The sequence below is a fragment of the Brienomyrus brachyistius genome, chromosome 4, assembly GCF_023856365.1.
Source record: "Brienomyrus brachyistius isolate T26 chromosome 4, BBRACH_0.4, whole genome shotgun sequence".
Classification (NCBI taxonomy): Eukaryota; Metazoa; Chordata; class Actinopteri; order Osteoglossiformes; family Mormyridae; genus Brienomyrus; species Brienomyrus brachyistius.
In genome coordinates, this window is record NC_064536.1 from 15,865,137 (window position 1) to 15,976,403 (window position 111,267).

Below are 111,267 nucleotides of genomic sequence, written 5' to 3' on the forward strand. Positions count from 1 at the left end.
CATTTTACATGCCTTTACATGAATTATAAATGATACGTTTCTGCTAATTAAATGAAAATTACGGTCGCATTGTTAAGAGAAGTGTATTATGTATAAAGGTCAACAAATGCACATTTTAAAGGTTTTTTTTATTATAAAACAAATAACAGTTAAAACATTTATCGTTTCCAGCTTACGCTAATACAGACGCTCCTCCATGTTACGATGTTTCGACTTCACAAGGGGTAAATGTCTTTCTCTTGTAGTGTATTATTCAATGAATTATATGAGATATCCAACATTTTATTATAAAATAGGCTTTGTGTTAATGAATTGGCCCAACAATTTCCTAATGTAAGTGTTGCGGGCATATTTCTCAGGCAGGCTAGGCTATGATGTTTGTTAGGATAGGTGTACTATATTAAAATGCGTTTTCGCCTTACGATATATTCGCCTTACGATATATTCGCCTTACGATATATTCGCCTTACGATAGGCTTATCGGAACGTGACCCCATCGTACCTCGAGCAGAGGCTGTATAATCCAGCGGTTAAAATTCACTGGCCCTTTTCCACACTAGTCTGAAGCATCTAATGGAGAGGCTGGTCTCTCTGACTCGCCAAGCCAAAGCTAAGGGTTCCTTATCAGCTCCAGCGGGCTGGCTGTGATATAACAGACAATCTGATCCCGCCGCAGGGAGGAGCTCCGCGATATGCCTTAGCTGTCAGTGCCTCCCGTGGCTTCCTGTTACAGTGCACTAATGAAAAGCCATAATCACCATCAACCTCGCGGACACATGAGGACGGAGCATGAAAAAGAGCTACACTGCATCCCCGTGAATCCCAAGGCGGTCCCCAGACGAGGAGTGTCCACATTTTTTACACTAATAAGAAGGAGAACGAGACCAAATACGTGTGAGTCGAACACAGTATTGCTAAATCAATGTTTTAGTCATATTTAATAATGTGAAACGGTATTTAAAAAATATTGAGAGTGTGCAACAGTGAGGTCTGTGTGTCATCCATCCATCCGGCCAGTTGATTTAAAAGTTATTGTGTAGACGAGCACCCTACTTAAAACCTTGTTTCAGCCCCTAACCCTAACTCCAAATATCAGAGATGTATCGAAATTGGAATCTACGTGTTACCAGACATGTGTATGTGATATGTGGCAACCCCCCCACCCCCCACCCCGATTACACCCAGAGCTCCAGTAATGCCAGTATAATCACAAAACAATGGTGGCTTACTGGGAACACTAGGATGGCCATGGGTTTGCTTTTGGGATTGTGAGCGAGCTGGTTTAACACTCCTCCAGTATGGAACAGGACTGAAACCACTGCTGATTTTTTGAAATCCTGGATGCTCACAATTAAATATATTTACACTCAATCTGAAGAAGCGTAGTCTGACATAACGAGGAAAATCCTTCGCAAAGACGCTGTAGGGACGCTACGGGGGTTCAGTAGGGAGGCTGTAGTTGATCCCAGAGAGATGCTAGGAAGATGCTAAAGGGTGGGTTGTAGGGCTGCTGTAGGGGTCCTGGGGACTGTTTCTGAGGACCTGGCTGTGCAGCAGGGCCTCCAAGCTGACACAAGGCTGACCGGCCATGTGAGCCCTGACCTCCTCCGTCAGTCTGATTTTATCTCCATCTCCATCATGGACATTAACATTACATCATTAACCTGCATGGAGGACTGGCTCACTGCTGGACTCCGACTTTGACCACAGTTCACATCATCCTTTCATTAAAGCAGGCCCATTATATTGTATTATATAATGTTATCTTTCCTTGGGGGGGGGGGGGTTGACCATGGACCTCCAGAGGTTTTTTTTCTTCCTATTTGGGGAATTTTGGTTCCTCTTCTTTGGTTCCGTTCTCTCCTGCTTTTCTTTCTCTCCCTCATGCACCATTTTCAATAAATTATGTAGTAACAAATTGCCACATATTCTTTGGGATGACTGTGTTGTGAAAGGCGCTATATAAAAATAAATTGAATTGAATTCATATATCTGATGGGCATTTAATGGATGACATAAAACCTAACAAATTCGGTGGCTCATCCCGCTTTACATCCTGAAGTCCATTTCTTTGTCTTTACTCTTAATATCATGCTCACACCAACATGCACCCCCCCCCCCCCCGCATTGCTCCCTATGGTTCAGTCCACATCTGGTCCCCTCCCCCTTGGGACAGTGGTGCGAGCCTGCAGCTCCACCTTACTCTGGGACTAACAAGCCACCAGGTCCACCTTTGTCCTCTGTGCTGCTGCGTGGCCCTTCGACGGCCGCATCTCCGCAGTGAGCTCATTGCACGGCATTCTGGGTAAACAGCCATCATCTTAAAATTTAGCTCCACTTAGCTGGCCTTCATTATTCATGTAGGCTTCTGATTTATGAGAAATATGGACGGCATCTGTTTTTATTGAAAGAATCCAATTTGACTGTCTCGGTATTGTTATTAATAATTTTCTCTTTATAAAAGAATGTTGAATAAGATGAAACTGCATTTTTCCCTGATGAACATTTTTTCAGGCTGATTTAGGAGCCATTCAGTACCGTCTGACTGAACACTTCACGCAGACGTACACGCGAGCCCATCTGGTGTGAGGCTGCTCCCTTTATGGCTTGGGCCCATTTTGTGTTTACACCTGCTCACGAGTGTCTGCTGGTGTCGTGTAGCCGAACCCCCGGGTTCTCGAGGCCCGCGTGCATGCCGCCTTTCATTCCGGAACATTCCCACTTCCCCTGTGCCGTGCGATCGCAATCCAGCACCTCTTGAATATAATGCCAGACAGCTGCAACCTTTAGATATACTTGAGCATTTAGGGAAAAAAAATACAAGTCAAAACAACTGGGGGGCAATTAAGGAATGGGTTTGAGGCCCCCAAGGTGGGGTGGGGGGGTGGATGATCCATCTCGTTCTGTTGTTCTGAGTTCAGATTAGTCAGTCCACACAGGTCCATCTCCTTGCCCTGGCTATTAATAGGTTCCAGGCAGAAACAGCTGAGCCAGCTTCCATGATGTCACCGGCCATGGAGAAATGGCTTGTTCAAAGCCGTGTGAGCTCAGCCTGACCCCCCATTCATACCTGTCTGACCCTCTGCCACTGACCTCTGACCTGCCTCCTTCCCCAGCCTTTACACTAGCTGTGTATCTGTGTTTTTTTTCCTCTTTTATTTCCTAATGTCAGACTATTTGCTATAAGTAAAATAAGGACGTATGTAATAGCCCATGCAGCTGTGTGATTGAGGTACTTCTTGCTCTGCCTTGGAGATCGCTCGCTCGCTCGCTCACAGCTCCATGGAAAGGGGGTGTCTTATGCTCTACCACAGTGGGGGTCCTACACGCATATATTTTTAGCAAGCCTTCAGGCATTTCCAGTGTCCCGCCTGGTCGCTTAGCAACCATTATAGTTGCCGTGGAGATGTGCGTGTAGGCAGCTGCGGTAATCAGCATTAAAACCCAGCACACACTTAGATACACAGAAACACACACACACACACACTTGCACATACACTTCTCATTCCAGCACCAGAACGATGGCACAGCACCAGGACGTGGCCAAGTGCCGAGGTGAAGGTCAGCAAGATGAACGCAGCCTGCGATATCAATCCCATCGTCTTCATCAGCTCACTGCAGTTTGAGATGTTATAGTTCCAGTAAGGAACAAGTGCTGTTTCACTAGACTCACTGTTCAGCCTAAACCAGATAAATGTCAGCAGTCTGGTTAAATGCGCACAATGGCAGAACAGCTGATAGAACCTGCTAACCTGCGAAACCACAAAACATTCCAGGTCCTTAATACCATCAAACTCACCCACGGAAACTGTTTAGTTTCATTCTCCTTGAGCAGGGCAACTCTTTGAAGTCACGTGTTATACGTAATCAGTCGCTTTTTTTTTAATTGATCCAACGACCACGTGACTACAAACTGCTAAGACGCTGGCCCCAAGGTTGGGTGTGGTTAGCGAGCCTCGCGCAGGGTGCCTGCGGTCCCGCTATCGAACTTTATGATCCCTGGTTCATCACGTAACACTGTAGCCATCTGCATGATATCGCATACATGAAATAATTAATTGATATGATTAACAACGTGTATCCAGTGCTCTTGAAACACAAACGTAACAATACATTGCAAGATAAAGATAATCTTACACTTGGACAACGAAATTGAAAATGCAATTCAATTCAATGTGAGACATAAAAAGAGTAATAAAATATAAAAAATATACTTGTGGGAATATTTCTATGACAGTCCAATGTCAGTTCAATTTCCAGTCATGCCAAGTAAATTTCCTCTACATTTAAACATGCTTTGCATTTTCCTATAAAATACCTTACATAGAATGTCTATAAAATGAAAGTTAAAATATAACAGTATATACAAGGGTACTGATTATTTCTTGCAATCTATTTACGCGATCTCGTTGTGGCATTTGGCAGCGCACATATAAAGGTACATTTACATGTATTTCTTTCCCTGACGTTTCTTCGCCAAATAACTTACAGGTCAGTTCCTGCAACAGACAAAGAGCGTCGACTAAAGTACTTAATCGGTACCGTCTCGTCAAGCGTTGCCACTTATGTAAGAGGCTACTAAAAATATGCACTAATGACACCATAAAGCATAGTGCGGACTCGCTTCTCTAAATGTCCATGTACATCCGCAAATAAAATGAGGCAAATAAGCACTCGTATTACAATGAAACCGATGTATGTGGCTGTGTATACATACAGAAATTTGAGATGCACCATAGGTGTCACATACACCTTCAGCTACGTCATTGTGTTTTTGTTCTGCAAATGCTCATTTCCAGTTTTGCAGTGCCATGCTTGTGTGTGGCTTAACAACGTTATTTTGCACATCGCTCATTATGTTAAGACGTGGCGGCAATTCCCAACTTGAGGAACATGAAATGCGATAATAAAACACAAACACCGAAAGGAAACTGTGGACGTCGCAGAGCAAACGTTACTGTATGCAATAACCGAAATATATCTCTGCGTAATCAAAACTGAAACAAGTATATGGTAAACGTAACAGGGCGTATATTTACACACATAGTCGGCCGCTGTTCTATGTGGTAGACTTGAAAAGACTGTATTGACACCTGAATTATTTAAAATGCGTGTCGATATTCAAACCACAATACACACACCAAGTACAACATGGTCTAATGATAAGCGTAATATTGTGGAGTTAGTTTGATAAATACATAGATGTATGAAGGAATAATTATGTCACGTGGGTTACATTGTGGAAAGAATTTACAGTGATGACAGTCGGAGGGGGGGTAGAATTATCACCGAAAAATCATTTGATTAAAAAAAAGATCAAATTCTGCCTCCAATTATTTCGACGGATATGTAATTATTTTAAACTGTTGTTGCGTGGATAGAGGTTGTTGCAAAGTAAAACAGATGTAACTCATATACCGCATTGTGTGCGTGCGTGTGTGTGGGTGAGGGAGAGAGAGGGAGAAGAGAGAGATTTAACTCATTGTAATGCACGGAGCGGCCTGCCCTCTTTTGAAAAGGAGGAAAAAGGCAGGCAGACGCTGCTGATGTCTGAGTCACAAACGGCATCTGCATCTCGTACACCCGGATCGTTTTCTAATTCCCCACGTTGTCTTGCTTGCCGGAAAAGGACTACACAGTAGCAATTAACGAGAGAATAATGTAATGCATTATCGAACTGCGTGGAAACAGAATGGGCCAAGCATGAGGAAAATAGATTATGCGTCGCCGAGGTCGAATCACTGCACGTAAGTAGAGACAATTGATATGTTATACCCTGCGGGAAAAAATAGATAAATCATGCATATTATTTAAATCGCGTATGTTTGTGCCAGGTTAACACCGGGGAGACAATCGTGGTACCTTCCGCAGCGTTTATACTCAACATCTCCGTGCCCGCAGGCGCTGACCTCCCACGCTACGCTTCCACTGTAGTACGGGATACGACAAATTGGCAGATTACTAATGCGGGGCATATTAATAGAAAATCCAATGCTGATCAGTGTCTATCTGGCCGTTCCGAGAATCTGTGCGTTGGTAATGTGCAATAAGGCCATTCAAGCGATAATTCATTTGCGGCTAGAAAAAAAAACTCCCTCCACAAACTGATATTTCTCCCCCCCCCCTTCAAAGCACAGCTATGATAATGATCTGAAAATTTAGGTATGTGCCTCCGGATATACATTGACGTTTTGTCATTCTTTTAATGTCATTTAACATCGATCGGTTTCACTGTATGATCTATTTCCTTCTTTTGTTTCTACCGCGCTTGCTCTACGACCTCTGCGTAGCCCTTCATGATTTAAAACCGTGTTAACGTTGTGTAACGCGCTTAAATGTTACTGCGTCGAACAAAAAACAAGGTCAGGACGGTTAATAAACGAGCAAGAAATTGAGTTTATATCGCGAGGACGAAAAGGTATATATACTTAAACGCCGCGATATTTTCAGGCGCTCTGCGTTATACAGAAATCACAATAGCGTGGGTAGATTACTGCAGAGAGCTACAGTATGCAACGCAGTAGCGTCGTGGGTGTCTGTTTTAGGTAAATAACCCTTAAACGGCGAACAACCTCTACCAATTTACATCGCTTAAGATACAGCATAATGCAATAACGTTAATTACAAGTTTTCCCCATAACGTAATGTATAATCGGCGTGTGTATGCTTCCCATTTCTTACACCTGGACTTAAGAACGCATCGGAACGATACGTTTAATTCACACAGGCAGGTTACCCCCACCCAGAGTAATATTAAGTATATATGATTAATGTAGTACAACGACGAAGACGGCGAAATACCGATACGTACGTAATTTGCATACTCGACGAGGTGACGGTACATGAATCCGTTTCATTAGCGTACTATAGATTACAGCAGCAATAGACCAGCAATGAGCATGGCTGGAGTGACCGAGATCTAGGATATAAATATACCAACAGGTGAAGAATACCTTGTCCATATGGAAACAATTAGGCTGAACCTGCGTTTTAGGGACAGTGAGAGATGATCAGGAATTCGGTCCAAACATCTGCCCGGGTGTGACGTCACACGCCCCTTGTAATCCTCTTGATCTGACCGCAGAGGTACTATTTGCATCGCTCAGGAGCTGTTAATCTCCGAAGTCTGCCTGAGCCAGGGGAAGAGACGGGACATTGTGCGAGGCCTCGGAATGGGAAGGCAGTCGGTGAATTTTACAGGATTCAGTGTGACTAGTGCGAGCCTAGTGAACGGAATAGATGTGACTAACGAGAATGGAACTGCAATGTCTGTATGCGCTGACCTTAATAATCCGTAACTGACAGTTACTGTATTGTTGTTTTCCTATTGTTGTCTATTTTGTCAAATTACGTGGTGGTGAAAATTGCAGTCTTGTACCATTGTCGTTCATTTTTATTGTCCTTTTTTACATCTGGCAAATATGTATAGTAAGAGATTAACTAACCTTCTTTGTTTTTTCTTTATAGGTGCAGACAGACCTAAATCTTTCCAAATGGCCTACTGCATACATTCTGCATTTCGTTTTTTTTTTGTGAACCTGCGTTACAGACTCAATGCTGAAGACGAAGCCATCCGGGACCTATTTCTAAATAATCAAAAATAATATGAAAATGGCGCACAGAGCGGTTAAACGCTATGATCCGTCCCTTTGGAGTTCATTATTTAAAACGCAACCTAGGATTCTGCGTGCTTCTAATTAAAACAAAAAAAAAATTAGAAACACGAAGTAGTCAAAAAATAATGTCAAAATGGCGTCCGAAGCGGGTAAACGTTGCAATTCTTCTTCTTGGATTTGACCATACAGGAAATTTTATGGACAATTCGGGGTCTTTTTGGATAAGCGCGTAAATCTCCAAACATACGATTTTCAATGTCTCCCGTAACAGAATGTGGAATAACAGCCTAAGGAACAACGGTAAAAGGAGCAGATCAAGGTGTACGCAGAGAACGGCTGGGCATTAGGTCACCTCTTATCCACTTGCATTGTTTGCCTCGTCTCTGCAATAAAATCGGCATTTACACTCAAAAACGGAAAGATGCAGCATTTAGTGTTTAAACATTCTTGCGCCCTGCGACGTGAGACTCTCGCTCTCCGTGTTCACAGCGGACCTTGATTTAACTGTCCTACAATTAAGGCACGCGGTGAATGCCAAGAGCGGAGCCCCCATCCTCCAACGCCGCCGCATCCGTGTCCTGCACCGGCGTCATCTCAAACCCTTATATAAGCCTCGTGCGTAATTGCACCGGATCAGTTGTCGGTTTATGAACTGGTATTTCTTTCAGTAAAATTAGAAATGGCAGCATGACTAATTGGAAACGTTGCTAGAAATTATTGGAATTAAAAGGATTCGAACATATTTGAGAAGTCTTTTGGATAATTCAAACGCAATATAATGTTTTAAAACCGTTAATTGCAAAGTGGTTTCAACTTTATTTTTGATATTAAGTTAAGTTTCGTGTGAATATTATTTTTTTTTATGTTACTTTAGGCCTAATTCATTTTTTTAATAGTGTTTTCTTTATCCATAAGTCACAAAAACGTTTACCTCAAGAAAAAAGCAAATACGTCACGCGAAGCACTGTCCACGACTCAGGGTGCTGAACCTTGCAAAATTACATTCATCTGTTTCATAGATTTGCAGGAAACATAGTCAATCGAAAACACACGCACACCTAGCCTACTGAATGAACAACCTACCATTTGTGTCCCCAGCGGGGAAGTGTAGATAGACAATTAGAAAATGATTTCCGAGTACTGCGAAATAAATCCATCCATCAGGGCCAATGGTTCCTGGTGCCTATCCTAGGACGCACAGGGCACAATGCGGAGTACACCCTTTATGGGAGGACCCAACCCATCACAAACACAAAAATCATGCCGTAAACTTTAAAACGTGGGTGGAAACCAGCACTACACTCCCACACTAAAACACGCAAATACGCTTAACACACCGTTTTACCTCTGAAAAATGCAGACGTTATTGTTTCACATACATAATTAACGCTGAAAAATTGCTGTGTTTTAAAATGGAAGTTTTGCATGCGTATATCGTAATAATTCCTCATAACAGCAGAATTTAAATGTAATGTTTCCTTTTGTACACAGAGCGAATGTAATTAACTGGTAGTCTTCTGTTCATAACACAGTCAGTTTTTGTCATCCGTTAACACTGCAAGTCCTACCGAATATTGTATTATGAGGTATACCGAGTATAAAAAATGTGGAACTTTATCAATCTTTCTGACACATAAGTGCATACTTAGTGTGCCACCTACCGGGAAAAACGCATAGAAATTGTGAGAGTGAAAGATAAGTAAAACTCATTTGCATCAGTAGCGGTTAGTGACTCATCAAACCATATAGCACCAACACAAAACTTCTGAACTGTAAAAGTAGCGACGTAGCGCGTTTGACACGCAATCAATTCGAACTACAACAAAGGGACCCTTGTTATAACGACGGAAATATGCCGGCTGGCGAATCTGAGTTACATGATTATACTTTAATTGTGTCACTTAATTGCAGTCATCAAGACATACAATCACTGCCGAAATGCAACTGTGGTTAAAGGATTAACTCTGAAACTGCTACGTTTATTTCAGGCCTTCGGTCGCTTATAATTCGTTAATCCCAGCACATGCTTAAAGAAAGCAGTTGCCAAAACTTTGATGTAGTTGAAAATCAGATTAATTACTTTGAATGCAACAAGGGAAATGCGCGATTAAGGTTAATTCGCTACCCAAGATGACGAGTAAATAAATCTAATTAGTAGGCGGCAGACGATTACCAGCAGATAATTTAGTCTTTTCCACAATAGTGTACCGTCTTTAATACGTATCCATTAATATTTTAATAAAAACACATTTAAATGATGCATTAATATACTCATATAAGACATTCAAGGACAATATTCTAGCAGCACTTATAACATTTATATAGAAATTATTAAATTACAGCGTACGACAAAATTTTAAATAATAACCTTTTTACAATACATATAGAGTAATTTAAAAAGAAAACGTAGGGTTTTAAAACATTTTTTTTTGTATTTGGGTGTTTATCGTTAAGTTCTTTCGTGAAGAGATGTCCAAACCTGGTTTATTCCTACGCACCATAACTTTCAGGTAATGCTGGATCTCCCACACATGTATCCAAACGGGCAGAACAGCAGATTATGCGCTGAATGACCCGTCCTGCGATAAGCACCTGCCTTATCTCCCTTACATTACGATACCCTGGGAACGGACAGTGCATGTAGCCCGGAACTCCGAACGTACCCTGGAAGATGAGACTAATCAAGCGCTATGTTGTGTATTTTCTTCAGACAACAATGAACAATGGAAATGTAATTACGATGTGACAAGCAGTTTCGCAGAATAAGAAATGGAAATAAGGATATTTGTAAAAATATTAGAATAAATATTAGAAACTTGACTCTGATGACAATAGACGACGCACATTATACATACACATCGACAAAAATGCATGTTGGAGCCCCATGATTGTACGAATGTTTCTTTTAATATTAATTATTAAACATAATTGTACCGCTGTAGAATTACATGTAACTGTGTTGTCTCAATTAACAAAGGATCGTAACAAGGAAACTTAGTCACAAAGGAATTCTAGAGATTTATAAAGATGCTTTTGACCCATTTAAAAACCTTGCCCTCGCCTATCTTCCATAGCCCTACTGCTTATTCAGTACAGGTTCCGCCTGGAACATCAGGATAGTACCACGAATAAATCAAAGGAACAGCCTGGACGGGATGCCAGTGCATCGCAGGGCACACAAAATTACACGTTACAGGAAATGTGTACACACAATTACACGTTACGGGAAACGTGGACACACAATACGGGAAATGCGCACACCTAGTTCACCTGGCGGCATATCGTTGGACTGCAAAAGGAGGAACATGCAAACTCCTCACACACACATAAAAATAAAAAATAGCACTAAATGTTTCCTTTCTTTCTAAATGCTACGCAAAAATTAGTATATAAAAAACTCGAAATACCAATGCTAAAAATCGAATATACCAATGCTAATAAAAAGATTACTGTTATTTTCGCACGTGTGCAATAAACTCTCACAGAGCATCTATCGTTTCTTCTTTTTTTCCCATTCTCCTTTTCCGGTACAATAATTCGCAGGGTGAAAATCGTTGGCGAGTTTATACTGCCACCTGCTGTGCTACAAGGGAATAGGTAAAGATAGCACATTAATCATTTCCTACTTCGAACAAGGCCTGAAGTTCATTTCAAGGAATTAGCCCCATCCATCCTCCAACCACTTACCCTGGACAGGGTTGCGGGGGGAGGATTGGAGTCAATCCTAGTCAGCCTAAGGATAAAGGCAAAGGTTCCTTCTCAGACAGCACATTAGTTCATCCCAGGGTACATGCGCAGATTTTACCTATTAGCTTAACTGTCTATGAATAGTGGGAGGAGATTCATACGACAATGCGAGAATATGCAAGCTCTATACACAGAACAGGGCTGGGATTTAAACCTTTGTCTGGAGTTATCAGGCAACAATACTACCATGCTACCCCAGTAAATAACCTGATATTTAAAAATCTAAATTATAAAATCATCTAACCCTTCCTCAGAATCTGCAAATAAATTTTAAGGATCTGTATTTCAAATAGTACATTTTCTGTATGAGAAATCAAATAATATAAATGCATGTGTATTTGGGTCAAACGCCAGTCACAGCCACTTGTTATAATAAAGAAGCAAATTCACTGGGAGAACATTTCTAAACCATTCATCCATTTAACCGTCCATTCTGGAGCCTATCTCGGAAAGTAGAGGGCATAAGGCTGGATGCAATGTCAGCCCATCGAAGAGCACGCACACGCGCACACCCACACACTTTATTACATCTTATGTGCTTCCTTCTTGAGCGCGCGGTGGGACTCTGCACACTAAACGCTCGTTCAATCCGCTGTGTCCGCGCGCTGGGGAATGAGGTACAAATATACCCAAAGGAAACGCCAAAGTACGACGCGGTAGCCGCCTACGTTATCCTGAAATGCAGTTTAATTGCACCATATTGCCAAAAGAGGGCGCCATACTCATTCAGATAATGACCATAATAGGATTTCTTTAAATCACTAGCAGGACTAATACATAGAAGTCTCATTATATATATGTATATGTATATATATATATATATATATATATATATATATATATATACACACACACACACACACACACATACATACAGGGCTAATACACATTTTCATGATTTTCATGATTTCTGCAAATTGCTGAACTAAGATATGCAAGGGAAATTGACAAGGAAAATATAAATTTAGAGTACATTGTAGATTAAGTGTATTTTATGTGTGGGTTCTTATAGGTTTGTCTTCCTATCTAAATGACGACCGTCCATTCATTTCAATGGGAAAAACCCCAATCCCAAACACGACACTCTTAACCCCCACCCAAGTCTAACCTTAACCATTAGTAACCAACCAAAATACAAGACTTTTGGCACTTTTACTTTTTTTGATTGCATTCACAGATTTTTCTTTTTTAATAAAACTGAGGTTATCCAAATGGGGACCTGGAAAAGTGTCCCCAAAAGTAAGGAAGTTCCAGGTTTTACCGCACTTGCGGACATTTTGGTCCCCAAATGTAATCTATGCAACCCCCCCCCCCCCCCCACACACACACACACACACACACACACTGCTTTGTAATTATATCTCTGTGGGGACTCTCCATTCATTTCTGTGGGGAAACCTCTAATCCCCAACTTGACGATCCTAACCCTACCAAACCCTAACCTTAACCATAAGTAACCAAACCAAACATAGGGCATTTTCAGTTTTTTATTGTAGTCACAGATCTTTACGGGGACCCGAAAAATGATCCCGACAACCCCAAAAAATGGTTTTATAACATTGTGGGGCCATTTAGTCTGTACAATGTTTATTATATTATATTATAATATAAACAAAATCCACCCCCCACACACACGCACACAGACGGAGAGTTCATCGAGTAATCCTTTGAAGACATAAAATGTGAATGGCACTTTTTTTCTCAGCAAATCTATCGAAATGATAAGATCATAAGCAATTCGTGATATTAGCTGCGTTTATGCTGTATGTGCGGCTTTGTACCTCATAATGTACTCTATGGAGATCCTGCTGCAGGTAGGTAGGGGTAGCCATCGGTAAAATAGGATTAATTAAAAGGATAACCTGATTGGATGGCGAGCTGGGCGAATCTCACAGTAGTCTCCAGTCTTTGCAATCGCTTTAGAGATCTGGGTACGGGGCGAAAGACGCCAGTGCTGGACGTCCGCGCACGTTTGCGGTCGCACAGACGTCGTGATCATTTGGGGACTCTTACTATGGGTCTACAAAATCAGGTCCTGGTGGATTATGCTTTGGAGTACAAGCTTTAGATGCAAAAGGCCGTTTTTAGCAAAACCCTAAGCGCTCTGTGAAACAAAAATGTCTTTGCCAAATGTAATTACGGATCAAGCTTCCAGAGACTTCCAAGCAGAAGTTAAGACTTTAGGATACGGGGACTATGACTCCGCGCAACCAGGAGCATCACAGGAAAGTGGCGATGTTCCGGTTACGAGTGATCGGCCGACCGGAGTTTGCTGCGAAGAGAGTAGCCGCAGGCTGTGTACGATGGATAGTAGCGCGAGTGAGCAGAGCCTAGATGATGACAGCGATGGCAGGTATGACATGACGCCCGTGATGGATAAAAGGATGTGTGCATCCAGCATTAAAACTGAGCCGGGTAAAAAAATCAAGGAGCATAAGGTCCTCAGGCTGAACATCAACGCTCGGGAGAGAAGGAGGATGCACGACCTGAACGAGGCGCTGGACGAGCTGCGCTCGGTGATCCCGTACGCGCACAGCCCGTCCGTTCGCAAACTCTCCAAAATCGCCACTTTACTGCTGGCCAAAAATTACATATTGATGCAGGCTCAGGCGCTGGAAGAAATGAGACAATTGGTGGCATATTTCAACCAAGGACAAACCCTTTCTTCGGTGCATCTGTCTGCTGTTGTCGCACCAGCCCCAGGTGCCTGTCCAGCTTACCCCATCCCCGCCGGCGCCGCTGCTTCCTCCTGCCCCGACAAACTGGTTTTGTTCAACAGAGTCCCATTTAGCTTCTATAAGCAGGGCAAGTCTTAAATAATGCGCTCACAAAGTACCAGCCTCACTTTGTAAAAGCAGCAATTCCTGCTAAAACATTCATCGTTTTAAAGAGGGTTTAGCGGTAAAAGGTGCGGGAAACACCTTTAATCATTAATGTATTTTTTTCTCGTATCATATTTTGAAACTATTTTTAAGTGTGAATATTATTTTCAGTCTTCGTGGTGATTTTTTTGGTTTACTGGAGAAACTTGATAGATATAGGTAAAGAACGTCGTTTATTTAATTTGACGAGAAACGATGTTCATTTTAACTTCATTCGTGTAAACCAGTGTTTACCAACCCGGTTCTCCGGGATTCACAGACAGTCCACATTTTTTCTAACGTGACGTTTTGACTACATTGTCTGAACAAAGCTGTGATATGTTTATTATTAGACTTTATGTCATAGTGTGGTTGCATTGAGCTGTTTGTACAATGTTGGTGTGTTGAAAAGCCCTAATAAAATATTTTGAATACAATTCATTGTGCTGCTAATCTATCAGCTGTACTATAGTTTCATTATATACTGTGATAAATATTCAGTGGACACCATTCGCCAAGGTCAGGGCGTACGGTACGGTAACCGTACACCATACAGCAAAAACAGTTAACGGTGAAATTGATAACAGTTGTTTTAAGCGACAATACCAGATATAATAGATAGAAGTTTACAGAAAGAATGCAAATAAAAAATGAACCAAATTTGATATCTATGCTTGAAAGTGACCGTATTGTCGGTTTACACGTCTGACACATGCGTTTCTCTTTACAAACCGTAACTCTCTCTCTCGGAGTGACTCGTACCCCAAGCAAGTCGAGCGCTAAGTGTTTATACCGGATCTGCTGACCCATCTACAACGCTTTCACGGAACATTATTTTGAATAAAAATAGCTATTTTCTCCAGCTGTATTTCAATCATTAGAGACAATCTGTGTAACATTTCATTTCTATTTTATTTCAGCAGACTGCAACAACATTTTCCATTATAAAAATCATGTACATTAACCTCATATTATGACCCCAACACATTCTACAGTTGTGAACAATCTTAATTGTTTCTTAAACAATACAGACTCCCATTGATGTTTCCCCATTTGAGCGCCTGACTTGGAACCCAATGCTTTTCGAATTAGGGCCCATGTATAGACAGCTAAGGGAGTCTGTGTTAGCACTGTATGCTGTATATCACAGTGGGGATCCTATTCACAACAGAGGCTGATCTAATGATGTTTGATCCCATGCAAAAGTTGGTTGAAGGAATAGGATATGTCGATTGAATCCGTAAAGTCCAAGCATGTAATGACCGACAAACATGCATGTTCGACAGACATGTTCCAATTAAGATGGTCCCCCATCCACTCCCTGTTTAAATATCACAACAACAAAGACTAAATACATTCAAAATGGCATTATCACAAGTACAGCATTTTGAGGTTGATTTTAATTATTACTCTTGATCCAATTAATATTTCATACACATAGATTTTACAAAGGACAAGTATCTTCACAAATATGGCCGGTACGTGTTCTGTTTATTACTGACGAAGAAGAAACTGAGAGTAAACACCATTCTCTGAGATTTTTTCTGACAAAATATTGAGCTCTGAATAAACCAAGACTCATTGTCAGTGACGGCAAGCAAGCCTGCTACCATCCATCCATTTTCCAAACCGCTTATCCTACCCGGAAGCAATGGGCACGAGGCAGGGAACAACCCAGGATGGGGGGCCAGCCCATCGCAGAAGCCTAGGACAAGCGGTCTGGAAAATGGATGGATGGAAGCAGAACAGTTATGCATAAGAAGGTCTGTCCTTGATTTACAGATGTAGGTTTTCTGGACCGAGTTAGCGGATCAAATCATCGGCAATGTTTTTATTTTGTTCACCTTTTTTAAAGTTCGACCTCTCTTGCATAACTTGTTCTTTCTTTCGTGGAATCCGGTCTCTCTCGCGCAGTATATTGCACGAGAGAGAGAGAGACTACATCCCACGCAGTAACCCTCGCGCTGTAACTCATATTTCTCATGCGTGCAGTCCCGTTTCTTCAAGCAATTTTCGCTCAGGTTTTGTCCAGTTCGATGCCTCACAGTTGAAAGATATACAGTAGCAGTGAAGCAGAGCTACTTATATGTTTTACTTGCAGACACGCATTTCCAAGCTTTATTCTGCATGGCTAGTCAGCACGCAGCTGGCAGTTAACCGTAAAATAACATAAGGCTTTATAGGGTTGAATTTTCCCTGGGTGGAATTATTGCCGGAGAATCAATAGGTTCAATTTATGCACCTTTCCTGCCTCCTGGATAGCATTTAGTTTAACTAAGGAGCATTTAGGCTTTCACTAATTCAACTAGTAAACATTGTGAGCCTCACCAGTTGACTAGTAAAGCCAAAATACTCCAACTAGTCAACGACTGAGCATTTTGGCTTCTACTAGTTAACTAGTGCAGAAAATTATAGGCCACTAGGTAATGAAAAAGCGACTAGTAAGAGATCTTGTTCAACTAGTTTGACAAAATGGCCAAACTAGTCTGAGGAAAAGTCCAAGTAGTACTGACCAAACTAGTGGAGGAAACTGACGTCTGATATCAAGGATATCATGGATGTCAAATAAATGCTCAAACGTCTTTCCATAGTAAGCAGACCACTTGATTACTCTATAAGAGAGTTATTTAGACAGTATTTGTATAAGAATTATTCTGTCCCAAGCTTCTTCATCCATATAAGCGGTTGATCACTATATCCAGCATCGCTATAACTGGGTTCCACCGTATGTTTGTATTATGTGACTAACGCTTAAATGAATGCAAGCTCATTATACCGAGGAGAGTAATATAAGCAAACATCTTAGAAAGCGCTAACATTAGGCAACAATGTACAATAGGATGTCACATTATAGTCATATACACAATAGCCATTGTATGAAATCAAGTTCAATGTAAATACTGTTTAATACCAGAATTAGTTAGAACATGCACATGTACATGAATATTACAGTGAAATACAAGCATTGCATGTATGCATAACTGTACGCGTATATTAAAAATCTTCCTTTATAAGGCTTTTAAACAGGTCTATTGGTTACCATTTGAAAGACTTCCTTCAGGAAATTGAGTGAGAATGCAAAACAGTGACACGCTGGACAGCAGCATGAGGTAGGAATCTGGCGATTTTGTTTCCATGGTGATTTTTTGCCAGCTCCCCATTGGCTTAGCACATTCCCAACTACGAGCCGATCAACAAGCCACAACTTTATCTCTGTGACTCAAACTCCACCTGTCCAATTTTTATAATGAAAAGATATATTTCAATGTAAAAGTGAAATCTGCAGTAGAGCTATTGTACTATTTTTGTATTTTTCCCAGTGAAATTTACATTTAACACATTGGTAAAACTGTTGCAAATTGCTTAACCAATAGAATCACACCAATTAGAATGCACATGGTAATCAGTGAGGATTGTTAACACACCTCAGCACACAGTGCACAACAATGAAATGTGTCCTTGGCATTTAACCCATATGTGACGTTGTGACATAACAGGGGGCAGCTAATTTAGCGCCCGGGGAGCAGTGCTTGGGGGCGGTATCTTGCTCAGGGTACCTCAGGGGTGTCTTGCTGGTCGGGGATCCGAACCTGCAATCTTTCAATTATAAGTTTGCGTCCTTAAACATTCGGCCACCACTGCCCCTTATATATCTTATATATTTGGAAATTTCTTCTTGGAGCAAATCACTTTAAGTACCTTCCTTGAAGAACACAACAGCAACCTTAAGGTTGGCGGTCCACACCTTCAATTAACACACCACACGTTGGCCGCCTTCTGCAATCACAACTTCATATTTAAGGTAAACAGTGCAATTTGAGCCATTCGGCTTGTGGCAGTGTTACGAGCCAATAAGCAGCATAATTCTATGCAACTCAGCCTGGGTTAAATCAAACAGGTCGCGGCCGGTAGCGGAACCGGATGTCAGTGTTGGGGAGGAGGACACCCAGGCCTGCTCGACTGGGATCCGGGCCGGGCCGGGCCTGGTCCTCCATCACTTCCAAATCAAAGTACGTCAGCAGCAAGGCCAGAAACAGCTTCATCTCGTTCATGGCAAGGTATCTCCCGGGGCACTTGGAGGAACCGGACCCAAACGGCATGCAGAAGTATTTGAGCTTCTGGCCACTCTTATAAAATGTCTTCTTCTCCTGTCCATCCTCCACAAACCGGTCAAACCGGTATGCCTACGATCAGAAAAGCTTAACATCAGGTCCTCAGTTACGTATGGCCACATCATCACGCTACATTAACTAAGGGTGTGATCAAGAGGCTAGACTGTAGGACTGCTAGGAAGCGCTACGGAACGCGTCCTCTTACCTCAGGGTCCTCAAAGATCTCAGGGTCCATGTGCATGCTCTGGGGATAGAGGGCGATGACGTCACCGCGACGCACTGGTACGGAGTAACCCTGGGCCAGCTGGAGGATGAAGTCTTCCTGTGCCACTCGGATGTTCATGGAAGCGGCGGACAGTCGCAGGCTCTCTTGGATGGCACTGCCTGGGGGGGGGGGGGTGATGGAGGGCAGGGGCACTTTAAGCGCTTTCCCCATCAAAGTTCTGAAATCTGGTTCCTGGCTGAATAAGAACTTTTATAGCTCCTGGCCACTTTTGTGTGTCACTTTCCCGCCGCACAACAGGACCTGGAACCTTCATGCTAAATAAACATGGGAGAAGCAAAAAGCTCTTCACCCATAATTTCATACAAAACTATGCCGTCACCCAAAAACGATAATGGGCAAACAAGTCATTATTTAGTTACATTTATACTATAATGTAATACGGAGATGCAAGCAAAAAGGAGGCTCATTAACGTATTAAATGTGAATTAGATACAAAAAGAATTCCATATACTGAGTTTTTTGCTCCGCTACTTCTCTTTCATTTCCCTGCACATCCACATAAATTCTAATACTAATTCCAATTGTGGTCGATCAATAAGCAGTTTATCACTATAAGCCCAGTAGTTCTTGGTGAAGCAGAGGGACTAAGAAAAGAAGGTTTAGGAACTACCCCCTAAGAACTACAACCAAGTTCCTGCAGGGGCAAAGCTCCTTTTGAGTTGTAGGCAAGATTAGAGCGTAGTGAAGAAGAATCAAGAGGCCTTTGGTCTTCAGAGTGAAAACCTTTAAACTGAAGCAGATGAAACAGTTCTGCATCTAGGAAACAGGATCTTGCGCAACTGGGTTTTCTTCTAATAGATACATGATTCGATTAATTCTTCCAGTCTGAGAAACTGTTACTCAGCAAGTGACACGTCTGTCTTTGGAATCATTCAACCCCTCCTCCCCCACCAGTATTTCCAGACATTTTAGTCTCTGAGCGCCATCTCACCAGCAGAAGCCAAGGCCCCCATGATGCTGGCCTCTCATCTGCCCGAATATAAATACACAACAATTCCAAAACACAGTTATAAATAGGTGGCACTGTTGCCTCCCACCTCCAGGACTTCAGCTTCTAATCCTACCCATGCTGCTCTTGTTTTATTCTAATTTCCCCCCCAAGCCAAAGACATGCAGTGAGCTGAAGAGGCATCTCTGAGTGGCCCATTGTGTACGCGAGTGCGTCCTCCGATGGACCTGTATCCCATCTAGGGTGTTCCCTGGCCTTGTGATCTGCACAATCCTGTCCCGAAAAAGCGGTTGGAATTTGATGAATAGTTTACTTTTCAGTTATAATATAATCCCTATAATCTCTAATTAAAACCACACACACACACCTGAATTCCACGCAATACTACAGCGTCAGGCACTCTAGTTGTGGCACAGCGGAATTAACCATTGCCAGTTACCTGTAAAATTCAGCATTGCGCTTTATGGAAAAACATTTCACTGCTCTTTGAAAATACTAGCCTCCTATTTAATAATAGCTGCAGATGACTGCTCAGTGATTTGACAAATGGCTTTGAAAGACAGGTACTGGGGGCCAATGACTGAGCCCTTTGCCTGGCTGCTCCTCACACCACCGCTGACATTGGTGACAGGGCCATGAAGAGAATCAAAGACTCAGGCTAAGAACATCAGCTCATGCCTTCCCGGGCAGTTACGTATGTCTAAAGTAGCGTTTTCCAGTCCGGTCCTAAGTAAGCCACAGACAGCCCACGTTTTGCCGGGAGCTGGGATGGACCAAAAATGTGGACCGTGTTTGGGACCTTCAGGGCTGTGTTGGAAAAGGGCCCTAAAGCTTTTAATAGAAGATTGGAGAGTGGATGAGGTTCCCAAAGGATACCAGATATCTCCCCCTCCCCCCCTCCAACATACTGAATAGCAAAGCCAGGAAGATAGTATTTTGTTGTTTCTCCCATGAAAGTTCGAAAAAAAAGCAGATGGTGGCAACAGTCCCACAGCGGACTTCAGTCATGTGACAACGGCTCACTGTTGGAGAGACTTGGGGGTCCGCTCGCGGCGAAAATTCCTGTAAATAAGTCAACGAAAGTTCCCCTGTTTCCCAGTCATCTCAAAACACCAAAAAAAACCCCATCAATATAAAATTAACTGCCTCCCTTATTGCGACTGCAGGCTGACTGGAATCTGTCCAAAATACTTCAGATAAGGACTTCCAGATTGTGGGTTTCACATTTCATTGTAGTTCTGTAGTGAAAACCTAAATCAGTCAAATCCTTTGTCGTCTTACAATGAACAGATACATCAAAGGGATACATAGAAAACAGGCCAATGTACAAGATTTTCTCATTTTTCCCTGCGGAAATGAGAGCGTAGCCAGTCCTGCAACATTATACACTGGCAACACGGCCATGGCAATGACTCAGTGCTCTCATGCCATGCAAAGAGGCAGGAAGTCCAGAGAGAATGTTAGACACATGTACAGGGTAACGTTAATTTTAGTTGCCGCTGGCCAGATGGAGAAACACTCACCCATGTAAACCAGCCCGTCGATCTTCTCCTGGGTGAACGCCAACGGCAGATCTGCGTCTGCTCCCTGCTCGAACGGCCCCAGGACGCGGCGGACCTCGGTCCGGACGGCGGTCAGGGCTTCGGGGTGGGTGACCAGGTGGTATAATGCCCAGAAGGTGGCCGGGATGGTGTTCCCCACAGACGCCCAAAGGATGGCAAAGTGATGGCCTGAAAGGATGTTAGGGCTGCTTAATATTGCGATTTGCGCATCCTTACGTTAATGACGTTCTATTAGCCGAGCATGCTACATGCTACTGTGTAGCTGTGCATACTGTGTCATGGAAGCAACATTGTGGATAAACAACGTAAAAATATGTCGGTGGTGTGGCGTCACAAAAAATCTCAGTATTACCAAACTCAAGTTTGTAAACGGTTTGAGCAAGTAAACGGCCATATAGTAGCCAGCGTCCGCACAGATCGGTTCGTCTGCAATCTGTAATCACACCGCTTTTGTCTGCACCGATTTGTCTGTCAACATAATCCGCGGCAAAACCACCAACTTATTTGACACAACATTAGTAGAGAATAAAAGATGCTTGAAATACCTTTTACCATGAATAGTATAGGTAAATTTCTTCTTTTCCGTTTTATTTATATTTGCGCAACATTAGGCGCAAATATTTCAGATAATCACAACGTGATATAGGGCAGCTCTAAAGGATATGATCGTCCTCATTACGGTGACTGGGTTTCAGGTAACCAGCCATGTCCCATAATTCCTTGCGTCCCTTTCTCTTACCAGCTTTGTCCGCATCCTCCAGTGCATGGTACTGCTCAAATAACTCAGCCCGGTGTTGGATGAAGCGGGATGGACCCACCCACGTGGCCAGGTTATGGGGCATCAGGACGGCTTTCAGCTCCCTACGTACGGATTTAGTGGATCCCAGGAACGAGATAGGGATCCCGGCAACCAGCATGGGGAGCGCGGCGTCGAAGCTCTCAAACTGTTCCCTCAGGGTCCTAATGCTCCCGTGCCGCATGCCCTGGGGGGACTTTCCGTAGAGCGTCATGAAGGTGACCTCGAACATGACTCTACAGCAGAAGCGGTATAGCTCGTCGGCGCTCCACTCGCCGGCCAGGCCCAGGTAGTCCTGCCGGAGCACCAGCAGCAGGTTCCTCACCATGGTCTCGCTCAGCAGATTCAGGTTCTCGCCTTTCAGGAAATTGTAGGACTTCTGGATGTGGTTGGTCAGCTCCGGGAAGCGGGGGCTCCTGACACGCGGGAAGTCGAAGATCACTGGAGGCACCTTGTCTGAGAATTCGTGGAAGGTGAGGTGCTTGCCGTGCTTGATGACGGAGGGGTATAACACTGGGTCCATAACAAATGTGATGTATTTGCCTGAAATACACACAGAAGACGTCAGACCATAATCATCAATATCCTCAAATTGCCCAATAACGTATAACACCCCACCACGGCCCCGTGACTTCACAGTTCAGCAAGGTCACCTCACATCCCCTCCTATTGTCATTACGCTTTTATTTTTGGCGGACTCCTAAATCGACTGAGCGTCTGATGACCTCCCTACAGCAATACGGATTCTCCCTTCAGACCATCTGCCTTTTAATCACAGTAAATCATAGTTGGAATCTGCCAGCCGCACCGTTGTCGTAAATGCCGATTAGAAATCGCACGGCTCCCAGGGGGCGTTTCGCGTGTTAATGAGCCAAGGTGGCAGAGAGGTTCCCGTGAAGCACCGCAGAGAGTCATTAAAGGAGATTAAAGGTCGTGCAGGAGCAGAACCCGGAAGAGCTCACAGGAAGCAGCTTGTGTCTTTGGGTTTCGTCTTCTGTGAGGGGACTGTATATGCAAGCGGGATTCAAGAAGGACGGAACACTTTTACTTATTTATTTAGCAAATGCTTTTATCCAAAGCAACATTTTCTTTTTGAGACAGCAGTGCCAGCCAGTTCTGGAGTAGCTGGAGGTTATGGGCCTGTGTCACGGACCCAGGAGTAAAATCACTCCACCAACCCAGCGATCGACACATTACAAGCACATCACGCTAACCTGCTGAGCCACGCAAACTGACACGCAGCTGGAGGATGTGGGTGTCGATCCTGTCCATCGCAGGCCAAGTGAGAACTCTACCATTTGAGCTAATTCACCTACACCGGTGGACAGCGTCCCCAGAGCTGTACAGCAGTGTCTCCCAATCTGGTCCTTGGGGAGCCAGAGAAAGACCGCGGGTCCCCGAGAACCGGATTGGGAAACGCTGCTGAAGAGCACTGCAGTCCCGTACTTTCCTAAGCTTCCTCTGGCAGTGAAGGTGAATCATGTCCAGATGGAATACTGATGAATATCAAATATTAATCCCACTGGCGAGTGGGTGCACAGAGCTTGGAAACCAAATCAGCTGGCCACGTGATGAACGGTGATGATTATCGTTAGTGCCGAGTAGCACCGAGGTCCCCAGAGCTCCTGATAATGATCAAAGGAGTGACATATTGTCACAGGCTCCACCCACCACTCAGGCTGTATTCCATCGTGGAGATTTACTGCATGCATTATGGCTACAAGATTCTGGGTAAAACACGACCTGCGATTTTTTTTCCCCCTTTTCCACTCAATCGAGACTGCAATTTTCTTTCATGATTCTTGAGCAATATATTTTTCTTATTGTTTATAAATAATTTTTAAGGGATGCAACAACTAAATCGATAACATTGATCGTACGTAAAAAAATAGCTGACTATAAATTTTTGTCATCGATTGGTTGCATCTTTTTAGCGGTCCGCGTGCAGTACTGCACGTATACCCTACATTTGACCGATGTGGTCGGCACAACCGTCCAGCAGTAATATTCCACCAGACCAGCAGAGGGCAGATGTTTTGCAACAACACCTGTGGAAGTAAAATTGGACATTGGTAGCCCGGGAGGTTGTCATATTGGGTCTGTTATGTCTTAGGCCTTAGGCAAGAAGAGATTGCTTTGAATACTGTGTGACCTCGCTTCGTGATAGCTGCCTGCAGTAAGTTCCGCAGACCCCGGGGCAAGCCGCTACGAGCTGTGACACCGCTCAAACCAGGGAGCTGGGTGTTAGTTGACGACCTGAGGAGGAAGAGATGGAACACGCCGAGATGGAGGGGACCACACAAGGTCTTGATGGTGACCCCTCATGCAGTGAAAGTGGAGGGAATCAACGCCTGGGTCTATCAAGTCCACTGCAGACGCGTGTCCAACCCTGGTGGTTCTTTCGAGATTGGCCCTTCTTGTGACAGTTGTATGTGGGATTGATGCTATTTGTGGTGGAGAACTGCTTATTCCAGTTGTGTCACCCGCTGTACTCCAACAGAGCCAAGCCCACGACAGGTTTTGGACCGAGGGAAAAGGGAGGTGATGGATGCCAGTGCCGATGCTAATGCTGTGGAGATTTTGGCCCGAGCAGTGACTGCTGAGCAATGGTTTGGGGTTTATTCCATCCCTTGGGGTGGCAGACCTTCAGACAGAGGTGGCTGCCCTGCAGACTGCAGTTGAAAAGGTGACCAAACGCTTGACATCATGAAGGCCGTCTCGGGTGAATTGCCAGCGGTTAGGCAGGTAGCCCTGCAAAACCGTATGGCATTGGATCTCCTGTTGGCTGAAAAAGGTGGAGTTTGTGCTATCGTGGGGAGAGAATGTTGCACGTACATCCCTGATTCCACTCAGGCTGTGCAGGATCTAGAGGATGTGGTGCACAAGCAGATGTCTGCTATACATGAGGAGCATGGCCTGTTTGAGTACAGCTGGGACTATTGGTTCTCCTCACTGATTCCGAGTTCATCTGGGGTGTTCAGACCTTAGTTTTTCGTGTTTCGATCTTGCTTGTAGTGTTGCTACTAATCTTCTTGCTGTTTAGGTGTTGTTCTTGTATTCTGTCTTTCCAGGCAAATTCTGTTATGTTCCTATTTGCTCCCCCTCTTCCCTACGCGGATGATCCTCTTCTTCACACCTGGCTCTACGACCCTCAGCCCCAGGTTGTCATCAATGTGACCAGCAATGCCAACACCGCTGGTTCCATCCAGCCGCCACCAGCCCGCTTCGACCCACCACGCATTTGTCCGGAATTTTACTACGCTGCGGACTCTGTTTATGAACTGTGCGGATCTCGCATTTTCAAAAGGGGGGAATGTGGAAGTAAAATTGGACATTGGTTGGCATATTGGGTCTGTTATGTCTTAGGCAAGAAGAGATTGTTTTGAATACTGTGTGACCTCACTTCGTGATAGCTGCCTGCAGTAAGTTCCGCAGACCCCGAGGCAAGCTCGGACCTTGGAGAGGCAGACAGTGGAACAAAAGGGGGGGAGAAACCACCTGCAGGAAGAGATTCCAAGCTGCCCCAAGTGGTGCACAGCGAGTTATAGCTTTATAAAATAGTTGTGGCAGACAATATATAGCAAGCTATGCGGTAGTGCAAATGTACAAGTAATTATGTTAATCATATTAATCATATGTTAACCATGTATTTGCAGTGATTCAATGACAATATGTCAATACGTTAATCATTAATCAAAGGACAACCAAGTATTTACAGTGATTCAATCTCATGTAATCAATATCTATATTCATATCTCAAGTAGGAGCCTAGCAGTCGAGACATGTTCTGGTAAACTGAGCAAAATGGGTGGATTTTACCTTGCCACCAAGGTAAACCAATAGAGCAAGAGAAGTGCATTTGTTATACGTTTGAGCTCGGTTTGTTGGTGTTTCGTGACCAATCAGGATTTAGACACCCTTATTGGGAATTGGGAGTTATGGTTTATCAACTGGTTGCTCTGTGAGCTCCGGGTGACTTGGTACCAAGTGCCAGAGTGTGACAGGAGTGCTTTGCTGAGTTGCTACAATAAAAGAGATTTCCTTTACCTCAAACTGAGAGGTCCGACTTTTATCCTAAATGTTATATTTAAAATTTTTCTACCACACACCAATACAACCAGTGTGGAGAAATGGGCAAATTTTTATTAACAGATTTTAATCCGCTATTAGGCTTAATTGGATTATGGTAATATAGTACAATACCAGCAGTTACATTTTATTAAATTAATGATTTGCACAGTTCTTTAAACCCAGCGTTTTGGCCCAACTTATTGATTAGTTGATTGCCTGCTCACATAATTAATCGATTGTCATTATGCTATTATTATTTTACATTACATATTGCCTTCATGAAGATGGAGCATACAATATAATGTATCATAACATATTGGTATCAGCAGATATTTGTTATAAATAAATAAAATTGAGATAGGGGCATCAATCCAATGTGTCAGTCTTGGCCAATATTGCAGGCCGATATTTAAATGCAATCAATATTCGAAGTTAGCAGCATCAAAGCTAACTACACAACAGCTGAAATAATGGAGATGACTGCATTAGACAATCAGCGATTTTCCATAATGGAGTATGAGGGATTTCGTTGGCTCATTCACCACTTAAGGCCTGTAAGATGCCTTAAAAGAACCAACCCGCAACATGTCTACAACTCATTAAATCTGGCCCACAGATTGAGATTTTGTTTTCCACAGAATAAAAAAATTATGCAACATCATTCAATTAAAACCTGCTGGCAGCCTTTCTCCCAGTCCCTCCTTCCTCTCACATAGTATAACGCAGTCCTGTCGTTTATTGATACAGCTTGTGGAGAAAAATGAGCCTTTGGTTTGATGCAATGGATCTCCCCGCTAATGCAAACATGGCAGAACGGGTGTCATGCAAGAATGAGATACCGCAAGGGCATGAATCGAGATCACGATTCAGAAGCGATCAATCACACAGACTTAGCACGCAGGTACTGCAGGAACACTGGACAACACTAACCCACCAGCAATAAGGACAGTGAAAACATCTCCATGCTTGTTCCTGTGTGCAGTCAGGAACCGGTGGGCATCTCGACCAAACTCCAGGGCCTTCCCCACATAGGGAATCCATCCTTTAATTAGTGGGGGCTCGCCTTCCTTCCTGTAAATAAAACAAAAAATATTGTCAAACATCGAACAGAAGAGAACTGAACAGAACTTATTGATCCTCATGGCGAAAAGGTGTCAGCAGGTTTGGGGGGGGGGATCAGCTAGTACGGACATCCCTGGAGATGAGGGTTTAGGGCCCATGCTCAGGGGCCCAATGGTAGCATACAGTATGTCAGCTGGCCCCTGATTTGCAGCCAGCGACCTTCCAATCACAGGCACAGAGTCCTAACCTGCTGAGCAAGACCCACCACCCACATGACGTATCAAAAGACAGCAATAATTAAAAGACCCTGAGTAAATCTACACCACCAACATCCAGTTCAGTTTGCTCCTACTTTCTGATTAAGTTCTATTGCAACCTTACGGCGTCCAACTTTTATTTTCACACTGTCACAAAGGCCAGGAGAGACAGTGGACACAGCTAATCGACATGGCGACCGGCCCAGTCTCCCAATCCCCCAGTTCTCAGAGGAAACGTCAAGCCCCTAGATAACACTAGTGGAAGAAGGCATACAATCTCCCACAATATTACAGTCAGCTTCACCTCACTCAACAAATGATTCTTTTAAGAGAACACAGTGGGGTGTTGTTCTGTACAAAAATGTAATATGATTCTCACTTATCCTCAGGCCCCTGTTTGTGTCTGGCTGCTGCAGAAGAGTCAGGCCTGAAGGATGTCTCATTAAACAGTTACTACAGGGTCACATTCCCACAAGGAGGCAACAATAAATCTCTCCAGCATTACAGCCCACCCCCCCACAAAACTGAAAACGCTACATCTGGACAGAGGGGGGAGATTGTAGTTTCCATTCCTGCACATCCTCAGCTCCCAAGTGATATGGGAGAAGATGATCATGAAATAAAACACCACATCAGCGCTGAGGCGGTAGGTGACATGTGGGAAATTGTAAATAAGAGCTCCTTTGTCAAGCCTGTCTCTTGTAGATGTAACTCGGCTCAGTTTCACGTCAATGTGACATTTTGACCGTTTTCGCATACTTTTTATATTCAGCTCTGAGAAACAGCCTTCCTCTCATGTCAGCCCAAACCCTATTTAAGATCTTAAAATGCTCTCTTCTCTCTCTTTGCACTGATCTTTATTTGTCTGAAATAATCAGCTATTGCGATAACAGTAGGATCCAAAAGAAAAGATTGGCTAATAAATGAGCCAGAACAATATCAGAAATTTGTCTAATGGACGTAATTCAAGTATTTCCTCTGTTCTCAAACCCTGGGAACCCTATGAGCGCAGCAAAAGAACTCCGGCCAAAAGAACTCCGGTCAAAAGAACTCCGGTCAAAAGAACTTCTCGAGTTTCTCAAACTAGACCTGATCATTTGTCGTATTCGTTTACGCCTTACGTCTCCGATGTTGTGGGTTCGCTGAAACAGGTTTGAATTCAGCACAGGTTGGCTGAAACCAAATCTTGGTCCTGGGCCTGAACTATTCATTTCTAGAATTCATTTATCTTCAAATAAGATGATGGTTTATTTCTGATGAGACAAAGAAAACACTATTGTGAGCGTTTCCTCTGGGCATGTCTAGAGGGCTAATGGTTCAATCCCGTGACTGGCAGAGTAACCATATTGCTGTTGGGCCGTTAAACGAGGCCCTTAACCCCAAATGCACCATGGACACTGGCTGGCCCTGCTCTCCGATCCTCACTTGCCTGTCGCTTTAGACAAAACATCTGCTAAACAAATAAATGTAGAAAGGTGTGGAGGAAATCTTAGCACACCCAGGTCAGGTCTGAAACAAGTTCTACCAGAAAGACGTCAGTTTTTATTCTTGTGCTGTTGTTGTACTCAGCTGCGCTAACTTGTTGCCAAGATGATCATTCTCTGCTTTTTTAAATAGTCCCTATAGGCAGGCGCATGTGAATGGCTCCTCTGAGGCTATATAAATACAAACAAGATGAACTAGCACGCAGGCCTGATATCAGCTGCTCTGCAAACACTGAACAAAGGGTGCCAAGACGGCTACGCAGTGTTATTCGAAATATCAGCGCTTTTCTTTATCAAAAGCAGTTCACTCCTTCACCCCCATTTCACATGTTGTTATCTCAGGCAAACAGAAGAATAGAAGGATTTCCTATTAACACCCAACTTCTTACAGGAACATGTGCCCCTAAGGGGGTGTGGCCTGCTGTCCTACTTCAGTCCATAGCTACCGAACTGTCGGAAGCACAGATTGCCCAAAGGGGCCCAAGACATCAGCGCAAATCGCATTTCACTGCACTAACAGTAAATGACACAAAAACTGTTAAATCTACAAAAAAAAGAAGTTAATATCACACAATGATGTTATATATAAATAGACTATTTCCTGTATCTTTTACATGTAATAATTGCTTATTGTGGATTCATAAATTGTAAAATTAACAGGGAAATATCAAACAAAAAACTAATTTAAACTGGTAGAACAACGTCAAAACTGTGCATATTAAATGGAGTTGCTCTGTATATTATATATACATACATGCTGTATTTTATGTTTTAATGTAAAATTTTAGTCATAAACCTAATTAACAAACTAATTACTGCTATTCCTATAGCTAAACATGCAAAAATGCATCTTGAGAAAAGACGAGAGAAATATCACTTTTGGGAAATTTATTTTGCAGCCAATAAAGCAAATGACAACAGTTGGATGCATTTTTCCAACTAACATAATATGCAAGGCGCACATCAACTACACAATTGAATCAAAAGCTATAAAGCTGTTGAACATTCCTTCAAGCAAGAGCCATGTTCATGAAAAAAGCATTTGCTAGACACTCTACCAGGAAAAGTTAAATAGTTAAGATTTTAAAACAAAAATTACATTGTGCCAAAATTATCATAATCACCATGCAATGCAACACGCACCCTGCGGTCACCACAACCATGGCCTTGGTCAAAAAACACATCAGGAAAACCACCTGTGGTGAAACAAACCTATACAGGTGGTCTAGAAACACTGCAGTAGCAGCATGGTTAAAAAAACAAACAAAACTGGAACATTCCTTCAAAGCAAGAACATCTTCATGAATCATTCATGAACTGGCTTCATGCATTCGACCAGAAAAAGTTTTACTTTGTTAAATCCACAATGTGTACTTAAACCTAACAGTCCACAGAGAGTCAATACTTAGGCTTAGCGCCACTCGTGGTCGGCGAGATCCTGAATCAGGGTGAGGACTCGAGGGTTCGCACTGAGATGATGCTTCCAGTTTTTGTTCTCTACTTTGGTTCCTTTTTCTGGGTTCATGCAGAAGAAACACCTGTAGAATAAAAACATAAAAGTATATTAAGCGTTTTGTAATTGATCAGTTAAAATACAAGTACAAAGTAAGTAAATAAAAATTAAGTATATACGTGTATATATACACAGTCATGGCCAAACTACAAACAACAATTGGTTTCACCACGTTCAAGACAAAATATAACCAAAATGCTGTGGGGAAGTGAACAATGCATGGTCAAAAGTATTGGCACCCTTCACGAGTATCTTTTGCAGTGATAAATCACACTTTTGCATTTTAAAATCCAAAGCAAAAGGTTATAGGTAGTCAGACGTCAGCTGACCCTTGGTCTAGCCCTGAGTCTCGGCCAGGCTTGGACCCGGATTCAGACTTATTTTATAAAAAAAAAAAAAAAAAAAAAAAAAAAAACACTCTGAATCTGGGTCCAAACCGAACCGAGACTCAGTGCCAGACCTGAACTCCAACCACATCAGAGCCAGATTCCAGAGTCTCAGTTATCAGTCCAGAAATAAGAAGCCTTATTTGCTCACCTCTGAAGAAACTCCAGAGTGGAAGCCAGCTCAGATGGATAATGGATGTTAAAATTGTAGTAGCTCCCGAACATGAGGCACAGTGCAGAAACGAAGGAGGATATGTTTGTGCTGACGAGGTTCCGATCAATACTCAGCATGTATCTTCTTGAGGAATAGCAGGACTGTCCTGTGAACAAATAATTTAACAGGTTATATTAATAAGCACAGCAGTCACATGACATTCTATAAAAAGTGCAATAAAAAAAAAAAGAGAGCTATGAAACAGACTTACCACACACAATAATAGTGGGTGTCAGAGGCACTTGCTCCAGTTGTACCTCATCTGCCAGACATGTATCTTCAACATGGAAAAGCATGTACTCCTCCTTCTCATCAAAGTAGCTGAGCAGAAGCAGGACCATCTCTTTCACATCATCTGAGCAGCCACTCTGCGGTCCCCGTATCCTCTGAAGCCTTGCATAAGTCTGAAGGAACGTCTTGCTTTTGCTGACAGCAACTGTGGTCATGTACTCCAGAAGCCTTTTCCCCTTCAAGTCCAAACTTCGTGTGAATGTCTCTTTGAGGTCAATCCCAGTAAGTTCCTTGAAGTGGACCGACATGCCAAGTTCATCAAACCAAAATGGCCACTCCTCTCTAAGGCATTTGATACTTTTCCCCTGATTGACATGTTGACGCTGTGTGTAATAAGTGGACTTCATTAGACTTTTTACCTCTTCTGGATTGGCATCAGCTTGTTGGAACATCACCTTGAGTTTCTCCATCTTTTGCTGTTGGCTCTCTGGAGTTTCTTCAAGAGGCAGAAATTCTACATTCCATTTAAGGCACCCATATGTATCCTGCATTGCTGCTCTTTCTTCTAATGGGATCTCGTCTGTGTGGTCTGAGTCAGTCTGATGTTTTCTTTTTCTTATTTTGGGTGTTGAAGTGCGCCTTACATTTTCAATTCTGTTCTGCAACTGTTTGACAAGGGAAAGGTAGCCTGCACCAACAATATCACCCGCTATGACATCTTGCAGAGAATTGGGATATTTTGCTACCATTTTTTTTGCAACGTCAATTGAATGTTTTCTACCTACATGAGGGCATTTTTCCATCATCTCAGTCACAACAATCCGGACCATTTGCCTCCTCAGTTTTGGCCGAGGCCTTTTCCCCCTCTCAAGAAAATGCATAACTTCTGCAGGAAGTTTACTCCATGGAATTTCGAAGTTGTCATCCCAATGTATGTCACGTCCTGGGCTGCTGGAAGAGGTTGATGATAGACTTTGGGGTGAAACAGAGAGCAATGACAGCGACTGGGTGGGTGAGGCTTCCACAGATGATAGCGAGCTGTTCTCTGGAGTTTGGTCTTTTAAATTGCAAAAAAAAAATACAATTATGATTCACACTGTATGTCTGTCCATGACCATCTCTACTTTTGATTTTGAATAGTTGTCTGTTGTTTTTACTTACATTTCTGTTTCCAAGCAGAAAGAAGCTTTCTCGCTTGTACAGGTCTTAATGCTGTCATCAAATCTGCCTCCGTTACGAAGCGTAGATCATCACTTGTCTCAACTCCGATGGACTGCAAGTGCTCTTCCAGGATGTTTTTGTTCACTGCTTGAAATTCTGGTAGGACTTCCGTAATGGCGACATCTAGGAAGGTTCGCCCTGAGTCACTCATATTTGCACTGAAGAAGAAATGCCACCACCAAACAAATTAGAAAATCACATAGAGTTCATACACTCATACACAAAAATTAAGGAAAAGAGAAGCAACTGGAACCAACTGGAATCCAGGCTCTGAAACGTGGATTTTGTGGTCGTTGTTTCGAGTCAGTTATGTTGGATATTTGGGTAAAATCATACCTTAAGTTACGCTATCAGGAAAAATAGCACCAATTTGGACTTTTCAGGAGATTATTACTCGTCACTGGGGCTGTACCCTCACAGGTCTGCCAGTTGTACCATGGCTAAAGGTAAATGTACCTTTCAGTTTAATGTAAGGTACAGATATGGACTCTGAGGAACATTTCTGTACCACTGAGGGTACATTAATGTTGTTTGTACCTGAGGAACAAAACTGTACCAGGGCTGTAGGCCTGCAGGCTGTAGGCCTACCCTTTATTATGTGTAACTGTACAGTTTCTGTTGGCATTTATTACAAACATCTATGATGATGAGCCTTGTGTTCTAAAAAGTGAGGCATGGTTAGATCGTGTTAACTAGAAAAGACAAACTGCTTTGCTTAGAAGCGGCTACTCCATAAAGCAAGTGCAGACAGTTGGTCAGATGACTTTAAAAGTTTGTATAAAATGCTATCAAGACACCCATTTCAAGGTGACATATCATGGTCCATGGTCCACTGGTCTTTTGGTATGTTGTACAGATCCCTGTCAAGTATCTGCTTTTAATTTAGATAAATGTTTGTTTTTCAGCATGTCTATAGTGCAATATATGTACATAGCAGATATTTTGTACATCCCAGTATTTGATATAGGTAGTTCTATATCTAATCTCTTTCATCTCTTTTTGTATACAGTTTTTATCTACATTTCCATAGTTGCAGTAAGCATTTCACTGCAGGTTGTACTATGTATGATGATGCATGTCACAAATAAAATTTGAATTTGATTTGAAGCTGAATGTTTTGCCACTCGGTCCATCTGAGAGAGCATGTCCTGGGGCCTGTAATACGAAGTGGGGTTACTGGCTTATCGGGGTAACTTGACGGATTTAAGGTGGTCCGGGCAAAATATAAGCAAACGAATATGAAGTCCGTTTAAACTGCGGCACCTTAAATCCAACAAGTTACCCCGATAAGCCAGTGACGCCGCTTCGTAGTACAGGCCACTGGTGGGAAAGTAGCATCAATGCTTACCCTCTAATGCACATCATCTGCAGGTATTCGGTAAAGTCGTGACTCAGTGATTCTACGCCACCCACTCGCTTAGCTCCCCACGAGAAAAGCACTCACTAACCCATCATTAACACAAGCACAGCACCTGAACTCATAAAAGTTTTATAAAGGAAGCGAGACGTTGGCTACTTAAGGGCAGTAACTACAAAAAGCTTTATACCGGTAATGTGATTGAATGCCAGCCAGTTCCTGTTTACCATAACGGTTTGCAAACAAGTGACTTAATGCCCATTTCTGATCCACAGTTTCTTAAGCAAATATTTATCCATGTCCTTGATGACAAAAAGTTCATCATTAGGCACAATACCCACTATTCATTAATAACTGATGCGTTAGTGACCATAACCTTATGTTCTCATCCTAAAAGTATGACTCTTGGGAAGAATTAGATTCCCATCCTAGCAGATGGGAGCTGAATCCATATGCCACGACTCTTTGACCAATTTGCAGAAGACAGAGCTACCAAACACAACACAAAACCTATGTTCAGACCCATGTCCCAGCCAGGAAGTTATAAGATCGAACGCCGAAGGCTGGTCGGGGAATTGATGGATGTTGTTCTTTGTAAGAATGGATCCAATTAAAGTATTGAAACCGCATGTACACCTACCTCTCTGCAGAACATTTCCATGCGTCACACAGACCAGATTACTCAGATTTGGTATGATTTCAGCTGTTTCAGTTTCAGTCGTTTTATGTTTTCGTTGTGATTTCAAACACACCTACGTTTTCCTCTCCCTCCAAACACCGGTGCTTTTCTAAAAAAACGATTCTACATGATTTCAAAGTGCTACGTTACGCATTGTGAAGACATATGCGTTTATTGTATTCAACATTCCAATAAGTTAGAAATAGTTCGTGTGATCGTCTCATGCCCTGGAGCTACGCGTTATTCAGCTCCTCCAGCATGCGAGGTTGAATTGCTTAATTCGTACAATTTCTACAGCATTAGGCAGCAAAAAGACCATCTGTTACAATTATGGATTCGGGTTGGCGCATTAAAAACTCACCACCTAACATCACAAACTTCACATTTCCACTATATACTGAAACAAGATATCAAATACCGAAAGTCTGAGCGTCATTTTAAAAACTTAAAATATTTTGTTTTGTTATGAGTTTGTCATGTTTCGTAGGATAAACACCATCTCCGTCATTGACTCACTGATCTCCCTGATATATGTAAATTTACGGTTTTTGCAAAAAAAAAAAAAAAAAAAAAAACATTAGCCCAGAATTAACAATTCAAAGTGAAATATACAGACAAAATTCTTATCTTAGTAGCGATGCACATTATCTTTAACACTTTAACCGATTAGCAGCATGATCGCGTGAAACAGCAGTACTGAAACATTGATTTGCCGCACTGTTAACGTGATCAGATTTACCAAGCACACGTGCACATGTATTTCCACTGATCCAGTCTCTAGATTTATTCTGACTGACAGGTACTGAGACAACTTACCTTTTTCTCCCATAAAAATAAGTGAGCGAGATGAAGACGACCAACATACCAAGATCGGCGTCTTTTCTCATTCTGGATTAGGGTCAGTGTCTGAGCTTTAAAAAGCTGCAGGAAAAGTCTGGTCCGCTGGCGGATCACGTGACTATCGTAAACACTGCCGGTGTTATGCCGAAAAAGGCATCCCTGCCGTAGAATGCATGCCTGTCTCGGGAGCGCGCACCGCTGAAAACAGCGAAACGAAAGCTCTTTTTTGTAATGCGTAGAAATGATCGTTCCTGTTTACTTAAACTCATAAAACGCACGTAACGCATCACATGACGTTGTATTTTGTTAAAATACAGATATATAACACAAAACAAATAAAATAGATCGCTGATCTGAAAACGCTTTGTTACTTAATGGGCTGTCACTGTTGATATCGATTCAAAAGTTCAAACCAGCAGACATTAACGTGGCAATATAAAGCTTGTTACATTATAAGTGTGTATCAGATGCACTGCAACACTGTTTTTTCACGAAAAAAAAATTGTTACTCAATCTTTTTAAAATGTCTGGGTCTCGTTTTAATTAATGGCTAAAATAGTGTTGCACCATGTAGCTCAGATGACACTGACCTGTCTCTAAATTGTATTAGTCAGACGTGCATGGGGTTAGTGCAAATATAATGATGAAGTTGGTTCTTGATGAACTTTTTCTGCGGGGGGGGGGGGGGGGGGGCGTGTGGCTTTATTGGCTGCAGGTTCTTCAGCAAGGCTCTTAACCCTCAGCTTTCTGTTTGTCCCACCAGATGGCTGCTTTTTGTAAACAACTTACTCTATAAATAAGGAGGTGTAAAGACAATTTCTCCATGAGTATCAATGAATTATCTATTATTATTACTATTATTATTATTGTTGTTGTTGTTGTTATGTACTTGATGATGGGAGCTACACAAATCCAAAATCCAAGGGGATGCCTTTTACGGCAACCACCTGCCGGAAAAGGCATCCCCCTGTTAAAACTGGCTGTACTGCAGCTATGCAGCTGAAACTTGCACAGGTAACTTAAAACTCTCTCAAATACAAAGCCCTAAAGGCACTTGATGATGGGAGCTGCAGAAATCCAAAATCCAAGAGGATGCCTTTTTCGGCAAGCACCTGCCGGAAAAGGCATCCCCCCTGTTAAAAATGGATCTACTGCACCTACGCTGCTGAAACTTGCACAGGTAACTTAACAATCTCTCAAATACAAAGTCCCAAAGGCACTTGATGATGGGAGCTACACAAATGCAAAATCCAAGGGGATGACTTTTTCGGCAAGCACCTGCCGGAAAAGGTATCCCCCTGTTAAAACTGTTACGTAACAGCTCAGATCTCCACGATGCTTGGGCAGGCAAAGATGTGCATGTACTGTTGTCCAAAATTGGACCATACAAGATATTCTACTGGGACATAAAGAAGACTGGTCCTCACCAGCAGCTTGAGAGCGTCTTTACATTTTTTCTATGTATAAAATTATTCACATTTTGGGTATAAATTGTTCTTATCTACATCGGTCAATGAATGATTATTATTATTATTATTATTATTATTGTTAATAATAATAATAATAATAATAATAATAATAGTGATAGTAATTATAAACAAAATAAATTACAGAATCTGGTAATGATCAATTCTTTATGCATTCATAATAATATTCTATGTTATTTTAGGTAATTAATGCTTTCTTAAGGTTGCTGGTCATTGAGAACAATAAGGTCAACATGAGTAAGGCAGTCATGATTGACTCTTATGAAATGACAGCAATCTGGATGGGGAGGACATCCAAAGTTAAAGTAAGTATAATATTGTTAAATGTAATCCCTGTTTTATACTCAATTCTATTCAGATGTTACAATGTAAAATATTTCAAATATTTTAAATGTAATCAATATCTTTTCAGATGAGTCCAATGGATTTCCAAACAGTTTTGGGCATTGTTAATGTGCATTACCACTGGATGCTGATGGTAAGGCTTGAAGTATAATGTCAAGCATGTGAATGTAATTGGAATTGAAATAAGCCTTTTACCCTAGATAACTTTAAGTATGACAAGTACATGTGAAAGAAGGTCTTAGGAAGAGTAAAACACTATCAAATATTGCTATACATACTGCATGTGTCACATAAAATATTTAGAGTCTCTGACAAACATCAGGGTTTTTGACCCTTTTTTAAAATAAAACAATCACCCAGGTTTCTCTATAGATCATTTTGATCCTGCATATTCTGAATGGAATGTTAGCATTTCAAACTGCTCAACCCCAAACATACAATGCACATCTTATGGCTGACATTGCAGGTGATCTCTCCGCATGAGAAAAAGTGTGTTTTCCTGGACCCAATGGGAGAGACTTCAGGAAATATAAAGAGATGCTCAGAAGCAACAAGGTAAATTCAGTCGTGACTATAACAATAACACCAGATACGTGTTATTTTGTAAACAAAGGTTTTTTGTAACAATCTTTTAATTCTGAAGGGCTTTCATGCGGAAAAAGGGGTGTAATGTGTCCAGATGGCCCTGCAGTGCTCTGCCACATGCACGTCAGCGAGACGGTTCATCATGTGGCATTCTTACTTTAAAAGTAAGTGTACAAGGGACTTCTGTTGTGTTATCAGCATTAACATCAGTGAAATTAAATAGAAATAGTAAATGACCGTTAACTCTTTTAAAAGTTTGAAGGTAGTTTTTAAAGTATCATATGATATATAAAACAAGATTTACATTTTGTTTATCATGAGGGTAACATTTACAGTGTATTTTTAATGCTCCCTTATCCTGATGAAATACTCACAATGCCCTTAAGTTTGCTGAGTGCATCTTGAAGGGAGTGCCAATCAACATCCTGACCACAGAGGAGGCTGTGAACCAGATGAGGTGGGATGTTGCAATGAAACTTCTTGAAGAATCAGGTGTGCTAGACTTAGTGATGTTCTGAAATGTGTGTATTCGGTGGTGATGTTGATATTACCATGCACAAATTTTCTTCTGAAATGCATATTGTTAATGTTTATGTATGTATTATCTTCACAGACAATCTCAGCAACCTGTGTCATTATTGTGGGTTGGATGAAAATGAAGACCCAAATTGGGTAATTTCTACAGTATAATGACAATCAGATGTTGATTGACATTGTAACAGCTGCTCATTGTCAAGTCGTCAATATAATAATACAAAATTTAATAATATATTATATTTTGTATAATAATAATACAAAATTTAGTTATGTTTTTAGGTACTCGGTAAGGATGAATAATGCGAAATATGTAATCTGAACATCTTAGGATAATGTCCATAGACTTAAGGTTTAGTTTTTTTTGAGGATGGAAAGGGGCAGGTTGAGGTGTATGATGCATGCACCCCCTGTATTGTAGTGCCTACTGAGAACCTACATCATTACTTTCATATAGTGGGCCTAATATGTGAACTAAAGCTTCCTAATTACCCAGATGGATAAAGATAATTTATTTGTGCCAGACTAGCAATGTAATGTTTAGTGTATTACATTAGTTATAAAGGAGATAGCTTCTGTAAAACAAAATATGGCACTCAGCAGTAGAAGTGGTGATTTAAGGGCATTGGTGACCCTTTAGTTAGGGAAGTGTGCTTGTGACTGGAAGGTTTCAGGTTCAAATCCCAAGTCAGGAAAGTACCACCAAAATATCCTGAGCAAGCTACTATACCCACACACTGCTCCCCAGGCACTAAATAATAGCTGCACACTGCTATGTTATGATGTCACATATGGGCTGAACATGTAGGGCACATTGTTGTGTGCTGTGCTGTGTCATCAATGATAATCACTTCACTTTATTTTTTCAGATCTGCTGTGATAATTGTGGGAGGTGGTACCACCATGAGTGCGTACAGAGGCCGCCACTGCACAAGAACTACCTGTGCCCTGCATGTAAATAAATGTTCAGTTCTTGCTTTTTTTTGTTAATTGTTGTTTGCATTTATTTTTTTATGTTCTTGTTCATTTAATTTGGAAAAATTCGTTATTTATTGATTAATTATTCATTCTTGTTCTTTTAATTTGGAGCAATTTGTTATTTTTTTGTTTATTTGTTCATGTTCTTGTAATTTTATTTTGTACAAATAATAATTATTTATTATTATTTATTATTATTATTGTTATTCAAATTATTGTATTAATATTTTGTTTGGAACTATTTATCAATGTTATTTATTTTATTTATTTTTTTATTGTTTGTGAAATTTGAATAATTTGAGTATTGTTTTTGTCTTGTAATTTTAAAACAAAATTAAACTTTTCTACTTCTTCACCATATACTGCCCTCAAAACCACATAACTTCTTTTAAACATAAAATACGATGTTATTAGCATGATTACTAAGCCAACAATGTTATGGCAAACTGTAATACAGAGAAAGGTGTCCTATCATCATTTTAATCCTACTGTAAAATTACTCCATTTAGATTTCATTGTGATTGTGAAAAAAATGTAATACAATGTAAGAGTAAATGGACTGTAGTTATGAGTACATATACAATTACAGTATGCTTTATTTTGATCAGTTTATTTTACCTGTGCATGTATCACATGTGTAGTTACAGTACAGCCAGATTAACCAGAAGCCAGGGTCCAAAAAAGTTTTACATTTCTGTTACTCCCATTATCAAGTGCTTTGTATAAGATGTAGTTACAACATGGTATGATATAGGGTAGTGCACAGCACACCTTAGAAACAAGGGGACTTAATTATAATAGAAACTCAAAAGGAAAAAGTAACAAGGACAATGATGGGTCAAAATAAAGGCAGGCAGGTGAAACAAGAGCTAACAAGAGCCAAACTAAACGCAAAGAAAGACTATGGAAACAAAGCCAAGAAATGCAAGTCGAAAAAGGCATCCCCTTGGATTTTGGATTTCTGCAGCTCCCATCATCAAGTGCATTTAGGATTTTGTATTTGAGAGAGTGTTAAGTTACCTGTGCAAGTTTCAGCAGTGTAGGTGCAGTAGATCCATTTTTAACAGGGGGGATGCCTTTTCCGGCAGGTGCTTGCCGAAAAAGGCATCCCCTTGGATTTTGCACTTGTGCAGCTCCCATCACCAAGTGCCTTTGGGACTTTGTATTTGAGAGAGTTTTAAGTTACCTGTGCAAGTTTCAGCTGCATAGCTGCAGTACAGCCAGTTTTAACAGGGGGATGCCATTTCCGGCAGGTGCTTGCCGAAAAAGGCATCCCCTTGGATTTTGCATTTTTGCAGCTCCCATCATCAAGTGCCTTTGGGACTTTTTATTTTAGAGAGTGTTAAGTTACCTGTGCAAGTTTCAGCTGCATAGCTGCAGTACAGCCAGTTTTAACAGGGGGATGCCTTTTTCGGCAGGTGCTTGCCGAAAAAGGCATCCCCTTGGATTTTGGATTTGTGTAGCTCCCAATATCAAGTGCCTTTAGGGCTTTGTATTTGAGTGAGTTTTAAGTCACCTGTGCAAGTTTCAGCAGTGTAGGTGCAGTAGATCCATTTTTAACAGGGGGGATGCCTTTTCCGGCAGGTGCTTGCCGAAAAAGGCATCCCCTTGGATTTTGCACTTGTGCAGCTCCAATCATCAAGTGCCTTTGGGACTTTTTATTTTAGAGAGTTTTAAGTTACCTGTGCAAATTTCAGCTGCATAGCTGCAGTACAGCCAGTTTTAACGGGGGGGATGCCTTTTCCGGCAGGTGCTTGCCGAAAAAGGCATCCCCTTGGATTTTGGATTTGTGTAGCTCCCATCATCAAGTATATAACAACAACAACAACAACAACAATAATAATAATAATAATAATAATAGATAATTCATTGATACTCATGGAGAAATTGTCTTTACACCTCCCTATTTATAGAGTAAGTTGTTTGCAAAGGGCAGCCATCTGGTGGGACACCCAGAAAGCTGAGGGCTAAGAGCCTTGCTGAAGAACCTGCAGACATGCTGAGGCTGCGTTTGAACTAGTGACCTTCTGATTACATGGATACAGGCTTAGCCAATCAAGCCACACGCTGCCCCCCCCCCCACACAGAAAAAAATATAGCCCCTCACCAACTTCATCATTATATTTGCACTAACCCCATGCACGTCTGACTAATACAATTTAGAGACAGGTCAGTGTCATCTGAGCTACATGGTGCAACACTATTTTAGCCATTAATTAAAACGAGACCCAGACATTTTAAAAAGATTGAGTAACAATTTTTTTTTCGTGAAAAAACAGTGTTGCAGTGCATCTGATACACACTTATAATGTAACAAGCTTTATATTGCCACGTTAATGTCTGCTGGTTTGAACTTTTGAATCGATATCAACAGTGACAGCCCATTAAGTAACAAAGCGTTTTCAGATCAGCGATCTATTTTATTTGTTTTGTGTTATATATCTGTATTTTAACAAAATACAACGTCATGTGATGTGTTACGTGAGTTTTATGAGTTTAAGTAAACAGGAACGATCATTTCTACGCATTATAAAAAAGAGCTTTCGTTTCGCTGTTTTCAGCGGTGCGCGCTCCCGAGACAGGCATGCATTCTACGGCAGGGATGCCTTTTTCGGCATAACACCGGTTTTATATATTTGCTTATGAACTCAAGCTTCAGCTTGTACAGGAAAACTGAGATTGCATAATGACACGGCTGAAAACATTTTTTTTAATGAAGTCGTACGAAATGATCAAGTGACTGTCTTTGTTTTTTTTTAACCGTATCTAATATATACCGATGATCCATCCATCCATTTTCCAAACCGCTTATCCTACTGGGTCGCGGGGGGTGCGGAGCCTATCACGGAAGCTATGGGCACGAGGCAGGGAACAACCCAAGATGGGGGGGGGGGGTCAGCCCATCGCAGGACACACTCACACACCATTCATTAACTCACACACGCACACCTATGGGCAATTTAGTAACTCCAATTAGCCTCAGCATGTTTTTGGACTGTGGGGGGAAACCGGAGTACCCGGAGGAAACCCCACGACGACATGGGGAGAACATGCAAACTCCACACACATGTAACCCAGGCGGAGACTCGAACCCGGTTCCCAGAGGTGTGAGGCAACAGTGCTAACCACTGCACCACCATGCCGCCCCCAGTGAGTAATCAGTGTAGCAGTAATATTGGGGATACTCCCTCTCAAACGGCCTTTGATCTGTACCAAAGTTTTGGCTTAGCTCACAATGTACGACACTTGCACTTCGCTGAATTGTGCAATGTTCGGGGCTTCATATGGTAACTAAACTTGCGCCCAGGAACCGCAACAGGCAGCGTTTGTAGCATCTTGGGGATTCACCACAGGCAGGCGAGTCCAGCTGGTTGGGATGGGATGTCCAAGCACAAAGGACACTGACACAATGCTCCACTGTGTGTCCCAGAAAGACCCCCTTCAAGCCTGGACTGAAGGCCATTGCTAGCGTGGCGGCAAGGGGGGAGACATTGACTCTGAGGCTGGCCAAACCTCGGGTCCCAGTGAAAACAGAGTAGAGCAAGCCGTCTTTATGACTGTGCATGTTCTATGTGTTACAATACACTGATGCCTTCATTAGGTATGTGCGCGTAGAGAGTAGGAATGTCTTATTGGCTTGCTCCGAGTTCTCCTGAGACGTTTAATTATCCACTTTTGTGTTATAGGTTATATTTTATTTTCCATACATTAAGGTTCTCGAAATGTAAAATATAATTGCATTAATAGCATACGTCAATGTTCTGTGCTCATTTGCTCATTGTATTCCATTTTTCGATCATCTGCCTCCACTAATTAAAACATTTCTGTGCCTGTTGTGCCTATATCAAATATTACTCCCTACTGTAGAAATAGTAGAATGCTTTTTTGCAGTAACCCTGTTATTGGCTGCGTTCCCGCGCACTTTTATGTATGTGCGTGCATGTTAGTCAGGAAGTCGTGGTGCACCCCGGAAAAGAGGGCTTCCCGAAAGCCACTGTATAACTCAAACGTTGGCCGTAGGCAAGCTTCAGAAGAATGATGCCACCCTAGGAAATACCCCATAATGCCCTCACCAGGCCTTACGCCAGTGTGTAGGTGTTTGAGGCTCTCTGCATAATCTGAGCACAATGAACGTCTATTTCTATGAGTAAAACGGAAGATGCACAGTTTCCTGAAATCACTGAACACAGGTGACGTGTATATTTCCTCTAAAAATCCAGGTCATGGGCAGTAGCTGTGAATTAAGGGCGGTCTTTATGTTTTCACAATGATTGCACTGAACTTCCTGAGGAAATTAATTTAGCCCACCATATAACATCCATCCATCCAACTATTTGCTACTCCTGACTGCCCAATGCTGTGTTGCGGGGGTGCGGAAATAACTTCCACACACACAGAGTCGGGGTCAGGACATGATCACTGGTAAGTGGAGATGTGAGGCCGCATATCCATACCAATTCCGAGGTGGAAAGTTCAAGTCCGGAGATTTTGTTTCAACCAATCAGTTGAGTATTATATGACTGTGACTCTTTATGTTTACCTGGTTGACTGGAACAAAACCTTGGTCTGGATTTGTACTTTCTAGACTTGAACTTTCTACCTCTACATGCCATTGTGTGCCCCAGTGTCTGCCCCAGTGTCTGCCCCAGTGTCTGCCCCAGTGTCTGCCCCAGTGTCTGCCCCAGTGTATGCTCTGTTATGGACTGGCATCCCATCAAGAGTTTCCCTCCTCCCTCCGGAAGTCCAGCCAAGAGCTCCAGATTCACTGCAACCCCTCACTGGAATAACCCACATGGAATCGGAAAAAAATTGGCTAAATTTCTTGATTTGGCATACCAGACTTTACTGTAATGTACTCCACCATTCACACGATAATATGTTAATTGCTCATTTACTGGAATAAAGCTCGCCTTTAATCTGGTATTTATCGGCAGTGCAATACATACCACTTATATGTGACTATAACACGTTCTAAAAATGTTCATTTTAAAGCCCAATCCTGTGGTTAGCACAGTTGCCTCACACCTGTGGGATCAGGGTTCGAGTGTCTATCACTGCTCCTCTGTATGTGGAGTTTACATGTTCTCCCTGTGCTGTTGTGAAGTCCCCCCCCCACAGCTAAACCCCCCCCCCTAAAATAGGCCTAATGACAGTCCTGGTTGCAGGGGGTCCAGAGCCAATCCTAGAGGCACAAGGCAGGGAATATCCCAGGAAGAGGTACCAACCAAGCACAGGCAACTCCCATGAACCTCAGCATGTTCTTGGACTGAAGAGGGAAACTAGAGTAGCCCAAAGAAACCCCACGACGACACGAGGAGAACATGCAAACTCCACACACATGGAGTGATGGCAGAGACTAGAACCCTCGGCCTAGAGGTATGCGGCAATAGTGCTAACCCCTGAGTCAGTGTGCCCCCCAAAAAAATCTTTCAATAAAATTTTATTATGAAAGAAAATGATTAAACAAAGGTATGTGTTAACCAGTGAACTGGGGAGCTGGTGTTAGGAAGTGTCAATATTATTATTAGATATTAAAATAATTTTTGAGTCAACTTCAAAGAATGTTGCAACACCTATTGCAGAGTTCCTACTCAAAACGTTTGATATTGTCCTTCAGATCTCATTGGCTGGACAATCTTCAGTGGTAAGATAAGGATCAGACCACTCTTGACTAGTTTAGGTATGTTGCATGTATAAGCTTTTTCAAACCTTTCATTTCTGCTCACTATTCTAACCAACTATTTCTAGAGTAGATAAGTGGAAAAATTGCAGAAAAATTATGAACAGACTGATGGACATGGATCTGAAATTTTATGGACAACATAGAATCTAAGAAGACTGTTGAGTGAATTCAGACAGTTTCTCAAACTGGTCTTCGGGGACTCCCAGTTTACATTTTTGCTCTTGTTGTTTGGGTTTTCTCCCACAGTCACAATAACACATGGAGGCTAATTAGCTAATTATCAACCCAGTCCTCGGTATGGTGGCCGAGAAAGCCCAATGCAATTCAAAATAAACAAACGCACGTCTAACCATAGTTTGCCAGATTAATATGAATGTTTTTACATTTACGTTAAAAACATTATTACAAGCATGTGACCACGTGAAAAAGTGTCCTCTGGAAACACTTGGCTATTTGTAGCGCGTTTCCGAAGTTGCAGTTGTGTCCTGTATTTGCAGCGTGTCTGTGAATGTGCAGCGCATTTGGCTTGCACGTGTCGTCATTTTGATGAAAGTGATTTCTGAATTGTGTAGCGTCTATGAATTTTCAGTGTGTTTGCATGTGTGCTATGAATATGCTTTGTTGCTTTGCAGCGCGGTTTTCTATTAGATGTGCGTTTCTTTATTTCCTCGTTTTTTGTGCATTGAATTGGGCTTTCTCGTTTTTATTTTGAATTTCATTGGGCTTTCTCGTTTTTTATTTTGAATTTCATTGGGCTTTCTCGTTTTTATTTTGAATTGCATTGAATTTTCTCGTTTTTATTTTGAATTTCATTGGGCTTTCTCGTTTTTTTATTTTGAATTTCATTGGGCTTTCTCGTTTTTATTTTGAATTGCATTGAGCTTTCCCGGCTACTTTAACTTGAGGACGCAAAGACAGTCCAAGTCCCTCCCAGCTCCCTGCCAGACAGTCCACATTTTTGCTCCCTTCCAGCTACCTGTCAGGAACTGGGAGGGAGAAAAAACGTGGACTGCTGGAGTTTCCAAGGACTGGACTGAGAAACACCGCATCAAGATATCATCGTTTGGCTCTTGATTTGTCGTGCTCCTTTGATTGGTCAATTGAACGGTTTTCATCCGGTTAACAAAGAAATTGGTCAGTTTCACTATGTTAGTCATAAAAAATAGAGTCAATTTAAGTTTTTTAATAGCCATTTTCAGGCTCCGTGTCATGACCTGCTCGTCGGCTCCTCATGTGTGCCACGCCCCCTGATTATCCACGTGTTCTTCCCCGATTGTTTCCAGCCCTGTCTGATTATGTTGCTCAGTCCTGGTGTATTTAAATCCTGGTCTCCCCTGTTTCCCTTGTCTGTCATTGATGTTAGTCAGTGTCTGATGTTTCCTGCCCTGAGTCCTGCTATTAAACCCCGTTTTCCCTTACTTTGCCCGCTTGCTTGTTCCTGCTCGCTCGCCTGCATGTACGCTCACCCAGCGATCGCGAGCGTAGCGTGACACTCCGGTTGTCAATAAACGTCTCCCTGGGGCAGAACATCTGAAAAAAATGTATTTTTGTTTTTCCATAATCATTAGGTTGTTTTGAATTTCTGCAGTAATGCATTTATTGTTAACTATTAATTCCTCTTCATGTATTAAACTCCATTTCTGATTTTTATACTCATCACATGATAATGTTACATAATAATGATGTTTATTCAAATTAATTAATCATACATAGAAATAATGTAGCCTTGGAGCACCTGCAAAATCTATGCAAAATAAATCTTGCCCAGTATTGTTCGGGTTTCTTGGTTTGTAGATAAAAGAAATCTTTCAGCAGATCTGGGACAGATTCCACTATCCACGTGTGAATGCACAGGTAAACATCAAAGATCAAAGCAAATGTAGGGTGTGTTATCATCTCTGACTCACAGATTTGTTCATACTTGTCTCCTTTCTCCTCTCAGGTAAAAAAAAATAAGGGTATGCATCAGAGGAAGAAGCTGTTCACCCCACTGAGAGAGCTGGAGGACCTGGCTGTTACATAGGAAAGAACCATCAATTTGAAAGGACAGGCCCTGAATAGTTAACAGCATCTGTGGTGCAAAAAGGGAAGCAGTTTTGTCAATGAAATTCAATTAGTATTTCTGAGTTTGTTACTGTTACTTGGGTGATTCTATGAACAGGGTCTCCTTTCGCTTAGAACACTTAAAAGAACATTTAGCAATATTTTACCATCACTATAGCTATTTATTATATAGTTTAGACCTTGGTATTGCTAGGGTTGGTGTCCCTTCCCTGTTTGGCCAGCAGGTGTCGCTGGCCATCTCATCTCGTCACTCCCTGTTTGATAACCCTTGTGTGTTACTCTTGCTTCCCAGGCTGCTGCATAGCTTCATGGGTTTCTTTATGTGGTTCTGAGACTGGTACTCTGCAGTTGTGGGTTTGAGGCTGGTCTATGGGCAGTCTCATGAATTTATTGATATTTTTTGATTCCCTGTGTTTGTCGTGATCTATTCTGGTTTTCCACTCATTGGTTTGCCTTGCTTATGTTGTGTGTCAGTATTCCTAGTGATTAATTTCTGGTATGTAGTTAATGTTTCCCTAGTGATTTCTACCTTGTTGCCTTGCTTTTAGTTTGGCCCTTTGTGTGTTTTGTTCACTTCTGGTCCTGCTTATACGTTTGTTTCAGGTTAAGTTTTCTAGTGTTTCAGTGTTTGCTATATCTCTTACTTCTTCGTTCATTTAGTGTTACTGCTTCCACCTGTTTCTCATTGTTCCTGTGCCTCAGTTGATTTCCTGTGCCTCAGATTAATTGATTATGTCTTACGCCTGTTCCTTGTTTTGCCCCAGTTTTCTATGTGTATTTAAATGCCCGTGTCTGCTATGATCTGTAGTTAGTCAGTGTACTTTGTTTTGTGTGTTATGCTGCCTGGTTCGCTAGTTATGGTCTCTGTATTCTGTTTGTGGTTCTGTTTGCGGTTCTGTTTGTGGTTCTGTTTGTGAAGTATTCCCAATTTGATTTCGGACACCTCGCGGTCCTGGTATTTTTATGGTTTCTCCAGTTTGTGTTGAGTTTCTCTAATAAACCCCTTTCTGTCTTGGAGCTGCCAGTGGATCGTCACACTCTTCCTGTCCGCACCATCCTGCGACATCTTTGTCGCATTTTTGCCCATCTCTGGCAGGTGTCCAGTTCCTCATGGTTAGCTCCTGGAGCACTCCTAGTCTCTCATCACTTCCATTACCATTTTCACTGACTACACTAGCACCTGGAATCCACAGTTGGTACCGTCTGCAGTCAGTCATTGACCGTTTTGGGTTCTTGTGCATAAAAACTGACAAGTCAGCGGAGCAGCGGCAGGGAAAGCTGCCTTTCATGTTCAGTCTGTTCCGAAGGCTCTGGCCCTCAAGAGGCTCGGCAACAGGCATGTTTTAAATTTTCAGGCTTACTTGCTAGTGTGCGACTCGAGGCCGGTGTCTGCCAATTCCCACCACAGCAACTTTTACTGCTGCCAGCATCCCCACCCCCACTTTGGCAGAGGGTGTGAACTGAAATAACCCCAGGCCGCTGACCATGTTAATTTGTCTGCCGGGAACAGAAAGGATGAAGCTGAAATGAAATTCCTCTTTTTTTTGCAGGCCCACAAAGCGCAGCTTTCTCGTCTTATAACTGAAAAGGCACCAAAAGCCACAGATCGACTGCAATAGTCAGTGCCAGATTTGCCATAGTCAGTGCCAGATTTGCCATAGTCAGTGCCAGATTTGTTTTCTTATCTGAAGATCCAGCGTGAGGTACATTAATTTCTGCCACGTTCAGGCGACTGAAACCAAGCGGGAATTACTTGGTAATGGTGACGTGTGTTTTTGCACAGTGCCGCTAAATACCTTTTTTTCATATACTGTGTATTGTGTAACACTTCTCTCCCAGTTTTACCTTCAAAACCATGATCCACACTGCTGCTGAAGGATGAATATCCATCCATTTTCCAAACTGCTTATCCTACTGGGGGGGTCCGGAGCCTATCCCGGAAGCAATGGGCACGAGGCAGGGAACAACCGAGGATGGGGGGCCAGCCCATCGCAGGGCACTCTCACACACCAGTCATATGACAAATGCAATTATATTAAAGCTTTCATATAATCTAGTTCTTAAACTTGGACAATTCTGACTGTCACTCTTAGACAGGGTGTCCACAGCTCAGGCGATGAAGTTCTCATTGCCCAAAACACCTATGGGACCTTTGCCCAGTGGCTGAATAAGATGATAACTCATGGGTACCGTGAATGATATTAGATCTAGTGGACTAGGGGCTGGATTTCCAACTGGACTGTAGCGAAAGAATCTTGAACACAATTAGGACCAGAGGCAGAGGTGCCAGGCTCTCCTGGCAGAATCCCACAAACAGCTGGCATGGTGGAGAAGATGATGGTGCCACTGAGGGAGGATATTGGCCAGCTCCAACAACTTGGAGTATATGGTAAACCCATTCTTTTGGAGGGTATATGCAGGTATATGCTGTATACCCATCTCTAAATAATGTACTTGCCTTATACCAACCTAAAGGTGATATAAACTGCATATGTACACCTAGAGGTGTACATATGCAGTTATACGGTATAACAGATGAAGTGATACCTCATTCACCTTTTGCCTGCCCCGTTTTGTGTCCCTTGAGGCGCAGATGAAGAGCAAACTGGGCAGCAAAGGGCCACTTCCCATGGTGCCCACAGAGGTGGGCGTGGCCATTCTGCTGAGGCTGGGCTTGAATTATGCACAGTCTGATTATGACCTCAGAGGCGTAGCCACACGCAGTCCCCCCATTTGCTGCCATCTGTGGAACATCTTATTGGAACAGAGTTTCTCAAACAGTTCTGATGCGTTGCTCTTTCGGAACATTGGCAGCAGTCATCCACAATAATTACCTGAACTGGGGCACTGCTGAATCTTCCTGCGTCATAAGTTTAGGTCTTTGCTAGCATGATTCCATGGTAACAGGAGCGAAGTGCGTTCTTGGTCCTTTCCGACCGAGCTGAACCGTCTTCATCCAGGCCTGAGTGTCACAGCCCTGGTCTCACTAACTGAGGGCCTGTAGTTCCACTGGGCCACCTCCCAAAGCCTGCATGAGCCCCAACAAGCATGTACTGTCTAAACGTTAGACAAAGTTCACCAAAGTCTGCGGGGAATGAAGGTGTGTGAAAGTGCTGGGAAACATCCACTGAAAAACACCAGCTAATTCTATCTCTGCCAAGTGATACTAGCTAAGCATTTTAAACTGGTTCATTTCTGTTGTCAATCTGCTAGAGGTAAGGAGCATGCACTGATTACTGCACCCACCACACAACGAACCACCTCGGGGATGAGAACCTAAGTGCAGCCACGCAGTGGGTGATACCGCAGCACCACACTAGTCTGAATGAAACATCCATCCATTTTCCAAACCGCTTATCCTACTGGGTCGCCTCAGCATGTTTTTGGACTGTGGGGGGAAACCAAAGTACCCGGAGGAAACCCCACGACGACATGGGGAGAACATGCAAACTCCACACACATGTGACCCAGGCTGAGACTCCAACCCGGGTCCCAGAGGTGTGAGGCAACAATGCTAACCACTGCACCACCAGGCCGCCCCCTGAATGAAACAGTGGGAGTTTTTTTCTGGTAATTGGAGTGCCAATCCTGCCGCCAGCCCCCAAATTTTCCCTGTAAGATGGAGGACCTGCTTGCAGGGCTGGATGTAGTTTAACATCGTACACAAGACAAAGCAATTGCAGGTTAAGGGCCTTACTCGAGGGCCCAACAAAGTAGAATTGCTCTGGGCATTCATGGGATTCAAACCAACAACCTTCTGATTGCTGGCACAGATCCATAGCCTCAGAGCCACCACTCCACCCGTCTCTGTGCTGGAGACGGCCATGTTTGTGTGCTAAAGATCCTGCTGAGGTATGAGAAGAAACCGCAGCTCTGAAGAGGAGAGCCATCGTCTGACGGCGACACCGGGAGGAGCCTGCGACCCACCTGAGGACCCCCTTGTCCCACTCACCGATATGCCACAGACCCCCCCACCTCCATCATTGCCTTGTGGTCCCTATAGGATGATGCTTGTTGGTTCTGGGGAGATGAGTTGCTGTTTTGGTCCGGAAGTCAGTAGGCACCAAACCAGAATTCCGTTTATTTCAATCCCTTATCCTGGTCAGGATCTCAGGCAGAGCACGGCGCTGTATACGTACCCTCAGAATCTCTCCCACGGCAGGTAATGCACCGGAGCCTATTGCCTTTTAAACCTGGGAGGAGAGTGGAAGAGAGAAGCGACACAAAGGAAGGACAAGCAAAGTCACCACATCCCTGGCACTTGGAGTACGTGGCAGTCGAACCCGCAGCCTTTGGATTTGTCATTTGCATATCCTCCCTGCATTCTAATGGGTTTCTCCTGTTCATCACAACCCAGTTCTGCATATGCAGTAGCCTATGGAAAATGGATGGATGTTTTTGTTTACTTACAAGGAAGAGTGACGTCTAAATAAGGGGAACAGGCTATTAGCTTAGCAACACCTAAAATAACCTTGAACACAGCCAGATATGGCTTGAGGTTTTTTTTTTTTGTTTTTGGTTTTTTTTTTTACAGTCATTTTTACCACACAAGGCACGCCGGTGCTGGAGTCGGCCTGGTATTAGCATTTAAATTGTAATTTGGGTGTTAATTACAGTGACCTTCCTTGGTGCTGGAGCGGCTGGGGGGCAGACGCTCGCGCTCCGGCTCGCTCACGCTCCAGTGGCCTGATGGCCGTATGTGACAGGATCGCTTTACGATCTGTCAGCGCGGCGAGCGGCGGGATGGCGGGACGCCTCTTCATTATCCCCGCGCGATTTATAACCGCTCTTAATGCTTCTCGTGACATTGCCATTAAAAAGGGCGGCAGACTGTCGGAATTGCATATTAACGTTACATTAAATTTATGTGGCGACATCCTCGAAGCTCAGCGACAGTGCGCGTGATAAATAGTAGAGATGACAGGAAAAGAATATGGTTATCTACACTGAATTCCAAATACACTAGTTTCACAAATAATGTGCGCTTCCAAAATTGCTTTGTAGTATAAATCTCTAGAATTGTTTATAAATAATTCAATGCCGTCTAAAGTGCATGAAAATGCTGAAATAAAGAAACTGACCCATTAGGGAAACGGTGCGTTATTAGTGGAGATTTATAAATAAAAAAATATTTACCCAAAACATATTAGGAAGCGTGATAATTTGCACACTCAATGGCAAGATCCCCAAAGATCTACGCAGTGCACTTTCCGACCAGATCCGATCCGTACAGCGTTTATTTTAACATCAGATCCAGATCCTTGCAATTGGGGACTCACACGAATCTGTAACATTTGTCTATTTATCAAATAAGTTGGAAGCCGAATGAAATGACAGAACCGAAATCTGTAACCCAAAGAGACCTATAAGCCAGATTGGCAATTTCCTACAGCCCAGAATAAAACAACTTCCTTTGTTTGGCAGACAATATTAATATTAGAATATTACAATCTTACTATTTAAATAAACACATCCCATATTAGAATTCAGGTTAGAAACGTTAAACGATCAAAACAGTATACATATTGTATGTCTATTGTATGTATGAATATGATTCTGGAAGAATGACAAGAGAACAGCAGCAATGGGAACAGATGCTGAATAAAGAGACTGGACATGGCATAAAGAGAATATGCGCCCTGTGTGCGTTTGGGCGGCAGAAATAAGTTGTCGCTGTGACAGCGACCTGTCTAGCACAGGAAAACCCAATTAGAGCCACATTCAGAGATGATTCTACTTTTCATTACGACTTAGACTCTTAATTTACTTAATTGACGTGATTACTTTTTGGGTGTGCGCGTTTTACATTTTTAAATCGTTTGACTGAATTCGTGATTTGAAAGTCAAGGAAGCGACTGTGATAGTTTGCGGAAAACAAAGGCTTTAGTATAACTAACTCCACGGAGAGGGACAAGCCAGGGGCCGGAGAAACGCCAAGACAAAAGGCAGAGCTAACAGCGCTTACAAAAGTGAAAGTGAAAGACAAGTAGCTTACAACAAACAAAGAAACAGACAGATCCTTTGTACTAGCAAAATAATATAGAACACTAGAAAGAAAAACACGTGCGAGAATCAAGACCGCGTGCAAATACCACGTGCAAAAATAAACAAACAGATGCGGCCCTGTGCAACTATCAAAAAATACAGCATGTCACTTTGAACAAGAGATAATTATGCTTATAAGGCAACGTGCAAGTAATACCATGTGAAACAAATGCTTATTAGCTGTCTACCTATTACTTGCTCTGTGTATATGCAGTTTACTTTATAAATTACCAGTTCACTATGAATTGCATTTATTTTTTGTTACCAGTGGCCTGTATTGCAAAGTGGGGTTACTGGCTTATGGGGTTAACTTGTCGGATTTAAGGTAGTCTGGGCAAAATGTAAGTGAACGAATATGAAGTCCGTTTAAACTGTGGTACCTTAAATCCGACAAGTTACCCCGATAAGCCAGTGACCCCCCTCTGTAGTACACGCCACTGGTATCACTGCACTAATTTCTGTTTATTTGTCTTTTTATTATTATTATTATATGCTGTGAGTTGACCTTAGCGGGGGGGCGGCATGGTGGTGCAGTGGTTAGCACTGTCGCCTCACACCTCTGGGACCCGGGTTCGAGTCTCCGCCTGGGTCACATGTGTGCGGAGTTTGCATGTTCTCCCCGTGTCGTCGTGGGGTTTCCTCCGGGTACTCCGGTTTCCCCCCACAGTCCAAAAACATGCTGAGGCTAATTGGAGTTGCTGAATTGCCCATAGGTGTGCATGTGTGAGTGAATGGTGTGTGAGTGTGCCCTGCGATGGGCTGGCCCCCCATCCTGGGTTGTTCCCTGCCTCGTGCCCATTGATTCCGGGATAGGCTCCGGACCCCCCGCGACCCAATAGGATAAGCGGTTTGGAAAATGGATGGATGGATGGATGACCTTAGCGGGTGGGTGGCCTGGTCGATCCGTGGGCAGCCCTGTTACTTCACATCTACTTGGCTGGGGGTTCGAATTCCAGCCCTTCATGCTCTTTACCTGTGGAGCTCAGCTGCTCTTGCTGCGTTGTGTGGATTTCCTCCAGCAGTCTAAAACACACAATTAGCATCTCTAAATTACCTATAGTGCAGAGCTTCACAACCCAGTCCTCAAGGACCCACAGCCAGTCCTGGTTTTTGCTCCTCCCTAGACAGTCCACATTTTTTGCTAAAACATGGACAGCCTGGGGGTTCCCAGGGGCCGGGCTGAGAAACATCCCCTCTGTCCACATGATATTACTCAAGAGAAGTGGCAGGAAATTGGTCTTTATGCCGGCTGAATAAGTAAGCATGTCATTACCAAAAAAACATTTGGAATTTTATGGTCTTGACTGCCACGGCATGCAGGACGGATGACTCAAGGGTTGGCATTTGCTGAAACAAAAGATGCTTTACTGAACGTAAGACAGTGAACAAAACGAAAGTACCAGAATGGGGAGGGCACACAGACTGACAGGAGAAGCGACCTTAATGACCAGGCAGGTGAGGACCGGACAAAGAGGGACTAAAATACACAGACTAACAAGCGGCAATGAGCACCAGGCCTGGCTCATCAGGGTCATGTCAGGAAGGAGACAGGAGGGTCAGGTGGACGAGGTGGGCAGAACGCAACAGAGATTTTCTGCAAAATAAATACAGTTTGCATGCATAGAAGCAGCATTAGGAATTGCCAAAACAGCAAAAGTCCTAAGTAAAGCCTCAGGTTCAGTCAGCACAATTCATTCTGACTCAGGTGGATCAGCAGTTCGGATAAGATGGTAATAATGTGTGCATGTGATGTGAAGGAAATGTAACATCTAACATCTAACTAACTATAACCCTATAAAACTGGTTATTTGGCATTGGAAGGAAGTAGGAAATGAAACCTTTAGGGTCCCAGTTTGTTGCATAACCAGGGAAACAAAACCACTATATTTAGTAGATGCTTTTATACGAAGCAAAGTGAACCAGTCCCTACATCAACGGGGACATAAAAGCTTCACTGAGAGCCCGACAGCAACATCATAAGGCCGACCACGAGACTGAGACCATGAGACTGAGACCATGAGACTGAGACCATGAGACTGAGATCAAGAGACTGTGACTGGTGGCCTTCTGATCACGGGCACGGCGATCGGCTGCTTGCACCCTAAGCCACTGAGGCACACGTCGCCCCATTGCTACAGACTGTGCAAATAGTAGGACATCGGTAATGATTTATACATTTTCTATTCAGAGCAGTTTGAGCAAGTTTCAGATTAAGTGGACTGACCAAGTGTTGGGAATTTGAGGGGGATTTTTTCTGGGACAGTATCAGGGTAGTTCTTTGATGCAAATGTCACTCCAGAACCCACACAGAGAGTTTCTTCATACTTTCATGCAAGTGTTTGGAAAAAGATTCTCTGGTCACCATCTATGGAGGCGATGACCTGGGTGTATATTTGGGACAAGGCTAAGTGTGTCAGTATAGTGTGTGTGTGTTTGTGTGTATTTTGGCTGTGTGTATAGGTTGCGTAAGGGTGACGTACAGATGTTTGCGTGTACATACTGTAGCACACGTTGTTGTCCCCATGGCTTCAGCATGGAAGGATGGATTGTTTCAGAAGCGCTCAACTTAAGTGATGTGAAAGGTGGTGTCACAAAATCCAGAGAGCCAGTTATTATCTTCCAGGACAACATGTGATTTGCTCGACACAGTCAAAGCTATCCAACATAGAAAAAAAAACAACTTTTGTTATTAGGGCAGGCTACTTCTCCCGCTCGCCAAAATAATCACGTTAACAGTATTAAAATAATAAAAAGCCCATGGGAGATTCCACATAGACAAACATTTCCGGTTCCTTCTATTTCTCAACGGCCAACTGGCAAGCAAAGAACCACCACGGTTTATTAAGAAAACAGAATGACCTGCTTCCTCACCTTCCCATAATTCCTTTGTTAGTGAAATTCCATCCAGTACAGTTTCATCTACAGACGCCCCAACTAGCCCATCACAATATTCAAAGCCCCCAATAAAATTTTGTAGCAGAGAACAATATCATGGAGGAAAGCACAGACTCACTGTACCACACAGCCATCTTATGTTTAGATGAAAAGGTCCAGCATTCAGCAGGCTCATTACTCTATAGCAGTAATGAAGCATCACCCACTACGTGATAATTAATTTAATCAGCGGTAATGGCTGTAATGGTACAGCATGCGGGTTAATGAGTTATGATTGATTGGGCGTTGTTATTCCATGATAGCAATTCAGTAACAGGAGTAAGTGGATTGATAGCATAGGGTTGTGATGGAACAAGCAAAGATTGCCTATCTTGTCATCCCATCCCGAGTGCAGCTATCAAATGAAGTGGTTCTAGCAAGCAAGAACCGCGCTTTTTAATTATGTAAGTGGATACTGCTTGAGGGAGGTGTGCATGGGTACTCAGTATCTCACACCTGGGTTTTGAATACCTAGGGCTGCAATCAGAGGCATAGCCAATTGCTCCCGGGGCCCTGAGCTGGGAGGGGGCCGCCGATTATATAGTACCCTGCAATCACAAATCTACTTTATTTGTGTATCCTGTTTTTCACAAAAGTCAAAATAAAGGACTTGTGCTTATTAACTGCTCTTTGTTGATATTATTAATTTAGGCTTTATGCTAAAATAATGGTAATAAATTTTACTATGTCAGGGAGGGGGATTGGAGGGCCCCATGGAGTTTTGTTGCCTAGGGCCCCCGAGTCCCTAGAACTGCCACTGGTTGCCCTCATGCGTGACACTGCATTTACCACATCATCTAAACTTTTGCTTGCATTCAGTAAAAGTCAAATGGGGGCTGCCACTCCTGCAGATATAAATAATGATCTTAATGCATCTGTAATTATGACTCTTTAGACTCTGAGCAGTAATAATGTAAATGAAAAGCTCACTGGAATTAACAGCAGTGGTTCCCTCATTAGGCTGGCTCTGTAGTGTAAGTGATCCTGGCCTGTGGGCTTTAGCATTAATTTCACTTGCCACAGATGCTTGCACTTCTTATCTGAACATTACCCAGAGTCACGATGAGCCTGAACCCTATACCAATAAACACAGTAGCCACAGGTTCATGGGAGTTTTACTTGCACAAATATGTTCTGATGGCAAAATGAAAAATGATTGGTTTAGAGAAATAACCAATTAGACTGTAGAGGAGGTGGGTCCAATGAACTGGAGGACGTAGGACCGACCAATCAGACGTCTTCCTCACACCTCCTGTAGTTGCTTGGACCCGTCTCCTCTGCAATCCGATTGGTTATCTCTCTGAACTGAAATATGAATAGAAATATGGGAGGAAGCCTGTACAAAGTCCACAGACTCACAGTGAGTGAAAGCGAGCATTATCAGGTTGGCTGGGGTGACCTTTGAGAAGATGTTTCAGCCAGACACAGGCCCAGGTGACAAACATAAAGAAATGACAACCCTTAGAAGGCAAGACTAGGAGCATTTCATTCAGAGTCTGTCACAGTGAGACCTTGAGGACATTATAATTAATACTGTCATTTAGCTAACTGAGAGTTCTAATTAAAACTGATGTTTCCATCTAATTTGCCAAGCCTCACAGGTGGGTCCAAATTAACACACAAATAGAGGTAAATTACCTGCACACGGCGCCTTAGTCATCGTCACGTCTGGAGAAGATATCGTATTTAAACACCCGGTGTGACAGTAATGAATCACAGCTTAAACACACTCATCTGATTCAGCTACAGACATGGCAGCAGCCGTATCCCAGCATTCCCCGCGACGGAGGAGCAGGTGGCAGAGTATTTAGGGGTCCGGTACAGGATTTATTCTCAATCAGAAAAGCCTTCACTGGGACTCCATATGTATCGGCCTTTTTAAATAATATTGAGGCTAACGTTTCAGTAAAAAGGAACATTCTTTGTAAAAACTGGATATGCATAAACTAATGTGTAAATAAATGACCCCAAACGTGTGTTGTAACTTTTTTTACACTTTATTGTTTTTCAAACAACATAATATATCGAAGTCTAATCGCGAACTGTGACATTGGTTAAATATCCACACTGAATTGGGTGATTTAATATAGGTTTAACTGAATAGCAACATTCCGTTTTCTATTTTATAGACTTTAGTTTATAATTAAACTGGTATGGTGGGTCACTTGGTATGTAGGTCAGTCATTCCAGTTCGATAAGTAACAAATCGGAAAACCCTAATTTCTTTACATTTCTTTTTATTTCCAGGACGTTACTTTTCAAAGTCACGGTGCTTAATTCCCATCACTCATAATAACCTGTCACTCATTGTAAAGTGACTGTCACGCCATATTGCCGAGCAGTAATGACAGTCATCAATCCGCTGTTGGCTGTTTCGGAACCATTATAACACAAATGTGTGCGTTTTAATTCTACTTTGCGAATGAGGCGATACGAAACACCGCCGTGACCCGTCGCATCCCGCTTCGCTCCTCCGGCAGTCCGTCTTTAACAGGCATATGACAAGAGCTCATTTTCCAGCTATTCCCAATTTCCGTTTTCTCCTCAAAACGCACGATGCCATATTTTTGTGTCAGACCGAGACCTTAAATTTCTATCGACGATATTTCATTTTTTTTCACAATCTCTCCGCGTTATGACGGTTCAAGCGTGGCTGGTCATTCTTTGTGGTGCTGCCGTTTGTCATCTGATAAACCGGTAAAGATCGCACTCCATATATAATGTTAGTCGAAATAACTTTTATTTCGCTACTTCTTGACATGCACATTCAGAAAAGCCAGTAAATCCTTGTGTTCCGATCATGCATCGGTTTATTTTCCATGCCACTCAGCCAGATCATGTACTTTAGACACTGGTTTGCAGACAGCTGATTAACCTATCATTGTATGGACATGTTATCTTATCTCCCAAAGGCCCAGCCACGGAGTTTTGCAACACGCCTATATGCATATATGGCTGCTCTCCAACGCCTCAGGTCACTTCCAACTCCATCCCACAGTCCATGCGCCCTCTTTGGCCGTAGCTTGACGTAAATTAGAGGTGTCATATCATTTACTAGGGCATGAAAGTAATTTACTATTATTCCCGTGGACTGGGGGCTCCATTTGTCCGTGCGTCCAATTGTCATACTGCGTCAGAATGGTGATGCGGTTCTCTCCTTATGACATTGTAATATTTCCTTTTTAAACACAAATTTAGAAACACGACTTTCAGATCGTAAGGACCATATCACATTCGTGCAGACATCTCTATGAAATTGAGAAATAATAATAATTCGGCCACCCGTCCATCTTGCTATGTGATCTGAATACCACCCACAGCATCCTGGGAAACCATACCGGCCCTTTGTTTATCGTGTTTAAATCGGACTTCATTTCAAACTACTCTTTTATTTTTTCGGAGATTCACTAAGGCGTAGTATTTAACTCCTAACTGTGAGAACTCGATATCCAAAGCTAAGAAAATATATTACAAGCCCAATGCAGTTTTTATTTTCATTGATATCTTCCGCACAGCCCTGACCAGCTGTGTAATGACAAAAGCAAACGAAACCCTCCTTGGTCTTTTTGGAGGGAAACTGGTGGTATGAACGAAGCTGTAGGTTTAGATACGACCCATAGAAAATAAAAGTACATATAGGTGAGAATTAAATGAACATTCATTAGAATACGCGTCAGTGATTTTTACTTTCAAAGGGAAAGGTCAAATATATTAATCGGAAGTATTTGAATACATATTATAATCACTGCAGATTAACATAAGGAGCACTGAGCTGTCCTACAGCTAATCTGATGCATTATGGCTGTTTTGGATGAACTGAGAAGTGTTTATGTGGATAGATAATACTGCTGCTGCTTGTAGGACTGTATAAGTCTATGGTCCACATTGTGTTTGTCAGATTCTTTCCATAGTTCCGTCTTAATCTTATAATCAATGTTCCACCACCTGATGGCGTAGTGTCAATTTAAGACAAAATTTATGCAATACATTTAATTTAAAACAAAATGCAACTCACACATATTACAAAAAACAACCTCCACTGCCAAATAAAAAAAAATTACATAGCATTAAGAAGGTTTTTTTGTGTCATTTTTTTTATGAACTTATAACAAGGGCAGCAACCAAAAGATACTGCTCGCGTTCTGGTTTCAAACTCAAACACACCACATTTCTCCATTACTGAGGCCACGAGTTAGCAGTGCTAAGTAATGATACCAGGAGATTCACCTTCCACAACAAATATTTTAATGCTATCATGCTAACTTTAATAAAAATGTGACATGAACAACACAGCATGTAACAGGGTGTAACATCATGTGACAGTTTCAGAGTCTTCCAAGGTCAAAGGTCACACACAGAATTAATATGATCAAACCCAAACAAATGCATTTATATTAGCCAGTTTCCTGTTTCTATAAAATTCCCCCGGCCTCCGAGGGGAAAAGGGGCAGCCTTACTGTCACTGTTAGATGACAATCCTGACCGAGCCCTTAAAGATCCTGCCAAACAGTGAGGTAGGTCAGCAGGTGCCCTTCTTCGCTTTGTGGATTTTCTTTAACAAACACCAGCTGGTATTTTCTCTTATCTTTACCCACAAAGACCAAATGGAGACCACTTCATTTCCGTTATCCACACAAAACAATGGCCCGTGCATAGCAAAATCGGCCTTAATGTTCCGTCACCGGTGAAACATGTTTAAATTAAATATCTTTTACTCAAAATGTTTTTTTTTAATTGGACCATTCATTAATGAGTATTAAATAGAGGTTGCTGTCAGTCATCATCTTGTAAACACGACAGGGAATGAGAATGAACTGAACTTAAGCTGCGCCAGATAAATATTTTAGTTTTTTTTTTTTGTTTGTAGTTAGTGGACATAATGGAACATAATTTCCCAGATTACACTCACACTAACACTAACACTCAAACTGACACACACACGCACAGCTAGAAAAGGTAAAAACTTCCATCCATAACATCCACACCAAGCCAGTAGCCTCTGCATGCTCGGTCTATCACTGGATGATATTCATGCGGCACGAAGCTCACTTTTGACCTGTTGGAGTCCGTGATTGATCACCGTGACACCAAGAAGGGAGAGAGAGAGACGCACAGCAGACGAACGGACAAACAACACATATGCTGACAACACGGCCAGACATAAAAGCTGAGCTGTAAACAACGACGAGGGAAAACCTGAATCCGAAAGGCCACCCGACACTCCGAGAACCCACAAGCGGAGGAGAGAGAGAGAGAGAGATTATCAAGCTTTTACAGGGAAATGGGAAAGGATCTACAGACAAGTGGAAGAGAGCCGCTGACTGGTCACCTGATAGCTGGGGCCAGGTTTCAGCCGCCGCCTGGTCCGTGTTTCGTTAGACGTCGCACCATAAAGCTTCGTGTCACAAGACAGTTTGGTTTAAAAAGACTGACCCGTTTAATAACCTGATAATCCCTAAAAACGGGGGGGGGGGGGGGGAATGCAGAAAGTCTGATATGTGCCCAGGTCTCCTTGCGTCATGGTTTGCGTGACGTGTATACAGCATGCGGCCGTTTTTGTGGGTATGTGTGGGTCTACGCTGTCACTCAGCTAAGAATTGCACTTGGCAGACCTGTACTCCGGGGGAGGGCAGCCGCCTTGGGGGCCGAACGTCTTGGGTACGGCCCAGGCTTGGAGGGTGGCTTGGTGTCACCAGTAGAAAGAGCGGGACAAGAAATTAGTGGCAGTATTGAGCCAGCTTGCACCCTCCTGAGAGGACCCCACGCGAGTCACCGCCTTATCCGGCTCCTGGGACGGACTCTCCTCCTCGGGTAGGTAGTCTGGCAGGTCTACATTCTGCTCCACTGGCACCAAGCCATCCTCTGGGAAGGGGATCATTACCTGCAAACGCACATGCATACAATCAAAACATGCCCTGTGGTGAACCTGTTACCTTAATATCCACAAACCACTTCCCCGCTGCAGCTCCCGCTTATCACATTCTGCCACCTGCTGGCCAAAGACAAAACTGCACATATTCTTAAATCATGACAATATATTTTTTTCCACTATTATTTCAATACTTAGCAAATAATTTATCCAAACTCACACATTTTTAGTAAAAATGAAATACAACATATTTAATAGATTTTAATACTGAGATCACTGCAACACATGTTATTTGGCTATAAACCTTTTGAATTCTTTGAATACTACCAGCCTCGATTAGCACTTAATAAAACTTAGTCAGCAGTCATAAAAGATATAATTATAAAAAACGTTTAAACGATACGTCAAAATCTGTCACTCCATGGTCATTGTTTGGGTATGTTGTCATACACATCTCATCCATCAATCCATCCATCTATCTTTTAATTACTTTTCCTGGTCAGAAGGACCTATTTCGGACAGCAGAGAGTACCAGGCTGGGATACACCCAAAAAGGGATGCTTCTGCATTCTACACTGCATTCTGGGAATTATCCATTAATTCCTATATATTCCTGATAATCCCCATGGAAAGTTTCTAACATGGAATGTTTCCAAAATTCCTCAACTTAACTTCCCATGGAATGAAAAGTTTCTGGAAATGTACCGCCCTTTTGCAACCTTAACCGCATGTCACAGCATAAGGATAGACGAAAAACACGCAGCCTCCACACACAAAGGTGGGATTTGAACTGCAAACCCTGGTGTGAGGTGACATTCCTACCCCCCCGAGCCACCATGCTACTTGTGACTTTACACCAAACCTCTGTGTCTCAAAACAAGAAAAACTCACCTCGTTTCCATCTTCATTCTTGACCACCTGTTGGGCTTTCATGACATTCGTTGAGGCGATGGCAGACCCCAGTGCCTGCAGATGGAGCGAAACACAGCCTTAACCACAGACAACGCTGGGCTGCCCTGCGCACCACGCAGATGGAGCGAAACACAGCCTTAACCGCAGACAACGCTGGGCTGCCCTGCGCACCGCGCAGATGGATGACAGTGACTCGCCTCGGCCTTCAGGTCTGAGCGGATCCTGACGATGCACCTCTTAACACCCATCTGAAAGGTAAAGCTGATCACACCACGGATCTTGAGCAGGGCCTCTTCACATAGAGTCCTCCGGCTCTGGGACACGCACATGGAAAGATGGGATTCAGTCAAGTCAAGTTAAGCCACTCCCCCTTTAAATCATCCAGCCACTGCGAAGGTGACTTAGCCCTGTTACATGATTTTTCAGAGGCCGATGGAAGAAACTAGCTTTCCCTCCTCCATCGGGGTCGCTCACCGGGTCATCCAAACCTTCGATGTGGAGAATTACGGTTTTGGCACGTTTGTTGCTGCTCCCCAAGAAGAACTGGGCTTTTCGCCGGCAGGACGCCGCCTCGTCCGGCTGGTCCTCTGCACTGCCGGAAGCCTGCAAGATCTTGTAGATCTCAGATGCCAACAGCTTGGTCTCCCCAGGAGAAGTTGTCCTTCCCAGGAGGGAAAAAAAAAGTCCCATAAATGGCAATTTTGTTGGATAAAATGAAGAATAAAACATGTGATGCAAAGCACTGAAGAGCAAGAAAACCAACATGTGAGAGTCTGACAGAAACAAACGATTTTTTAAATCTCGGCAGGGGGGTGGAATGTGTCAGGTTGGGCGGCACATCTTACTTCTGGATGACATTCTGCAGGCTTAGCATCATGCCCAGCTCTCCCTTCATCTTCTCCCTGTTGGCACGGCATTCTGCCAGGTACCGCACGGCCTGGGAACACAGGACCGAAATCAGACTAGAAGCAGGGGGCTGTCCTTTTGGAGCTGCACCCCACAGCAGCAGGAGCCTCATCGCGCATAATTTTTTATCTTTATTGCAATTCACGTGTGTAAACTCAATGCACAATCCATCCACTTGCTAACTGGAACATTAACGGTTTCTGGCGACCAGTTAACGTGGGATAATTTGGATGTCTGGAGATCTGAGGAATAACACCTACTAGTAGTGCAGAGTACACCACTTGGGGGTTGGGGTGGTCTAGGAAGAGGATGAGACCTGGCACGCATCCCTGGTCTTGGACGATGGCTCTTCGGTTGAGGGGGTCGGCGGCTAGATCCCGCAGCTGGTTGACCACGGCCAAAGCATCCGGCTCCCCGCTCATGGTGCGGGCTTAACTTTCCAGACGCATCCACCGGCTGCCGGCATAGAATGGCGTTGGAAAATGACAGCCAATCTCAGTGAACGTCAAAATCCCATTTCGCTTACTTGCACTCCTTTATTACCTTTATTAGACCAGTAGTAATATAATGATCGTCTATCCTTTACAGTTATAACAGGGAAAACTGGTCCGCCTATCGTCCAGCTTTGTACGGGTAGCTACGTACTCAACAAAAGCCAATCGCTGGACAATCTGTAATATGAACAAAGCTCAATTGCTGCTTACTTGTTTAGCACAGGACTCATTACAAATCAACACAGACACAACTGCTAATTTCTCTCTTCGCTGGCATAAAGGTTGCGATCATACCGGTTTTCTTAGCCTATACTGCTAACGGTTTAGCTATTATATTCTACTGGATCTATCCAAAGTTAATTACGGACTTCGCCTTACAGTAATCGATGAGCTGCTGTTAGTCAGGCGTGTTAACTGTCAGAGTTTAGTAAAAGTGGTAGTTTAATTTCATAACCTACGCTATGGATAGCAGTGATTTGCTAGCCGACGAGCTCATTGTTTTAGCACAGGGATCACCTAAAAACACACCCCGAAAATCGGCATACCTCGGTCGGAGATCTCTCTTACGATATCCGACGTATAGACAGTGGGTACACCAGGCTATCTGCACTGGTGTTTAATATAGACGCTTCTAATCCACTGTTGTTATATTGATCCAAAAATGACTGACAAAATACAGAGACATCAATATATTAAGAGGTCTACCCAGTTATGTTTTCTGTCAATGGCTCAGCCACCAACCAGTTTCCTGATTGGCTGTTAGTGAGGCGACCTGCCATCCAATCAAAGGAAGGCTTATTAATACGTCATTATACCAATAAAATATCTAGATCGCAGATACGGCTTTGTCCATGGAGGTTCAACATGTTGCAGTACCGCCGCCGAAAGCTGGGAATCGAAAAGTTATTTTTGTGAACTAAGTACAACATAGAATGATTTGCCAATAGCTGTACCTTTTGAACTAATATGTTTATAGAAGCATTACCTAGTGAATGGATATGAACTGTGGGTAATGTGTACGAGAGTCCCGGATGCAAGGGAAAATGACATCAGTTTCCCCTGCAGGGTGGCTGGGTGACAGGTTGAGGAGTCTGGCGATTCGGTGGGGGCTCAGAGTACAGGGATTTCTCCTTTAAACTGAGATGAGTCAGTATGAACAATTTCCTTCAGCTATCAGAATGGGAGGAGGCCCTGAGGCAAATCAAGGAGGAATATTCCCCTTTTGGGTTAGGTATGCATGCAATCCCCCAGGAGACCCTGGAGTACTTCACTGGGGAAAAGATGTCTGGGCCACTGCACTCTGCAGCAGGACATGCGGTTGAGGAACAGATGGATAAATGGAGAAAAAGGGATTTTATTAATTTAAAAAAAAAAAAACAAAAACTATTGTTCGAATAACCTGCACCACCTTTTTACTATTCTGAATGGTTTTCCATTGTTCTGGCACTTTCCAGTTAAGCTTCTGTTGCGTTTAAAAGAGTAGGTCTATTACTAAGCCAGACTTGGTAATCGACAGGAAGTTCATTTTGGAAACTTCCTTTTAAATGCAAAGATCTGACATGCAATATAATATATTCCATAAAAAGAAGTGCCTGTCGAGCCGTGGCTTATACATGTTTTTTAGTTTGTGCACAGTTTTCCAGAACTTTCTAGTCTGGCTTTAAATCCCCATTCAAATCTAGCCTCAGCACATGTGGGTCCTTAAGCAAGGCCCTTAACCCCCAGCTCCCTGGGCGCCCTAACAGGTGGCTGCCCTTCGCAGACAACTTACTCTACAAAGAGCAAGTTCAGGGAGGCGTAAAGGCAATTTCCCCACAGGGATCAATAAAGTATCTATTATTATTATTATTATTATTATTATTATCATCAAACCATCAAACATCACACACACACACCCAACTCCAAATAGGCAAATTACAAAGCATTCCAGCCAAATTCGTCAAAGTTATTTTATTACCCAAAACGGGATCGCATTGAGCAAGTATCAAAACGACAACAGCAAAAAGTTTATAAAAATGTTGTTTCCACACCCAAGTCCATCCCCAAGATGGTTATCACAACAGCTTGTAAACAAGTTCATTAAAACAGTCTTACAGAAGGGGGGGGAATCTGCCATGTAAGAAAAGCACCACTTGTTATTCATAACAAAAACCCAACTAAATACAACGATAATCTGTACAAAAACAACAAAACATGGAATGCCAAACAGAAACCACTATTTGTTTAAAACTAATGTTGACATCAGGGTTATTTTCTCTCTGTCGAAGGCAAGTAATTGGACAGTGCATTTTGGAGATAGCAGTACACCGCAGGAGAGAACAGTCAGGTTTGGTCACTTAGCTTTCTGCATAGTTTAAGGCATTTGGAGCATTGATACAAGCTGCCAGGAGTATGTAGAGAGAGAGAGAGAGTGAGACAGCGTCAGCTCCTGTGGAAGGAGCCCCAATTTCCCGTCAGCTCCTCATAGAAGGAGAGAGAGGAGAGAGAGAGAAAAAAAAAAAAAAAAAACAGGTGATGATTACCCCTGAGATCGCTCTTCATGGATCTCCATCTGAGGAGGAACGAATGGTTATTCAAGTATTGGAAGGCAGTGAAAGCTGATGCTCTTCCTGTTCCCCAGAGAGCATGCTGTTTCGGTTTCCATGGCAGCCCTCCCCCCCCCCTTTTTTATACCCCAACAAGGAGTACAAAGCACGGTCCAAGCTGGGGGGGGCAGGGCTGCCTCTTCCCAGGCAACAATCAAGCCGCCTTGACTAGTCTCTCTGCAGGCTGCCCATATCGAAGGACCCTCACCATTGCCCTCCATGGCACGTTGCAGAAATCCCAAGGCAAAACAATGAAAGTCAAAACAACCTTAGGAGGCAGCAGAAAAAGGGCTTTTCACATTTTTTTTTCTAAGAGGAAGAAGAAAGGGTAGGCTTAAGCCTGTGCTCAATACTCAGTGTTTCAAATGACTCTGTGTGGATTGAACAAATGATTTGGAAATGGCACTTCTACCAGCAGGGGGCACTGTGTTCCCTTAGGTCTTCATTCATAGAATGGCATGTTAGTATTACAAACTGTAAAAATAAATTAAAAATATTAAAAATTAAAATACAGCAGATGAAACATGAGGTATTTATGTATTGCTCTATGTAAAGGACATGGGTTAAAATTAATAAATAAATCAGTGTTTTACAGAGCTGGGAGTTGAACATTTATGACAAAGCCATTCCTCTGGATTCTTATAGTGGCTGATCAGTGCTACATGGATAACTCCTCCCCAGTGATTGGCCGAGTCTGTGTGTGTGTGTGTGTGTGTGTGTGTGTGTGTGGTGTGGGGTCATGACCCTTGGTTTCCCTGAGGGTTTTGTTTGGGGTCCATTTCATCTGTCCAGTGGGCCTTGTTCAGGTCCAGGTGGCGTAGCATGGCGCGGCTAAGCTGTGTGTTGGAGAATCGGGCCCACTCGCCGAACAGCGGTTCCACTACATAGGACATGAACCCTGTGGAGGATACCACAGCCTTAGATGGTGACCAAACCCAGCCAAGCACGACCTTTGCCCTTCGGCTCCTACAGATGCAGAACCATTTCCAATCTCTCATTCAGCAGCGATGACAATGCCGTCTTACCAGTCTGGATATCGGCGATTGTGTTTGACTGGCTGTCACAAAATGGGCTGACTTCGAGATTGTGTTTCTTTTCTACGTCACCTGTTAAGCAACAAGTACATGTAGTCATTTTGTTTGCCAGAATGATGTCACCGCAGAGGTGTTCTGGAATGTATTTGTTTGCATATGGATGAGGAGCACAAAAGAGATGGGTGAATGCTGTACCCTGCTGGAAGAACTCGTGAGTGACCTTCTCACTCCACTGCTTGCTGAGCTCCCAGGGCCTGCAGGGGTTGCAGATATCGGCGCACTTCAACGCCATCTGTGGAACGGGGGGGGGGGGGGGGGTGCAGGTCAGGTTTAGACGGCCCACCACACAGCACACCAGCTAATAGGACAGTGGAGCTCCTACCTGGAGGATGAGGTGCCGATGGGCTGAATTCTCCAGATTGAGGTCGTCACGGTCCAGGTGGCTCCTGAACTGGGACAGGTACTCATTTTGACGGTTGATGTCAGTGGCTAGAATCAGGGATCCCAATCGTCTCTCTAAGCTCTGCCTGCAAACCCCAACAGAATGCACTGAAACCGCATGGCAGCAGAAAGATGAAGCAGCAGACAGGCAGGGATTTGCCAACAACTACATCTCAAAGCAACTCCGGCCCAATGCCCAAGTCCTACCTGTCCTCGGCTGGCAGGTGGTCCAGCAGCCCGGACTGACGGAGCAGACCCACTGCCGACCTCCAGTGATGGTTCTCAAGAACAGAGCAGTTCTGATATGGTCCAGATATGGTCGGGATTAACCAAGAGATTTGTAAAAGGAATGAAGAGGGCCGGCTTTTTAGCATGCGGAGATGACTCATACTTCAAAGCAGCTTCAAAATAGTGTCTGAAGTGTCCCGTGTTTTGCCGTTACGCAACCAAGTCGGTTTACCGCGCGTCACGTGTCCCGCACGCATCTCTCACCTGATACAAGGCTGCCAGGTAGTGCTGCGTCTTGACGAGGAATGGCTGATTGACCCCAGGGTGGTCGAGGTCATGGGTGGCAGCAGCCAGGAGCCCCAGAAGGATGTCGAATGACGTGAGAGAGGAGACGAGCTACACAGCGACACCCTCGGTCAGGCAAGACTATACATGCTCAATGATCCCCTGCCTTCCCCACAAGAATAGACAGTTCCCCCCAGCCCAGCTCACCTTAGGCTCTTGCAGGTAACAGTACATGGCCTGGGTCACGTCGGCGGCATGCACGGCATTGTGGTACGGGTTCTGACTGTGGTAGTCCTCCTGAATCATCACTGGCGGCCGAGAGACCACAACACATTTATAGACGACCTTGCCCAAAGGCCATGATACTTAGCACTCATCTACGCGAGAAGGTTATGTTCTCCAGCCATATCTTTTATACTCCAAGTACAAACACACATCCGTACATCGAAAGACCAAAACGAGCCTACCTAGAAATCTGTGAAGCTTGACCATGTCTAACTGGAAGAGCTCAATTAATCCATAATGGTTGAACAGATGAGCCGTCAAGACGACGAGGCTATTCCCTGGAAGAATGAGACGAGCGTCAACCCATGAGTTACAATCCACCTGGTGTCGTCAGGGCGCATTAGCGTTTACGACTAACTCAATCGCATTGCCCTACTAATCAAGAGCGTACCGTTTGTTAATCGGTCGAAGAGAAATATGTCAAAGCTCCAACTTCCGGCCTTTCCCAGCATGCACTGCAAAGAGAAAGAACTCGGTGGATGACAGTGTCTTGCGTGACGTCTACGTGGCTACGAGCAGTAGGAGTGGGACGAGACCTTAGCTTGGCCGACGTAGTCCTGATCTAGGACGCATAGCTGGCTCTGGTTCGGCTGGCGGCAGGCAGACCGCGGCGGATGACGGTACCTCTGGAAGCTCAGCAGCCTGCGGACACCCCGGGCTGAAACAGGCCCCGCACACCCGGGTCGGCCTGTAGGACACAAACGTGCCACAGAAACCATTCAATCCCCACAAAAGGACAAGGATGCAGTTTCCCAGGCTTTCAGAAGCGGGGCTGTTTTGGAGGGTGAACATACTACAAGATAATAAAGCCACAAATATATACACTTCTAGTACATGGAAAATATCTCCAGAAAACGCCCACACAGCTGAAACCAAACACAGCATGATGTAATACAAATAACTGCCATATGTATGGAAAATGCAAGGCAAACGTTGGATCAAAACCACATCTAAATGAGAACTTGGTGCATCATTTGTGCGTTGATTAGTTGCATCTGTACATCTGGTTTCCAACCATGTGTAGCAGACTTCGAATTTCAAATAAGAGGTCAAGCTGTAAGCTAATAATGAGGGACACATCCTACACTGGATTTAATTAACAGTGGCATTTTTTTTAATTGATTCCATCACAGGTATTCTGACGCACCAGCAGTTCCCTTCTGCAAGATTTAATTCCTGATCCCAACACATCAATCTACAATGTTTACAATGTCGGTCCTGAGCATTTCACCCAAAATAGGAACAGATGCAGAACTTTTTGGTTTTCAAGTGCATTCTTCTATAAATATATAGAACAAAAACACTTGTGTTTACCTACTAAAACAGGTCTTGCAGTCTGCCACTACCCTTGTGACACAGGAGTTGTCATTATCTAGCATTTATCAGTTTGTGTACGGAGTTAAGGGGCAGCTTGCTACCACCACAACAGCAAAACAGCAGCAATTTGCAGTTGTACTTTTATGAATCTAGACAGGTCCATTCACGCTCTCTCCGCCTCGTACATGCGATGATCTTAAACACTTATTCTGGAACTTGTTTTTCGACCTTTTACGGTCATGCAAGAATGGCATTTATTTCCTAACACAAGACACCGAATGTGACGTTAGAGAAATACACATTCCACGGGCTAAGTTCGGTTCAAGGTAGCTGCAGCTATAAATCACACGCATCTCAATGCTCGTCAACTTAACATGTAATGTTTCACGCTTGAAAACGTTAAGAGTACATTTTAAAGCATGCTGCCGAAATAGCAAGTCCGTTTCCTGTGCTCACAACAGCCTGCAATGTCGGTATCTCCATATCCATGCAATTTTAAAACTTTGTCGATGTGAGGCAAGTATGCTATAATTTTTTTTAACCTGCACTTTACTCTAGAGTTTAACTTTAATCTTTACTCTACTGTACTTGAGTAGATTAACTCCAGGCTAAGACAAACAAACTGCTCAGGCTTCTGAAGGGATCATAGAAAGGCTTAAGTGAAAAGCAAATACCTCTTTTACAACAACTGTCCTTTACGGCGGATTTATGGCAACAACAGTACGAACAGTACGTTCACACTACTCGATTCAAGATTCAGAATTCAAGACCGAATCTTGAATCTATAATACTAATAGTAACATTATCATTGCTGGTGACGAAGGTAAGTATACAGCACGGTGAGCAGGTTGGACAGCACCAAATGACAAACGATGTTTTTAGGGGTCTCAGCAACTGTAGACTAGAAAATGGGCGAACTGGAATTGAAATGGAACGGCGCCTTAACTACAATAAGCAACATTTATCGTTAATCTAGTCCTGATACGCGATATACGTCAGACAAACCCAACACTGGAAATCCAAACTGAAGGCGGTTAATTGCTTCTGGTAACATTTCAGTTCTGATAAACACAGGATGCATGACGTCTAGATCATTAAGATGGTTAACAAAACAGGAAGTGAGGAGGGGGATTCTGCTTCCCTGCCACTTACAGTGCAGAAGCCGGAAGTCCACAAGCAGGTACGGATGAGAGCATCTCGGTTCTGGTTCGAAACCCACCCGGCTTCTGATTCTCACATCTCCTAGAGGACATGAAGAAACACGTCCTCAAGACACCCGTGGTGGGAAGTGCCCCCCCGTTGAGGCATCGCCCCAACAGGAAACGCCGAATCGAAGCCGCTTCTCCTGACTGAAGGTTTCTCCCATTGAACATCTTCTGTTCAAGCTTCAGGCACCTGCTCAGCTTCACACTTGTCTCCCAAATAAAACCAAAGCTTGCTGACATCCAGGCGAAAGATGAATGCCTTATGAAGCTCATCTATTAGGCACTATGTATGCTTTTATAATGCATCATAATGGTCAGCAAATGCATTAAGGCCGTACTGCATTATGAAGGTATTTATAGTGCATTAAAGATGAGGGCTTCATAATGCATAATAAACATAGCTATGGGTGTAGATATTTAGTCATGCTTACAATGCCTTCTGAATGCATTATAATGCATCATGAATGTGTTCATAAGCTACTAAAACCATGCCCTTAAGTAACGGGTTACCAGAAAACATAATACTAATGCATTTTATTTGTACAGCGGTTTTCAAGGATCCAAAGATTACATTAGATGAAGAGGCGTAGATAGGTAACAAAGCATAACAGGGTAATTATACACAACACGAGAATACTACATGCAAGTTGTTGTATAAAATACACAGGTTAATGATAGTAAAAAAAAAAAAAAAAAAAAGATTATAGTACAGTACAGGGAAATGCAAAAGTGGTTTCGGTTAGACAGCAGTTTCTTTCAATGAAAGAGCTTCATGGCATAACAGACAGGTGGACAGGCCAATGAGAAAACAGGGCGGTACGTACCGAGCATGCGGATGTAGAGCGCCGTCTGGTCGGAGCTGTCATAGGAGATGCCGCCCCGTCTCTGTGGAAGACAGCATTTAATCCATGAGACGTGATGTTACCCGTCTGTATCAGGGGTTACCTAAGGTGTGGTTAGTTTCACCCCATCTAATCAAGAAATCACCTGCAGATTAGCAAACTACAGTAGGAGGCACCCAAACACCATGCGCTCATATTGTTACAAATTAATTCAGGGTAAATACACCAGTCATCTTCCTACCAGTCAGTTACCAGAATTTCATTACAAGATCATACCATTTAACATTTTTGGTTTAAAGAGAAGCAATGCAATTGTCACCCCCCTCACCCAAAATGCTACAATATCACAAACTGGAAGCATTCTTTTCTGGGGGTTTTTTTTTGGCAAAAATATGCACAGAAAACCGTACGGACGTCGCATGGCCGTATTTTGATATTTTTTTGAGGATTTTTTGTGCTCTTCCATTTGATACCATAATCCTAATTTCTAATTTTTGACCCAAGTGTTCAGTTTTGTGCTGGAGGGTCACATACGGTTTCTTGAAAAAAAAAAATAGCTTGAGCATGTAAGGGCTACTGGAGAGAGAAATTACATTGTGCTCTGTTCAGAACGCCAGTTGAAATCCCTCCTCCATCAAACACCCACACTTTCCCCGACAGATAGGAGCTTTCAGTTCGTTACCTTGGAACTCAGCTGAAGGGGACTGTGCATTGTAGCGCCAGCAGGGGGGGCTATTCAGTTCGTAAACAAATCCAGGGAGGCAAACAAAAGGAGCCGCACTTGTGACTGAAAGGTCCGATGTAGGGTTGTGTATGTTTTTGTACTAAAGGCATTTATCCTGAATGGTTTTGGCAAATTATTCTGCAAAGAACTGGTAAAAGTGAAATGCATCCCAAAGCCTTGATCTCAGGCCGATTCCTTGCTGCGCAAACCAGTTCGCATTCGCAGTGGTTTAGTCCTCCCCCCACCCGGCCTTGTCACTCTACAGTGACACCCAACTATCATCTGTGCACCAAAACGCTTCAGGTGGAATTGCGTAAATAGCATTCCCCTCCCAGCGATTATGACGCTCAACAAGGCCCAATGACGTTACGGAGGACATAACTGTGCAGATTCAAGTTACACAGGATACGAGAAATGAGGTACAGAAAGCTTGGAATGAGGAGAGAAGCATTTAACGTTGCTGCTACCCAGCTAATTTACCACATTAGCGTGAACCAAAATAAACATACTTCCCTGGTGTGCATGGCAGGAGTCAGAACAGAAGCATGTTACAGAGTTTCCCTCGACCCTCCCTCGGGGCCAACCGGCCCGACACCACCAGGAAATTCTATGCAAAGTTCTGGAAGCATGCAAAGCAGGTGGGAAGATATTGAAATTTCAAGCTGTTCTTCACATCCCACACACTCAAAGTCACCACGGGGAGGGGGTTTCGACGGTCCTGGGCAGCGCATAAGTCGCAACACGGGATAGAGAGGGAGCTTTTTCCCAGTTGACATGTTGGTGCGGAAGCCCGTTGGCGTGTTAGCCAATTAGCACACACGCTAATCCACGCGTTTACATGGGATCCGTTTAGGGGAGTGGTGCCGGCGGTGGGACCAACGGATCCTGGGCTGTCCTCGAGCGTGGGTTTGGCGTGCGCTTGGGGTGTTAGCGTCGTAGGCAATGAGAGGCAGCGCTGTGCTCACTCGCTTCTAGCAAAGAAATGCGTTTTTGCAAAAAAAAAACGCCTCAAGCTAATGGGCTGGAGGGCAGCTTAGCACCCAGCTCGCACTTGCAAAACAGGATGCAAATCAAAAGAGAAGGTCTCTGGGCCGAGCAGAGATAAATGACCATTAGATGGGACTCAACCAAAGAATCCAGCTAATGCTAATACGGCCATTCAATGGGGTGAGCCTGCTGCACGCCAAGCTGCGCGCCAAGCCCAGTGCCACCGAGACGCCCCTGACGTCGCATTTATTTTTTAAGCTCTGCCAGACGCCGTAAAGGTGAATCACCCCTCCGATCCAATTATCATTTTGCCTGTGGTCCAAACGGCACGACATCGGCACTTTAATCACAAGGGGGGGGGGGGGGTCGGAGCTGGGCTGCCAGCTGACGCAGTTCCATGAGCCTCGGCAGCGCAGGAATGCGGCCCAGCGGCCCTGGCAGAGAACAATAGAGGCTGTGTGGGGGAGACACGCCCCCCAGCAGAGCATCCCGGTACGCGAAGCGGCGTGCATGGTATCTGTCCAGTGCCGAGACAATGCAGTGCGCCGATGTCACAGGGAACAAAGAGGCTATTCACAGCCGCGGATGGAGCCTCAGTGTGTCACCCGGCTGGGGTAGCGCTTCACCCCCCCCCTCACCCACTGCCAAGCCGTGCAATTAAGCGGCGGGAATGCAGTGCAGGTGACAATGTCGCTCTGCCTTCAGCTGTCAGCCCGTCTCCCGCAAGCACAGCAACTAATCCAGGAGCCAATTAATAATACAAGCGGCACCTTCTCCAGGGAGATGGGCTCTTCCGCGAGGAGGTCCCCTCGCAGCCTGGGGCTCCCTTGTACCACCACTCCTTCACCTGGAGTTTCTTTTTTTTTTAATTAAGCATACACTTATCTAAAGCGATATCCTGTACCAAGTGAAATGCTCGGACATACTACGCCACCTACAAAATAAGCGTTACAGCATCGCCTGATATGATCTGGCCACCTGACCTAAAGCCAGCAGAGTTGGTTTGGGAGGAACCTGACCAGAGAGTAAAGGAATGGCGGCCAATGACTGCTCAGCATTTATGTGGGACCTCCTTCAGGACAGATGGGAAAGCATCCCAGGAGGCCACCTCGTGGAACTGGTAGTACATCTAGTAGTCGCTGCAACAATTGGGGTTAAGTGCCTTGCTGAAGCCACCACAGGACGCCAACCTTCTGAGTTCCAACCCCCAGAGCAGTCCCCCCAAACATTATTTTTTAGTTTAATACTGTTTTTTGGTCAGTGCATAACTCCACGTATGTTGTTTTGTAGTTCTGATGTCTTGATCATTATTCTAAAATGCAGAGAATAGTACTGTCATTGAATACATGTGTCCAAACCTTTGAAAGCAGAGTCAGCCATTTCCTGGAGCAACAGGGAGTTAAGAGGCTTGCTCAAGGGCCTAATGGTGAAATCACCCTGCCTACCATGGGATTAGAACAAATGACCTTCCAAACTACACACTACCCTTCCCCCCAAATCAGTCACACCTGAAGACAGACCCTTATCTCACTGTTTATTGGTTTATTTGACTGGAATAGCTCCACCCCCCAGGTTGCGCACGTTCAGTTTTTATAAACAGGAATACCAGAAGAGCAAAATCAGCGCTACACCACGCTGGCGTTGAGGAGTCACAGGACGTCTGATGTTGAAAAAGGCACGAGACGGCTGCCATGTCCCCAGAAACATGTAGCGAGGTACGCAGGTCCCAGCAGCGAACAAAGACCCGGGGATAATACCCTACTGATCCAAACAGTCATTAACTTCCAGACTTCAAAAACACCAGTCACAAAAGTACGGCGTAGGCAATAAGGCGGACAGGTTTAACCCAAGTGCTGTGGCAGTCTCAGATTGGGGGGGGTGGGGGGGGGGGGGGTCACCAACCAACACAAACACTTGTCTCGTTCCCTTTAGGCCCACCCTGCAGCTCAAATATCTACAAAGTGCTGTGTGACGAGCTGAATGATAACGAGATCAAAAGGTCTGAGGTCACAATGGGACACGGGGGATTTATCCCGTCAGCTTGATGCAGTTAAAAGGTCAAAACAACCACTATGACTAAATCAGAAGTTGGTGATTATATATGTGAATGTCTGTCGAGGCTCTTTGGGAAATCCGGCGGCATGTGACCGAAAGTCAGAAATCCACGGCAGGCTGGTGCCCCTCTGCTTTAGCCTACCTGCTGTAAGTTCACGCCGGCCTTACAAGCACAGCCTTACTGCTGCTGCGATAGGCTGCATACATACAGGTCACTGGTGTGTTTCAGCACAGCACTGAATTTTTAATAGGGTCCTTAAGGCATGTTCTGGCTGCCAACCAAGAACGAGGGGCGAAAGAAGAGATTTATGAAAAGCAAAATTACAGTGTGCACTGAATGCAGAGGGCCGACACTCGTTTGAGAAAAGGACACAGGAGCGGTTCTCCGAAACGCTGCATATTTTGTGGCTGCCATCAGTCTACCAAGGGGGCTCCCCGATTCCGTCCTCGTTGCCCGACAGATACCGTCGAGTCCGGGGGAAGCCTTCTCAGGCTACAGAGACTCCAATGATGGGCCCAGACAGCTTCAGTCAGAAGCGTGTCCCCGGGTCTGAAGACCTCAGAACTAGGATCTAAGCAGGTCCCGGTCGGCCGCATGCCGAGCCGTCAATAAATCAAAAGACAATCCGTCAGACCACTTTGGTGCGTCAATGCTCAGGTGGAGTTCAGGTGAATGACGATTTAAAAAGCCCTGCCTGAAATGCTGCAGGTTCAGAAGAGGGGTGGCTTGCTGTCACTCCCAATCAGTGGAGGGACCCTTAAGCGACACTTAAGAAGCAGTTGAAATGCTGGTTTTTTCCCCTAGAGGCCACAGGTCTGTGCACACATAGGCGGAACCCAATGGACAGCCATCGCACATCTATCACAGCGCTGACACCAGCCCACTGCATGAGCAATTGCGTTAACTGAAGGCTCCACAGCAAGTCAATAATCTCGCACGCAGGGTGTTCCGATGTTTATAATTCAAAAATAACAATAGAATTGGTTATTGGTTCAATGTTATAATCACCAGCCATCCACACGGCAAACAGAAGTTGCATTAGAGGAAACCACAGAAATCATTTTTCATATACAGGCTTTAATGCTGTTATGGCAAATTCAGTCAAGCTATGACATCATCCATGGGTTCAAATATCCAACAGGAGGAAAGACAGCTCCTGTGGTCATTCTACGGTAGCAGGAATAGATTAGTCAGTAAGAGATTCACGGTTCACTCTCAACTCTGAACTGCAGATTTACAGATGAACTGCAGATCTGCATATATAGAATAAAAACAAAATGTTAATGAAACATTTAATACAGCACTGGACTGTGATGTCGGTTTCCTTCATAAAGTGAACTTTAGATCACAAAATCAAGACGGAGAGAAATCCATTTATGCCAAATACAAACTGACGTCTATAACAAGAACTTTATCAACTGCTCCCAAAAAAAAAAATAGTCCAGTAATTTTACACAAAGCATTTAATCATGAGGTTGATGAACAGCTGATGGTACCATGCTACAGTGGATATCAGAGACACTGGATCACTGCATTCCCATTTATACCGCCAGAATAACAGACGTCCCCCCTAATGGACATGAACGATGTTTATTTAATGCTAGTGCTATTTGCTGCCAATGACTCAACACAAACATGTGTCACCAAATAGGGTTTTTGAAAGCCTCACGTCTGTTAGTCAACAGTAATGAAATTACTGTCAGCTCACGCCAAGCAGATGAAAATGTCACATTTTCACAGGAGGAAACCCTCCCAAATCAACACAGCGGATAATCCTAATATTTCAGGGCATGGATGTAAATTATGGGGGGATGGGGAATTGTAATCCCCTCAATAATCAAAACCAGCCAATACCTCCCTATGGACCCCCTAAAATGGGTGGAGACCTGATACCCCCACCACCCCAATCCTCAACCCAAAGTTATGCCATTGTTTCAGAGCTAATCTTGCAGCTGCAGAGGACTTGTAGTGAGACGGCCTTGAGCAGGCCTTCACACACGGTTAATGGATGCAGGAGACAGACAGGTAGGCGCTGAGGTATACATCCGGGCTTCGGGTTAATCGGTCCTGCACTCAACCAGGATCAGGTTGCACCAGATTCAGCTCATCCACTCGCAAGCAGAGAGCATCTTTTCTGGGGCTGCGAAACTTGTAACCCCAGGACTGGTCCTTACATCCAAAAAGCACGTTAAATTGGACTAATGCAATAATAAATGCAAACCTTTCATTTTTTTACACTGCGTTAACTTGGAAAGATGACAGTTGATTATAAAGAAATATGGTCTCATAAAGTCGGTTGAAAGCCTACTGGTGCAGTGACAATAACTATTAAACACCCCAAATATATAAAATCATGTCAGTTTGTAATATCAGTACTGGGATTCCCTAAACGCTCTCGGTGCTCCTACTGAAACGTAACAGACACGTTGTGCAGCGCAAAATCATTCACTAAGGTCTAGGCCAACATGGGCAGATTTAAAATAACAAGAATCCACTTCTCAAATCTATAAATCAGGAAGCTACAAGCCAAAATGCATCCTGATCTTACGTTACCTGTGACAGTTTCCTGGGATCGGGGCCCCCGAAGAGAGACGAGGATGAGCTGAAGCTGATGGCTCCCCTCCGGCTAAGGACATGCTTGGGAACCGGCCGATCCAGGGGCAGAACCGGCAACTGATAGCATACTTCCATTGAACAGTCGCCGCTAAGTCCAGGGACAGAAATGCAATTAAAAAGCAAAGTTACAAACGCAGGGAGTCGGTCGGCAGAAGTGAACAGGAAGCCCCATAAAAGGACACTTCTTTTGTTTTGCGAAGAAATCTCAGAGGTTTAATGTACAGCTTTAAAGATGCCGAAGTACTTTAGTTGGGAAGGACTGGGACGCCGCACGGCCGCCGTCATGGAGCAAACAGCGATCCCTCTCTCCTCTCACGTGTCCCGTCCCCTTTTATTCATGCAACCGCTTTTCACACTTTCCCCCCTTTTTAATCCGGATCCTCCGGGCCTACAGCACGCCGGGCCTGTGCATTTTAACATCTCTTTCAAAAACAGCTTCCTCATTTTTAAAAAACATTCTTCATAGCCCTCGCCGATCGAATAAATGACTGGCAAAAATACAAAAAGCGCAATCTCTAAAAATACTGAATTAATGTTCGTTTGCCCTTTTTTAATGATCCTCGGTAACACAAAAGACCATGCATTTACAGGGGGTCGTTGTTTCCCATCCTGCGTGTATGCTTGCGGCGGCCACAGGGGAAAGTATCGAAATTCATTCAGTCCCTTTCATCGCAGGCAAAGATTGCAGCTGTAATTCCGTCTAATTCAATGCAGCCGCTGGACAGAAATAAAAAGTGGCTTGGTGGTTTACAAACAATATTTCGGCTTATTCTGCAGTAATAAAAACCAATCTGCGGCACAAAAAATGAAAATAAAATCGAAATAAAAAAGGAAAGGAAAACAAAAGACGAACCACGGAGGTACGCTTGTTTCCTATCACAACCTCTGGTCTCTCGCTAAATACTGCCTCCTGCCAGAGAGTAGGGCTGCTTCACAAAAGCTGCCTTTCCGTTTGGTCCAATAATGTCGCGCTGGTGTATATGGCGCCGAATTTTATTGGATATTACGACAGGGTGTTTATGTTACAGCTAAATTCATTGGGTAACCGGGAAGACGATTTCGCAGACTTCATTTACGCTGTTGTTAACCTAATGCACGCAGATGAAGTAGGCGGACCAGTACAAAGAGGTTCGCCTTCGGTCGGTCTTCATTAACGGAGGAAATCATCTTTCTCGCGTAGCACTCATTCGAACAGTTATACGCGTATACTTAAATATATAAAACACATATTTTCCTTAAATGGTATTCATTATAGTTATACAAATGATAACGTTGAACAAAATAAAGCGATTAAACTGAATTGTAGCACGCAAACAGTGCTATTAACAATACTTAACCGATAAACTGGCATAATATAATACCAAAATGAAAAAAGATTCTGCTCAATGGAAGGCAGAATTCAGTCATTCAGTTTTTAAGTTCTTGTTTTTCCCCCCCAATCAATTCAGGCACCGATGTTTGCTGACTCTTCCAAAGATATAATGTCTATGTTGTGCTGTTCTGATTTAAAGAGAGCAAACAAGCCATTTTCATCGAGCTCTTACCCAGCCGGTTTTGCGGTGAGAGCAGATAACGTTAAACAGAAATGAAAATTAAGGCAGCAGCTATTTACTCGGGGCCTAGTAAATCAGTTACTTTTGCTTAATCGCGATGCTGTTTTAAATGCATCGAAATTGCATGCTTGTTGACAAATAGAGACCTTTGCGGATTATTGGAAATCCACAGTTACGTGTCGTTAAAATGCCTGTAGTGTATTTGATTAAAGTTATCTCATCATACTTTAGAATACATTAGTTTTGTTTTTGATTGACATTTGTGTCTTCGCTGCATATATGAATGATTATAGATATTATAGATTACATCATTTTGTTTCTTTGATTATTTCCCATAATAGTTTGGATGAATTATCGAATCTGAATCGCCCTTGGTGCATTCTTGCTGCTATTGCCTGATTACATGATTGAATTTGCGTCCTATGATGACGTGGCCGGTATCTGCTCCAGATGTTTTCATGCATCTGGCGCAAGGACTCAGATTGCTGTGACTGGGAGACATGCTAAACCTTTTAATGACTGATATAGATGCTGGACCTTTCTGAGGGACCAAGGACACATTTTTCCTTTTTGACAGGAAGGCAGTAGTTTCTGTCTGTAAACCAATATTCATCTTTTAATTACAAGTGTTGTTTGTACAAAGCAAAGTTCTTAATTCTGTTGTTTCACTGGTCATTTAGCTTCAAATTCTTTATCTTGGTCAGAGTTGCACAGGGCTTGAAGCTTAATAACCCAGACAGGGCAGGGTGTAAGGACAGGACAGCAGCTCATTGCTGGGCAAACAGCAATATGGGTGATTCAGTGATGTCAGTTCAGAGAGCAGGGCTAGAATTCAAACCCACAACCCTGGTAGCATGAAACGACAGTATTGGCCATTGAACCCCAATGCAGTATGTTTTTTTTTTTTACTTATTTCATAGACAAAAAAAGATTCTTGGATTACATTTACAAACAGCATCTCTCCCTTCCATATATCCTCTTTAATATAGGACTTAAGCTCAGGGGGACAACACCTCAAGAGACACTAATTTCATTAATGACCCCTGTGGTTAACGATTTTCCCCACATGCTGATCCCTACACTGTGTCCTGGGGGAAACTGGAGGAAGTGGTAACCAGGAGAGCAGGTGAATGTGGTGAGTAATCGCCAGTACAGCATCCCTCAGGGGATGTGGAGCCTGGGGCTGGACTCCGCAGTCTCCATCACTAAATCTCGGTATTTTTTGCATTTTATATACATACCCAGTGTATCTGTGTCCAGTAAATGTATCCAGGTTATCTATGTCAATATGTGAATGACAGAATGGATACGTTTCCCCACAAAGTATACCTTTGTTTGTCTGTATAGTATAGACAGTTACATTCTTTAGTATCTGGGACACAAAACTATTTAACTGAATGTGTTTCTTTGGCTATGCTGTGTGATCATGGTTAGACAATTGAGATTCATCATTCTGAATATTAGCAGTCCATAATGAGCCCTATATCTTCGATTAATAACTCCCTTACTGCAAGAATCTGCAGGTCACAAATGTGTCTTTGATAGTTAACGGAAACCCAAATATCGAACTTTAAACATTGCTCTCACGCTTGAGCACTTATAGTATATGATCTCGGATATTCGTGCTAGTACCGAACAAAATCCACGAGAGGGTGCTATCATACCACTGGTTGCGTGTAGTACCTCGATATTAACGTTACATAGATCACAAGAGCCAATGAAACAAACCCCTTAAATAAGCAGTAAAGTAGCAAGAGAATAAAATATCAGCTTAAGATAGGCGTTGTACTAAAATCTCTACTATCAAAATATATTGATTAAACGTAAAATTGTATTTGATGGGATAGACTGCTAAATAAACCGTTAATGTGAATTTCACAGCTACTCAGGACTACATGCTATATCATTTTCACATACGACACATAAAGAGTTAATCTTATATATGATTTTGGAAGAAAAGATATATCCTCCTTCGAGCCGGATTCGAACCAGCGACCTAAGGATGTCAGCTTTACTTCTACAGTCCTCCGCTCTACCAACTGAGCTATCGAAGGGGCATAGTTTTCCGTTTTCTTGTTGGCCTAATATAGAGAAACTGATTACTGTTGATTAATTATTATGTTGTTACAACTTCTGTATGCTTAAATTCACAATAGTATATTTCAGCCACAGTATATAACACATTATATATGTTCAGATTCTGACGTAAGTGAGTGCATAAGCTTCGGGGAATTTGTTAGAGCGTCCTCTTAGCATGCGAGAGGTAGCGGGATCGATGCCCGCGGTCTCCAGCTGTTTTACCATTTGAAGCTTATCGTAAATATTGTTTCTTGATGTCTAATGTTAGCAGAGGTGGAAATTTCAGCAGAGAGTATAAATCCAGACCAGGATTCTGTTTTAACCAACCAGTTGAGCATAAAGAGTCACAGTCACAGAGTACTCAACTGGTTGGTTAAAACAAAATCCTGGTCTGGATTTATACTTTCTGGACCTGAAATCTCCACTTCTGAATGTTAGAACGAATGAGAGGCACATTACTAGTATGAACACGGTCTAATCTTTGAAATAAGTTTATCACCATACCCATTTCAAAATGCGACCACAACATACTTTCATCCAGCTACTGAAGAGATAAAGTGATCTCAGATCACAGCGGACAAATCGTTACTGATGTTTATGGGAGGAATATGCAGTGAGCAGTGACGAGTATGGATTAATTTTAACGTTTATTTTTTGTAATGCAGTTTTGTTACCATTTGCCTCGTGATTCGTTTATTACCCGTAAAAAATTCCATTATCTTAAAAATGCTTTTGGGGTTAGAATTTCTTTTTTTTGCGGATCATCATGAACGGTTACAAGACCAAAGTAATTCGTGTTTTGGAAGAATGCGCCTCAGGGTTGCTAACTCTAACGCATCTGGCGTGACACTCACACTTTCAGACTCCTACGCTCCAGCAGTATTATTCCACTATAAACCTAAAATTTGGTACATCAAAAGCGCTGTGGCAGTTTTGCAAACCCTATAGACTATTTACATGGCAATAAAAACTATTACATGCATATCAATACGTGTGCATGTGTGTGCAGAGTTATCTCGAATTAAAAATCTCACGCCATTCCAGCTGACCAAAGCTGTCAGCCCTGCGGACTGCTGCAGGCACGCGCTGCCCCACTCAGAGAAGCGCCGCCCCTTCCTGTGTCGGGAGTGACACCAGCTGCTCTTGCCTGTGCTGTTTGCATATATGGTCAAGTGAGCATGGCAACCTTTGACGTACTGGCTTCTAAAAACAGCGTTGACCCCCACTGCTTGACCATGCTGCAGTGCCAGCTGGGAAGGAAAGCTCATAGGAGTCATTTGGATAAGTCGACATTGTTTCGAGGGGGGACACAAACAACCTCTTTGCTGAGTCATATCTTTTGGGGGCTCAGTCTTTCCCCTCAAAGCGCACACACCCCACCCAGGGCGTTGTGCCGTGTGATGAACGTCTCAGTGGAGTACTTATATATCAAGAAGCCGAGAACCATGGACAGCCTGGAGAAGCAACTGATCTGCCCCATTTGCTTGGAAATGTTCACCAAGCCGGTGGTGATCTTGCCCTGCCAGCATAATCTCTGCCGGAAGTGTGCGAGTGACATCTTCCAGGTACGCTCCTAGCAAGGGCTTTTTGGCCCATGCTGATGAATCTGTGAATATCGGTTCAGATTCCTTTGGTAAAGCTTTGCATTCTTTTGTGTTTAATATGTTTTTTCTTGCTCTTTGCTGTGTTTCCACTGACTGCGGTGAATATTGTCACCCATACAACGACAGGAAGTGTAGTTTTGGGTACAGATTTGCCCTGTTTTCCTGTAAAGTTTTTATTTATTTTTACTGGATCTCCGTTGCTGTTTCCAGGCCTCAAACCCATACCTGCCAACCAGGGGGGGAACCACAGTAGCATCAGGGGGGCGGTTCCGGTGCCCATCCTGTAGGCATGAGGTGGTTCTGGACCGACACGGCGTGTATGGGCTACAGCGTAATCTGTTGGTGGAGAACATCATTGATATGTACAAGCAAGAGAGCAGCAGGTGAGACACCTCCCCCCCCCCCCCCCCCCCCCCCCTTCGAAGCCTAATGGAAACTGGACAGTCTAACATGAACAGTCATACACATGCTATAATTTCACAAACTACTGTTTACATGAAGCTGAAACGTCTGTTGAATGGGGAATATTGTCACATGCATCATTGACCTACCTGTGGGGGCCAGCTGGGATGGCAACAACAGGGACTGTCATCACCGTAATTATTATCAAGAGTTATAATGAGTCATCACAGGGGAGGCCAACAATATGCTCCTGTGTACAAACAACTGTTGGGGCTTTAATGGTCACCGAACATATAGGGACGAACGCTTACAGGAATAGGCCCTGAAGTTGATGGAATCATGGACCGAAGCTCTCAGAGGGAATGATGTCCACATAAACAATAGCAACAGTGGGAGGGACCCTGAACGAGATGCAGAGCATTAATCACAGGATTACAGGCTATTTGTCACGCACAGGGAGAAATTCCCTTCCCGCACTAATACCAGATTGCCATGGTTCTCTGCTAAGCCAGACTGGCCATATATGTTTGCATTTATATAGCAAAAGAGACATATAAGAGAAGCAGTTAATGTATAGCAAGTACATAGCTGTCGAGGACCTAGTTTAAGCTGCTAGGCTGAGCTTCAAGTGATTGATCAAAAACATGTGTGGGGTAGTTATGGGCAAAAGCTGTAAAAACACTTCCTTAAAACCTTACATTTATAACCTGAAATCCTATAGCCTTGACATTAAATAGACAGACCCAGGCACAACATATAATTTAAAAAAGTCTACTCCATATCTAATGAGAGAGAATGAATAAAGTGGTTCTTTCTTATAACTTAAAATTGAAGATTTTACCATAGATTTTGTGTCTTGGGAATACCTTTGCATTTTTGAGTTTACAGGGGACAGATTTATTGTTATTTATTGGTTTAAAATTTTTGTGTTAAAATTCTTGACCGACGTATGTCATGTTGCAGATGTAAAAGTGACGAGTAACCTGAAAGGATGCTGGCTTAGTGCACTGTGTGACACTGAAAAAATGTCTTTGGAAAATAAGTGTCTGCAGGTCAACAACTAGTCCAGAGTTAAAGCTCTCCTCTCTTTGAACTTTTGGTTGATGTGTATTATTTTATGATCAATCATAAACAAGCTCTATGGTTGCTGGTGACTGGGACCTGGCCAGTAACGTGAATTTCCTCATCATGTGCCCAGAATGTCAGCTGACCATATAAGTGAGAATATCAACAACAACATCTCACACTCTGAACTTCTCACCTTACATCCTATGTAAAGTATGACAAATATAATGTATTATATTTAAAGGTTGCACATTCAGAAAGGAATCTGTAGTCCAGCAATTAAAACAGTGAATTCATCTCACTTAAAGAATATTCATTGTTGTTTTTGCATTCTGGTTACTGAATGTGCTCCCTTTGTCGGGTCATTTCTATCAATCAGCCTGAAATTTCTCTGGCTGTCAAACTAGGCCGTCAAACAGAAGCTTTTGTTAAACTTCGAAAGATTATTTTCCTCCGCGACGTAGAACACAGATTTAACAGCTGTAAGTGAGATTGACATCTCCGTTTCCATGACAGAAAGGCAGAGTTGTTCATTTAATAGCTTGCATTCATCAGCACTTTGTAGAGTTTATAAAGACTGTAAGATGCAGGTTAACTTATTTAAAGAGGATGATTTTTGAGGCATGGTGGTGCAGTGGTTAGCACTGTTGCCTCACACCTCTGGGACCCGGGTTCGAGTCTCCGCCTGGGTCACATGTGTGTGGAGTTTGCATGTTCTCCCCAGTAGGATAAGCGGTTTGGAAAATGGATGGATGGATGGATTTTTGAGGCTGCCTAATAAGGGAGGCATGCATAGGTAACCTACATCTCATCATTCATTAGATAAAGGGGGAGTTTCATTACCATGTTGGTTTTTGATGGTAATTGACTTTTTTCATTTCTATATTGGGAGTGTGATGCAGTGTTTGCGTGTTTGCTAGCCAAACTCATGCAAAGGGGAAAGCCCTGACAAGGTCCATGGTAGGTACAACTGCTCCTCTGTCACACAGTTTAGACTTTACTATCCATGAAGCGGCTGCTTCTTCTTTGAGGTGACCCACACACCAACCTTAGGATCTGATTATTAGGATCTGACTTGGCCCTCCAGATATAAACCAGTTTCAAAAAGCCTTCGTTAACCCATTGACTTCCAGTGAGGTTTACTGAATGGCCTCCAGAGTTCCCAGGTTACAAAACTGTTGTGGATTTGGGACAGTTTTTTTTTTTAGGTCAGAAGCTGCCAGAATCCATCCAGGTGCAAGGTGTAAAAGCTCTCCTCAGCATGCTGCGGCGATGCTGCATGTTTTCAAAGCCTTTGGCCTTTTATTAGCTCACAAACTTACTGACAGGGGATGCAACATCTACGAAACCCATGGTGGGCCATGACCTCATAGACAGTGGCCCAATACAAGCAGTCAAACACCAGGCTGACTGATGGAACAGTAATGGCATCTCCCGATTCTCTACAGCATCTGTTAGAACAACAGTGCCCAATTAAAATTTCAACTCAATTCAGTTTTATTTGTATAGCGCATTTTCGCAACATTACATTGTCTCAGAGCGCTTTGCATATTCCCTGTTGGCAGTGGTTGCTTAATGGACAGGGAAGTGCCCTTGTAATTGAATTGAAATTGCTGGTTCGAGGCCCCCCCAACCAACAAAGCACCGCTGAGGTACCCTGAGCAAGGTACCTCTCCCAAGCACTGCTCCCCGGGCGCTGAATTAGCTGCCCCCTGCTATGTCACGATGCTGCACATGAGTTAAATGCAGAGGACACATTTTGTTGGGGTGTGTCAACAATGACCACTGATCACCTAATTCTAAATTCTGCTCAAAGCCCCTAGTGAACAAACTAGGAACGACAGTAGCAACAAAAAAACTCCCTAGAAGGAAGAAACCTTGGGAGGACCCAGACTCGAAGGGGGAGCCCATCCTCCAGGGGCTGATGGAGGAAGTCAAATGAGCAGAATGTCTGCTAAGGCATGACAGTGTCACAATAAATATCTCCCAGAAGGCTATATCTACCAAATCACTACCGCTTACGAAGCCCAATTCAGGAGAGGTAATTGTGAAAATCTTAGACAACAAATAGTAATAGTCATTGGACAAGTCTGCCATGATGGGCTCCATCTTGCATGCCTGTGAGATCATTACAGTGTCTAGGGGAACACCAGGATTTAACCAAAGAAAGACAGTAACCAAGGGCTTGAAGCTGCAAAAGATTGTCTCCTTATTACCAAAGGTGGAGATTTCAGATCCGGAGAGTACAAATCCGGACCAAGATTTTGTTTCAATCACCCAGTTGAGTCCTCTGTGACTGTGACTCTCTTATACTCAGTTGGTTGGTTGAAACAAAATCTTGGTCGGGATTCATACTCTCTGGACCAGAAATCTCCAGCTCTGCTTATCACTCATCCATCCATTGAACATTCAGCTTTGCTGTCAGCAAATTCTTCATCACCGCTGATGAAAGTGTCAACTGTATTATGAGAATACTAGTAATAATTAATCAAGTCCTGTACATAAATAGTTTGAGTCACGACCTCAAAGCAACCTTGACCGTGTTTGTGAACCTTGGCAGCGGAGGCACCAAGCCCAGTCCGGAGAGGAAGAGTGAGCAGCCCCTGTGCGAGGAGCACGGAGAGGAGAGGATTAACATCTACTGTGTGACCTGTGCCGTGCCCACCTGCTCTCTGTGCAAGGTGTTCGGCTCTCACAAGGACTGTCAGGTGGCACCGCTCAACAGCGTCTACCAGGCACAGAAAGTGAGTCTCCCTCACACACCAAGACACACACATAGACTTTTGTTGACTGAATCATTCGTAATATTGGATTTGGTGTGTGGCTCATCAAGTTAAGCTGCTGTGCTCCTGATCAGAACATTTCCACTTCAAATTCTAAGTTCAATGGAGTAATTTAGCTAATGAGCCCTCAAACATGACCCTTAACTCTCAATTGCTCTGGGGACTGTTACCCTACTTTGCCCAAAACAATAGACATTTTGAGTAAATGTGATAGCTAAATAAATATTTATATATAAAGTACACTATTTGGACAAAAGTATTGGAACAAACCTCTTAGCCATTGAATTCAAGTGTTCTATTCAGATCCATTGCCAGCATTCATAAAATCAAACACCTAGCCGTGCAGTCAGGTTTAGAAACGTTTGTGAAAGAATGGGTCGTTCTGAAGGGCTCAATGAATTCAAGCGTGGTTCTGTCATAGGATGCCACCTTTGCAGTAAGTCAGTTCATGAAATTTCTTCCTTGCTAGATATTCCACTGTCAGCTGTAAGTGGTTTTATTGAAAAGTGGAAGCGTTTAGAAACAACTGAATCTCAGCCACAAAGTGGCAGACCATGTAATGTAACAGCACGGGGTCGCTGAGTATTGAGGTGCATAGTGTGTAAAAGTTGCTAATGCTTTGTCGACTCAATAACTGCAGAGTTTCAAACTTCCCCTGGTATTAACTCCAGTATAATAACTGTGTGCCGGGAGCTTCATGGAATAGGCTTCCATGGCCAAGCAGCTGCATGCAAGCCTCACATCACCAAGTGTAATGCCAAGTGTCAGATGGAGTGGTGTAAATCACACCACCACTGGACTCTGGAGAAGTGGAAACATGTTCTGTGGAGTGATGAATCGCGCTTCTCTGTCTGGCAGTCTGATGGACGAGTCTGGGTTTGGTGAATGCCAGGAGAACGTTATCTGTCTGGCTGCATTGTGCCAAAAGTAAAGTTTGGTGGAGGAGGGATAATGGTATGGGGGTGTTTTTCAGGGATTGGACTAGACCCCTTAGTTCCAGTGGAACTCTTAATGCTTCCGTATACCAAGACATTTTGAACAATCCTATGCTTCGAACTTTGTGGGAACAGTTTGTTCCAGCATGACTGTGCCCCAGTGCACAAAGCAAGGTCCATAAAGACATGGTTGATGAATCTGGTGTGCAAGAACATGACTGGCCCACACAGAACCTTGACCTCAACCCCATCAAACACCTTTGGGATGAACTAGAATGGAGACTGCAAGACAGGCATATATCCAATGTCAATGACTGACCTCACAAATGGTCTTCTGGATGAATGGGCAAAAATTCCCACAGACACACTCCAAAATCTCGTGGAAAGCCTTCCCAGTAGAGTGGCATGCAGAGGTGGGGGGGGGGGCAACTTCATTCTGACACGTATGAATTTATAATGGGGTGTTATGAACATTACTCTGCGATGGGCTGGCCCCCCGTCCTGGGTTGTTCCCTGCCTCGTGCCCATTGCTTTCGGGATAGGCTCCGGACCCCCCGCGACCCTGTAGGATAAGCGGTTTGGAAAATGGATGGATGAACATTCCTTTAGATGGAATGGGCAGGCGACTACCCAGGGTTGGTTCCTGCCTGCACCCATTGTTTCCGGAATAGGCTTTGGTTTCCCCCCCCCCACCTTCGCGACCCCAATTGGGATTAAGCGGGTTCGGAAAATCGATGGATGGATAGAAATAGGCAGGTGTACCAATACTTTTGTCCATATAGTGTACCTTATGAAATTACAAATATAACAGGTCATATCACGAGATTTATTAATATTAATATTAAGTTATATTAATTAATATCAGGTATATACATTGTTAAAGCTGGGATATATAGCATCTTGCACGTGTTTGCCTTTCTGTTTGTGCACGTCTCTGTTTATGTGTGTAACGCTGATGATCCTCCATGTGTTTGTGTGCCTGTTTAGTCGGAGCTTTCAGACAGCATTGCTATGCTCGTGGGTAACAATGACCGGATGCAGGGCATCATCAGTCAGCTGGAAGAGATGTGCAAGACTATTGAAGTGAGTTTCCCTTGCAAGCAGACCTGCAGCTGGACACACCCAGAAACCACGCAGGCCATTCCCACATGAGCCGAGGCCACGCCCACCTGGAGGTGTCACTGCGGAGCCTCTCCCACCTTGATTGGGATGCCGGTCCATTCCACTGTAGATGCAGATGTACTCTCAGTCGCTAACTGTGAGAAATTTAGACACTCCATTTACTCTGGCTGCAGCGAAAGAACGTGCAAATTCCACACACACACACATAATGGAGACTGGATTCAATCCCCCAGCTCTGGTGGTGTGACGCAACAGTGCTAAAGTTTACAGTTATCAAGATAATAAAATGTCAAAGCTTAAAGAGCACCCCCTAGTGGAGGCTGGAGAAACTTGGCCCACCTCCAGCCTGCAGTTGTGGCCAATCCTCTCTTCCCACCCAAAAGACCTCTGATACCTCTTGTAGGAAAACGGCCGGAGGCAGAAGTCGCAAGTGTGCGAGAAGTTCGACAACCTGTACTCCGTCCTGGAGGAGCGAAAGACCGAGATGACCCTGAAGATCAACGGCGAGCAAGAAGAGAAGCTGGACTACATCCACAGCCTGCAGAGAAAATATGGGGATCATCTGGAGATGATGTCCAAGATTGTGGAGACTGGTATCCAAACCATGGATGAGCCCGAGATGGCTCTGTTTCTGCAGGCAAGTAGATATGAACCTCCGGGATAGTAAAAGCATTCTGATTCTGATTCTCTAAACTCACCCATCCTCTCAGGCGGGCGTGGAGCTCATTTATAAGTTAGGCGACCAGAACATGCATCACTCATTAAGAGATTATATGTATTAAACCATAAGCTTTGTGCTCAAAATAAAAAAGACTATTCTTTAATGTGCTTTCTTCTTTTTCACAGAATGCAAAGCCTCTTCTACAGAAGTAAGCAACTTTGTTCATGTTTTGGGTTTTGTTTTACGGCAGTGTTTCACAATACGGCCCACGTTTTTGCTACCTCTGAGCTCCCTGACAGACAATCCACATTTTTGCTCCCTCCCGGTGGCAAAAACGTGGACTGTATGTGAGTCCCCGAAGACCAGATTGGGAAACACTGTTTTAGCACATGGGAGATTTAATTACACAGAAATGTTCTGAGGGCAGAAAGAGAAATGATTGATTCAAAGAGATAACTAATCAGATTTTAAGGGAGGTGGGTCCAAGTAACTAGAGGAGGTGGGACCGACCAATCAGATGTCTTGGTCTGGCCTCCTCTAGTTGCTTGGATCCACCTCCTCTACAACCTGATTGGTTATCACTCTGAACCACTCATTTTTTATTCTGCCCTCAAAACATTTTTGCACAAGTAAAACTCCAATTGAGCTCCAATTGATGTTTTTGGGTTTTTAAAGCAAACAGCATGCACCAATTCTCCTAAGCTTCTCTACATACTGTTAGGTGAAGTGCGATCTTTTCCTTGGTCAGGATCACAGAAGCCTCCAACATTTCCCACTTGGATAAGGTGGAGCGGGGTTACGAGAATATGGATCACTTCACCACCAGCTTTCAGCGAGAGGCCAGGGCTATCCGTAACGTAGACTTTGTCAAAGGTAAGACTGGACGGCAGTGGAATACAAACTTTTTTTAACAGGGTTCCCTTTGGGCTGAAATTGTTCCTCCAAGCATTTACTAAGCAGTTTTCTCTTCATAAACTTTTATTACATTGCTAGTCATAACAGTTTCTTGTATTCAGTATGTGGTGCCTGTGCTTTTATTTTAATGTGTTCGCATCATATTACTCTGCAGAGATTTGAAGTTCACATTGTTTTTTTCAATATCTCTAAAGGTTGCAGTTTTTAATTAGGTCTGCCCCCCCCCCCCCCCCCCACCTGAAACCTCCCCACACATAGTTCTCTGTTCTTTTCCCTCACCCGCAGGATTCCCTGCAATTTTCCCGACAATTCTTTGTCGTCCCCCCCCCCCCCCCCCCCAGATTGAATACCTCTGCTGTTAGGGGTTAATACCAGGGAGGGTAATGGACAAGAACCGAATGGGATTTAATAGGACAAAAGGAGAATTGGACAGAAACAAATGGGTTACATTTATTTTAAATTAAGGATTTGTAAGTAATTGAAGCAACTTCACCCAGAGTAAATTAAAAATTAATTTGTTTATCAAATTAATCATGTGTTTGTTGATCCAAGGGGGTAACTTTGGGTTGAACATTGGGGGGGGGGGGAGTTGAGGTCTCCACCTATTTTGTGATTATTTGGAAGGGAGGGTTGTATTGACCAGTTCATGTTCTGATCAGAGGACTGGATTTTTTTTCAAAAATATTTGACTGCCTGCAGTTGTATTGTTGCTGTTCTTGAACACCCATCTCATGTGTAAAAACAAATTCTTTATTAGTGATATTGCATGTCACTCGTGTGCTGTGCAAACTGAGCAGATGAGGAGGATGAGGAAGAAGATGACGAAGAGGAGGAGGGAGCAGAAGAGGGCGGAGAGGAGAGCGAGACGGCAGCAGCAGGTCATGCGGGCGCGTCGCAGGCGGGGGCAGCCGTCGGGGGTGGTGCACAGCCAAAGCAGCTGCAGCAGAAAACGGCTCCACACGCGCCAGTCGGGGCACCCCAGGGAGCACCCACAACCCCGCCTACAGCCACGCCCATGGCCACACCCACAACCCCGCCTACAGCCACGCCCCTGGCCACACCCACAACATCCCCTGCCGCCACACCCTCGGCCCCAGGTCAGCTGCCTGAAACCCCGGCGCAGGTGAGACTGAGCTCCAAGTGGTGGGAGCATGGGACAACCTAGCAGCATAGGTGGAAAGCTCAGATCCAGAAAGTAAAAATCCGGACCAAGATTTTGTTTCAACCAACCAATTGAGTGGGGATGACTAAATCAAGCTTCATGAACCATTTGCTGTGTTTTTCTGGCACCACTAGATGGTGCTCTCTTTTAAAAAATGAAGCTCAAGGCATGCGCCACAGTAAACTAAGAGCACTGCTGTGGAGTAGTCTGGATTTTTACCTTCTGGACCTAAACTTTACAACTCTGGCTAGCAGGCACACTTCACCGGGCCTCACCACGTTAAAAGTGGTATGTAAAGTCGTATTCTTCATTTGACCCCCCGCCCTGTGTGATTTCACTTTCCCTTAATAGAGTTCAAGATGCAGCAAGACAGATCTTTAAACAAGCTTTAAGCTTCAGATCCTGACATAAAGCTAAATTAATTCCAGGCGTGGCCTGCTTCTTAAGGAGCCAGAGCGCATCTAGGCTGAGCTTCTACTGAGGGGCCAGTAACAAATGCAAGTTAGCACTGGAGCACGAGCTGTACAATACAAAAGAGGGGAGTTTTTCCAAATGAAACACTTTGAGGACTATGTTCCGACTGGGAAAAAATCCACGAGGAGAGGGATGGCCGACGCAGACGGAGCAGGTCAGCAGTGTGGCGGAGACACACACTCACATGTACACGCACAAAGCAGCCGACATCCGTGTTTGTCCGTGTTTCTGTTTTCTCCCGTTGGCATTTTGTTTGTGAAGTGGAATGGTAGATTTACTTGACATCCCGCCGTGGTCTGGCGCTGAGAGCGACCGGGTAACCCCCAGCAGGGTTCCTTGTCTGAAGGCCGCAGGGGACTTAGGTTGCCATCTCTGTGAGGCACGCCACTCTGCATCCAGGGAAACAAAGCTTTTACATCAATTTATCATCAATGAAAGTAACGCGGGGTTCATTCCGTTCTGCTTCCAAGAAAAGCTACTATGTGCTAAATGCTCAATTTGTCTCTAATGCATGTCAGTAATTTGGAAATTTAGAGTAGGAGGTTTGTATTGCAGTTGTGTTTTGTAATTTTACCAGGTCGATGTAAATGAGTTTCACACCTATGGAGTCATTCTGTGGTATTGATATTGTTTCACGGGTAATTAACTTCCTGCTAGTTTTCTGTTCATATAACTCATATGAAGAATAGTTTTTCCCTCAAGTCCTTTTCAAATCTTTAGAGAACAATTAGGGGGTGACTTTTTTCCTAATAAAATTCACAGCACGGTTTCTCAGTCATGGTTTGATGGAAGTAGTGGATTGCATTCTCCTGTCGGTGTATGTGTTGCTGATTCTCAAAGTACAACGCCAGAACGGTCGACAAGTGTCCCCCAGAGCAAGCAGAATAATGCGTAATGACTTACAGAAGGCTGACCACAGCATTAAGGTACAGTGTGATTTCGCCTTCCCGCGGAGAAGCGTGCTTAGTCACGTGACGTCACTGCTCTGCTCTGATCACAGTACAGTCGCTGGAATATGAATTAATTCCCAATGCAGTACCATTCCCCATTAACGCGTTTAAAACGCAGCACTGCGTCCATTTTAGTAGCGGTGATGCAAAGAGGCGCTAAAAACCGGTAAATCTCAAATGTATTAGAATTGCGTCACGCCTGAATTGTGAATGTCTTAATAATAATGTATTAAATAAAATAATTGCAGCGTACGCATCTGGGAAAGACAATAATTACTCGTTGTTGGTTGTCAGCGATTAGCAAGACATTTCGCAGTTACTAAGTTAATTGGAATAAAAAGACCCCCCCCCCCTTCATCCGCTATGTGTATAGTTCATTGTAATTATATTTGCGTATCTTTCAGATATTTTTTCCATATTAAATATGGAAGGTGATTTTTTGCCTGTAAATACTTAAGGTATTTGGCGTGGGACGTTGCATTATAAGCGTGTCTTTACATAGATTTGATGCAATTATCATCTGTTGAGCATTATTTTAAATATAACCACGGTGTTTATCATGGTGGCCAAAAAGAAGTTTTATGTGATCTGTTAATGAGAAATATCAGCATGATAAAATTAATGGTTACCTGTGCAGCAGAGTGAAAAAAAAATTCGAAATGTCTTACGAAGATTTTAATATTTTACTGATTTATTGTAAAAATATTAATGCGTTAAAACCACAGATTTTCTAGCAAGTATACGCTTGTCTGTGGGCAGTAGCTTCTATAGCTTCGAGGTTTTGAGAAGAAACGTTTGCAAATTATGAAATTTTATTAAATTATGGCGTCATTAGACGGGCATTTCTGAGCGGCTGGGGCTCAGTAGCATTTTCCTTATTTCTGTTTTCTAGGCGTCTTCTGATTCTGCTACCGGAGCAGCCGGGCAGAGCAGCGCTCAAAACCCAGATGACAAAGGTGGAGATGGACCCCGCCATGTCTTCTCTTTCTCCTGGCTAAACTCCCTCCAATAATGCTTCTCTTCCTGCGACTAGTTTAATTTAGTGTAACTGAGGGCTGAGCTCAAACGCAGCTCTGCAGTGGGCAATAAGGCCAGTCACGCGGACACTGTCACCGTAGCCTAAGTTTTACGCGTTTTGCTCTGGATGCAACAACTGTGTGAACAAGTAGGAAACACGGTGCAGACGGAGCACGCAAAACTACACAACAATAAAGTTAATCTCAGCACCTTTTTTTAATGCTTTTATTAAAAACATATTTGAAAGATATTCTTTTTGCACAACAAAAATGACTGGTTGCTCACACCATGTTTATTATTAAACAAACATTTTAAAGTACAGTACGGCATTCTTATGTCTGTAAAATCTCGAATTCTACTGCTAAAAATAATTGTATGTTTTTTTTAAACTTCCTAATGAGCAATAGTACAACAGTTAGGCTACACAATAAAATTACAGTATTCCTGTATTAGGATAAAGGAAATGTGTAATGATCAATTTGCCGAATGCAATTCCCCGCACAGCCTCCTGGTTCTAAAATAAATACAAATCCTGTTTAAGTAATAAATAAAACTAAATAACGCAGTATATGCAACTGTGTGTGTAGTGGTAGCAAATTTGATGTCACGGCTATTTCCCAAAAATGTCCATCATTTTCCGGTTGCTGTGCGCTTGTTGGGCTAACTGCTCAGCCCGTGCCATCTCCAGCACTTCTCGGAGGAGGTGGAAGGTCAGGTCTAATGAAATGGGAGCTTCATCAGACCGCTTCTCTTTCTCCATCGTGTCATCAAGTTGGTTTGCGTAGCCGCTCACGAACCGAGCGATGTCTCCAACTTTTCCTCGCAAGAGACGCTGCGTGAGGTTCAGCTGCAGGGCTCGGTTGATGGTTGGTGAAGAAAAATCGAGGGGCGTTTTCGGCTTCGGAACCAGAGGGTTCTGATCTCCGAGCCGAATGAAATACTCCTCTCCCATTCGCAAAAGGATAGGAAGAGATTGCTGCTGTAGATCAGATTGAGGACCAAGCGCTGGTTGCGCAGCGCCCGGAATTTCAACGGCTCTGCATTCATAGCGCGGTAGAAAGAAAACGAGCAGGATCACGGTGGAAAGAAAGAAATTGAGCTTCATTTCAAGGAGTCGTTGGGAATCTGGAGAAAAGAAGATCGCATACTATAATCCACCTTATAGTTTACCATGACTATTCCAACTTTTTTTTCGGGAAGGATCAGGAAGTATTCATCCTAAAATGCAGAATGTTCCTAAGGCTATATATTATGGTTGCACGTTGCTTGTAAAAAATGAATTAAATAGTTTATTCTAATTTTGCTGTTGTGATATTCTGTTTTTCAGTTTAGCAGTAATTTAAAATCCACTTTTGGTGACTGATATTTATTATTCATGTTTCTACATCTATAAGTGCTGGTGATAGGAATTTTCGATTACCGGAAAATGAAAAACATAACATAAAAAAGACGCATGCAATGTTTGTCACAGTTAATAAATAATTAGAGCATAGTTTGTAAGATAAAATAGCTGAAATAAAAAAATGTCACAGTACCTTGATGAAACAAACTTCAAAGTTGGTTTATCCCATACCTGAGCTCACCGTTATAGTAAATTAGTCTCTGGAAGCCGATGTTCATTCGTTGAAATGTGGCTTTTCCTGGTTTTGATTGTGGTCTATCAAGAAACCTTTTACAAGACGCATTCAAAGCAAAGGGTGGCTACTTGACTTTTATAGCTTAGACCTGTAGCAAAAAGGATACGCTGAGTTGATATTCGGCGCCTGCGCAGACGAGCGCTGGTAAATACCTGAATGAACAAGGGGAATTAAAATAGATGAGTCATAAAATAATTGCTTTGCGCACTTTCTCTTCGTTAAGAATACCAATTACATTAAATGGACTCAGATATGTGACCGTAACTATGTAGTGTCCAATTAAAGCTGACAAGCAATGCCCCCAGTGTTTCAAAATATAGACACAATTCATTTGCACTTAATTACATACGGTATGTTTTACTTTTAAAACTTGATTAGTATCCTACCACTATATTTTCAGTTACATAACATGACTGTTGACTTGTCTTGTTTTTTTTCCCTACGGAGACTAATGTTACTGTGTGCAAGACGATTGTGCGTGATTTACCATTCTGAAATGATTAGTCTTAAGTGTATTATTTTCACTGTAACACTATTTTGGTAATTTAGAAAATTAAACAGTAGCACAGGTTGGAAACAGGTTGTACAAACCATTGGACGGTGATTCGGTAATACAATGCTGATTTGGCAGCAGTATAACATTTTTCAGTATAACAATATATTTTCCCAGTATAGCAAAGAATCCATCGCTATGAGTGGCCCATATTTCTAAAAGTATAGAATATAGGTAAAACATATCATTTCGTATCTGTTACGGCACCTGTAAAACGCAGTTTTCTTTTTTTTCTTCTTGGAGAAAGTTCACTTTCACTACAAAGTTACTTAAAATCTAACCTCCCGTGACGTAAGAGGTTGTCCCCAGTGAAACGTTAATGATTCACCCAAAGTCGCTTGGCTTGGAAAAGGTCACTGTTGTCTGTACTAGCCGACTCCGCTACCCACCCACGTCAGCTGGCCTCCCAGGAGAGAACCTGGTCTCCCGGGTCGTATCTCCACCCTTTTCCAAAACGACATGAAGATAGATCCCATGTTTTTGGTTGGCGGGCTCTGAGACTGAACTTCTGGCAGCAGCCTTGATGTATCTGATTGTTTCTGTATTAAGTCTATCGTGGTAAATATTAAAAGTGGTCGGGCATTATCCTCCAATTTTCATTTTTAGTTAATTATAACAAACGTTATGAAATCGTGAAATTAATGCCAAGTTAAAAACAACAGCAACAAAAAAAAACGTAGTTTAAATTTTTTTCGAAATTTGGCTTTGAACTGGAAAATGAATTAGAATTGCATCGTCGCTCTGTGTGTGGCGTTTGCATGTTCTCCCAGTGTCACAGTCCAAACACACAAAAAAAACTAATTGGCATTTCAAAATTGCCACGTGACCGGCAAACATCCCGACCCAGTCATCCCAAATCATTCTCCGTATTCTGTTTGAATTATCTGATCTTTAAGTAGGTGCATTTATCAGACTGAATTGTTTCTAAGAAGTCTATCCAGAGTAATGCTAGAACTCACGCCTTAATAGCAATATATGATGTACGTGTTTAGCTTGTATTGTTCTTTTAGCTGATAGGCTGGCGTGTGTGAGAGAAATGGAATCAGCTTTTGGCAGGCAGCTTTGATAATCTGTAATGATTTGACTCACATGTCCCTTTATCCTCTGTATTTTGCACAGATTGCCATGCATTTTATTTATTTTTTTTTCCACCCGTAACAGCTAAGACTGGAGGCCTGAATCTAGTTCAGACCCTGAAACACAAGTGTGATATGTGTGTTTGGATACAAAAAAAAGCCCAATATCTCAGCCGCAAATCATCCGCGTCATTCTGGGAGCGCTTAGCGGCAGCACGGCATGCGCTGTAGCTCAAGGCTGTCAGGCTCCTGCATGTGGGAGCAGCCGCAACAAGCCGCACGGCGCTGCGATGTCTGATCGGCGTGCGGGGGAGATGCCGGAGCCCGAGAAGCTGCGCCGAGCTATGTGCAACCCGGCGAGGGCTGTAGTCCTGCAGTGATGACTCACAGCTCTGCTGGCTCCACCTGTGATGGGTGGACTGATACTTAGCACTGGGCAGACTGGCCAGAAGACACCAGCGACACTGTAGTGATTCCCCTGTCCATAATCCGGCTCCGGGTTTTATGCTTTTCCCAGTTTTTCTTATACCCCCCTTTGTGTTTATTTTGCAGATACCTAAAAGTGCCATCGACTGTTTCCAGCTGACTTCGTCGATCTAGCACACTCCTGCTGGTCACATGTCCTACGGGTGGTGCTGTCCATGTGATTGGTTTTCAGTTTAACTTAACTTTTACGTCATGTATTAAATTATCAGCTGGAGTTCGATACTGCCGGTCAATTATTTTCTACTGCCAGAGGAAAATTACAAGACACCACTTGAACCACAGAAAGAAAATAAAGAATTCTGCAACAAAATCGCATCTTTCAGTAATTCAGTGTGGTTGTAGCCTGCAGTCAGATGTGACATGTAGAACACTATAGTGAATATGTCGAGACCGTGTGCACCATTTTGTGCTGTTAGTTCTCATAAAGGATCTAGAATGATAGACAGTCATCAAGTTCTACCCTCTGTGATGGTTTGACTGTCCCAAATGTAGTTTAGATGGCTGTTGTCTGGAAGTAAGATGCCTTCCGGTACACCTTGACATTAGCATGTTGCTAGTATGTCCTTCATGACGTTAGCTTAATGCTGGTTTAGGGCTGGGATTACAGATATCAATCAAGGGTAGATCCCGGACTAATGTTGTTATTATTACAGAGCACCAACAGAGTAAGAACCCAGCTCCTACCGGAGTAACTGAACCTTTAGCATAACGTGTCGTTTATGAAGTAGATGTTACCTTTTTTGCCTTTACCAGAAGTTCCTCCACTTGCATCCCTTGTTCCCGGCATCCCACACTCCTCTGTAGACCTCGGCTTTCTTTTAGAGATGCCTTTGATAAATTTTATGTAGTACCGTTGCTGACCTGTAGGAGGCAGAGGAGCCGCTGGGAGGCTGCATTATAGGCTGAAGGATGCATGTTTTTACAGAGGTCTTTGTAAAAGGAATGAAACGCAGTGCCACATGGAAGACCTCTTTCATTAGCAGGCACAGTCCCTATGGGCTGCAGGCTAGCAGAAGCAGCCACTGTGCCATGACACAGGCTGATAATTACCAACAGCAGGACGCCATCTGTTGGTTGTCCCAGGTAATGCATCTATTCCTGCAGGAAGAAGCAGTAAGAATTTATTCTGCACGAACAGCATGTCATGTATGGAAAATAACAGGCCATTATGGTCAGTTAAGTCCCATTGGCGGGAGTCTGCAGAACTTTGTTAAAATGCTTGACATAGGTATCAGGGGTCAGCCTGTATCAGTCCTTGCTGTTAGACTTTTGCAGCATTAGCCCTAGAGATGCACGGCCTCCGCTGATTTCCCCCGTGTATGCGCTCGCATGTCCCCCGTACCACGCACATGCCAGAGATGAAGGTGTTCTCGCTCGCTAATATCGGGCTTGCTGGGGGTGCTCTCATCAGCTCGAGCGGTCGTGCGTATTCTACTAAACATTCAGATTAGAAAGTGAAACTCACTATTTTTAAACTGGCAGCTTAAAGTCGGTGAATATTCAGCACGGGTAGCATCACTGTTATAGGGAAATGGGACGGAATTCAGATAGAAAAGTTTGGGTTAACCTTGTGTCCGTAGCCTCTGGGACAGGCTCTGGACCCCCTCGACCCAGCGTAGGACAAGCAGTTGCAGAAAATGGATGGATGGATGGAAATTTGGGTTATATGCTCTCAACTTTCAGGAAGGTATTGTGTTTAAAGATACATTTTTTTTTGTCATATTTTAGTTGATTTTAGAATGATCAAAATTCCTGTTAGACCAGCGCTATTGATGCCCCATTAAATCTTGTGTTCTACTACAGCATGAGAGCATGACGTCTGTGCCCAGCGTCCAATCCTGTAAGTTTAACAAGACCCCGCCCCTTTTTAATTCATCTCACTTAAGTTATGATTGGCTAGGAGGAGCTAACGCAACCAAACTTGATGTTGTCCAAAATAATAAGCATGTGCCAGTGGTTAGCCAGTTTGCCACTTTCATCATTATGTGTCAAAACTCTCCTTGACACAAGTGCTGTTCTCCGGAGGTGTCAGGGAAGCACCTGTGTTTAAAAATAAGCAGAGAGCCTGTACAGTGGTATGTCGCTGAGATGCTTCTGTATTTTGTGTTCGTGTTGTCGTGCCCTTTGACATTTTGCCAGCCTTCTCTCATTAAGCCCCATCCATCCGTGTTGACATAGATGTTCCAGGCAGATACACCTTCAAACCAGAAATAGACTTAAGGTCTCTCGTCCGTCTGGTTTCAATGCCCATTGTTATCCTTTTCAGCCTACTGTCCAGCAAGTACTCAGGGTAATTGGTGAGGCTAAATTAGGCGGACAGCTGTAATTATTCCGCATGACTGAAATGTGATGAATCTGAAAGTCAAATGTAAAGCATTCATTAAGTTATTCTTTAATGAACTGAAGAACCTGCAGGACTTCTTCTTTGAAGCATTCGGAATATAAGCAAAATTCTGAGTAAAACTTTATTACTGGTCATTGAGATATTTTTAATATAAAATGTAATGCCGGGGGGTGATACAGGACAAAAAAATTGATGGCCTATCGAGAACATGCTGTGAGATATTGTCATACGAACCCAGGAATCCATCTGCATTTGTCAGAGTCTGAGTGTCACTTGATGGAGGGTTGCACTGGTATTGGTCTAATATCCCGAGGGTTAGACTTGCTAGCATTGTCTCATTTATGCTTGCAGGTCATCACGTTTAGTCATGCGGTGTGCTGTCACTGTCTGTGCCGACAGACTAATCGCACAGCTGGTTGAAGAATACAAATCACACCCACTGCTGACTTCTATATCCGCGCAGATATTGGAATAGGAAAACTTGTGCATAATCCCACCAGTCGGACTGTGGAAATGGCCTCCAGTAGAGCGCAGGACACGTGTGTGCAACCTCTATGATGGTGCATTTTGCCGTGATGCTGTCGATATCCATAGACTTGACCCACCATCTTTGACCCGTATGCTCTGTTACTGACAATTGCCTTAACCTTAGCCATTGATTTTTGGGTTTATGCCATAAGTAATAGCAGACTTACCATCCATCCATTTTCTAAACCGCTTATACTACTGGGTCGCGGGAGGTCCAGAGCCTATCCCGGAATCAATGGGCACGAGGCAGGGAACAACCCAGGATGGGGGGCCAGCCCATCGCAGGGCACACTCACACACCATTCACTCATACATGCACACCTACGGGCAATTTAGCACAGACTTACCATGTAATGTTGAATTTAGCCTTTTTCAGCCAGTTGCTCCACATAAAAACACATAAAACATTATTATAGGCTGATGAACATCTAGTCATATCTTCAGCAGGGTGAGTCTTAGCTTGCCTGTCATCTACCAGTGAACTGGATGTCAGCTTCATAGACCTTGGAGGGAATGTTCTCGTCTTGCAGATCTCATGCTGCTCCTGGAGAATGAGGGCAACCTTTCGCTCCTTTAGGAACCGGTTTATCAACAATGATTATAAGAGACAGTTTTTTTTGTGTGATGTACTTGAAGACAGAATCTCGCTGAGGGTCTCACAAATCCTCCCACTGCCACTCTTCTTAAAACATGAGAGCGATGAGCTGGTTAATTTTACCCAACAGCAACACTGGAATGATGATGGCGTCGCTTTATTGACGTATAACGAAGAATATGTGGGTATTAATGCATGACATTAACATTTTTACAAATGTCATTTCATTTGATTCATTAGTTTTCCCTATTTCATTAGTGCATTTAGAATAATTGTATTTGGTATGAATTATTTTAGGCTTCACCAATCGAATTTTGTCTTGCATAATTCATGGTTCTCAGTTGCTCCTTCAGACAACTTTGAGTTTTGTTTGTAGTTTTATGCTAATGCCAACATGGACACGGCAAGATGACGCGAAGTAATATGTAGTTTTGCGGGCTGGTTTGTGGTGACAAAGGAGCTGTAGAAGGTGATTACACTTTATGGGGTGGGGGGGTGTTTATAGGGTGATACATGGGGCTATTTAAGGGGAATTTGGGAGGTGAGACTGTATGGGGGCTGTATGAGGTTGTAAAAGTTGCCCTTGTTAGCTATCACGACCAGAACATGGTATCAGAATCCCAAGTAGCAATCTCTAGTCGAACGGACTCAAGTACCACATGACATAACGTTCACATTTTTCATAATTCAATTAATACTCCTTCCTAAATAGCTGTAATGATTAATTTAGACAAACACTCTATAGGCTGTTTCTAATGGAACGTCTCTTTGACTGTGAATTTGGCACCATCTCCATGGTTATTCTGATTAGCAGACCGACTCTAAGCCCCCCCCCGGCGTCACCAGGGGCCTGACAGTGTGAGCATCACCCCGGGAGGGTGGCAGGGGGATGGGGGCTGCATTTCAAGCACGGTTGATGACATGTGACAAGTGACTGTCTTGGTAAGCACACATGTACGCGCGTTGGCCCTGCGATGGACTAGCATCGATCATCCAGTTTCGTGCTTCCTGTGCTGCCGGAAAGCAGATGTAAAAACACATGATAATATGACACTGAATGTATTTAATGACAAGTGAAACAAACAGCTTTATTGGGAAATTAATGAAGAATCATATACAAAAAATCATACAAAACGAAGATTCTGAGAAAAAGCCTTTCAAATGCTGAACAAGAGTAGTGCTACAGTAACAAATCACTTTATGAACTTTTATCATATTAGCACTGTTGCGTCACACATCTGAGTTCAAGTCTCTGCCTGGGTCACATGTGTGTGGTTTGCATGTTCTCCCCATGTCATCATGGGGTTTCCTCCAGGTACTTCAGTTTCCCCCCACAGTCCAAAAACATGCTGAGGTTAATTGGAGTTATCAAATTGCCTGTAGGTTCACATGTGTGACTGACTGGTGTGTGACTGTGCCCTGTGATGGGTTGGGTCCCCATCCTAGCTTATTCCCTGCCTTGTGCCCATAAGTGTTAGTGACTGGTACGTGAGCGTGCCCTGTGATGGGTTGACTCCCCATCCTAGCCTGTTCCCTGCTTTGTGCCCATAGGTGTTAGTGACTGGTATGTGAGCGTGCCCTGTGATGGGTTGGCTCCCCATCCTAGCTTATTCCCTGCCTTGTGCCTGTAGGTGTGAGTGACTGGTGTGTGACTGTGCCCTGTGTTGGCTTGGCTCCCCATCCTAGCTTGTTCCCTGCTTTGTGCCCATAGGTGTGAGTGACTGGTGTGTGACTGTGCCCTGTGATGGGTTGGCTCCCCATCCTAGCCTGTTCCCTGCTTTGTGCCCATAGGTGTGAGTGACTGGTACGTGAGCATGCCCTATAATGGGTTGGCTCCCCATCCTAGCCTGTTCCCTGCCTTGCACCCGTAGGCTCCAAACCCCCCATGACCCTGAATAGGAAAAGAGTTTACAGAAAATAGATGGATGGATTTTATTGCTGTTCTGTATATCTCATCTATTTTGTAGTCATATTATCCTGATTGTTATTTTTATTCTTATGTTATTCTTATTTTACTTTATTGTTACTTTACTCTTATTTATTCTTATATGGATAGAACTGCATTGGTATTTTGCTTTCCTCTTCATTGCATACTTCGCAAAGCAGAAAGCAGATGGAAAAGCTTCTCACTACACAGTAGTACAGTGTATTGTATACGTGACGAGTTAAACTTGAAACCAAGTGGAACAGATAATCTTCTTTAATGCACGGATGGTAAGAAAGCTTTCCTGGATATTGCTGTGGTCAGGTGACACACGAATCACTGTGTGAATCTCGAGGACGAGGACGCTAACTTAAAGGAAGCTGTCAATGTTCATCTAATGACATTTAATAGCCGAGCACTTATGATAATTATCAAGAAAAAAAATCTTTTTTAAACCGCATGAAGCAACCTTTGCCACTGGGCTTTGGTTTGATGGACTGTGTCACTGGAAATAACACAGGAGTGAGGAATCCGAGATTAGTTTTCTCAGGAAAATAAATTAATAAAGTGTTAATTAAAGGTGTTAGGAAAAATTACACATATTCTGTCTGTATCTCCCTAAGCAGACCCCCAGACACACATCCATTGCCAGCCAGATGATGACCCTTCCATTGAATTCATTCTCAGAAATTTAATTATACAAATACTGAGCTGGCAATTTGCCTTCCAAAAATATTAACCTAGGAAATGAAATATGCAAATAATGCAAATAATCACTCACATATGCAAGATTCTACATGATTCACATGATACAGATTCTGCGAGATAAGATGTGCATCCCACCCAAATAATGACATACATTAAAAAAATTATCATGAGGCAGAAAAAATGCTACCAGATCACGAGTGCAAGGACTATGATGTTATCTAGCTAAGGGAATTGTGATAACATATGCTAAAATCTATTCTGGCAGCCCCCCCCCCCCCCACACCACCACCCAACTGGAGCCTCCACCGTGTGCATCTCGACACCTCATCCACTTCTCCATGCTTGAAGGATCCCACTAAACCCACATCGCCTTCTCATTACCTCTGCCACATCCCCAGGAATGAGATGCAGCTCCTCAAATCAATACATGGTCAAGCAGCCAATAATGACTAATAAGAATTAGCCAGAGATTCACTGTGACAGCCAGTCTGAAGCTAGAAAGGCAATTAAAACAGAAAGGATACAGCGTTAGGTCTCACCTGTCTCCTGACCCTTAGGTCAAACCAAGGTCTTCGCCTTGTCTGCTATCACCATCGTCAGAATCCAATTTAAAAATGCATGTCTCTGGGCTGCTCCTGCTGTAATTGTGGATCTAGTGGGGAGGGATTGACCTCAGCCCCTCCCTGTGTGTTACAGATAACAGAAGGCAGAGAAGCAGCTACTTTGTCTAGTATGGATTCGCTTCAACTTCAGCCCCCCAGGTCCACGTCGTCCACCTTGGGCTCCAGCAGTCATTTCCAAAACGTCAGAGCTTCCCTTTGAAGTTATGATTAGATAATAATCTGGGGGGGGGGGTGAAGTTTTGATTAAGATGCAATTAATAACATACCCTCATCTTAATATTCACAACGAATACTGCGTCCTTCGGCCTATTATAACCATTATGTGAGTGAAGCAGTAATAAGACTAACTTAGTTAATATTTAAGTATATTTAATAAATTACTTATGAAAAAAAAACAGCATTGGTATTCTTTAAAGTGAGGAATCTAAAGTTAATGTTTCTTCTGTCGAAAACAATGAGTTGTTCAACATTGCCGATGCATATCTTGCACACTCATGTGTCTCAAGTTTACGTAAAACTCTCCCCCCTATTTCAGGGGTGCAGGAGCAACTCACACACAGCCCTGTTTCTATTACATGACTCACACCTTGAGACGTTCCCATTGGCAGAGTTCGGCCTAATTGTTCCGCTATAATGAAGTTTCTGCTTAGGAGGGAATACAGGGTAATGTGAAGAGGAAGGCCAGATCTTAATGAGGGCCCGCTCGCCGATCTGCCGACGTCCGCTTAATGTTAAGCCAATTAGCGGCTGCTCAAAGCAGGACTGCAGCCGGACGTCGGTGGCACACGCGCTTACTCACGCAGCCCCTTGCGGAATATCTGTGGATTTATATGCAAAGCAGAGGCAGAAGGAAGGTCCTTTCTCATTTGCATGGGAGAGCAGATTATGTGCCGGAGCTTGGCGGCGGTGGTGGTGGAGGAGGGGTACCTGAGGAAAAACCTGGGACCACTGGTTTGAAACCACTCAGCATCTGTTGCTTCAGTCACGGCAGCTTGGTTAGCACTAGGCTAACATACCATAGTACAGCTTGGCTAAAACGCACTGACTCCCAACTGTCATGATCCGCCTCCATCTTGTCCCCGTTTGGCCAGCAGAGGTCGCTGGTCAACCCTCAGTCCCGGCTCTCATGTCTCAACCATCCACACCTGTCTCTAGTCTATTAATCATGTTCAGTGTACATATGTGCCCACCCTCCCTGTGTTCCCCAGTTCAGCCACTGTCATTGTCATGGATATGTAGTGTGTTATTAAATAAAACCAATTTCTGTTCAGTTAAAAGCTGCATCTGGGTCATATCTTTCCCTTGATACGCAACACAAGGCACATTATCGCTCAACCATTGTTGCACATTGTTATCTGGCTAACTAACTAAATACACTGCACTAAATTGACTTGGTGTGAATTGATTGCTGGGCAGTTCTGCCATTCGATGACATCTACAAAATGGAAAGAGAACAACTGTATCAGCTAAAATGATACAATATCTTTTAAACATACAACGTATGACATTTGCTTTAGGTTACAAAGACGTGCTTTGAGTGTTTACAGAATATCGTGTAAGAACAAGACTGAAGATAGGCAAGTTCCACAAGATGAATAATGTTACTCAAACTATATGTTTCAATAAGCATTTTGGAAGCTTGATGATTGGTTTGCTTAAATAACATTAAGAGCCACAGGAAAATATGGCGGCGTGCAGCATTTCTGAACTGCTATGCTAATCATATATAGGCAAGTAATTCTCTCAAACAGCACCTACATCGTTCATGTTTACTCCATAAATCTCTTTCCAACAGGAAGTGACGCGAGGGTCTGAGGGTGGGGAGATTAAATGCAATTTCTTGGTTGGCCTCTAAGCTCAGTATTCCAGGCGTCATTTTTGATTATCGTTGTTTTGGAAAGAAATGACCTGTAAACACATATAAAGGTCTCCCTACCAACCAGCCAGTCTTCTTACAGAAACTTACAAAATAAATAATATAAGAAATACGCTATTCAAGTAAGAATAAATGGTAGACGTCCGCCGCATGGCTGTCTGAGTAGCTTATGCGCAGCTATCCGGTCTGACCATTCAACATTCTGCCTATATGTAGGACACGTTCAGCAAGCTCATGTTCAGTCATTTGTAATGACTTGCAATGCAATGTTTGTTTTATGGATGCGATTACGAAAACCAGAACAATTATATATAGGTGCAATATTTAAAAGAATTTACTGGCACTGCATTGATCCATCTATCTACCTCCCAACCATTAATTCTCTTTATTCTCATATCATGTGTTATTTCTGTATGTTACTTAAGGATTTACATTATTTTGACTAGGGATAAAAAAAAAAATCAGAAGAGTTCAATATTAAAAATAATCCATGCATCCATTTTGCATACGTGCCAATCCGTTGTGTAGGGTTGTGGTCAGTGGGGAGATTATGTCCTCAAAAATGACTCAAAGTTCTCATGACCCCGTATCTCATAATCATTTGGTGGCTAGATGGGTGAATGGTTCTTGTTTTGAATGCTTAAAAACAGCCTGAGCCAATCAAAACACAAAGGTGAAATGGCTTATTTCATCATGTCCATAAAAATCTTTACTGCCTAAACTACGGTCTAAATTAATAACAAAATTATCTGTAAAAACACTGTGTTCTCTCCAAACCCGTAACTGTGTCAAAATTGGTTCACTTCTTGCCACAGTTGTTTCTGCAAAACAAAACATCGTAAACGTATTTTCAGACAAGGGGGGCATGTTTTATTTCTTCAAATAAAAGATATATTTATCTTCCACTCTTCTCTCACTGGTTTAAACAAAATGGATGATTATGTTTATCTGATACAAAGATTTATTTTTATATGAAACACAAAGGCAAGCATGTTATAAACATACGATAAATAATGTGTCGACCAGACGTACTGGGACGGTGAGTTGAGAATTGCCTCAAGGGTGGCCAACAGGACTTTAACAAACAGTGGGTTTCATTACTGAAACACTCAAACCAAATTGGGAAAAGTCCCTTAAAAATGAGACATGGGTCTTTGTGATTCCAAGCAAACCCACATGACATCTACACTAAAATAAGAAACAGGGTGATTTATTGATTATACGGCAACTACAACAAGCCAAGCCCTTGCACAACAAGGGCCCAAAAAAATTTGGAACATCGTATGATTGGTCTGGTTTGGGGGCCCAGTATGATATGGCCCAAAATCTCTAACAACACCCCTGCTCAGATTTATAACAATGAGTGTAAGTAAACATCATTATAAAATTCACAGGGAACCTTAAGCCTATACCAAGAAGGACAGGAGATGGAGCATTTTCTGCTGAAATTAAAGTGAGAAAGACAAACTTATTTTGTTCGGTCCTTGGTACACTCTAGGATTTTATTAATCAAACAACAGCTTTAAGAAAGGTTTTATTCCGAGCCTTTGTTTTTGGTGCCTAATCCACTTCATATCTGTCTTACTTTCCAGCTTCCCACTAGTTGTGAATATTTACAGTTTATGAGGCAGAACAGGTTCGGGCAGAAGGGGGGGGTGTGTAATTTCTACAAACAAACCTTCAAAATTTGTGGTCACTTTCAAAGTGTTTGAGGGGGGCCTAGTGTAGGACACTGTCTCATAGTCATTTGGCCAATCCGCATAAAGTATTTTGGTTCTGACATTCTCTATAAATGTCTTCCAACAAATTTTTGGAAACTGAGCATTTAGATGAGCAACATGAATGCAGTACATTGGAGTTCAGCTAAATGGAGGAGAGGGTCGCCTCCCTTTGACTTCGAAATGGGGGAAAGGCTCAGACTGCTGTCTCTGCTTATGCACTGTACACCAGTACAGAGTTTCTGGCCTTCTTGAGGACCTTGGATGGGGTGCTGGACTCCATTGGTCTACTGGGGGACTTCACGTAGGTAACAGCAGTAAAACATGGAAGGGTGTGATTGGTAGGAATGGCCTGCCCAATATGATCCTGAGTGGTGCTTTGTTATTGGGCATTTGTGCTACACATCACAAACACCGTGTTTGAGCATAAGGATGTCCGTAAGTGCACCTGGCACCGGAGCCCACTAGCCCACAGTTCAATGATCGATTTTGTAATCGTATCACTGGAACTGTGTCTGCATGTTCTGGACGCTTAGGTGAAGAGAGGAGCTGAGCTGTCAGCTGATCACCACCGGGTGGTGAGTTGGATCAGATGCTGGGGGAAGATGATGAATAGACCTGGTGGACCTGAACACATAGTGACGGTGAGCTGGGAGCATCTGGTGGAGGCCCATGTCCAGGAGATACTTTTTTGCATCTCAATGGAGTCAGGGGATATTGAGCCTCAATGGGCCTTGCTCAGAGACTCCATTGCTGTGGGGGGCTGTGCGGAGCTGGGGCCATAATGTTGTTGGTGCCTGTCATGATGGCAATCCTCGACCCCGGTGGTGGACACCAGCAGTGATGGACGCTGTCAAGCTGGAGAAGGAGGCCTTCTGAGCTTGATTCGTTTGTGGAACACCTGAAGCAGCTAACAGGTACCAAGCGGAATCCAGCTTTGGAAGTTGCTGTAGCAAAAAACTCGGTGTGGTAGCAGTTTGGTGAGACCATGGAAAATGACTTTCGGTCGACCCCAAAAAGACTCTGGCAAATTAACAGGTGACTCAGGAGGGGGAGAGAGGGCTTTGCCCATGCCGTTTAGAGCAGGGATGGAGCACTGTTGACCTCAAATGGGAATACCATCAGGCGGTGGAAGCAGTACTTCAAGGTCCTCCTGAATCCCACTGACACGTCTTCCTTGGAAGAAGTAGAGCTGGAAAACTCAGAAGTGGACCTACTCATCACTAGGGCTGAAGTCACTGAAGTAGTGAAAACCTACAGTCTTTGGTGGCAAAGTTCAGGAGCTGGGTGAGATTTGCCCTGAGTTCCTGAAAGCTCTTGATATTGTTAGGCTGCCTTGGTTGACACGCCTTTTTAACATTGCATGGAGGTTGGGGACAGTGGCTTTGGACTGACAGACTGGGTCTCAATCTTTAAAAAGGGGGACTGGAGGATATGTTCCAACTTCAGGGGGATCACACTCCTCAGCTTCCCTGGGAAGATCTATGTCTGGGTACTGAAGAGGAGGGTTTGTCAGTTGGACCTCGGTTCCAGGAGTAACAAGATGGATTCCATCCTGGCAGAGGAACGGTGTATGGGACACGGGGGCTGTTGTTATGGTCATTGGGTCCTGGTTTGCATTGCCTGCAAAAAGTCAGACTCGTTCCCAGTGGGACTCTGCCAGAGCTGCTCTTTTTCACTGACTCTGCTCTGTCTTTATGGACAGAATTTCCAGGTGTAGCCAAAGGGCAGAGGGGTGCAGTTTGGTGCCCTCTCATGGTGGGGATGAGTTACTGCATTAAGTAGAGGAGTT

General features: G+C 43.4%; 7 protein-coding genes and 1 non-coding gene across 16 annotated transcripts; 3 read left to right on the plus strand and 5 right to left on the minus strand.

Annotated features, from left to right (window-relative positions):
• The first annotated feature begins 13,013 nt into the window (after positions 1-13,013).
• Positions 13,014-14,661, plus strand: LOC125740702 (class E basic helix-loop-helix protein 22-like). Its single transcript, XM_049012225.1, has one exon. It carries the CDS (start codon positions 13,481-13,483, stop codon positions 14,177-14,179), a length of 699 nt encoding a protein of 232 aa, XP_048868182.1. The 5' UTR covers positions 13,014-13,480; the 3' UTR covers positions 14,180-14,661.
• A 456-nt stretch (positions 14,662-15,117) lies between these two features.
• Positions 15,118-35,381, minus strand: LOC125740695 (cytochrome P450 7B1-like). Of its 2 annotated transcripts, XM_049012210.1 has the most exons (6): positions 35,221-35,380; positions 26,935-27,071; positions 21,873-22,472; positions 21,095-21,301; positions 18,542-18,720; positions 15,118-18,408 (listed from the first exon to the last, which is right to left on the minus strand). In XM_049012210.1, the coding sequence occupies exons 1-6, from the start codon at positions 35,289-35,291 to the stop codon at positions 18,115-18,117; spliced, it is 1,488 nt and encodes a 495-aa protein (XP_048868167.1). In that variant the 5' UTR covers positions 35,292-35,380; the 3' UTR covers positions 15,118-18,114. The 2 variants fall into 2 exon arrangements, with proteins under 2 accessions (XP_048868167.1, XP_048868166.1); XM_049012209.1 differs by lacking the exons at positions 15,118-18,408; positions 18,542-18,720; positions 21,095-21,301; positions 21,873-22,472; positions 26,935-27,071 and adding exons at positions 29,589-30,341; positions 30,854-31,022; positions 31,128-32,204; positions 32,309-32,526 and having other exon boundaries at positions 35,221-35,381.
• A 1,441-nt stretch (positions 35,382-36,822) lies between these two features.
• On the plus strand, positions 36,823-39,352 carry LOC125740704 (uncharacterized). Its single transcript, XM_049012228.1, has 7 exons — positions 36,823-37,036; positions 37,144-37,209; positions 37,543-37,631; positions 37,720-37,825; positions 38,048-38,153; positions 38,275-38,333; positions 39,065-39,352. Exons 1-7 carry the CDS (start codon positions 36,965-36,967, stop codon positions 39,155-39,157), a joined length of 591 nt encoding a protein of 196 aa, XP_048868185.1. The 5' UTR covers positions 36,823-36,964; the 3' UTR covers positions 39,158-39,352.
• Positions 39,353-59,874: 20,522 nt separating this feature from the next.
• Positions 59,875-64,825, minus strand: LOC125740701 (armadillo repeat-containing protein 1-like). 2 transcript variants are annotated; one of them, XM_049012224.1, is made up of 8 exons: positions 64,626-64,825; positions 64,130-64,257; positions 63,847-64,042; positions 63,526-63,617; positions 63,155-63,341; positions 62,878-62,994; positions 62,660-62,734; positions 59,875-61,780 (listed from the first exon to the last, which is right to left on the minus strand). In XM_049012224.1, exons 3-8 carry the CDS (start codon positions 64,006-64,008, stop codon positions 61,589-61,591), a joined length of 825 nt encoding a protein of 274 aa, XP_048868181.1. In that variant the 5' UTR covers positions 64,009-64,042; positions 64,130-64,257; positions 64,626-64,825; the 3' UTR covers positions 59,875-61,588. The 2 variants fall into 2 exon arrangements, with proteins under 2 accessions (XP_048868181.1, XP_048868179.1); XM_049012222.1 differs by lacking the exon at positions 64,130-64,257.
• Positions 64,826-66,015: 1,190 nt separating this feature from the next.
• Positions 66,016-79,596, minus strand: LOC125740697 (high affinity cAMP-specific 3',5'-cyclic phosphodiesterase 7A-like). Of its 2 annotated transcripts, none has more exons than XM_049012215.1 (13): positions 78,623-79,596; positions 72,285-72,345; positions 71,408-71,494; positions 69,475-69,626; positions 69,330-69,393; positions 69,121-69,216; positions 68,861-68,961; positions 68,633-68,764; positions 68,348-68,439; positions 68,082-68,226; positions 67,895-67,991; positions 67,691-67,771; positions 66,016-67,563 (listed from the first exon to the last, which is right to left on the minus strand). In XM_049012215.1, the coding sequence occupies exons 1-13, from the start codon at positions 78,758-78,760 to the stop codon at positions 67,403-67,405; spliced, it is 1,407 nt and encodes a 468-aa protein (XP_048868172.1). In that variant the 5' UTR covers positions 78,761-79,596; the 3' UTR covers positions 66,016-67,402. The 2 variants fall into 2 exon arrangements, with proteins under 2 accessions (XP_048868172.1, XP_048868170.1); XM_049012213.1 differs by having other exon boundaries at positions 71,408-71,497.
• Positions 79,597-82,206: 2,610 nt separating this feature from the next.
• Positions 82,207-82,292, minus strand: trnay-gua (transfer RNA tyrosine (anticodon GUA)). Its single transcript is given in 2 exon segments — positions 82,207-82,242; positions 82,256-82,292. It is a non-coding gene; the product is annotated as a tRNA-Tyr (tRNA).
• A 1,188-nt stretch (positions 82,293-83,480) lies between these two features.
• LOC125740694 (E3 ubiquitin-protein ligase TRIM63-like) lies at positions 83,481-99,469 on the plus strand. Of its 6 annotated transcripts, none has more exons than XM_049012204.1 (10): positions 83,481-83,882; positions 84,132-84,304; positions 87,949-88,132; positions 90,094-90,189; positions 90,632-90,865; positions 91,075-91,097; positions 91,638-91,762; positions 92,602-92,927; positions 95,283-95,346; positions 99,226-99,469. In XM_049012204.1, exons 1-10 carry the CDS (start codon positions 83,496-83,498, stop codon positions 99,231-99,233), a joined length of 1,620 nt encoding a protein of 539 aa, XP_048868161.1. In that variant the 5' UTR covers positions 83,481-83,495; the 3' UTR covers positions 99,234-99,469. The 6 variants fall into 6 exon arrangements, 5 of the variants coding, with proteins under 5 accessions (XP_048868161.1, XP_048868163.1, XP_048868160.1 ...); XR_007397738.1 differs by having other exon boundaries at positions 83,482-83,882; positions 92,602-92,901; XM_049012206.1 differs by lacking the exon at positions 95,283-95,346.
• On the minus strand, positions 96,018-97,042 carry LOC125740705 (corticoliberin-like). Its single transcript, XM_049012229.1, has 2 exons — positions 96,991-97,042; positions 96,018-96,532 (listed from the first exon to the last, which is right to left on the minus strand). The coding sequence occupies exons 1-2, from the start codon at positions 97,025-97,027 to the stop codon at positions 96,018-96,020; spliced, it is 552 nt and encodes a 183-aa protein (XP_048868186.1). The 5' UTR covers positions 97,028-97,042.
• Positions 99,470-111,267: the final 11,798 nt, after the last annotated feature.

Bases quoted from the DNA above. Each gene is read 5' to 3' on its own strand.
- LOC125740702 (XM_049012225.1), top strand. From the start codon at position 13,481: ATGTCTTTGCCAAATGTAATTACGGATCAAGCTTCCAGAGACTTCCAA.
- LOC125740695 (XM_049012209.1), bottom strand. From the start codon at position 35,291: ATGAGAAAAGACGCCGATCTTGGTATGTTGGTCGTCTTCATCTCGCTC. The intron at 32,205-32,308 runs GTAAGTAAAAAC...GCAATTTAAAAG, and splicing joins TTCTGCTTGGAAACAGAAAT to ACCAAACTCCAGAGAACAGC. The intron at 31,023-31,127 runs GTAAGTCTGTTT...ATTTGTTCACAG, and splicing joins ACCCACTATTATTGTGTGTG to GACAGTCCTGCTATTCCTCA.
- LOC125740704 (XM_049012228.1), top strand. From the start codon at position 36,965: ATGAGTAAGGCAGTCATGATTGACTCTTATGAAATGACAGCAATCTGG. The intron at 37,632-37,719 runs GTAAATTCAGTC...TTAATTCTGAAG, and splicing joins AGATGCTCAGAAGCAACAAG to GGCTTTCATGCGGAAAAAGG. The intron at 37,826-38,047 runs GTAAGTGTACAA...AATGCCCTTAAG, and splicing joins GTGGCATTCTTACTTTAAAA to TTTGCTGAGTGCATCTTGAA.
- LOC125740701 (XM_049012222.1), bottom strand. From the start codon at position 64,008: ATGAGCGGGGAGCCGGATGCTTTGGCCGTGGTCAACCAGCTGCGGGAT. The intron at 63,342-63,525 runs GTAAGATGTGCC...CCTCCTGGGAAG, and splicing joins CTGCAGAATGTCATCCAGAA to GACAACTTCTCCTGGGGAGA. The intron at 61,781-62,659 runs GTGAGTTTTTCT...GTGCGTTTGCAG, and splicing joins AGAATGAAGATGGAAACGAG to GTAATGATCCCCTTCCCAGA.
- LOC125740697 (XM_049012213.1), bottom strand. From the start codon at position 78,760: ATGGAAGTATGCTATCAGTTGCCGGTTCTGCCCCTGGATCGGCCGGTT. The intron at 71,498-72,284 runs GTACGTACCGCC...CATGTCCTCTAG, and splicing joins GCTCTACATCCGCATGCTCG to GAGATGTGAGAATCAGAAGC. The intron at 69,394-69,474 runs GTCTCGTCCCAC...TTCTCTTTGCAG, and splicing joins ACTACGTCGGCCAAGCTAAG to TGCATGCTGGGAAAGGCCGG.
- LOC125740694 (XM_049012203.1), top strand. From the start codon at position 83,496: ATGGCAACCTTTGACGTACTGGCTTCTAAAAACAGCGTTGACCCCCAC. The intron at 83,883-84,131 runs GTACGCTCCTAG...TGCTGTTTCCAG, and splicing joins GTGCGAGTGACATCTTCCAG to GCCTCAAACCCATACCTGCC. The intron at 88,133-90,093 runs GTGAGTCTCCCT...GTGCCTGTTTAG, and splicing joins GCGTCTACCAGGCACAGAAA to TCGGAGCTTTCAGACAGCAT.
- LOC125740705 (XM_049012229.1), bottom strand. From the start codon at position 97,027: ATGAACATCGGCTTCCAGAGACTAATTTACTATAACG. The intron at 96,533-96,990 runs GTGAGCTCAGGT...TCTTTTCTCCAG, and splicing joins GAGACTAATTTACTATAACG to ATTCCCAACGACTCCTTGAA.